The 144179-nt window shown below is 45.2% G+C and overlaps 2 protein-coding genes across 2 annotated transcripts; both read right to left on the reverse strand.

Moving 5' to 3' along the window:
• Window positions 1-8812: 8812 nt before the first annotated feature.
• Window positions 8813-89006, reverse strand: Tgfb2 (transforming growth factor beta 2). The gene is made up of 7 exons (XM_052200849.1): window positions 87394-89006; window positions 34360-34523; window positions 17832-17964; window positions 17623-17733; window positions 15776-15953; window positions 14105-14258; window positions 8813-11292 (listed from the first exon to the last, which is right to left on the reverse strand). The coding sequence occupies exons 1-7, from the start codon at window positions 87737-87739 to the stop codon at window positions 11134-11136; spliced, it is 1245 nt and encodes a 414-aa protein (XP_052056809.1). The 5' UTR covers window positions 87740-89006; the 3' UTR covers window positions 8813-11133.
• Window positions 89007-103188: 14182 nt separating this feature from the next.
• Rrp15 (ribosomal RNA processing 15 homolog) lies at window positions 103189-125451 on the reverse strand. Its single transcript, XM_052200836.1, has 5 exons — window positions 125274-125451; window positions 116311-116570; window positions 114898-114995; window positions 113471-113669; window positions 103189-103640 (listed from the first exon to the last, which is right to left on the reverse strand). The coding sequence occupies exons 1-5, from the start codon at window positions 125416-125418 to the stop codon at window positions 103500-103502; spliced, it is 843 nt and encodes a 280-aa protein (XP_052056796.1). The 5' UTR covers window positions 125419-125451; the 3' UTR covers window positions 103189-103499.
• Window positions 125452-144179: the final 18728 nt, after the last annotated feature.

The raw sequence follows: 144179 nt of genomic DNA on the forward strand, positions 1-144179 counted from the left end.
GTCCCATAAGCCCTCTTCCCTCCCCCTGTTCCTTTATCTACCCCTTCCCGTTTCCCTGTTCTGGAATTCCCCTATACTCTTGCACTGAGTCTTTCCAGAACCAGGGGCCACTCCTCCATTCTTTTTGGACATCATTTAATATGTGGATTATTTCTTGGGTATTCAAAGTTTCTAGGCTAATATCCACTTATCAGTGAGTGAATACCATGATTGATTTTTTTGAGACTGGGTTACCTCACTTAGTATGATGTTCTCCAGCTCCATCCATTTGTCTAAGAATTTCATGAATTCATTGTTTCTAATGGCTGAATAGTACCCCATTGTGTAAATATACCACATTTTTTGTATCCATTCCTCTGTTGAAGGACACCTGGGGTCTTTCCAGCTTCTGGCTACTACAAATAGGGCTGCTATGAACATAGTGGAGCATGTGTCCTTATTGCATGCTGAAGAATCCTCTGGGTTTATGCCCAGTAGTGGTATAACCGGGTCCTCAGGAAGTGTCATGCCCAGTTTTCTGAGGAACTGCCAGACTGATTTCCAAAGTGGTTGCACCATCTTGCAATCCCACCAGAGGTGTAGGAGTGTTCCTCTTTCTCCACATCCTCGCCAACACCTGCTGTCTCCTGAGTTTTTGGCCTTAGCCATTCTGACTGGTGTGAGGTGAAATCTCAGGGTTGTTTTGATTTTCATTTCCCTAATGATTAATGATGTTGAACATTTCTTAAGGTGTTTCTCAGCTCTCTGAAGTTCTTCATGTGAAAATTCTTTGTTTAGCTCAGTACCCCATTTTTTAATGGGGTTATTTGGTTCTCTGGGTTCTACCTTCTTGAGTTCTTTGTATATATTAGATATTAGCCCTCTGTCAGATTTAGGGTTGGTAAAGATCCTTTCCCAATCTGTTGGTTGACGTTTTGTCCTTTTGACAGTGTCCTTTGCCTTACAGAAACTTTGTAGTTTTATGAGGTCCCATTTGTCAATTCTTGATCTTAGAGCATAAGCTATTGGTGTTGTATTCAGGAACTTTTCCCCTGTGCCCATGTCCTCAAGGGTCTTCCCCAGTTTCTTTTCTATTAGTTTCAGTGTGTCAGGTTTTATGTGGAGGTCCTTGATCCACTTGGAGTTGAGCTTAGTACAAGGAGATAAGAATGGATCGATTCGCATTCTTCTGCATGCTGACCTCCAGTTGAACCAGCACCATTTGTTGAAAAGACTATCTTTTTTCCACTGGATGCTTTCAGCTCCTTTGTCAAAGATCAAGTGACCACAGGTGTGTGGGTTCATTTCTGGGTCTTCAATCCTATTCCATTGATCTGCTTGCCTGACATTGTACCAATACCATGCAGTTTTATCACTATTGCTCTGTAGTAAAGTTTAAAAAGTCTGGGATACTGAATCCCCCTGAAGTTCTTTTACTGTTGAGAATAGTTTTAGCTATCCTGGGTTTTTTGTTATTCCAGATGAATTTGAGAATTGCTCTTTCTAGCTCTATGAAGAACTAGGTTGGGATTTTTATGGGGATAGCATTGAATCTGTAGATTGCCTTTGGCAAGATGGCCATTTTAACTATATTAATCCTGCCAATCCATGACCATGGAAGATTTTTCCTCCATGGGCTCCTTTGGAGATAACTGTTCCTGCTCCTCAGCAGCTCTGAGTTCTATTGACAGAGGTGAATCATATACTCTTGTCCTTCTAAGCCATAGAGCTACAGAATATTGACGTGTTTGGAAATGGACTCACTGCTTGTAGGGCTGGAGGGATGACTCCACAGGTAAAGGTGCTTGCCACCAAACCTGACAACCTGAGTTCAGTCCCAAGGAGCCACCTGCTACAAGTTGTCCTTTACCAACATACACAGGAAAAAAATCATAAAAACAGAACAAAACTGTCTACAATAATAATTGTTTTTTGTCATTATTGCTCTTTGCAGTTCTTGGTATTGACTGGGCTTTGCTCGGGGTTTCTGCCAGAAGCCCTGTGAGTAGTCACAGGAAGTCAGTGGGCATGGTGGAAGCAAGCGAAGCCTTCCTCATTTCTTGGCTCAGGGTTGACATGACTGTCAGCTTGGACCTTAGCTGGGCATGCTGGCTTGACTTATAAAACATGGTTTCTTCCCATGGTTTAGACTTCTCACAGCACACAGGCCAGTTTCCTTGAATGAGCTTCTCAAGAGAAGCAGGTGAAAACTATGATTATCTTTCATGACCAACCCTAGTACTGAGAGGTGCTGCTTCTACCATTGCCTCAAGGTGAGTACGCAGAGAGACACTGACACGGCAGCCAAGAAATGGTGAGTCTGGGGGCTTTCCTAAAGCTACAGTAATCCTTCCTTTATGACTGGCCCCCCCTCTATACTATAGACATCAGGACCAGCTGGTGTCACCTAAATTGGCACAGGCACATATGAGGTACATATGAGGTACATATGAGGCACATATGAGGTACAGGGGAACTCCCTACATGTATATTTCCCCTGAGCAGTGTTTCTGACGTGGAGACCAGGGGAGTGTTCCCTGTCAGGACAGAAAACCATGGTTTCTTTCTGAAACTGAAATGAAGTATCTCGAGTGAGTAGGGAAAGGGGGTTGGAGGGAACTGGATGCTCTTATCTAGAGGAGGAACAAAACAGTTAGCTTCTGCACTGCTGTGGCCAAACATCTGAGAGAAATAATTTAAAGGAAGGGATGATCCTGGCTCGCAGGGTGAGAGGTTTCTGTCACTGCGGGGAGGGCAAGCTGACCAGAACAACTCACCACCTTATTCAATGTTTCTCTTTACTGAAGACGCCTCCGAGGCATCGGTTGCAAAGTGGCATTATAGCCCAGCAGTGCCTCTCATCGATGGAACTAATGTATTTTTAATATATCTTATGTTTATCTATGTATTTATTTATTTATCTACCTATCTATCTAGTTACTTGATTATTTTTATGTGTATAGAAATTCTGTCTGCATGGATTGCTATGCACCACATGTTTGCATTACCCATGGGGGCCAGAAGAAGCTGTCAGAACGCTGAACTGGAGTTACATGGAGTTGTGAGCCACCTCTAAGCTACTGGAATCTACCCTGGGTGCTGTGGAAGAGCAGCCAGCACTCTTAACCACTGAACCATCTCTCTAGGCCCCTACACAGGAGTGGGAACCTATGTTAAATAAAGGCATCTAGAATCAGAAGCACAGAGTAGGTTCACTCATTATTCTCTGAGGAAGAAGGATGTGGCATCCCCTAGACCCAGGACATCAGGGCAGGGATAGGATTGGAATCATTTCTGCAAATGTCTCTCTTCTGGAGTCCTCCTGGAAACAGTGGTGCAGCTGGGTTTTTCCTGTTTGACAGGAAGCCTCATTGGCCCATTTGTTCTGTTTGTCTTTCTACAGTTGTCTTCCTGCTTTGTTCCTGGTTTTGCTTGCTTGCTATTTGAGACAGTGGCTCACTCAGCAGTTGGAACTGGTTTGGAACTCATTATGTGTACCTGGGTGGTCGTGAACCTATGTGGTAATATAGTCTGCATCACCCTACTGAGTGCTAGGGTTACAGGCATGTATCGCCATACTCCGAATAGACATCATAGACTTCATTAAAGATGCTTGTCACATAGTAAGTTCTCAGAATCTTTTCTTCTTTTGTTGTCCCCCGTCCCTTTGTCTCTTCTGCCCTTCTGCTTTGATCCTGCTTGGAGGACTTCCTTTGTCTCATTAGTCCAGGATCTAGAAAGGGAGGTGAGTAAGTTGATATCAATTTTAGAATCCTGGTAATTATTTCTTATGCTGTACCCCTAATGACATTAAACATATCTACATATACACATATATGGACATACACACACATATATATTTGTAATTATGCATGTACATGCATATATATAAATGTATGTATTTCTCTATACTTCATGTAGTAATGAAGATGTCTTCACTACTTAATATCTTCATAATAGACTGTCAGATATATAACAAGAATATCAATTCCAGAGGTTGCTGGGCCTCCTGAAAGCTCCCCAAGGCTTCTCCACCAGATTCTTTCTATGTTCCCTTTGTAAGAATCTGAATGTGCCCTAAGGTTCCTCCAAACACCAGACCATGGGCAAGGAGAAGACACAGACATGCACAGCAATGGGAAACTTGATCCAGAACTGCCATTTGGTTGAAAGTTCTGCTCAGCTTTCTGTACTGTTTAATTTTGTTTCAAATGAAGAAACTCTTGTTCCGCCCATCCTTGAGATCCGGCCAAGCTGCATGACTTCACACTGCCTTTAGAACAGGATTGGATTGCATAACTTCTTAGCTTGTTTGCCCCCAACATCCTGAGGCTGGGGACCTGTTCTATGATTGAGAATGGAGCCATGGGCCTATGGAAAGGGTTTCTGTCACCAAGGCTGGCAGGAGCTTGGTGCTGTGGACTAAGTGACACATGTGTGTTCTTTCAGTTGAGGTGGTATCTGCAGCAGAGAAAAATCCTTCTTGGGGGAGACATCCTGAGAGATAATATTGGGCTTTTTCTTTCCCACTAGGGTTTTGTTTTTGTTTGGTTTTTTTCTGTTTAATTATGCCTATTCTCTTTGGGTGGATCATTTCTCTAGTTTTAATCATACAACACAGTGTCCCTTGATACATTCTGTTCCTTTTATGAGGTTCCTACCCAATTACAGGAACACAGTCAACTCTCCTACAAACAGCCATTACTTGCTGAAATAAGAAAAAAAAAGCAACTACAGAGAATTTCAGGGAAATTAAAGACTCATGCAGGCAGAAGCCTAAAGCAATCTTGTAAAGATAAGGTCACTGGAAAACCTTTTCTATGCATTCTTCCACAAAGTTAGATAGATAAGTAGATAGATAGATAGATAGATAGATAGATAGATGACAGATACATAGATTGATAGATGATAGATAGATAGATAGATAGATAGATAGATAGATAGATAGATAGATAGATAGAATAAATAGATAGAATAGATAGATAGAATATATATGCCTGATAGATGATAGAGATGGTAGTGGGTATCATAGATAGACATGATACAAGAATGGTAGATGATACCCAGAGCTAGAAGGTAGGTATTTGATAGAGATAGAAGACACATATTTACATAAATGGTTGATAGTAAATTTACATAGCTAACAGAATGTAGATACATAAAAGATACATGACACATGGACCCCATGGTCTAATGTTTGTATTAATCGGCACTCCAGTTCCACAGCATCTAATGGGCTGTGGAGCCTCGGGAGGCAGGAGCGAGCAAAGCCTGAAGCAGCTTCTGAGATGAAGGAAGGAAGGATGAGGCTGGGTTTGTCACCTTCTTTGATAGGGACAACGGAAACTGTTACTAAAGATTATTTGCCAGGACGATTTTGCAGCCCACATGTCCTTCCTTTTCATGACCTTGTATACCTTCTAAGTCTCTAGCTTTAATTTTATGAATGAAATATGTAACTTGGGGTGAACTGCCCCAGGAATAGAAAACCAGACTCTGCCCCTAGGAGGTCCCATGGCTAGAGCCATGCTGCATAACTTCTTTCCTGGAAAATCAATGTTGTTTCAAGACCAGTGATTCAAACAAACATGGTAAGTATTTGGGTTTTTGTTTTTCCCTTAAGCAAGGTGGGAAAGATTGCCACTGGAACATTAATGTAGCCTTTATGGGTTGAAAGCACTTGGTTCAATAGCTTAATGTGTCCAGGCAAGGTTGAACTGTCCTCACTCCATTGCTAATAGGCAACCACTAATTACACAGGAACTTGAACAGTGAGGCTTATAAAATGGCCATGTTTTCCTTCTGACCTTTGTCACTGAGGACTTGCTGGTAGGTTCTCCCCTATAGATCTGCCACATTTCACAAAAGTTGACTGACCAAGACTGCACTTTCACCAAGTAGGTACTAATGTTGTTCAATAATATATTAGCTACAAAAACAAAGGCTGATAATACTGCTTGTGGGAATAGCTTAGCTTTTGTTTCCAAACAGAGCTGCTTTCAAATCCTACAGCAGAGTTAGGGAGGTTCCACACACCTGAAGTCCCAGCACTCGAGGCTGAGGCAGCCTGGGATATACAGTGAGGCCCCAGCTCACAAAACAGAATAAATGGAGAAAAGGCAACAAAACTCCACACCAGAACTGTCTCATGGAATAGAAAGCAACTCAAAATACAAGAAAAAAATCAGTAACCGTGTAAAATAATTTTATGTGGTTAAAATAAAGCATTTTAACCACATGGTTTATTTAAACTCACAAATGTCCAAGAATATGTATGCAATAACTATAAAAACTATTATACTGAGACAGTTTAAATTTTGCACATGTTTGTACCTAAGTCTTGAAAATTTTTGTGGGCATTTTACACCTGTAGCCCGTCTCAGGTCACATTGGCTATAATTTCATAATTTCTCAGGTACCGCATGTGACTCATACATTGGATCATAGTGTCCTAGACCCTCCTTAGCAACCAGTAGAGTTTAGAGGGACGTGATCAACCCGCTGTGAGTCCCATGCACTCTCCCATAACATGGTGTTATATAAAATATATTTCTAGACTGAAGAGACTGCTGAGAAAGCACACTGCCTTGTGGAGGTTCCATGTTCCCTCAGAACACCAGGCTCAGGAGGTCGACATCCTCTACCAGCTTGGGCAAGCACATCATTCTCAGGTGCACATGACACACACATACGAGTAATTAAAAATCAAGTAAATCTTTAAAAAATACTTCTACTTCAAAGACTGTGAAAGCAAATCTCCTGAGAGATCATTCAACCAGCCGATTTTCAATGCGTCATGGAAAGGTTAGCCTATAAAATTAGGAAATCTTCTCAGGAATGGCTGATGAGAAATATGAGTCTGGAGAGTTTCACAGATTTAATACCAAGATGGAGATGTATGGCCCCAGGGCCCCAAGTTGCAGTCTGGACATGAGTTCATCACTTCAAAGGACTGCCGTGACCCAACACAGAAGAGGAGGCACAAGACGACCACGATGTCTGCTCAATGGTGAGTTACAATAGAGCTCAGGATTTCCCCTCATGGCTATTGACAAATAGGCAGACATGTGGATCTGACATTCTGGGAAGGTAAAGGAGCAGCTGGGGGTGTGCCTCAGCCTCACTGTGTTTGATTAGTGTACAGTCCCCAGCACCAGAGAGAGAGAGAGAGAGAGAGAGAGAGAGAGAGAGAGAGAGAGAGAGAGAGAGAGAGGGAGAGAGAGGGAGAGAGGGAGGAAGAAGAGGAGAAAAAGGAAGAGGAGGAGAGGAGGAGGGAGAGAGGAGGAGGGAGAGGAGGAAGAAGAGGAGGAGGAGAGGAAGAGGAGGAAAGGAGAGGAAGAGGAAGGAGAGGAGGAGGAAGAAGAGGAGGAAGAGGAAGAACAGGAGAAGAGGAGAGGAGGAGGAGAGGAGGAGGAAGAGGAAGGAGAGGAGGAGGAAGAGAGAAGAAAGAGGAGGAGAGGAGTAGGAAGAAGAGGAGGAGGAGAGGAGGGGAGGAAAGAAGGAAGAGAAGGAGGAGGAGGAGAGAAGGAAGAGAGGAGGGGGAGGAAAAAAGGAGGAGGAGGAGGAGGAGGAGGAGGAGGAGGAGAAGAAGAAGAAGAAGAAGAAGAAGAAGAAGAAGAAGAAGAAGAAGAAGAAGAAGAAGAAGAAGAAGAAGAAGAAGAAGTAGTAGTAAAGTGGGTGAATGGGAAACTTTCTCGTGTCTGGGGCTGCTGGGGCTTTTTCCATTGCCAGGCCTGTACAACCACTTTGATTCCCATTGACCAATAATCATGACCTGGGATGGGTGCAGAGCCCTGGACTCAGGTTCGAGTGGAACTTGTCCTTCCTTAATATCAGATAGGGTGTGAAGGCAGCAGCAGGTAATAAGATGGTGTGGAGGATGCCCATTCTGTCTAGTCTCCCCCCGATGCTCGTACTGAGGGCCCCTTTCTGTGATGTGTGGACAGCACAGAGGATGCAAACGAAGCTCTTTAGGAGAGAAATGAGTAGCATGGGTTGCATCTGCTCTCTCATAAGTTCTCCTTACAAAGCTGGCAACTCACTTGAGAAGTGGGGTCCTCTGAGTATGAAGCAAGCAGATTCAAGATTATGGCCTATGTGTGTGTGTACATGCCTGTGCACAGTGCTGTGTGTAAAGCAGACAGGAGTAACTGCTCAAGCAGCGACCCCAAAGTGCACGTGGCTTTTGTTATATCTGGCCGGCTCACTAACTATCTGAATTATAGGGCGACAGGGGATCCTGTCTAGACCAGTACTTTTGGCCTTGGGATTGGCAGAACATAGAACCAGAAAGCCAAATCATGGCCCAAATATCTCTGCTTTTTTTTTTTTCTGGTAGACAGTCAAGCTGGGTGGAAACTAAGCCCCAAACAATTACCAAATAGCAATAAATGAGAAAATAGAAAGGCAGCACAGCCTTGGCTCCGTTCTTGATTGATGAGTCCTGGCTCGGGAGCCGAAGCGTGGTATTGGTAAAGTGAACAGCTGTGTGACAAAAGCCCAGGGGACAGCTTTAAGCACACCGGTCCCAGTGTAAACGTCATCTTACTACGTCACGCGTGTCTTCTAGTCTCACACATCTCTTCAACAGGAAGAACACAGCAACATATAACTGAAATAATTTATTGACCACTAGAGCACCACAGAACCAGACATGCATCGTGTTAAAAAATACAGCATAATTGGTCATCAAAACACGTAACATCTGTTCTTATATCCCATTCTTTAAAATCCATGCCAAGCGTAAAATTGTGCTGTTGCTTAACACATACAATCTGCTGCCCCGCCCATATGCTAACACCCCCTCCCCTCCCTACTATCACCCCTCCCGTGGCAATATTTACTAACTGAAAAGAAAGACCTTTAGAACCCACAGACTTAAAAAAAAAAGATTCAAGAACCCTTAAAATAGCAGTCAGTGCATTCAAAAAAGATGTCATTTTATCCGAGAGGAAAATATCTGCAGAAATAGGGATGGTGTTATACAGAAATAACAGTGGACTGGAAAGGGAAAGAATCGGAGTACGGGGCAGATCTGGGGTTGCGGTGCACAGGACACAGGGGCCATTCACCAGCCTTGCTCTGTGTGTCTTCTGTCTTGCAAACTCCGTTCTTTATCTTAGTGGATTCGAGGAGAGCTCCTCAGATAAGCTTGCGAGATCAAAGAAATTCTCCTTGTATTCACACCTCAGTGTGCTGCCCTTCAGGCGAGACCACAAATAGTCCATCGTTTCGTGGACTGGATCATATGTCGAAGCTCCGTGACAAGGATACCCACCCTGCAAAGCCCACCATCAGGCCCCACCTCTGAGAAAAAGCTGCTGAGTGATAGGGCGCTCAGGTGAACGGAAGATTATTTCGACGAGGGCAATTTTGGTTTGTGCTTTTTTTTTTCCAGCCTGGAAAGAATGTCTTTTAAAACCTGAACTTCAGTGAAATCGAGGACATAACCAAACTGTATCTTTCAATATGCCCAATCAATATGCCCATCAAAAACCCAATTAAAGAAAAAGGTGCTTCCTTTGAACTGTCTGCTTTTGAACAGCAAAGAGAGTCCGTAAATATCTGAGCTAAAGAAACTTCTCCTAGCCCGATCACCAAGACTCTGAGCTGAGATTCTTAAGTCTTGTCTAATCTACCTTTGTGGTCAGTCATCTGCGGTCATGAGGCTCCGTTTTCCCAGAAGCACTGTTTACCATCCCACCTGACTCATACTGATACAGAAACGATGGGGCAACACCGTGGAACTCAGACCTATCTTTTTGGGGGCTTTGTTTTTGTTTGGGTTTTGTTTTTGTATTTGGGGCTGGGGAGGAATGGATCTGGGTAGCTTATGTCATTAAATGGACAATACAGAAGACATTAAAAGGACAATACAGGCAAAGAAGATAGTATATAAAAAAATTGAATTTGTAGTGCAAGTCAAAATCTAGGGGTTTTATTCAAAGGTACTGGCCAGCTAAAGGAAACAAACATACAATCTGAATGATCATTAAAAAAAAAAAAGAAAAGAGTCCAAATTTAAGTTCAATCTAAATCATAATCATTATTACAGAATATTAAAAATGTGGTAAGATCTACACATTACATGTAAAGTAGTTACTGTTTCAATTTAATAGTTTGTAAAACAGATCTGCAGTGTGTTTTCAATCATGCTGGCTTCTAGACCCGTCTTTTTTTAATAATATCCATGTAATTACATATACCAAGACAAAGAAAAAACCTGTATTGTAGATCAACAGCCACTTCACGGTCAAAAGTCTGACAATATACATCAAAACAGGTCAACATTTCACCGGCTTGCTTAAACTGGCAAAGAACCATTTACAATTAAAAGGAAAAAAAAACCCAATCTTCCAGATTTGCACTGATTCCAAGTTTTCTTTGTTAACAGGCCTTCTGGGCGTAGGGCGGTCTGCAGAGCTTCAGCAGATGAGCAGTGTACACAGCACATGTTTGCTGGCGGTTTGATTTTTCTGCAGACCTGCTCAGTCCTATAACGACTCATAAGGGGTCATCCAGTATGACCTCCTTCCCCCATGGCTTATTTGAGTTCAAATTCCTTAAGTCATCCATGAGTTTGTGGCAAAGTATTTGGTCTCCATTTATACACCTGTTTTGCTTTCCAAGGGTAATGAAAGGTTCATTATATAGTAACACACAATAAATAACCCACTGTTAGCTTGGAGGAAGGGACAGGGAAGGCACCCACTGCAGACCAATACAGAGGAACCAGGAGAGGCGTGGGGTGAAGTGCGGGGTGGGAACAATACGTACAACTCCACTGAACGGAATTTCCTGTTTTGCTCTTCTTTCACATAATTAACGCTAACAAATTCTTCCAGTGTTTATTTTATTTTCCTTTAAAAAAAAAAGATGTGTTTTCTTTTTGTGTCTCTCAGGAAGTAGGTGAGATGCAGACTAACACCTTCCATTTTTTGTGGTTGTTGTTGCTATAATCCTCAGATGCCAGTTTTAACAAACAGAACACAAGCTTGCAAAATGTTTGGACTAGTACCGATTTTTTTCTCCAATTTTTTTTTTTTTAAAAACACTGATGAATCAAAACTCCCTCCTGTCATGAACATCGTCATCATTGTTGTAGTCATATGTCATTGTCACCGTGATTTTCGTGTCCTGGCTTTCCCGAGGACTTTAGCTGCATTTACAAGACTTGACAATCATGTTAGAAAGCTGCTCAATCTTGGGCGTATTACCGATGTAGTAGAGGATGGTCAGGGGTTCCAGATCCTGGGACACACAACAAGGAGAAGCAGAAGCTTCGGGATTTATGGTGTTATACAGGCTGAGGACCTGCGGGACAGACACAGCACAGAGAAACACACGCAAGAAAGTGGTTAGTTTTGGTTTTATTTCTTGTGCACATGGTATACGTGTGTGCACCTGCGAGCAGGGGCCAGAGGTTGAGGTTCCTCAGTCTCTCTCCACTGCATTGTTCGTTTATTTTAGGCTAGGTCTCTCAGTGAACCTGTAGCTCCTTGACTTGGCTAGACTGGCTAGGTCAGTAAGCTCCAGGGATCCTCCTGTCTCCACCCTCACACCTCTGACATTATCTCTGCCCGGCTGCTGTTATTAGAATATAATGGCCCATCCAGCGTTTATGTAGTTGATGGAACTGAAAGCAGGTTCTCAAGCTTTTAGCGACTGACCATTTCAGGCCTCTGAGTGCACAATCTTAATCATTATTATCTTTTTCTTACCTCTAAATTATAGCCAGATTGGTTTGTGTCCTTAGCAACGGCAAGTTTAGAATTTTGCCACAAGTTGGCTTTTGTTCTTTGTGTACATATTAAACAAATGACTCCATAAAAAGACAGACTGGACCAAACTGTTCAGGTAGATTTTTTCCTAATTTTTCCAATAAGGCTACTGGCCTTTACTATTCAAAGGTCTCGGGCCTCCTGCTATTTTTTTTCCGATATAAATTCAGAATCAAGGTTGCACGAATACCCAGTTTACATTGCCACATCAGTTAAGAACTTCTCAGATCCAGGGACTTGCTCACTTTGCCTTGTAAGTCCAGGAAGTCTTATCTGGACAGTCTATGCTAGAGGATAAATGATTAATAGAGAGATAAAATATCCCATTGAAATCTTCATAAAACCTGTAATCTGCCCTCAGGTACAGAAAGCATATCTGTCTGCAGCAGGATATCTGTCAGTCACATGTCTTCAGCCACATGTCTTCACGGGCCAATGAAACGCCCCTTACACTTTCATTTAAAACAACCCATTTACTTACCAGGACTTCATAATTAGAGATGCTAAGAGTGGAGGAAAAAGCACCCTGAAAGCCATGCGCGTTCTTCATTTGATTCAGAGCTCTCTTTGTTGCCTACACTATATCTTAGCTCAGGCTGACCTTGAACTCATGATATAGCCCAGGTTGGCCATATGCTCACAATCCTCCTGTCTCAGCCTCTTGAGTTTTATCTGGACCCAGAGCTCACTTTCCTATAGTCACTTAAAGCAATCATAGTACCCGACCCTCGGTTACCATTCCTCATGCTAAATGGGGACAACTAAGTTCAAGAGCTAAATAGCAAGTCCTATGACAGAAGAGAAGTGTTGCTCATAGTTCTGCAGCGTTATCCCATTCTCCACCACAGAGCTGTATGGCTCCTACTGATGCAAGTGTGTAGGTCACCCAGTGATGACAGAGACATTTCCAAGGATGCCACTAATGTGTTAGTCAAACAAGTGACCTTTTCCTCGAGATTCCCTGGGATGTTTTCAACCAAGGACAAGAGCCCTGTTGAGCACAGCAACACTGCCTACTTTATGAGGCTACCCCTGGCTTCTTGGGGAACTGTCCAAACCACATATTTGTGACCATGACAGTTATTCTTCCTTCTCCTTGAAAAACAAGCCAGGTCTCAGCCTTCACACACTCCCTCTGTGTATCAGGGAGGAGAATTACGTTTCGACTTGGCAACCAGGCCCTGCCTGCATTACAGCTACTGCTGCTGCAGTCCAGATGAATCAGGCTGGCCAGAGAGCTTAGACAAAGGGACAGGCAAGAGCCAGCTTCCCTCACGTGGCCAGGCACGTGGTCACCCCTGAGTGCCAAGCCTACAGGGGCACTTTAAAATGACTGGAGGACGGGAAGCCATGTTTGCCCATTTCAATTCCAGTCTGGGCAGGCATGTATAAATAAACAGACCTCATATTTACTAATATACATATATTCATAGGCAGAAAGTAGTCATTTTTGTACCACAGATTGTCTAAAATAATTGATAACCCCTAACTCTTGAATTCAACCCAATGTGATCTCTCTGGCAGCAGATCCATTTTCCTACCCTGCAGCAAAAGCAATGTTTCTAATGCCTCTTTAATAAGGAGATTTACAGAAGCATAAAGAGCAGAACAGAAACCTCTACTCGCAGCCACATTTTAGGAATTAAGCTCAGAGAGATGGAGTGCCGGGAACTGGATTATAAAGCAAACAGGGCTGCGGTCCAAGGTCTGCATCGCCACAGATTTGGTTTTATCTTGGGTTAGGCAGCCGCAGCATCTACATCCTGATTTCATTGTCTGTAGAGAAATTCTGTTTGAACAAGACCCTTTCTGAAGTCCTTCCCATCTTTAAATTCCACAGCAGGAGCCACAAAGAGGAAGCTCATGGAAAAATATATTAAATATATTAGTATACAGAAAAAGTCTATGTTCTCTGGGCTGGGGAAACACAGCATCTGAGGTGGAATTTCTTGCTGAGTTAGCCCTCTGTCCTCGTTAAAGTAACTTGATAAAATACTTAGCTATATGTTCACTTTGAGTTCTAGTCAGAAAGATTTAGAGAGACAGATGTGGTAGCACATGCCTGCAATCCCAACACTTGAGAAACACAAGCAGCAGGACTGCCATAAATTCAAGGCCAGCTGGTCTACACAGGAGTTCCAGGACAGCCATGGCTACACAATTAGATCCTGTATCAAAAAAGTAAAAAGTAGCTAGCAACAACAAAAGAAGATATTCATCTTAAATACACAGTTGTATTTTACAGCAACTATTGAGTTTGGCATCATCGATGTCATCATCATCATCATCATCATTCACTACTGACTTAGGCAAGAGTAGGAGAAATCAATAATCCAAATACTTACTTTAGTGTGTTGCGTGTCTGAACTCCATAGATATGGGCATGCCCCAGCACAGAAGTTAGCATTGTATCCTTTGGGTTCATGGATCCATTTCCATCCAAGATCCCTCTTAAAATCAATGTAGAGAGGGCGAAGGCAGCAATTATCCTGCACATTTCTGTTCAAAGAAAAAGCAAAGGGAACTTTGAAGTTGATTTTACATGCACCTCACCCTAAATCAGAAAAGTGACCCATTCACTTATTCCATTGACCTCAAGCGCCATGGAAGAGTCTTGATGACTTATACCCTCACGTGATGTCAACAGTGAGATGCGGTGAGTCCCTAGACTGCTTTCCCTCATGTATTCTATACTCTGACCATCTTGTCTGTGCTCTGGAAAATCAATACATGCCTCCAGTGCCCATAAGCATAAGCAGGAAGGCAGTTAAAAGGGGCAGAGTCTTTTCTGTAGAACATCTGCTGCACATCCAACCTCTATGGCTGGTTTGTCCATACAATGGATAAAATAAAACATATTTCCAGAGAACCTGGAGGCATTTTCCTTTGAGAATATATCCTATGCTTTACCATGTGTTACTAGATCAAGGTATGAATCAGAGTTCGAGAACTATGGAGTCCTGTTGGTATAAGCACTGTCTCTGGCAACTGAAATGTCCTTCTCTACTTGTGACCTATGACATGGTGAATCCCTCACAAAGAGGACCCTGCCTCTGATCCACAAGTTCCCAAAAAGAGAGTCCTCCCCTACAGGAAACACAGAGGACTGTGCATCTTCCCCTGACAAATTCATGTAAAACAATCTCTTGCATGGGTCTGCAGCTCTAGGTATGGCCATCTGCCTTCTGATGCTATTTCTGTAACTCAGAAAGAGACAAGACTCCAGGGTGAGCTTCAAGGCATGGCATGGCTTATTGACCTAGCCAAAATCTCAAGGAAACGTATGTTGCTTTGTGGGCAGAGAGCTATGAGAACTCACCAGAACCCAAGACTTGGAGCAAACACCCCAGGTGCTAAATTTCTCCCTTCATACCCAGTTCACATTAGAGAGCTAATGGCCACAGCACAAAAACAACTGTTGAAAGTCCCCAGGAAACCTTAACAATATGGCTGTTTAAACAAGACCTGAACAAGTTAACCAACACCAACTGACATGCTGACAGGGATGGGGTGAATGTCACCAGGCCCTGCTCTCTGACAAAGTTCTACAGGCAATTAATGGTGGCCAAGAGATGGAGAGTAAGTCTTCCCCAGTACTGCACCCCCTAAGTGGTTATCCAACACAGCCTTCAAACATGTAAATAAGGAACAGTAAATAGAGTCAGCAGGTTGCATTTATATATTTATTTGCATATATGTTGCACATATATTTATTTGCATATATGTTACACATATAATGATTGGATAAAAAGAGGCCACGAATTTGGAAGGAAACATAGGACAAAAAGGAGGAGGGAAATCATGTACTATAATTATGTTTTATTTTTAAAAATTAAATAAAATATTTTTATAAAGTTTTTGGGAAGAAAGTTTTGTTCAAAGATTCAAAAACTCTGCCATCCTCTATACCTGGCCTTGAGCAGTGACTTCAGTTCAAGTCAATATATATAAGAGAAAGCAAAGGCAAGATAAGAGCCAGCAGACTCAAACACGTGTTTTTATTTTTATTTCTTTACCTAAAGCAATAGGCAGCATCCAAAGCACGCTTCTTCCGCCGGCTGGACTGTTGTGACTCCAGTCTGTAGGAGGGCAACAACATTAGCAGGAGATGTGGGGTCTTCCCACTGTTTTTTTTCCTAGTGGACTTTATAGTTTTCTGATCACCACTGGCATATGAAGAGGTGCCATCAATACCTTGAAAAAATGCATTTGGGTAACAAACATTTAGCTTTGCCTTTATCAAATATAAGCAGCAATATTTACATAATATAGTCCCTCCCCCTGTATATGGCCACAAACAGCAGCAATGACTACTGCAGCCACATTGGCTGGCCACCATCATTTCCCACAGCAACAGATATGGCACAACGGGGCCTCCCACAAATGACAAGGAACACATCTAAATGGGCCTCTTGTCTGAAGGTGGTGCTGTGTTGAAGACAGGGCTGCTACTGGGGAAAGTCACTACACAAGAAGTCTTTGACCTATGGTCCAAGGGCAACCTAGGCAGTTTATTTTAGTCCATCCTCAGTGTGGGCTGTGTGCAAGCTCTCAGCAACAGAACACACAGCCATAGAGCATGCCTTGTCGCCTGCTGGTTCCCTCTCTTCCTGAGACTGCTCCACTCAGAAGGCTTCCCTAATGAGCATAAACCGAGGCTTAGCTGAATGGCCGTGGACTAGGTTTAGGTGAAGCAGGAGTCACCCTCACCTAACGCTATTTTGGGAAGCTGTGCAGAAAGAGCTTTTTCATTTCTTTTATGGCATCCTCAACACTCTTCTGATTCCATCTGAGATTTAGAAACCTGAGCTCCCCAAAGCATGCTCGAGAGGCTGCCAGTTGAATCATTTGATCTCCACTCAGGAGAGTCGTGGCTAGGCTAGAGACCGAAATAAATCTCTACAGCTCTGGGAGTGTTTTTCCATGACCAAGGGCCACTGAGGATTTCTAAAAGTGGCTGGAGGTCCCAGGTGGGATCCTAGGGGAATGAAGGCAGACGGCACAGCAGCATGTGGGCACGGACTTCTCTTTCACCTTGTCAACCAACAATTCACCGCCTAAGAAGCCAAGTGACTTGGACCCTCAGCATCTTTATTTACTCTGGATTTTGAGGAGTTCAACTTAAAGATGAGCAGGGGAAATAGAGGCCTCATTTCTGCTACAGCTACCTATCTGGTAGGGAAGCCACTTGACATAACCGGTGCAAGCTAGCAAAAGGGGAAGTGTCCCAAAACCTGGAGGGTGAGCTATAGAAGCTGAGATGTGAGGCAGATCTTTCCTTGGGTGAAATGTACTTGCTGATGCTTAGAATTTTGCTTAGGGGACTAGAAATGGATTTCCTTGAATCCTTGCTGTCTGCTAATTTCAGCAGACAGGAAGTTGATTCACTTAAGTGAAGAGAAACCTGGGCGTAACTGGCTGATGGGTCACGGGGTTAGCTAGCTAGCTTCTTCACTAGGTAGGAAGCAGTGAAAACCTGGTCTGTTCTTTTCTCCCAATGCTTCCTACTTAAAAGAAAATATCATTATTTCATTTTTTTAACTATGTATGTGCATTAGTGTGTGCACTTGCGTACAGGTGCCATTGGAAGTCAGAAGTCATCAGATTCCCCTGCAGCAGGAGCTATAAGTTTCGAGCTCTCTAGTGTGGGTTCTAGAAACTAAACTCGGATCTCAACCATCAAGCCATCACTCTAGGCCCACTTTCTACTTTCTTCTATCCACTGCTAAGCAAACCATTGCCTGAATAAATAAGAGTTCCCACAGCTCACCAAACAATGTCATTTTCACATGCAAACTGGCTTTCCCACACCTTCTCTCCCACCCCGAAGAGATTCTCACAGTAAAAATCAAGCTTCAATTACCTGCGAATCTCGCCTCAAGCTCTTCGCTTTTATTTGGGATGATGTAATTATTAGACGGTACGAAGGTACAGCAGGGGCAGTGTAAACTTATTTTAAATCCTAGGTTCCTGTCTGGAAAACATTAAGTTAAGGGTGTCATTTGTACACGTGTCTATGTCTGCAAACAATTCCCAAGCCGTGGGGGAGAAAGAAAGAAGGTTCTTTGTAACCTTTGTGGTGAAGCCATTCCTGCACGGCATCTGTCACATCAAAGGAGAGCCATTCGCCCTCTGCTCTGGTCTTCACAACCTTGCTATCGATGTAGCGCTGGGTTGGAGATGTTAAGTCCTTAGATTTAAGGATCTAGAGAGAAAAAGGAGCCGGAGAAAGCACTCAGCTGGCTGCTGATGGCATGACCAAACCCAAACCACTCACATCGTTTCCCAGTCATTATTGTCTGGACTCCTGCACTGCCATCCTGACAACTGTGGTCACGTGCATGAGAACACAACACCGGGCCTTGGCTTTGAAAAGCACAACTACTCAATCCACTGTGCATTCCAGTAAAGATGACATCCATGAAGACAACCATTAAGTGTGACATCAAAAGAAAAGTGACAAGCATTATTTTACTCTGCTAACAGAAGCTCCCTGAGAACCCACCATGAATTTTGTCCTGTGAAGACTGTGACTTTGTTGTTGTTTCCTTACTTCTTTAGTTTGGGGATCCAAGAAATGGGGGTACAGTTCAGAAGACTCACACCCTCCTTCCCAAGTCCCTGGATTATAAATCTTCTAAGATAGATAAAAAGGTCTTATCCCTGTTTCCCAAGTGTCCTGATATTAAAATATTTGTCTTGTTTTTGAAGTAAATCTCTAGCTGCAATTTTGACTCTCATTGTGACTTGTGATTAATGATGGACTCCGAATCCTGCCATCTCAGAAGGATTCCAGCAGAAGCAGTCTGGCACACTGTGCCAATGAGAGTCTTAAAAAGTGGGTTGGCCCGAACACCAAGACTTGAGGAAGATAGGGAAGGCACTATGACAGGATGCTCTCAGGTGTCAATGGGAAGTGTACATCAGAGGTGGTTTCTGCCTATCTATTTTAAAACAGTCATGTTTTGTGAACTAAACCATGACCCTGAATCACCCAGAGCAAATCCAATGTCCACTGCAGTGGATTGCCTTTCAGCAGTACTTAGGGGCTCAAAGCATAGTGTTTTATATATGTCTTCCTGGTACTCAATCTAATTTTGAGGGTGTTTCATACTTGGGCCCCCCAGCAAATTCATAGGCTTCTCCAGGTCATGGGGCCATGATGACACCAACCTGACATCATTTAAGTGTAGCACTCCACTGCATCGACAACTACTAATGACTCTCTGGACACCTGGTAGATATATACATTCCCTGGTGAACTATAAAACTAAAACATGTTACCTTCCAACTAGGTGCTTATGCACATCCTCCCAACATCCACTGTTTGTTTCAGGTAATATGGCAACAAAGGCTTGCACGAGTGTGTGGGGTTGGCATAGACTGAACCCTAGGATTGACAAAGTACAGAGAAGAAAGTAGCAAGAACTGGAGCAGTACTTTGCAGGAAGAGGGCTTGCCTGGCATCCACAAGACCCTAAGTTAGAACCCCAACATAAAGAGAGGAGAAAGGGAGGGAGGATGGAGAAAGGAGGAGAGGATGGAGAGAGGGGGAAGGAGGAGGGGAAGGATGGAGAGAGGATTAAGGAGGGAAGGAGGGACAAAGAAAGAAGGAAAGACGGAAGAGAAGGGAAAGGAAGGGAAGAAGGAAGGAAATGGGAAGGAGAAAGGATGCTATAAAAGGAACTAAAGCAATAAAGGAGAGGGAAGGGAAGAAAGGAGAAGAGGAGGGGAGGAGGAAGGATGGAAAAGAGAAGAAAAAGTAGAATGAAAGGAAGGGAAGAAGAGAGAGAGAGACAGAGAGAGAGAGAGAGAAAGGGAAGGAAACGGATGCAAGGGAAGAAAGAAACCACATAATACATTTACATGCTCAGGTGCCCTCGTGAACTTTAGACAGACGTCCTCCACAGGCCTGCCCCCATGGACAAACCCCACTAAGGGAAAGAATGTGGGGTAATCAATGCGGGTGACTTGAGGGCTGAGTACAATGGGCTCTGGGCTTAACACACAGTACTTAGTTTAATTTAATCCTCCAAAGATTCCTGTAAAGTAGATTAAGCAAATGGAAAATCAGAAAGGATTCAAAGCCCTCCCCACCCTAGAGCCATTTCCCCACTTTGTTATGACAGTCAGAATGGGACTGTGGGGTCGAGGCCCTTTTACATAAAGTAGAAAGAATTCAATAAGCAAGCAAAAAAAAATCTTTGAACAGATAATAATAAATCTTGATGCTGCCAAATGCATGTGTAGCAGAGGCTGACATAAATATTGAAGATACAGTGCAGCATCCGTTGAGTCTCTAGGGATAAGAGCCTGTCTTGGGTGATTAAGATACAATTTATCCAACTGAAAATAAAGGGCAAAATGTGCGCAACATGGAATGAGAAAGACAAAAACATAGAGGAAAGAAAACTTCACCACTCCCCCTGTTGGCCAACAGCTCAGCAGATGCATCCTTCAGCTTTGAAATTTTCTCCTAGTAGGTTTCCTGTAGTAGTGTATTGTCATATGGTAATTCGCATATTTTCTGTGCTATTGATTAACAGCATATAGCTTATTCATTTTTCATATAATTAATACTTAGGGATACTATCCAGAACAAAACCTCATTTTCATTGTTGAATTAATAATGGTGCCAGGCGGTGGTAGCGCATGCCTTTAATCCCAGCACTTGAGAGGCAGAGGCAGGCGGATTTCTGAGTTTGAGGCCAGCCTGGTCTACAGTGTGAGTTCCAGGACAGCCAGGGCTACACAGAGAAACCCTGTCTCGAAAAAACCAACCAAACAAAAGAATTAATAATTGTTTTGCTACTATGATAGAAGTACTTATATAATTATAAATCCCTCATATAAAATTAAACATTTATTAAATATGTATTATATATATATGACACATGTACATGATTTTATCTACATACACACACATATTACACAAAAACAGACTAGACCTGGCAGCCTTTGCTGCCTGAGCCTTTCTCTTGTCTCTAAACCAGGGCAATGAACGTGAGCAGCTGCTGCTTCTTTCTGGCTCCAAAGCCACTTGTTTCTGTATTGCCTTCTACACATCATCATGGCAGGGGTAATTTGGTCGACAAGCAGCTGTCTTCCTTGGCCCCGTTAACCCATGTTAACCCATCCATTCCAGACTCTATCCTCTGAAGTATGCTAGGGCTCTTTGAGTACATTACGTCCTAAGCACTTCTGGTATTTCCAGTTGAACTGTGTGCTTAGCAAATGCCCATTGAGCAAGTTTCTCAACTGGCTTATGACACCTGGACTTGGTATTGAGGTTATCCAAGCTAATTAAATGGCTAAGCTGTTGCTATACAAGACCAAAGGAAAAGGGAGCTAGCCATTGCTTCTGTGAAATAAAAAAAGGTTAAGGTCTTCATGATGATGACTTGTTATGGGGGCGGGTATTTTTGAAAGCAGTGTGGCAGTTCCTCCAAAGAGTAAAGAAAATTACTATGTGATCTAAAAGAAAGTCCTACCTATAACCCAAGAGAATTGAGAGCCCAGACACAAGCACGGAATATACCAATTATCTTAGTTACCTCTCTATTGCTATGATGAGACAGCGTGATCAGGGCAGCTTATAAAAGAAAGTATTTAATTGGGAACTTGATTATAGTTTCAGAGGGTTGGCCCATGATCATCATGGTGGGTAGCATGTGACCAGGCAAGAGGCCATGGTGATGGGACAGTAGCTGAGAGCTTATACCCTGATACATAGGATATCAATCCTCACCCCCAGAGACATACTTCCTCTGGCCAGTCCACACCTCCTAATTGTTCCTAAACATTCCACCAACTGGAAGACACACACACATATATATGAGCCTATGGGGGCCATCCTCATTCAAACCACCATAGCAGTGTCCACAGCAGCATCATACAGACAGCCAAAGGGTGGAGAAGGACCAAATGCTCATCAATAGACGTATGGAAAGCAAAATGTAATACATGCATATTGTAGACTCTTGATCAGCCAAGGAGAGAAAGGGAATTCTGAAAGCTGCTACACAATGCATGAACCTTGAGGATATCAAAGTCAGCGAAGGAAGCCAACACAAATCCCAAAGAAGCTCCCTCATAGGAGAAGACAGACCAGAAGTGTCCATACAGAAAGAAAGTCCAATCGTTGTTGTGGTTGCTGGGGAGGCTGGGTAATAAGTCACATATGGGATAATGGATGCAGAGTTTCTGTTTTGGATGATTAATGTGAACAACAATAACCCTGGGCAGCTGAGATGGCTCAGTGGGAAAAGGGATTTTCTGCCATGACTGATGTCCCATATTGACCCTCAGCATCTACATAGTTGGAGCGCTGACCCCTCCAAACTGTCCTCTGATCCCAACTGAAGCATCACTGCATACTCACACACCCACACATGCACACACTCACAGTTACTTTGGTTCTTTTAAAGAGGGGGGATGTGGCTTTAAATACCAGTAGTGGGCAGCGGTGTTAAGCACAGAGTGCCGAGAACACGATGCCCTGGCAACAGAGACAGCTGAAAGGTGCATTTTATTCTTTGTATATATTTTATCATGGTGGGTTTTTTCTAATTTTAGGTGAGAGAGAGAAAGCTATAAAATAAATACCAAAACAAAACAATACTAAAAACCTAGAAAGATCCTGCTCTTTGGTCTTTAGTCATTTTCTTGAATCTCCTCTATTTCAAAGAAAGCAAAAAATCAGAATTAAAGATGATAGGATGATCATTGGAAAAATGCAACACAGATATATGTACACACACATACACACACACATATAATAGCTCTGTTTAAAAAATTCAATTCTTAGAATTCTTAGAAAACATAGTGACAAAATACTAATGTGTGTGAGCATATATACATGCACTCATATATATTCAAGTTAAGTTAATTTAAAGTTTGCCTCATTTTTATAAAACTGTGTGTGTGTGTGTGTGTGTGTGAATGTGTGTGAATGTGTGTGTGTATGTGTGTGTGTATGTGTGTGTGCATGTGTGCTTACCCTGAGTGACATAGTAGACATGCAGAGGTCAGAGAACAACCTGTCAGAGCCAGACGCTCACCTTCTACCATCATACATCTTAGAGATTAAACTTGGGTCTTCCTGTTTGGTAGCATCTTTACTCATGGAGCTATTCCACGGTCTCTATCTCTAAAGAGAGCTGACCCACAGTACTTCCTCAATGAATCAGAAGCCAGGAAGGGGTGGTTGGGGGTGGGGGTTCTAATTGCTTAAAATGAGATTTATCTGTCGCTGGCTTAGCCACCACCCACAGTGCCACCTTCATTATGTTACCGATATGGGCAAGTCATCCGCAACATGTGCAAAATACTCTCATCTCACCTTTGGTAAGGTTTTAAGTCCTTCACCGAGTTACAAAACTACTACACAAAAGGATTCATTCATCCCTCCACCCCTGGAGAGCTGCCAGCCGGGGAGTGGCTAGAGGCGAAAGTCACCATGTTACCGAATAGTTTAGAGGGGGGGGGGGGGACGTAAAAGTATAGTTGGAAATTATGGCCAGAGGAAAATCCTCACTGTAAAAGAATAATACTATAAATCAACTTGGGACTTGGCTCGGTGCCAAGGGTGACATCCCTCCATGAGATACCACAGCCTTACAAGAAAGCTTTGGGAATTGGACATCACTCTCCATATCCTGGCATTAATGACCCTGAAGAGAACTGAGGAGTCAGTTCAACCAGCCTTCTAATGGAAGGGAGATTTTACAACCGGGCTATACAGAAACCCCTGAGCTGAGCTGAGCGGTATCAGCTTATCATGGTCTTAGTGTTTCCAGTATTCCAACTGTCATTAATGTCTGGGTGTGCTTAAATAGGATATGGTTTCCTATGTATTAATGAATGCTGATTTCAGTGTATGATCTGTTGGCTGTGACCATGAACCTCTTGTATGTGCTTGACCCCAAGTTGTGAACTTCTGAATTATAAATCTGGAGACTGGAGAGGCACTGGAGAGGCACTGGAGAGGCACTGGAGAGGCCAGCTGCTCCATCCAGCCCGACCCAGTTCACTCTCATCTCTCTTCTTGTGCAAAGACCCCCCCCCCTCCTCTTGACTTTACATGAAAGGTCTCCGTCTGTCACCTCCAGTCATTTCCGATTCATTACATTCTATCTTATCTGAACATTTCCCCCAAGCAGGCTCAGTTCACTGTGATTCCGCTGCCTTGTGTCTGCATGGCCAATTGGGCTCTTCAAATATTTCCATGCTTGTTTTCAGTCCAACAAGCCCCCCCCTCCCAGTGGGGTAGACAACATGGTTCTCCACACTCTATAGCTAAAGAGGTAAAACCTGAAGTGCTGCTCACACGCACGGGCAAAGCCTGGAAGGAAGAGACTGGACACTTACGGAAGAGGGTTTTCTAATACTGTCTTTTGCTCTTTCTAGCAAAATGTGAAATTCTCTCTCTTCTCCATGACAGCTTCAGTCATAAGAGCTGGTTTTCTTTAGGTTCAGTACAAGGTGCTTCAGTGTTCTGGTAATGCCTTTACTCCCACTCCCAGCACTGGGCACTGATACAAGACCTGTGCTCCGTAGGTAAGTGCTTAATCACTGAGCTATATCATCGGCCCTCTTATTTTGAATTTTAACATGGGGTCTCACTAAGTTGTTCATGCTGGCACTGAGTTCATTCTGAACCAGGCTGATTCTGAACTTACAGCCCTCCTGCCTCTGCACCCCGCCCCACACACCCTGGATGGCTACAACTTAGGTCTGGGCTACCAAGTAAAGCTGTCTTTTCCTGGTCTCTCTAAAGATCAGTTGTCCAGTAAAGTCTGTATGTGGTCTAGACTATGGAAAGGATACAGAATGTGTTGAATGTGGACTGGGGGACATTTATTTTCCTCTTTTGGGCACACTTTTAATATAAATGTCTTATATGGGCAGTAGCCACATCCACCATCCATGGAGTCAATAGCTTCTGTCTCTGTCTCTGTCTCTGTCTCTCTCTGTGTGTATCTCTCTCTTTCTTGTGTGTGTGTGTGTTGCTAGACTCTTAATGAAACATAGGCAAAAAGTCTACAGCCTTAGCCATTTTCTTTTTCTTAAAGATGAGGTCTGAGTTCCCCAGGTTGGCCTTGAATGTACTATGTAAGTTAATCAACATAGAAATTATGATCCTCCTGCCTCAATAATCCATTTAGCTGAGATTACAGCCATATATCATGATGCCCAGCAAATCTATCTATCTGTCTATCTATCTATCTACCTATCTATCTATGTATCAATAGATCTCAGTTGCTATACATAGCTTGCTGTGAAGTCTGATTTTCTACCCCAAATCCTTTCTAAAATAAAGTGAAAGAAATACAAAAAGAAGAGGGAAAGATTGATGTCCACATTCAACCCATACAGGAAACATCTCAGGGCTCATGTCCACAGATCACTAGCCCAGTTCTAGTTTCATAGGATAAGAGCCTCAGTGCCTGTATTTGTGCCACATTCCCATGTGATCCAGAAGCTTCGGGCCAGCACTCTGGACCTCACTGCTGTAATTTATACTTACGTGATTTATATTTTGATTGAAAATACAGATGTTTCCCTTTCAGGAAACACACACACACACACACACACACACACACACACACACACACACACACACATATATATATATATATATATATATATATATATATATATATATATATATATATATATGTCAGTCTATCTGTCTGCCTAATCTATCTAATCTTTGTCTTGACATCACATAAGTTACTGCTTTTCAATATCTTCATCATGTTGGTGTCAAAGCTAAAATCACAGCACCCAAACCAGGACCTGTTGCTGATGCAGTCACTTCCATCCTGGCTGGTTATCCCGAAGTCACACTTTATGATTCACTATCTACAACAGAGAAAGTGGAGTCTCAATGAAAGTGCTACAGGACCTGTTAGGTGAGAAGTCTCACTCACCTGGGCGAAAGGACCACCTATCGCACCCACTCTGTGGCCCTTGAGGTTCACTGGAGACTCCTCTGACCTGTGCAAAGCTCCCCTGAAGATCATCAATGGCAGGAAAAGTGGCAAGAGCTTTGGAGTCAGGCACACCCAGCCTCTCACGCTCTAAACCTGGGAGTTCTCTAAACCAAGTTACATATTAGTTAAAACATCACAAGCTGTCACTCTTCTGGGACATCCCTGATTTCATGTTGTGGACATCAGTCAGCCAGCCAGCTATTCTGAAACTGTTCCCCTCCAGTATGGTCCCATCTTAGCTAATTACCTCTGCAGTGAACTTAATTGCAAAGGAGATCATATTTTAGGAATTAGTACTTCAATATATCTGTAGAGAGGGGAAACAAACCCAGCTTCAACAGTGCTCACACGCCATGCCAGGAAGGAAGTTTGTGATGTGTGACCTAGCAGCAATATCCTTCAGGGCAGGGACTGTTCTTTCCAATGTTTCCTTATTGCTATACACAGTCTTCCCCTGGCACCCTATACAGACCTGTCCTGGTAAATTCTTATCACTAACAAACCTAGAAGCATTCCTCAAGTGATAAGTAAATCCCTAAACTATCAGTCTTTGATAGTGACAGATGAAAACTCCCTGGGGCTTTATACATGCCCACAAAGCAACCACAGACAGAGGTTACACATAGACTGAGAATGGAATCATTAGGGTCTGTGACAGGATACTGGAGAATACCAACAGGAGAGGGGGTTAGGGAGCAGAAAAGAAAACAGCCAAGTGAAGGAAAGTGGAACTGTCTGGAGAACCAGCGCTAGGTGAAATGAGTTTCTTCTTTTCCAGAGGCAGAACTGTAACTTTATTCCTTGTCATAGTTGGCCACATTAGGGGTGCCTCACAAACCAAGGCTGGCATTATTACCTTCGGAGGTGACGTAGCCAGCCTAGTACTTACTACTGCTAAGGCCATGTCCTGTAATTGTCACGGCTCCTTTGTAATTGTACCCTTCCAAGAAGTCCCAAGTAATTTATGCCCAGCAAGGACAGCTTGAAGAGTCAGCCTGAAGCACTCATGAGTGTTTTCTCTTTACAGTTGTAGAGCAATACTTGATAGACTCCTATGATATGCATAACTATGTGCACCCATGATCAAAAAGAACAACACACAGAATCTTTAATGACCTTTATGCTAACACTACCAGATATGTGTTCAGACATGGGCATGGGGGAGAGAAAGAAAGTCATAGACACACACACATACCTCACACAGACACATAACACAGATACACATACACACACACACACACACACACACACACACACACACCACTCCACATCACTCTGTGATGGAAACACCTTACAATTCTCTATTGTTCCCCTTTCTTTCCTTCATTCTCTACAGATGGGCCTTTGTGCCAACTGTGACTGCATATGGCATAAATAAGTAAATTCACTTCTCTAGGTCTAAGGGATGAAAGAGACCTTTGTCATTTGAAATCTACATGCTGCTGCTCAGAGGAACACGTGAGGCCATCACAGACCTCTCTCACAGCTTAAGAAGGGATTCTACCAGACCAAATCACACCGGTGCAGGAGAGAGACTCTGCAGCACAGCACTCAGTGGTTCGAGGACAAGGTATCCTTTGCTGGCTAAACGCCTCACTCCTTGGTGGCTACATGGCCCAGGCTAGGACTGTGCCCTGTGACAATGATGCAGTTGTCTCTTGCCACAGATGGGGCTGACTCTGAGATAGGCCCTCGGACTAACTGCCTGGGGCTTTCTACTAATGTTCTTCTCTGAGTTCCTCTTCCAGTTCTCTGATATTAACATACATGGGCTTGAAGAACACATCTCTAATACCTTCTTTTCCACTTCCCGGTACGTACAATTCACGTGAATTATAATTTATGTACATCTTTACATTCAGCTGAGTGTTTTCATTAGTGGGAGGGGCTATACAGTAATAAGCTTAAATAAGTCAATAACAGGCCTATTTTTGTTTGCTTTTTAAAAAGATAGAGAGCTTAGGGGTTATCTTCTTAGTTTGCTTCCCGCCGTAATGATAAAATACCTGAGGTTGTGTACTTTGTAGAAAAAAGAGGTTTGTCTGGCTCATACTTTAGGGGGCTGAAAGTGAGGGCATGTGCGTTCTATCATAGCATGGTGCGAGTGTGTGGCAAAGCGGCATGAGTAAACAGGGAAAAGCCAACAGGTAGCCTTGCTTCACGGCGATGCAAGGGCAGAGCAGAAAACCACTGAAATGGCTGTTCCAGGAGTTCAGAGTCTAGGAAACGAGGAACAGACTGGACATGGCCAGGGCTTGAGATGCGGGAAGAATGGCAGAGAAGGTCGAGAGAGAATATCAAGAAAGAGAAAAATAGAGAAAGCTGGAATAGTAGGGAGCGGATGGCGTGGGAAGATCTTGACCCTATAATGAAATGGGGTCTGGACCAGCCTGGAGGCTGTCATAGCAGAGTGGGAGTGGGGAGGAGAAGGGCCTGGAGACTAATGTGGGTGCTCTGGTAAGTATATAAGTAAGTAAGTATAGGGACTGAGGGGTCTGGAGGCCAGTGTAGGCTTGGATGTCTACTATGGATATATACTAGATATCACAGTATTTGTCAGAGATGAGTCATATGTCCCTTCTGCAGAGGCAAGGGAAATGACTCCCTTTATTAGATGGGAATCTTTTTCTCACATTCCTGAGGAATTCCAGCTTTTATCTAAACACTAGAAATCCTTCTCTAGATGGTCCAGCTTGAATTGAGCCTAGACTCAATTTTGGACTAAGTCAGAGGACCTGCCTTTTTAGGGGAAATTGAGGTACCGTTTGGACCCAATATATAAGAAGCCACTTTGGGAGAAAGAACAACTCAGTCTCACTTGACCTAATTCCCACCACAACATAGAAATCAACCACTGTCATGGTGCTCCCTTGAAGACACTAATTTCCCATCATGCCTCACTTCTTCAATGTTCTACCACTTGACTACACCCTTCCATTGGAGGTCATGCATTAAATACATATATCATTAAGAGACAAGCCATGCCTAAGAGCTGTGTTCTAAGCCTACTTCTAGAACAAAAGTTCTATCAAAAGCTGTTTTGAACTTTATCAAAATGCCAGAGTCATAAAATGAGCCTGTTTTCTCCCTTGGAAGAGATTTTGGCCTCAAGGAGGTCATAGAAGAGCTGAGATACTAAACATTTGCAGCAGGATAAAAAGAACTCTATTGACAGTAAGTTCAGATGGAGATGGAGAGATATCTCTGTGGTTAGGGTCTCTTCCAGGGAACCCATTTCCAATGTCTACCTTGGGAGGTTCACGACCATTTGTAATTCCAGTTCTGAGGAATCTGTTGCTCCCGTCCGGCTTCTGAGGGCACTGGGCACATGCGGCACCATATACACACAAATTAAAAAATTAAAAATCAATTCATAATATCAAATTTCTTTGATGATGGGCCAGGAAATAGTAGTAAGGGACATGGAGCAAAATAAAGGGTTGTCCCCACTGATTTAACTGCTTCACAGTAATTCTTAAAAAGATAAACAAGACATGTCACAGCCGCTTGCCCACTCACTGTCCTTAGAGATTGGATCAAGTAAACACAAAAGCCCTAAAATGACACTGAGTGCTCAGCTCTGCTCTATTTGTGGCAGGAAACAGGTCAGACCAAGTCCAACCAGAGAGACCAGATGGCACTGTAAGTCATTTCCTAACCACAAGCCAGTTGCAGGACGAGTACCCTCTCTAGGTGACCAGTGGATGCAGCTCACAGTCCACCTCTGCTTTTGATATGCTACTCTTGGAAGGCATATTGCTTCAGAGACTCATTCAAGAAAACCTCTCCCTCCAGTTCATGATGTAGAGGCTGAGGGAAAAGAGACATTTTCTCGGCCAAAAACCCAATATGGAAAAAGGTAGGGATCAAAAGCAAATCCAGGGATGACTGCTTACCAAGGCCTTTTCCCTCTCTACTCCAATGGCTCGTGCACAGAGGGTGTGCGAGATGTTCCTCAAGGAATCCCTGAGGTAACTCTTGGGGGAGCAGGCAGGAACTAGACCCTGTACAACAGGGACTGTGGAGCTCAAGCTTTCTTTATAACATTTGGGAGCCAGACTGTAAATTAGAGATATTGTTCTACAAAAGTACAAAAGAATGCTTGGGAAATTACAGTGGTAATTACTGGGGAGGCAGAGCCTGCCCAGGAAGTTTCCATGCATGAACTCTGCACCTGACACATCTCTGACAAGCAATGTGCTTGTATCTGGATCACACCAACTTGCAAAGAGTTCTAGCAGCAGGAGGACTTCCTTGGGGTCCCAAAGGGCCAAAGCTATCCCTTCAACACACATGGTCCCAACCCCACAGCCTTGTGCTTTCTGAAAATATGGTAAAGAGGTTGAGAATATGTCTCCCAGAGCCAGACAGCCTGGGTTGGAATCCAGACACAGCCCTCCTGTAGTCCAGTGGCCAACAAAGTCACTGAAGTTAACCAGGCTCTCGTATCCTTGTTTATAACATACAGCAGATGGTAGTACCTACCTTGTAGGGTTTTTATAGAGATAAAGAGTGAATGACTCTTCACACACACACACACACACACACACACACACACACATATATATATATACACAGAGAGAGAGAAAGAGAGAGAGAACACTGACAACATCACACAGTGCACAGTGCATACTGTGTGAGTTAGTAAAAGCTATCAACATTGTTCTATTGTTCCTGGATTAAATTATGAAAAAAGGAATATTAGCACTTTTAGTTACTGTTGAATGATTGGGATTTTTTTTTTAATGCAAACAAGAAGGACTTCTGTCTATGTTTTTCTGGGTCCTATCTGCTCACAAGGCCAGCAGACTCCGGTAGCATCATGACTTAATGGAAATGCTAACAATTGAACTTCCTTATGAGGCAGGCAGGTCATTTGATCACTCTAAAGACCCTAAGATATCAATGGCCTCGTGTAAAGAGTGTATTTTAATACATCATGGCTGCTTTGTTTGTTTATTTGTTTTGGAGGGTGGTTGAAATGGTTACTATGCTGTGTATGTCTCCAATGTGGCGCCAGAGGTGAGATCAGTCTTGAGGGGATTGTGTGTTGTAAAGTCCCATACAACAGGAGCACAGTGTAACTCCCCCCCCCCACCAGTGGCATACTTTGCAAGTCTAATTTAACAGACAGTCAGGTTTTCTGGCTGACCTCTTTTTATTTTATATCCTCTTGGGCAATATGAGAAATGAAAGCTGAGAGTTCTGTCTCTCTGTTTCTCCCTCTGTCTGCCTCTGTCTGTTTCTCTCTCTGTCTCTGTCTCTGTCTCTCTCTCTCTCTCTCTCTCTCTCTCTCTCTCTCTCTTTCTCCCTCTCCCCCCCCCCACACACACAACGAGGTGTGGATGGAGGAGAGAGAGGCAGTTTTCATTAATTCCATTAGCACTGTTTTCCCCACAGTAGCTAGGCACCCCTCCTCTCACACCCTAGGAACCCAGTTCTCTCCAAGTGAAGGTCCAGTCCATCTACCATCATCCTAACTTACACCCTAAAGCCTCAGATGCACATTTCAGATTCCTGCCCAGATGAACTATGTAGGCCAACTGCTTATGTGGGTGATGATTTGTTCTCCCTCCTAAAATAGTTTAATTATTTTGCTCCACAAACATCAATTCTCCTCTTCATCTTTAAGTCTAAATGTTTAATACTTATGCAGCTCAAACTAAAATATTAAATGGACAGAAAGGATTTACGGCTGTGCTGCTGTTTCATGAGCTGTTGTACCATGACACTGTGTCTGCTTTCCTTCAGCTGGATGCTTTAGAAGCCAGGTTTAATGTGGAAGGAAGGACCTTGGAGAGAGTGAGAGGTAAGAGGACAGTTTTGATTTCCTACTGTTAAGGTTCTAATGGATGACATTAGAGCGGAGCACTCTCGTGCTAAGCTCACAGTGATGCATATGGGTGTGCATGCACACACACACACACACACACACACACATACACACACATACAAACCACAAACCACTCTCTCTACAGAGTGCCCTGAGAATTATCAATGTATCTTTCATACATCAATCTCGCCTGAATCAGAATCATCCTCAAGGGAGTATATAATATGAGAAGAGGTGCCAACAGAGAGCATCCAGAAACTTCAGGGACTTGCTCTTCTGAACAACTGAATTTTCCAAAGAGTTTAAGATATTCCCATTTAAGAACAAACCCATTTATTTTGGTTTTTTTTCCAATGTAATATTTTCAGTGAGTTTGAATATAAAACTCGTAAATCTATGACAGGTATTCAATTCTGTTCTTGTAGCTTAGCCCCTGCCTCTCAAGACTGCTGTCCTAAGCATCTATTTCTGTGCTAGGCTAAAAATAATATGATCAAAGCCTGCAAAAACAGTACCACCCTCCCCACCCAGTGACAACTAAAGTAGTAAGCTGACAAACAAAGGACAAGGAAAAATGGAGTTTCCCATAAAGGGATCAGAAGCAGACATCAGAGGACAGCTCGGGAGTGAAAGAAATAAAACATGGGTGGATTTTATAGAGGGTGGTAGTAAGTAAACGGTCCTCTGCAGACCTTCCTTCCATGGCTGAGTTTTCTGGCCAGTATCACTCCATCACACTGGTAAAAATCTCAAATCCAAAGGAACATCATTGCTGCTGGGGCATCTTCCATGTCCCTCCTTGTCTAATTCCATGCTTCTCACTTATGCTCTTAACTAACAATCCATAATCCAAACTAGTTATGCATGTATTCTCATGAACTCACATATAGCAGGAACATTGTAATTTCCCATTTTCATAATGAATGAGGAAACTCCTTATCTTGATTATCCAATTATTCAAATAATTAAAACCCAGAACAATGAAGTTTCTGCATATAAATGTCAATTGCTTTTTTTTTTCTTCAAATAAGCCTACCTGTGAACCACACTGGCCAGATCAGGAGTCTGTTCTTAGTCTCCTTCCGTCTCTCTCTGTTATACTCTGCCTGGAGGCCACCTTCTCCTGGTTTTGTTCTTACTTCCAGGCACAGAACACTTTATCCTGGATACATACAATAAGCCTACAAAGACTCTGATGTTGGGAGTTTATGGTTTAGCTCAGTGGTAGAGTGCTTGCCCAGCATGCACAAGGCACTGAGCCTGATTCCCAACACTGCAAAAATAAATAAATGTATACAATGTATTGGAATGCTTGTCACCACACTGCTGTCTCTTCTTGGAATGACCCCTCACTTTGTTTAATTTACTTTAAGATGTTTTTGGAAGCCTCATTTGAACACTGATGCCTTGATGAGAGCTCCCAATCTCTGTCTCCCACACATTCACATGCTGTTCAGATGACATGGTAACATTTAAGCTTGGTGTTTGCACATCTGCCTTCCTCACCAGATATGGGGCTTTGAAGTACAACTTCATGGTACATACAGATTGCCTGAAGACTGTGGTGAAATGTTGGTTTCTTAGAAAACTCAGTTATGTGAATATGTTTTTGTTTTAATCCCAGGTGTGGGGATACTAGGCTACTTCACAGCAGGTGATTGTGATTTGCCTCATGCACTAGCAGGGGTGTGATTTTTGCCAGCTGCATATAGTTTAATTCTGAGGATTCTGGAGAGGAGAGGGTATAAAGGGGGGAGGCCCAGGAAGGAGTGACAGTTGCAGTTTCCCACTGCTTCTCCCACCCCCAACCCCCTACCCCCATCCATCCCTATCTCTGCTCCCCTACCATGCTGCTAGTCCCTGTTGCTGCATTTACTGTTGCTATTGCTGGTTCGTTTGATAATCTGACAAGGAAAACTGGCCTTGCCCCAAGGAACTCTATGTCCTTAATCATCTGAAAGTAGCCCACAGAGATCTACACCCTCCTTCCATTCTAACCATCTTTCTCTCTTACATAGTGTTGGGGCATTGGGAGGGATTAGGGAGGAACAAGAGTTGGAAAGGAGGCAGAGAGATAAGAACACAATAAAGTAGTGTAAAAAGTATGCCAACAGAGGACCTCTTTAAAATGGAACAGGTAGAAAAGGAGGGTCTGCATTTTGCATAGATCCTATGACTCAAACCTCAGACCCACAAACTTCCCCTGAGTCCCTTGATTCAGAGTCTGTATCTGAAACCTCAGGGACCCCACTCTTCATCTGTATTTTAAACAGCACCTAGCAGCTCTACTGACAAGATGAGATGTCAGGGCAGCTGTTACAATGTAGAACAGATTCTTCACATGTGGGCTAGAGGCCCACATTGAGGGATTGGCTGTGGGAGAGGAAAGAGAAACGAGAAGCAGAGACAAGACAGGTTATAGGAAACAGGAAATGAGGAGGAATGGCAGAGGCAGAGAGAAAAGAGATGAGAAAAAGGAGAGGAAAGTAAAGGAGAAAAGAGAACCCCCCCCCCCCCATTCAGCTCCCCTAGTTGGGTTGGTCTGAGTGATCTGTCTTTCTAGGCCACAGGCCTGACATGTGCACTAGAGTCTCCTAAGGTGAGTACTCCAGGGTGTGCAGTGTTGGTACTCCATTCTATGTCTCTGTTTTGCTGAGTGAAGAGGAACCAGCTATTTTGGTGAGAGTATCAACAAAGCATCACATCACAAAAGTGAAAATCCTAAGAGTGAAAGTGCCTCACCCACTAACACAACCAGAGCACAGGTTACCTGATACAGTTCAATCCTCTGTTCGGCCACTCTGGCTTTGGGGTTCTGCAAGCGAAAGACCCTGAACTCGGCCTTCACCAGATTTGAAGCATTTTTCTCCATTGTTGAGACATCAAAGCGGACGATTCTGAAGTAGGGTCTGTAGAAAGTGGGCGGGATGGCATCTGTAAAAAGTTAGCACAGCCATTGAGAAAGATTCAATCCATCATGCTCTCACGAAAGACCACAGTGTGAGATAGTCCCACAGAACTATAAGGGAAATGGCTACAGAATTTTGTTTCCAATGGTCAATTTAATACCATTAGCAATTTAACCAGGAACAAACTAAAATCAACATGTGTGTTTGGTTCCAGGAGAAGCAGATTAAGAACGATTAACAAACCATTTCCAACCACCATGTCTGAATGCAAGCAGTTAACTCAGTCTTTTGAAGGCTGACAGACTCGTGGAAAACCTCAGATGGTTACGAATTGGAACAGGTTCATGACAGTTGATGGCTGGAGAGAGCTGCCGGGCTTGCATACACTTTAATCAGATATGCCAAGAAAATAGCTCCTAAATGGCAAGGCTTCATTCTCCCCATGTGTTTCTTTCCTTGAAAGTTTGGCATTCAGCTACTCTGCTCCTATTCAGGCTCAGGGACTGGGTCATTTCTTTTTACTTTTAAAGTCTGGGTTTCCACACACATGACCAAGTTACGATAAGAAAATCTGAATAAAACGAGAGCAGATCCACAAACTACCCACACCTGGGCCAACCTTCAAATTCTTGGGGGAGGGTAGTTTCATCTGTAGATAAAAGGTAATCCTACAAAGAGGAAAAATAAAGCACCAATTCCTTTATTTTGGAGCTTTGTGGAAGACAGCATTTGTGATGTTACACGACAAGTTCAAGACCGTGCATTGGTTCAAATCTTCGTTATTTTCTAGCAACTGTCCTTACCTTTGAATATGGGTGTGGCATTACCCTAAGATGCAAGAAGGCTGTCCTGTCTCTTTGATTTCACTTCCAACATTCATTGAGTACCAACACTGGGCCAAGAGACCATTGGCTTTTAAGTATGTTTCTATAATCATCCAGTTCTCCCCTGTACGTATACCTTCCCCATTCTAGAATGTTCTAGCTGATCTAGAAGCTCTGCTTCTTGTGCTTACATTCATATGACGTGATCATCCATGGTTATGCTTCTCTTTAAATATTTTGTTTGTTTCTGCATTGTGCTTTTTTTTTTTAATTTTGCTTTCCCCTGTAAAAAAATTTAAACCTGAAAAATAGAGAAATTCCTTGCAAGGAATTTCTTCTTCCTCCCCATAGGGCAGGGTTCTGAATATAGGGATTTCTCCAAAGATCTCTTCTTTGCATAGTTGATCATCAACAAGTATGTTGGGAGAGTCTGGTTATTGGTAATACTAACTTATTAAATAAGCCATCTTGCTGATCTTAAAACAGATAATAAATACCCCTCCTGCTTTCCTGGGAAATCATGCCTTGACAATTTCACTGGAGTGTGAGAAACAAGCAGATATCCTCATCTTCAGGAGCTCTGCAGGTTGTGTAGCATGGGTGCCCTTTCTTATCTCTCTCCATATCCTCAAGACTCTGCAAATACAAGCTCATGGACTTCCAAGTCAATTGGATTCAGACTTTGAATCCTACGAACTCAGGGTTTGTAGACTCACAAACCAGAACTCTCAGAAACAAACTAACAAACAGCCCCACACATCTAAAATAAGCAGATTTTGGAGAAAGGGATTCACTGAAAGGATGTGCTGGCTCTCGGTGGGACAGACATCTGGGAAGCCTTTAGGCCACCTGAGGAGTCCTTGGAGCCTCCAAGTGAGGGGTGCAATTCCACAAGACAGCTGCTGAGGCAACAGCAACTCTTCTCAGCTTGCAATATACCCATCCCAGGAGTCATGATTCCTGGTCCTACACTAAGCAGCACAGCTGAAAACAGGTCACTTGCCCTGGCACGGCATGCTGGGCAGAGCGCAGGCCAGGCACTCTGGCTTCCCACACCCTCTTGGCCAGAACCATCCACAGGAGTCATGGCCACATTCATCTTCACTTATCCTCTACATTAGGCAGCAGAGGCTTCAAACATCCTTTGAAAGCATGTCCTGGAAGAGCAGGACGGGTTTTGTGTGTTTCCTGTCATTAGCCAGAGTAAACATCTACTCCCTTTACTCCTTTTCCTTCTATTGGAGCCCCTCCGGAGCCATTCTGACTTCCACAAACAGCTGTCTTTCACACCCCTCCGCCATAATCTTCTCCTTTATCAAGTTTGTAAATAAGTGCTTTCCAGATTTATTTTTATTCTCTTTTGTGTTTATTAAACTTTGAACAAATTTCTTTTCCCCTTTCTGGTCTTCTGCCCATACACACGCATTTCCTTTTTTACGGCTGCCTCAGACCATGAGGTCAATTTTGTTTCTACTTCTTCTAAGCAAATCCCCAAATGATCCTGTCCCAGGCCTTTGAGCGCTGAAGGGGCATCGGCAAATATTTACAAGAGCAGCTTGCCGGCTAAGTGTGGTCCCTCCACCCCTGCCACACAGGTCTCTGCTAGATCACAGAACCATTTAGACAGCTTATATTCCAGCCGACTGATAATATCAATCTGCATTTAGGTTTCAGTTAATGCACGAGGTGGCGGGATGGCTGAGGAGGCCCGACCAATGTCTCTGGTCAGGTTTTGTAGCCAGGTGAACCAACCAGGCCTGGGGGAGGTTGTGACAAGCCAAAAAAAGCTGCTGACCCAAGAAGAACTGTCCCCTACTGTCACCTGCTTACTGATCACAAGACCCCTAGCCTGGATGAGGGAGGGCCTTGAGCAACTTGCCAAATGGCCTCTCTTTTTGGTGATATAATTGCTGAAAACTTCTCTAAATGAAATGGGCCGGGTCATCACAAGCCAGAACCAGAACACGCAGGCAAGCTCGCTCTCTCAGCTAAGGCCGCCAGAGCAGCGGGGCAGCGGTTTAATGGCCTGTGCAGCCCAGATCCACCCACTTAGGAATGGGTTTGAAGGAATGAGCTGTTTCCTCTGCTTCCTCCAGGAACTCACTTTCCCCTCTGGGATGGGTTCTTGCTATAATCCTCTGCAGTTGCAATCCCAGCTTCAGTCCCCCTTCTGGCCAGGTGACCAGGTACTCCTGCTTGACCGGGGCCAGTTTACCCACATGCAGCGCCTGCCCCCTCCTCCCCCTCCATTACTGACCCACTTTTTCAACTCAAGCAAACTGATTTTCCTTCAACCATTGGCTTTCCTACCAGCTGCTGTCGCTGTTACTTCCCCTAAGTATCCCCAGTGCATGTGCAATGCAGTCGGAGAAAATCGTGTGTCACGGATCGAGTGGTCATCTGCCCCTCCCCTTGCTCCAGCTACACATTTTTGCTAAATCAAATTTGGGGAACTGGAGAGCTGGGGGCACAGGGATTTAACTCTTCAATAATTTGCAAAGTATCAGTATACAGAAAGCTAAATGTAGCATTTAATCACATATGACTTCATAAACATAACATACTGACTTGAGTCTGTTCCAAATAAGTAATTTATTATATATACTGTATTTTCTCTATAAAACCACCTCAGGCTCAGGTGTCTTTTATTTACAGTTCTTTGCTTCTGCATACCCCAGAGCTGACTTTGTGGCCTTGTGACCAGAACAGATGCCAGGAGTCCCATACTCAAGCCCTTACCCTGAGTAGAATGCACTATGGTATCATTTTGAAATCCTTAATAATGTTTTAATCCATTTTTTTTTTATGTGAAGTCCTCTAGGACAATGGGTACGAGGCTTGGAACCTCAGCCCTTGTACTGGCCTATCCTTCCAGGATCTGCTGCTTCTGCCCTTTGCTCGACGCTGGTCCCAGCCTCACACAAGGTTCTTGGACTACACAATGACCACTGTTGTCATCTACACAACCCAAGTGATTTTTGTGGTGGCAACTGCTCCATCCCTTGCTGGCAGTGTCATGGTGCATTCAGAAAGACATTCCGTGGGGCCATGCCCCCAGCCCTCTTTACTTACCAAGCATAGGCCAGTTTGGAACTCACACTATCTTGGGATAGAGCAACAGACTTCTGGGGAACAATACGCCTGCTTGATAATGTCACAGGCGGCCAGGGTCAGAGAAACCTACTAACAGGTGGGCTGAACACTCTGAGTCAACGGGCAAGATCTCGGGTGCCTGTGAGGATCTCTCAGTGAAATAACACCTAGCACCATTACAAGGGAGCATAGCCAATATAGGCTGAGGCCCAAGGCAGACAGAGAGACAGAAAGAGACAGAGACAGAGAGACAGAGACTGAGGAGGGGGGAGAGGCAGAGAGAGAGACAGAGATAGAGAAAGAAACTATGAAACAAGCCAAAAGTTGTGTACACTATGACCTTCTTTCCTTCCTTTCTTCCTTCCTTCCTTCCTTCCTTTCTTCCTTCCTTCCTTCCTTCCTTTCTTCCTTCCTTCCTTCCTTCCTTCCTTCCTTCCTTCCTTCCTGTCTGTGTTCTTCCTTCCTTCTTCAGTGGTGCTTCCTTCCTGGTGGTACTAGGATGTAATCCAGGGTCTTGTTGCTCCATGCAATTGCTCTACAACTGAGCTATAGCCCTAGTTGTTCTAGAATTTTCTACAGGTTCTCTTTTTCTGACTGAGCAAGAGACCCCTATGGTTTGCCTTTGAAGAAGGGCCCTGCACAGAACAAGAAGATCTCAGGACAGGAAAGATCTCAGTGGGTAATTTCGGTTCTAATACCAAATCAAGAAGACCTGGGCGGAATGCAGCAGGAACATGACCCAGCTTTTCAGAGCCTGTCTCTTCATCTACATACCCAGGCAAGTCAATATCAGATGGTGCTGTCAGGACCACATGAGAAAGCAGAAGGGAAGTTGGAGCCCTGGATCCTGTACAAATCTCTACTCAGGTCCCTTGCAAAGCTGCCAAGTGGCCATTGGGCCTTTGTGAATGTGCCCGGGAGGGAAGCTCTCTTGTTGCCTGACAGAATTCATTAGAAGCAAAGAGAAGGAATAAAAACAGCTGCATGTCCCAGGGCACCATATAAAGGGCTCTGTGTGCTCTAATTCCTGTGCCCTGTATGCCAGGGGGTAGGGTGAGTAGCAACAAGAGTTTTCACAGTTCCCACCATCTTCCACTTGTTTAACTGAAAGTTCTAGCCACTCTAAAGAGTGACAAGACAATTCCATTTTCCCACCAAAGGTCTCTATATGGCTCAATGCCACCCCTACACCCATAATGCTGAAATGAGGTCTCAGAAAAAGGTGTCAGGTTTAAGAGTACATACTCATAATCTCAACATTTTGGAGACTGGGGTGGAAAGACTGTCATGAGTGGGAAGCTAACCTAGACTAGCCATCAACTGTTCTAAGCTGACTAAGGATATTTAGGAAGACAAAAGAAACAACAACAACAATGACAACAACAAAGAAACAAAGCCCAGTGATGGTGGCGCATGCCTTTAGTCCCAGCACTCAGGAGGCAGAGGCAGGTGGATCTCTAAGTTTGAAATCAGCCTGGTCTACAGAGTAAGTTCAAAGACAGACAAGACTACTTTGTCTGGGGGAAAAAACAGGCCAACAAATAAACAAAACAAAAAAACAAAAAAACAAAACAAAGTTGAAGAAAGGTCTTACCTATGTGTTCTAACAAAGAATAAAGAAACAGAACCTGTAAGAAATCCGCTAGGATGTGAAGAGCTCTGTACTAAGCCAGGCCAGGGTTAGCACTCTAGGGTTACACCACAAAATTGACAAGAAAAAGACAGGTGACATGCTGAATTTGCTACAGGCGTTTGCTAAAATATTGGATGTCAAAGTGTGGTCCTGGGTCCACAAACCTGTGAACTAGGAAACCTAAGATAAAGACCCGCTATTGGATGGGTATCTTATACACAAGCTCTGAGATACCCTTCCTTCTCCCATGAGTCAACCTTCTGGCAGACTGATTCCTGGTTGGTCAAGCCAGTGCTGCTACACAGGATCATTGGAGACCAGGAGAAACTCTTGGTGTCCAACAACAATAGTCATCTAAGGAGATTCCTTCAACTTTCTTTGTCCTTGGGGAATTTCTAAGATGAGCAAGAAAGGTCAAAGTGAAATATAGATTGTGTGGGTTTCCAAGGGGTTGGTGATAGTCTGGGGAGGTTTTGTGTATTCTGCTCCCTGAGGGCATCATAACATACCTGCACTTTAAATCCAGCTAGACCCCTTCCAGAAACAGTAAGGGGCTTCCAAGCCAACGCAGGGCCCTTCTGACAAGAGTGGAGCTAAGACTCCCAAGGTTGGGATAATTAGGAATAATACACGAGAAAAGAAAGACATCCCTCACCTGGGATCCAGTTTGTGTTTCCTCTTGGTTGGGAATTGAGAAACTTCTGCACAACTGAGAAAATTGAACTTGCCTGCAAAGGCATCTCTTAAAAAGATGTTAAAAACAATCTCTTCTGTCCGCTAGAATGTTTGCAGCCCCTGGCTTAACTGTCAAACATTCCCCTCCCATTAAACCGAACCATACACCTCATAAAACTAGTTTACAGTTCCATCTGCCAAAGGAAATTCTTTGAGATAAGATAAATACGTGAACCAGCTCATATATTTTTGGCTAATTTTTAAACCACGTAATCTTTACATTTTGTTGGAAATTATGACATGACTTAAAACATGGAATTCTAGATTCAGTCATTGTGGAACCAACTGAAAGTGAGGCTCTTGAGGGGCCAGCATGCAATACCTGATGGCCCTTTCCTTAAATCTCCCTCTCTGGAAGCACTTGCCCTTAAACCTGAGGCATGAGCCACCCCTTATCTTGTCTTAATAAACTTGCTTACTTCAATAAATGTTGACTGATCTTCAGATTCTTTCCTGCAGTTTAGGCAAGGACCTGCTCTATCTGAATGAAGATCCCTAAGTGGGGAGCACAGCCCTAGGAGCACGGTGCTGTGCTTTTGTTTTCCCACTACCACTGGTGCTCAAAGAATGAGGAGAGTACAGGTCTTGGGTGATTCCTGAATACCTTAGATTTTGAGAACCACTGAAATAAAGAACTGGGGGAAAAGTCACAAATAAATGAAAAAGCACAAAGGAACATTTAGGCTTTTGATCAGACATTGCACATACCACATAAGTACAAGTATCCACCTGTCTCCCAAGAAAATAAGCTCCAGTGCAAGCAGAGGAATTCATGCGCTTGCAGACATCTGGTGTAGCAAATCTGGTAGTTCTTCACACTAGTCTTATTTTAATGGCCTCCAGTGCGTTTGTCCTCTGAATCCCATTGTTAAAGAATGGGCACTCAACCTGAGGGTTTTATCAGTATCCTAGACTTACTGGTTGAACCGCAGGTAATTCTTTGCACCGCCATCTTTGAGAACTTGGACGATAGACTCTGCAGGTTGGATCACATGAGTTTGGCCAACCTTCCATTTCCAGCTTCTCAATTCATGAACTAGCTAGAGGTGAATGAAATGTGCCTATCCCACCCTTCCCTCCCATATGCGCTGCTTCCACACCACACCACTTCTAAGATGAGGAAATGCAGTGTGGGGAAACTGAAATAACTTTTAGCTAGAGTCAAGAGGAGGTGGTACTTTCAGTCAAAAGTACATTGATTCTACACTCTCTGCGTCCTATGGGCTGCATGAACGCCACCTGACCAGAAGGGTCAACAATGGCATTTGATGGGCTATTACCACAAGAGCACAAAGAAGGAAGCTTGGTCTCCTTCAATAAAGGTCACCTTGAGGAAGTTTGATGCCAGGATCCACATCTTCACTCCCTGGTAGACTGCTCCCTGGTTGGGCAAGGTGGGCTGCACACTGTGACCCTCCCCAGTAAGAGGGATGTTACTAACTCCAGTATTGCTGCCATCTCTCCAACTTCTACCACATGTGCCAATTCCTCTAACCCTATTAGCATCTACATGTGGCACTTCTAGAACCATCCAACGAGCAGAAGGGACTCCTTGTTTCCTCTTCCATGACAGACTCCACCACCCTGAAGCTTAGCACTGATTGGCATGGACATGTGACGTGCTTAGTGAGTGTAACAGTCCCTCATCCCTGACATCCTCGGTGTTCAGGGAAGTAGTTTCGGGGTTTATTAGACAGCCCCCAGAACGCAACAAGACAATCAGCACACCCAACAGTTGGAGGGCAATAAATCAGCTCCTATTTGTGTGCATAGGCGCAGCCAGCAAGAAACCAAGACAATTGTGTTTTGGGGTTTTCTGAAATTTGTCTTGGCACACTGGCTGTAGATTCAGTTTCACCACCACATCCCGACACCGCTGACATTCAAGTCACAGCAATTTAACACAAAGTGACTGAGAAATAAACAGCCCATCGGCCGTGGTTTCTGATTTTCTCTCCGGCCATCCCACCTATTAAATTGTAACAGGGCACCACAGCATCTGCAGCTTACAGCGGAGGCTCCGAGGGGGGGCTGTGTCAGACTGGACATGCCGCTGGCAGCAGGGGGCCTAATGTGCCAGTGTCAGCTTGTGTGACTTGGCCTTCATCAAGCTGCTATTTGAGACCCTGCATACTGTCAGCGGGACTGTTTGGGCCCCTTCTTACACGGCAAAGCAGTGGTGCTGGCCCGTGATGTTTGGTTTTCTTGAACTGTGACAGACACAGAGTTTCTACTTTCTATCCCAAAGTTTCCATTGCCCCCCCATAAAAACCCTCCTCTTTGGAGACACCCATTTTCCTTACTGTTCCAGGTTTCTCAGCCACCTCTAGGCTGGCTGGGGAAGTTTGGGGCTTCACAATAAAAGCTCTGGATACGGAAAAGCAGGCCAACTGTGTCTGTAAAAGGCTACTGGCTAGCTTGGAAGCAATCCAGGGAAGGTAATCGTGGAAAGAGTATGGCTGGACCCACATTTGATGAGCTAGCCAATGACCTCATGGTCTTCCGGGGAAGGCCACCGTAGCTCTGGGTTAAGCTACTCTTTTTTGGCTTGTTTGTTTTGAAGATAGGGTCTAACTATGTAGCACAGGCTGGCTTTGTACCCGTGGTCTTCTGTCTCAGCCTCCCAGTGCCACAAGTCCATACACAGGCTACCAATGCTCAGTTCAGCACTGGGGTCAGATGTTTAGAATCAGTTTTACAGAGCGCAGTATCTTTTTTTTTTTTTTAATAACATGTACATCTCTCTTTTTCTTCTTCCCCCATTTCTTCCTTTGTCCACCTCTCCCTTCCTTTCTTCTTCCCTCTTTTCCTTCCTCTCTTTCCCTTCCTCCCTCCCTTTTACTCTCCTTCCCTCTCCCATTCTCCTGACTCTTCTACTCCATTCTCTTTCTTTCCTTTCTTTCTTCCCTTTAAACTATCCTTTTAGGAGCACTCAAGGGTGACAAGGGCCGGCTGTTTCTGCATAGGACCTGGGTTCAATCCCCAGCACCAACTGGAAGCTCCCAATTATCAGGGATCTGATCCCCTTTTCTGGTCTCCCTGGCTTTGCATACATACAGTGCACACACATGCATTCAGACAAAACACTCACAGACAGACAGACAGGCAGACAGACAGACAGACAGACAGACCAAAGCAGTTGTGCACTTTGTCCTCTGACATCCAGTCACCTTTGTGAACCACCAATGCAGCTAAAAAGGCTATGACCCCACAACATCATAATTCATACATCTACTGCAGAGAACACAAACGCTCCAAACAAGTCCAATAGAAAGACACCAACTAATACATGTTGATTGCTTTAGTAAATTTCATTGGAGCAATTTAAAAGTTATCCTGAACCCCTTAATAAGAACCATGTTTTATTTACTTTTTCTTTCGCGTTACAGATGAAGACCCTGAGGGATTAAGATTTTTCTACAGTTCCCCCAGTATTGGCAAAGCATGGGTTAAAAGACACAACCCTTGCCGTCCTTGCTTTCCTGTGCTACAAACAGCATAGTGACACAAACCCTGGCATTCTCTCTGCTAGGGTGACGCCCCCTCCTGCGGCTCTGTCCTGATCTCTGTATATATCACAGGCAGGACAGCTTTTTACCAGCCTGATGACATTGCCCAAATCTTAAGAACAAGCAATCAAGCAAACAAATAAAATCATCCAACAGCTAGGGTGCTAGTTCACTCTCTATCACTGTGATAAAACACCACAACCAAAAGCAGCCTAAAGAGGAAAGGGTTTGTTTCAGCATTCAGCTCCTTCCCAGGTCCCAGCCCATCATGAACAGAAGTTAGCGGGAACTCAAGGCAGGAACTGAGGCAGATGCTCGGAAGAGCGCTGCTTCCTGGCTTGTTCCTCATAGTCAGCTATTTCTCGATACCTCCCGGGATCAGCTGCCCAGGGACGTCACTGCCCCCATGAGATATTCCCTTCCACTTAAATCATTAATCAAGAAAAATGCACCCTCAGACTTGCCCACAGACTAATCAGATGGCATTTTCTCTATTGAGATTCCTGCTTTCCCAATGATTCTAGTTTGTATCAACTGGACAAAAAGACCTAACCAATACAGCATTATAGATTCTTTGAGTTTTCTGCATGCTTCTTACTTAGGGCCTTTTTTTTTCCTTTTTGAAAGGCAGTCTCTTAATTACTTTGAGGCATCGTGCTGATACACTTCTCTGCCTTAAAGCTGATGTTAATAAGTGGCAGGGCACACCCGGCTAGAATTGCAAGCTGATTGCCAACCGAACCCAGTGGCACAGGCTGTTAGTAGGAGCATCTTAAACCCATGGCTTGGCAGAGGAGCATGGAAAGGAATCGATGGTCCCGATGAGCCAGTCTGAACTAAGTGACGCAAAAGCTATGACACTCACTCTCTGCAGCCCTGCCGGGCAGTGTGAGCATGTGCTGAGGGGCTGCCTGCACCCCTCAGGTGTGTGCAGGCTCAGTGGCATCTGACCCCTCTGACTCTCAGAGCTCAGGCTCAGCACAGCAGCCTCTGAAAGCTTTTGGTGTACAAAGGTTCCCTGTCAAGGGCCAAGCATGGAGCTTCAGGAGAGGCCCGGGGATGCTCCCTTAAGAGAAGGGCTCCAAGTCCCCTCAGTCCTGATTAAAAATTCTGAGGCCGGTTCTCATGTCATCTCCTCCTCATCTCATTTCTATGCAGATAATTTCTATTCTTTTCGCTGTTTTTCATGTTCATGTTTCCTTGTTCATTTTCCCCCAATATTAAAATCAGTCCTTTAAGCCTAAATGTAATCATAGAGGCTAACACCTACACTACACACACACACACACACACACACACACACACACATATTTGTTTTTGTTTTTGTTTTTTTTGTTTTTTTTGTTTTTTTTTGTTTTTTTTTTTTTTGTTTGTTTTTTTGAGGCAGGGCTGCTCTGTTAGCCCTTGCTGTCCTGTCCTGGAACTCACTCTGTAGACCAAGTTGGCCTTGAACTTAGAAATCTGCCTGCCTCTGCCTCCCAAGTGCTGGGATTAAAGGCATGCACCACCACTGCCCGACTCTATTTTATTTTTACTTTTGTACCCACACTACAATTCTATGCATTTCCCTGGAAACAAATTTAGGGAGAAACAAAGCCCCTCCCCACTTTGGGAGGGAGGACCTCGCTAAGTAGCCCAAGCCAGTCTGGAACTTGCTATGCAGATCGGGCTTGGAAAGCACAGAGTTCTGCCAGCTTCTTGAGGGCTGGAATTAAAGGTGGGGCACCACACCTGGCCAAGGCACCCTCATCCTGCACCGACGCCCCGAGGCGTCTGTGTGCAGGGCTCCTCATTTATCATCATCCTGTGTGTTTAATTTGCTGAAGCTGATTTTGGAGTAGAACTCACTGAGAGGAATTTGAAGGCTGGCACAGCCGACCTGTGTATCAGTTTGTTAAATGATGTTTTGGGAGACAGGTAACCTAAATTGATAGCCTAGATTCACAGATAAGAAACAATCGAATGTGTGTTGAAGTGGACACAGACCCCAGTACATGCTAATCTCACACCTTCTTTAGGCTCCATGCACTGAACTGCTCAATTCCACACGGAGCAGCTGAGTTTGAAACTAGGCTGTCACCTGTCATCATGAAGGAGCTTCTGATTTACCCAGTGACACAATTCAAAGTAGGTCATCAAGCCAGCTGTGCCCCTATTGAAAACAGACAGGAGGAAAGTTCTGGAACGCACTTTACTCCAGCATTCCCAACCTGTATTGGCCAGTCTCAGAGACTGCCTTCCAAATGCACATCCTTCAAAGGCTGGATGCTAGTTTAGAGTTTTAAATGGTAGCTTTCCATCTGGACTGTAAAGATAGTGAGGTGTCTGACCTGCTCGGAAGGATTGCTAAGTTCCCCGCTATCTCCATTGGCATTTCAGTAGATAACCACTTGGAACCCTACAGAAAACACTAGAGGTTTCCAGGATGGAGCTTTCTTAGGGCTGGTGGGTACTTGCACAGGGTGTGCACTCGTCCCTCATCCTGTTTGTACTGGCGACACAGCTATGGGCAATTAAGATATGGGAGCATATAGGAATTACAGGAATCTGGAGGAACCGTACCACGCAGGGACTCTGGAGTGCGGCCAGGGTGTGATGCTTAGTTTAAGAATCCTGTTCATTTGGGCACAGAGCAGCTTTCTGTGCTTCAAGGTCGGGCCACCATTTATGGGGGGAGGGGGGGACTGGGTCTTTAGTTGAGTCTTCACTGCAGAAGCAGCCCATAGCCAAGCCCTTTCAACTGTTTAACTCACTACTTTACCAACTGAACTAGGTGAGACCGATCCTACGTCTGAGTTGCGATGTCAATATTTTTGTGTATAAAGGCCATAGAACGTCCACATTTTAATCCACTCTGAGGGATGCTGGGAAAGGAGGCTGAATAAAAACAATACCCAGAGAGTCGATAGAGTTAATCCAACTAGTTTCAGTTTATTTGAGAAGTCAGCCAACTTAGATAGCACTGTGATTTTTAAGAAGGGAAAGAGGATTCTTAAGAGACAATGAGTTTCCTTTTTTGGGTAAGCGTGAGAGTTATCTCTGCTTGTTTTAGGAAGTTTGGAGAAAACTTTGTGACTGAGATCAAAACTCAGTGGGCTTCAGACACCCCTGGCAGGTCTCGCAAAGGCTGCTGGGTAAATGGAATAGCATAAATGACCATTTAATCTTGTTGCTGACTGCTTTCCTATGTATCTGTTTTAGCTGGATTTATAATGCTGCCATGAAACACCGTGACCAGAAACTGAGTTGGGGAGAAAAGGGTTTATTTGGCTTACACTTCCATATTGTTGTTCATTATTGATGGAAGTCAGGAAGGGACTCAAACAGGCTAGGCCCCTGGGGGCAGGAGCTGGTGCAGAGGCCACAGAGGGGTGTCTCTTACTGGTCTACTTAACGTGGCTTGCTCAGTTAGCTTTCGTATAGAACCCAGGACCACCAGCCTAGGGATGGCACCACCCAGCATGGGCTGGGTCTTCCCCATTGATCACTAATTGAGAAAATGTCATACACAGCTGGATCTTGTGGACACATTTCCTCAATGGAGGCGTCTTCCTCTCTGATGGTTCTTGGATCAAGTTGACACACAAAACAAGCCTTATCTAACATGATTTACTAAATCATCTTTTAAAAAGAGTTTTTCAGAAGACAGACCGTTATTTTTACCAGCAATGTTAGGGTGAAAGCAGAGTCCCAGAGCGCCACAGTGGGGTGTCTATCCAGCCAAGCAGAACTTGAGTAAAGTTAACAGTAAACAAGGGTCCAGAGGTGGGAAGTTTACACCAGGGGGAGTTCTGCTTCTTCCCCTGTACCCTGAAGTGGGATCTCTCACTGTGTTAGGGAATAGGAGTTATATCACAGAAAACATCTACTTCTTCTCATATTACAATGGTCTTATTAGACCCTTGTAAGACTACCACAGAAAATGTGGTACAGTTACACAATGGGGTACTATTCAGTTATTAAAAATGATGAATTTACAAAATTCTTAGGCAAATGGATGGAACTAGAAAATATCATCCTGAGTGAAATAACCCAATCACAAAAGAACACACATGATATGTACTTGCTGATAAGTGGACATTAGCACAAAAGCCCCAAATACCCAAGATACAATTCACAGACCACATGAATCTCAAGAAGAAGGAAGACCCAAGTGTGGGTGCTTTGCTCTTTCTTAGAAAGGAGAACAAAATATGGAGCAAATATGGAGACAAAGTGTAGAGCAGAGACTGAAGGAAAGGCCATCCAGAGATTGCCCCAGCTGGGGATTCATCCCATATACAGTCACCAAACCCCAACACTATTGTGGATGCCAAGAAATGCTTGCTGATAGGAGCCTGATATGGCTATCTCCTGAGAGGCCCTGCCAGAGCTTTAGAAATACAGAGGTGAATGCTTGCATCCTACCATTGGACTGAGTATGGGGTCCCCAATGGAGAAGTTAGAGAAAGGACTAAAGGAGCTGAAGGGGTTTGCAACCCCATAGGAAAAACAATATCAACCAACCAGACCCCCCAGAGCTCCCAGAGACTAAGCCATCAACCAAGGAGTGCACATGGCTCTGGCTGCAGCTGTACATGTAGCAGAGGATGGCCTTGTCAGGCATCAATGGGAAGAGAGGTCTGTACTGGCTGGTTTTGTGTGTCAACTTGACACAGGCTGGAGTTATCACAGAGAAGGGAGCTTCAGTTGGGGAAGTGCCTCCATGAGATCCAGCTGTGGGGCATTTTCTCAATTAGTGATCAAGTGGGGAGGGCCCCTTGTGGGTGATACCACCTTTGGGCTGGTGTTCTTGGGTTCTATAAGAGAGCAGGCAGAGCAAGTCAGGGGAAGTAAGCCAGTAAGAAACATCCCTCCATGGCCTCTGCATCAGCTCCTGCTTCCTGACCTGCTTGAGTTCCAGTCCTGACTTCCTTTAGTGATGAACTGCAACGTGGAAGTGTGAGCTCAATAAACCCTTTCCTCCCCAACTTGCTTCTTGGTCATGATGTTTGTGCAGGAATAGAAACCCTGACTAAGACAAGGTCCTTGGTCCTATGAAGGCTTGATAGATGCCCCAGTGTAGGGGAATCCAGGGCTGAGAGACAGGAGTGGGTGGGTGGAAGAATACCCTCATAGAAGCAGGGGTAGGGAGGTTGGAATAGGGGGTCTCTGGAAGGGGAAAAACCAGGAAATGGGATAACATTTGAAATGTAAATAAAGAAAATATCCAATAAAAATGTATCAAAAGGAAAGAAAGAAAGGAAGAAAGAAAAGGAAAGGAAGAAAGAAAAGGAAAGGAAGAAAGAAAAGGAAAGGAAGAAAGAAAAGGAAAGAAAGAAGGAAGGAAAGAGAAAGAGAGAAAGAGAGAGAGAGAAAGAAAGAAAGAAAGAAAGAAAGAAAGAAAGAAAGAAAGAAAGAAAGAAAGAAAGAAAGAAAGAAAGAAGGAAAGAAAGATTGATTCCCTTTTGATCTCTGCGGCACTCTAACAGGAACAGCCCTCATAGATTCACATGCTTGAATGCTTGGCCTCCACTCCTGGAACTCTTTGATAGGATTAGGGGGTGTGGCCTTATTGGAGGAAGAAGTATGTTACTGGGAGTGGGAAAAGCCCGTGCCAGGCCCAGTCTCTCTATCTGTCTGTCTGTCTGTCTCACCCCCACCCCCACCCCCACCACTAGCTTGCAGATTAGAACAGAGCTCTCAGCTACTGCTCCTCTGCCACCTGCCACCAGGCTCCCCACACGATGATAATGTACCAAGCAGCTGAAACTGTAAGACAGCCCCTGATTAAATGCTTCCTTTCACAGGAGTTCCCACAGTCATGGTGTCTCTCTTCTCAGCAACAGAACAATGACTAAGACAATCCCAGAGCTGAAGTCTAGCTTCCCTTGTGAAATACAAAGCAGCCAGTGCAGCCACGCCATTCCCTATGGCAATCACATTAACTGTAGCAGGCTAAGGAGGTCAATTCGGAGACCTACATCCTAGTGCAGCTCGAAGGGACACAGAGCTGCCTCTCCACCAGCCTTGGAAGGACTTCTCTTGGTTGTTACTGTGAATGGCTCTTTTCAGTGCCAAGTGCAAAAGAAGCTTCCAGGAAGTGCACAGCAGCCCAAGGGTGACAGTACCTGAGGGGATCGTGATGGAGGATGACTTAAGTTCAGGGATCAGCTGCCAGCAGCTGCCAGCAAACAATGACTTCCCCTGTACAGAGCTTTGGGGATGGCCTGGAGGTGGGGATGAGGCAGAAAGGAGGAAGAAGGAAGAGAAGAAAGTGGGGGGAGGGGTGGAAGGCAGGAAACTAAGGAAGAACATAGGCTAGGTCTGTGATCTTCATCGGGGATGAAGATGTCTTTGTGATGAAGATGTCTTTTTTTATTAAAATATTATTTTATTTACATCAAAGCTGCACCCTTCCTGGTTCCCCTTCAAAGACCCTCCCTTTATCTGCCCTCTCCTTCTCCTCTAAGAGGGTGCTCCCACCCCAGTATGAAGATGTCTTTGGATGGGCTTGCGTTTTTGTTCGTGATGGTCCCCAGGCAGCTAAAGCAATAGGCAAAACAATACGGGTGCCAGAATGGTCATCACACTCGGGGACAAAAACATCAATTTTGGGTGCTCAAAATAATCCGTAATTGTCCTGACATTTACCATGCTCACTAAATGTCCCTCAGGAAACAGGGCAACTGTGACTTCCTTTCCATCAAGAACTCAGTTGACATACGGCAGGCTATTGACACAGGTCAACACAGACTCCAGTTGGGGCTCCAGAGATGGTTCAGTAGATAAAGTATTCACTACACAAATACGAAGACTGGAGTTTGGATCCTGAGAACTCACACAAAAGGCACTGAGTCAACTTGTGACCCAGAGGCAAGGTAAGCCTGGGGCAAACTGGACAGCTAGACTAGCCCAAGCTGCGCACGCACTCCAGGTTCCGTCAGAGACCCTGCCTCGGTCAGTAGCATAAAGAACAATAAAGAAGGCACCAAACGTGTACTTCTGACTTCCATACATATTTGCACTCCTGTGCACATGCACATACACACACACACACACACACACACGTGCACTCACACACATATGCACGAATACCACACACATATATACACACTCAAAAAAACAAATATATGAAACCTGCACTCTATCTCTGACTCTTCTATTGAAAACAACAACAACAACAACAACAACTGTATATGACTATTTTAGGAAGGCAGTTGGGAGCTCTTACAACTAAATGTGCCTTTTCTACAGAGCTGCTATAATTATACACAGAGTCTGTTTCCACATCCATTTCTCTGGGGTGTATTGGGCCTCTGGTTCCAGCAGCCATTCCTTTAAAGGACATCAAAACATTGTTTCAGTATCTACGTATCTTCAGTATCTATGTATTCCTGTCCATGCAGTCAAAGGGTAGGAGGGGTTGGTCACAGAGAGGGAGAGGCAGGCGAGACAGACCCTTGAACTTCAATGGCATGTTCAGCATTCTAAGTATCTATCTTGTCCAGATGGAATCCTAAAAGCATTTTATGAATCTAGTGTAATAAAGAGAGTCAACCCAGAGGTGACTATATGTCTCCAGGCTTAAATCAGAGTATTTTGTGAGGGTAAAGGGACATTAAAAAATCATGCATGAACAGATCTTGTACAGTGGCCCCTGGGCTGTGTAGGAATCTGATTGTGCCACGTGGGAGAGGCTCTCAGAAATGAGTTTTAGGAGGATGCTGGTTGGGTACCACTTACAGATCTGTGGTGGGCACCATGATGCCATCACACATAAATCAATTCCCTCATATCTAATAAGATTTGGGCCAAGAGTCTACCAACTGTGGCTGGCAGAGACCTGGCTATCTTTGATGTTCGAACTTGGCACTCCTCTGCAGTAGCCATGCTTGTTTGGAAGGAGGCTTCTTCAGTGGTGCCCACTGGCCAAGGGCATTACCATTCTGAACCCCTGACTCAAGGCTTTGGGCTGTAGCTAATGTGGCAGTGATAAGCCCTTCAGCAAAAAAAAAAAAATCTTCCAAGTCTCACAGCCAATAGGATGAAAGGTTTCTACACAGGATTGCTGTCTTGGTGGGGAATTCCTATTTGCTAAAATCATGTAACCTGAGGAAAAACCCATAGCTTCACTGAACCTATGAACTTGAGATCACCTTAGAAGGTGATTATGACCATGCATGCTGAAAGTGTTGAGTTTTTCTGAGTGCGAAATGATAAATAGAGGCAAGGCATATGACTGCACTAAAACTTACTTTCATTGAACAAGGCTAAGCTGTACACACATCTTCAGAGGTCGTTCCAGTGAGAATACAGTAAAACAAAGCAAGCCTGCATCCATTTTTAATAACCTTTCCCCACACACTTAACCTCCAACAAACAGTGAAGTCTCAACACACCTAAAATACTCAGACAGACAGTTCCATGATGCTTCTCTCTGCACCTACCTCTCCAGATGCATGAGCATTCTATCACCTCCTCTCCACTCCCTTGGCAACCCAGTCTGGGCTCTCCCTACTCTAAGCAGACCACATCACTTCCAACCTCCAGACATGCCAAGGACTGCTGGCATGCAACGCGCCGGTTATTCTTCACCTAGAAACCCTTTACATAGAGAAATGCTGTCCACCCCTGACTGCCCAGCTCCCGCTCATTTCACAGAGGGAGGACTTCTAGCCCTTTGAAAGCACACTCTGCTACTCCCTTCTGTTTTGACAGCATTTGTCATGTGGAGTACAGAGTCCTGTTTAAGCCTTTACAGTGGTGGGAGAGGGTAACACCTCCTTCTTATTAATCATTCTGAATTTAGCAAGTCTACTTACTTTCAAGAGCATAGCCATTAGCTATTTGGATCTAACTAATGCTTTGTAAAATATTCCCTCAATTCATAAGACTTCTGTACAGAAGTCCCGTGTCCTCTTGGCCATGAATCTTTTTAACATGACCACATGTCAGACTAAAAGCAAAGGCTCTTCCCTGGGCTTCAGCCTTGAGTCAGGGGAAACAAATGATGATGCATCTTTAAACCAAAACCTAACTACATTCACTGGTGAGAACAGCCCTAAGAATGACAAGGGTCAATAAATATGAGCATAGCAAACGCTCAACAAATGTAAGGTCATATTAGCAACACTATTCTGGGAGCCAAAAAGGAGAGTGATGTATGCCCTCAGCCGGAATCAGAAGTCTTTCCTATAAAGGACTGTAAGAGAGGTCACAAGAGTCACGGCAGTGGCAGTATGGGACACCTTGGGGACAGGAGCCATTGTTTCTCTGCCCTAAGGCCTCATCAAAACTCTTGGGACCAGTCACTCCTGCTTCACCACTTGTAACTATTGGTATCAGGGCCCTGTGGCAGAGCTGAGCATGACACAGTAGGATAACCCTTAGGATAGATACTACCTGTTCTTAGGATTGCCAAAGTCCTTGATGTGTGCGGGTGACAGGGCTCAGCCTGTGCTAGGCCTGATGACCTGTCTGAGCCTCAGGGCCCCCACGGGACATGAAAGAAGCAGCTCTTTCAGGTTGTCCTTCCATGTGTACACTGTGCCATGTGAACACACACACACACTCACATACACACACACTCACACGAAAGAGAGAGAGAGAGAGAGAACGCAAATGTAATAAAGTTTTTCTTTTATCTTTATAAAAGACTAATGACCAATTAGATCCCCCAAAAGCCAGGTGTATAGGGAAACTTCCAGCAGATGAAATTATTATCAGGACTTCTCACAGTTGAACACATGAACAAGGTACTTTCTTGGGCATAATTACCTCGTTTGTAACCTTCATGTCATCTGGTATCTCATATAAATGCCTGTGGGTATATATGTGTGTGTGTATGTGTATGTGTGTGTGTGTGTGTGTAGTACAGACTGTGGATCCAACAGTTTCTCACCTCCACCCTTCTGTTGATTGAAGAACTGGAGTTTATCATGAGGCGAGCCACTGTTCAATCTCATAAAACCAAAACCAGATAATTGGCTGAAAAAAATGCCTTGAGTCCGATTGTTTCCAAGCCCAGTTTCTACTCTTCCCTGCCCCCACCTCATAAAGATGTGCTCTGTAGTGCTTCAAGGGATAAGAGTTGTAAAAGGAAAAAAAAAATCCAAAAACAACTCAAGCTTAGCATAAGGAAGAGCCTTCTAACAGATCACAGAAAGGACCAAAGCCACCCTGAGACCAGACAGTGTCTCCTGGAGTGAGATTCAAGGAGAGAACTGGATAGCAGGTCATGCTATCCTGTGACCCAGTAGTCTGGGCTAGTCTTAATTGCTCCATCAGTCAAAGACGAAACGGAGCCAGGTAGCACCACAATGTGAGGCAGAACTTCTGAAAAGCCAATTTAGGTTTGGAAGGAGATGACATGAGAGACACATCGCTGTTTCCTCAGCAGGCCCTCTCCGGCCAAGACTACTGTCATTTCTCATTCATAACTATCTGCTGAAGCACGGCAAAGAGACGTCAGCCTCAGCTCTGACATGTGGATGCTAAACCCTTCGTGGAAAATCTTCCAAGTCTCATGGCCAAGGGATCAAGGGTTTTGACCAAGGACTGCTGCCTCTTAGGAGGAATTCCCACTGGCCTCTGAAGTCATGCAACATCGAAGACTCAACCTTGTGCTTGTCAACTGTGGGTCACTTCGTAGGGCTCTAGCAGAACCAAATAAGGCCATTCTCATAAAAGGAAGTAGTCTTGCTCACTCATATTGGATAAGCCATCCTCAGATGAGCATCTGATTATATGTTCCTATCTAATCCTCTGGTCCCTAAATAACTTTTGAGCTTCATCTTCTAATTTGCAGATAAGGCAACTGAGGTCCAGAGACAGCCACCACAAAGTACCCATGAGGAGACAGAAGGAGTGATACCCAGGTCCTGAGCTCTCTTTCCTTCCTCAACATGAGCCTCAAACTGAGAAGGAATCACTTAAGCTTCAGCGTGTAAACCCCGGCCCCTCTTGGGAATGTTTAAGAGCACTCTGTCATGGTTTCTATGGATGACGTGTGTGTGTGTGTGTGTGTGTGTGTGTGTGTGCAGGGGAGTACCCCCTGGAAACTACTCAAGCACCTGCATTTCATTCTCAAATCCTAGTCTGGAGATCCTCCCCACAGGTTATCCTCAAGTTCAAGAGCACCATAATTCTTAACAGACATGAGTTTCACTCTCCAACATCCTATGGTCAGAACCCACAGTACATAGGAACTGTTCATGAACTTTAAAGTTAGGTGGAACAAATCAGTGTTAAGTTGGTCTCCGGAAGGCCAGGCTCAGTAGGTCAAGAGCTAATCACGGGCTGGAGAGAAGACTCAGCAGGTAAGAAGAACAGTGACTGCTCTTCCAGAGGTCTTGAGTTCAATTCCCAGCAACCATATAATGGCTCACAACCATCTGTAATGGGATCCGATGCCCTCTACTGGTGTGTCTAAAGACAGCAACAGTGTACTCATACATAAAATAAATAAATACATCTTTAAGACAAAAAGAACCGATCACAGTAGCTGTGTCTGAAGGACTCTCCCAGGACAATCTTTTCTTCATTACCATTTTGCAGGAGAGGGAACTAGGCTCAGGACTAAGGCTTAGGAGAGTGAGGCAGTTCTGTTAGCTTGCACTGAGGGAGCCACACTGAGAACCTCACAACTCCATTTTAATAACTGCCAAAGGCCTGGAGCTCAGTCTGTTCTCTATCCTGCCACCACATCCTCAGCGTCTGAAGCCTTTGATGGGATCCCTTTACCTTAAACCTCTCTCCTTTCCTTCATGAGCTTTTCTGGCTCCAACGCCCTCGCTTACAGTGCAGCACCACCCTGCCTGAACTAAACACATCAGAGACCACACAGACAGTAAGTGGTAGAGCCAGAAAAGAATTGGTTTATAGTACACTGTCAGGCCTTCATTTTAAGATTCAGGTAGAATTTATTACCTGAAATTGTTAAGGGTGCTTGCTGTTCTAAAAGGTCTGAGTTCTCGGCACCCACATCTGGCAGCTCACAACCACCTGTAACTGTAGCTCAAAGAATCTGACTCCTTCTTCCAATCTCCATGGCACTGGCATGCACGCGCGCGCACACACACTTAAATGTTTTTAAGAGAGAGACTAGAGTGCATTTGGTGTGCTTGCCTATCTATTACTTTCACATATCCCATGAACTGCTAATGCTTTTCCACTGTGTGGCTCTCATTGTCCTAAATCTACTTCAATACCTGGATTAGTTCCTTATGAAGGAAAATAACCTCCAGTCCTATAAAACAATAAATTATGAAAACAAAATTCATTAAAATCCAATGTTTACGGCTTTCAAAACACTTAGGGTGTTTAATGGCAGTCTCTCCCTCCCATCTCACCACCTTCCCCTGGGGCTACGAACAGATCTCGGGGGTTTGCCTATGCTGGACAAGAACTCTACCACTGAGCCACACCCCCAACCCTTCCTTTTCTTCTTTTTAATGCATCCATATGCTCTGGAAGGATAGTGACTGAATTGCCATATGTGGTTTAAATAACCTTTCCATAAACTTTCTGTATGTCTCATTGCTAGAGAGCTGTTAAACATAACCACAGAGTTTGCACAAATGCGTGCGCCTGTGCAGATGCACAGTGACTCCAAGGGTCAGAAGACAGGGCTTTCCCCCAATACATGTCCAAGCTCCACCTTTCCTGATGGGGAAATGTGAAGGCAGTGCCTCCTACTTGCAACCCCCTCCATAGAAAAGTCCTTCAGAAGTCGATGGCTGATTGTATTGCAACTTCAAACTTTGTAATCCCGGACTCATGGCCTGTGTCCCACGTCTTGTGAGTCCCCTACACAACAGCTGGGGTGAAACCGTTTAATTAAAAAGGAAAAAGAAAGAAACAAGAACACCCTGCACATCCATGATTGCTGAGTGGATACACAGCTCAGACAAGGAGTGCTTGGGGATTCTTATCAAGATGCCCACTGCCAAAAGAGGCCGCATGTCATTCATTGCCTGTGAGACACACGTACACGCACACGCATGCGCAGAACTTTTGGAAGGCAAGGCAGCAACCACTCTCAGACAGTTTTGTCCTTGTCTTTGTTAACGTAGACTGCTATTGCAATAGGAGAGGCATTTCGAGACCCATGCTTTGCAGGTTTGCCTTTCAGGCCATTAGCGGAGTCACTGGAAAAAACCTGTCCCAGCCCACGTGATCAGCAGAGAGCTCAGACTCCGCCAGAATTGAGCCCATTCACACCGTCAGGTTGGACTGGGTAATGGACCCCTCAGTGTGTCACAGATGCCTGCTTTCGAAAGTTGAGATGAGAAGGTAAGAGAAAAAGCACAGCCTGTGTCTTGTGCCACAGCGTTTGCAACTTGCAAGGGGACATCTCAGAAGAGCAGAGGATACTGTGGGACCTGAGGATGACCTGAGCCTTGGGCTAGGAACAGGGACTGATGGCTTCAAGAATTCATCTTCTAAAAGCAGACTTCTCTACCCAAAGGGCAGGGCTTCGTTTCCAGCTAATCGATTTACCTCTCTTTTACCTGAACATTTCCAATTATGGAAAATCGTCGTTTGGCTTTGATCCCACACATCCCAGTATTCACAGGACACAGTGGCACTTTGAGGCCAGCAGAGAAAAAACCTGATTGTCCACAAAGAAAAGCCCTGACTCCCTGCTTTACTAAAGAAGTTGGAGCGGTTGCTTAGAAACGGCCGTCCAGTCCGCGGCGGCCATCAAGGACCTTCGCGCACACAGCCCCGCCGGGCCTAAATGTGTGTCTTGGAGCACACCGCGTCCATGCTAAGGATGATTGTTCCTCCATGGACACCACTCACCAAAAAGCTTCATTTCACACCTTTGCTTCTAGAATTTTCCACCTCTAGCTAAAAATATTGCTTTTGGGGTGAGATTCAACCAAAGCAGAACCTTCTGAGGCAAAAGGACTGGGAGCTGAATAAAGAACTCCTGCAAGGGGCCTGGGGGAGTGAGGCCCTTCTGTTTGTATTTCCAGCCTCTTTGGAAGGCAGCCCTGGCACTGCAGGGGGTGGAGGGGCTCATGAGGACCTTGCCTGCTGCATTTTCACAAAAGCACATCAAAGTGAAGTGGGGTTATTTTGTGGGCAAGTTAAGGGTAACAATGGTAACCCAACCTGCTGGGTGTTGTCAGGTGAAGGGATGAGAGTTAGCTGGGGCAAGACCTGTGCACTACTCTGGCACCTAGAGATCTCTTCAATCTGAAACTAATTTTCCCCCGCCCTAGTCTCAAATGCCCCTCTGCGTGTGTATGTTCCCATGTACAGGCACCGAAGCTTTCAAGCACACATGCATGTTCACGAGACACGCCTACCAGACGTGCCTACCAGAAAGATCTCGTTTGCTCGTACAGACACCATGGTCAATGTAAACTTCTAAAATGCTGCCTCAAATTCCACAATTGTTTTAAGTAAGAAAAATGTTTTGTGTGTGCACATTGTGTATAAGTGTGCATATCTGTGCGTGAGAATGTACGCATGTCCTTGTGTGCCACAGGGCGTGCATATAGGCCAGAGGGCAACACGTAGGCGCTGTTGTCTCTTTCCCTCCCCCACGTGGATCTGAGCTCAGGTGGGCAAGCGTGGCAGCTCGGGCCTTGTTTCTCACTGAGCCATCCTGCTTGCCCTCAGACCTACTCTCCTTCAGGGATGTCATAGACAGCTGGCCCAGACTTCCGGGGTTGGTCTGTGATCTTGTCATTGGTACCAGAGGAAGATGTAAGGAGACTTAAGGTTTGGAATTCAACACACATGGATTCTACCCCGGCTCCACCACACACTAGCGTGGCCTTTAACAAGTGACTTAACCTTTTCCTCAGTTTCCAGGATCAGAAGACCATAATGTCTGAGTCCTAGGGTATATGGGACAGTTAAAGAAAGCAAAAGAGTGGAAGACATGACGGGTTCCTGGGCCTGCTTGGCTCAGCCGGATGTGCTATTAGCATCACTGACCCTACACCAGCTGTGCTGACATATTAAGCAGGGACCTCAGAACAGCACAGGGTTAACAGTGGGCCGTACAAGTGACTCAGATGCACCCCCGAGTATATAACCTCTGTTATTTCCTCCTAGATCCTGAGTTGCTGGCAAGGGATTGTTTGTAGCAAACCTTCATTTACTTTTCCAGGTAATCCCCCATCCGAATATGCCTCCGATTAAGAAGCCCACATCTGCACCTATGCTATTCAGTCTCCGCTCTTCATCTTAGGGGAGAGAAAATCTGTTAAATATTACACTTACAAGGTCACAGACCTGGAACGTCCGGCATCTCAGGCAGAGCTCAGTAGTGTCTTGACACCAAGACAGACAGACAGACAGACAAACACACTCTCTCTCTCTCTCTCTCTCTCTCTCTCTCTCTCTCTCTCTCTCTCTCTCTCTGCAGCCCAGGGCTGAACTGCATTTGGCCACTTTGTGCAATTCAAATAAAGATACTGAAAATCTTCCAGCTTATAAACATTGTACTGTTCGCTAATCAGAGAACTTTGTGTGTGTGTGTGTGTGTGTGTGTGTGTGTGTATTATGAAGTCTCCCAATGAGAATTTTGCATATGGCTATCTCCTTTCAGTTTGAGACCCCAGGGTATTTGATGCACTTTGATTCAAAAGTTTAGGTCAAAATGAATCTATTTCTAGACGGAAATCTTTCTTCGAATATTCAGACCTAGGCCATTTTCTCCCAAGGGTTTTATGATCTGATACACTTATGACATTGGAGCCTTGGGTGACATAATTAGACTTGAGCTTCCCCTTAATGGGAGTGAGAGACGGTGGTCTCTTCGGTGGGTGGGTGTCATGGCTTTGCTGCCTTATCATCTGAAGTTTAGCCTCTCTCCGCCTTAGTGTCCTCAAATGACAAATGAACAAAATACAAATCTCATGATTGCTGCTGGAATCAAATGAATCAAAGTCTCCAAAGATGCTGCCACCACCCCCCCCCCCCAGGCCAAGGGTAACTGGTATCTTAAGGAAAAGCTTTAGATACAGTGGGGCTTTTCTTCATCATTTATCAAATAAACTAAAGGTACGTAGAGAAAGGTGTAAATGACATTGTAGACCAGCCTGTAAGCATTCATCCTGGTCTTCTCCAGTGCAAATGTCATAATAGCTGGACTCTTAACACACACACACACACACACACACACACACACACACACACACACACACAGAAACTGATGAAGGTCTTTCCCAGGTTCCCCTTTCTGCACCTTCCATTTTGCCTCCCCCGTCCCTCCCCCAGGTAGTCAGAATTTATTCCCTAACAGGTAAGGAAACCATAGCAAGACCACGTGTGTTTCTAATGAGCTACACAGAGGCAGTGACCGGGGGAGGCCTAAGGTCAACATTTATTTTAGTGACGATATGGGAAGAGGCCAGAGAAGCTTTTAATTCAGCGACACCTTCAGGGGATCACAGGCCCTTGTAGCTTTTCCACCCTGTTATCCCAAGATCTTGAGATCCGCTAGAGCTTTCCTGGACCTAGTCACCCACACAGGTACCTAGTAGGTTTCGGCTCCCCAGGGGTCCTCGGCAGAGAAGCAGGGGGTGGGCCAGAAAAGAGTACAACTTCTGTTCTTTACTTGGAGGGTACATACCTCCCAGGGTGATATAATATTAGAAGCGCAGGGTTGAATGAATCACAGTGCTGACGCGGGGGTGGGGGTGGGGGTGGGGGTGGGGGTGGGGGTGGGGAGGGATGTCCTTGTGGTTAACCACATTTTACTGGGGATTTTTATTGATTGCTGTTGTATTGAAAGAGACATGACTCAAAGGTACCGTACCCACAGTCTTGCAAAGCACTGCGTTCTGGTGGGATTCCTTGGCTATGGGTGTCAAGAACCACAGAGTGGGGTAGGAAAGGGTCTGCTGACGTCAGGGGCATCTGCTTCTCTCCTCTGCTGCTGAAGGGCTTGCTTTCCCTTGCTTTCTTTGTGGCTGTGGCTGATTTGGGCTCTCTGAACCTGAGGGATGTTTTCCCTTGCAGGGTGGCCTTATCTGCCAGGCGCCCTCTCCTGTATGTTCACACTGTGCTGGGCCTATGAATCCATTTCGTATTTAAAAAAAAAAAAAAAACATATCTGCATCGTGTGTCGTAGTTCCTTTATAAGTCTGTCTCAACAAGTAGAATATGAACTGCTTGAAGGCAGGGTTAATAAAATTATAACATCAGAACAAACAGAAATTCTGCAGTCAATTAGCCCAGTCAGGGTCCTCTCCTCATAGGGGCCTCATCCTGTTGCCTATGTGGACTGTCCTCTGGGAACTAGGAGACGGTAGTCTGGCGGAAGTTCACCTATCTGATCTCAGTGGCAGGTATGTAAGGTATGCAGGGTGCCTTCGGGAAGCCCCAGGGCACTGTGGCCAGGATTCACACTGGCCAGCTCAGCCTGTCTGTCTGCAACAAGAAACAAGCAGCTGAGGCCCTGTGTAAAGCCAAGTTCAAGTTCCCTGGCTGCCTGAGGAGCCACATCTCAAAGTGAGGCTTCACCCAAAGTAACGCAGACGGATCTGAAGACACACAGTAGCTAAGAAGAGACTCATCCACAACAGTTGTGGGGTTTAACACATCCGCCGTCAAACCACGATTCCCTTGGATGAGAGGCGCGTCTTGCGCCCCTTAGTGCTTCACCGTGCTCTCATACACCCCGCCAAATCATATTCAATAATAAACCCCACATGCGACAACGGACGATAGCAGCAAAAGCAGCAGCAGGGACAGTCCGCGGATCTAAAAGAGACCATCAGGGAGGGGTATTGCCCACTCTCTTGTCTATAGGCCTTGAGACCGCTTTACAGCTCCTGGGCACCTTTCTGCTTGAGACCTGTTTTCTAATCCCAAGCACGTGGTCTTCCCACAATGCAGTGTGGTCTTCCCACAATGCAGTGCGAGCATAGTGAAAATGAAACTGAACAAATGAGATAAAATGTTCCAGGTGTGACTTTCAGGGACAATCCATGAAGAACTTAAAATGAGAGGTTGAAAGGGTGAGATAGTTAATTTGCTATCCACTCAGGGGCACACTCAGTGCTGGGGGGTGGGGGAATAGGCGGCATGGGGGGTGGCAGGGAGGAGGTGGCTCTGGGAAGTGAGAGCCATTGTTTGTTTGCTGGCTTCAGGACCTCAGTTCAGTCCCTATCACCTGTGTAAAAATGCTGAGTGTGGTATGGCTGCACAGACATGTAGCCCCTGTGACCCCTACAGGGAAGTGGAGCTAGGAGGGCAGCCAGCCAATAGTTTCAGCCTTACTGAAAGATCCTATCTCAAGGGAAGAAGGAAGCAGGTGATAGAACAAAATGCCCAGTGTCCTCCTCTGGCCTCTATACAGATGTAAAGAGCATATACACACAAATTATACACCATACACACACATGCACACATACACACACATACACACATACATGCACATACACATACACACATGCACACATACACATACATGCACATACACATATACATACACACAAATTATACACCACATACACACATGCATGCACACACACACACACACACACACACACACACTAGTTCTTTCAGGCAAGCTCTCAGTTTCCTGCCCTTCCAAGGAAAGTCACTCTACCCTATTCAGGACTTTGACCAGTTTTTCTGAGGGAGCAGGGGTGGAGCTGGTGGAAGCTCACCTCATACCTACTCTCCTGGTACCTTTAAGTGGACGTAGTCCTATCACTGAGTAGCTACACCACCACTATGCACACCACTACTGTGCGGGAGAGCTCAAGAGCTCACTCTTCCTGCCTAACTGAAAGTCTAAACCCCGTGCCTGCCCAGATGCTCTCCATCCCTCCCTGGTGGCTGCAACGCCTTTTGGGATTTCTGAATTTGACTGTCTTTAGATACCTTGTATTTCTAAACCGCATCTGTAAAGTTCTTCCACTCTCATGGGAACTTGGCCTTCTCTCAGCTTTTCTGTGCTCTGGGGTGGCACTGCTCACACCTCTCCGTGAGTGTGTCAACAGTGTCATCCTAAAACCATGAGCTGCCACTCCTACTTTTTCAATCGAATCCTTACAACAGAAAAGCAAGAAAGTTAAGGGCTTCCACAGCGGCCAGGAAATGAATAAAAGAAGGGAAATTTGGCCAGCCCCTGCGAGGGACAACGCATTGTGAGTTAGATCACTCTCTTCTTTAAAATTCATTAAAAAGTGAAGTTTTAAAAAAAATCCTCCTTTTAAAGAAAAGAAAGTGAGGTTCTGAAAGGGGAACAGGCTTGCTGGATTCTAGCCTGATCTCTCCATGCAGAGCCTGTCTTTTCTTGCCACTAGTTCATAACTTAATTGCCACACGAGACAATCATCGGTCAGAGGTTGAGACCCTTTCTTAGCTTATTGACTTATTGACGGCAGCTTGGGGGGTCAACCAACAAAACAAAACATTAGCATCTTCCCAGCTGAACTGGAAGGACCACCTTCTGTCCCACAAAGCAAAAGTAAGAGAGTGCCATTACAGACACTCATCTGTCTAGACAGATGACTAAACAGGGGTCCCTCCAGGGTTACAATTGAATTCCCTCCATTCAGTCTGCTGGATATTTAGCAATAAAAAAAATAAAATTAAAAGGAAGGAAAAAAAAAACCCCTCTATTTAAAAGCTGTCCTAACCCCTCCTCCACTGCTGAGAGAGTAGTTTTAAAAGTCATTTCAACACAGGCTACATGTGGTAAAAGTCTTAAGCAGAAATCAGATTGAGACAAAGGGGCCCTAAAAACACTCATGAACTCTGGCTACAGATGTAAGAACACAGGCCCACGTGTCCCTTTCTAGCCCTCGTGACAGCGGCCTGAACTCTCTGAGGGAGCAGTCTCTCCCAGGTACTCCTGCCCCTGGGGATGAGAAGCCTCCAAAGAGCAGCTTCCCACTTCTCATGAGGTCTGGACAGTCTCTCCTCTCTGCCTCTTCTGTGCCCCAGGGATGCTGAACTTCCCCTCACTTATAAAAAGAAAAATACTATATAGTTTTTTTTCTTTGAAAAATAGCATGGGGATTTTGACTGCGATGACATACAATCTATGAACAGCTTTTGGTGCGATGGTCATTCCACATTATCAAACAATTCACAAGTACAGGAGGCCTTTCTATTGTCTAGCATCTTCTTTAATTTCTTTTTTGGAGTTTTAAAGTTCTCACTGTAGAGATCCTTCACCTCCTCGGTTAGGGTTCCCCCAAGGTAATTTTCTCAAAGCCTTCACAAATAGGAGTTTTTCCCTAATTTCTTTCTTGGTGTGTTTACCCTTAGTATGTAGAAAGACTAGATTTCTTATATGTTAAGTCTGTATCCTGCCTCTTTGATTAAAGTATTAACTCATTGCTTTCTAAATATTTATGTGTATGCCTATAGACAAATATTACTCTCAACCGTAAACAGAGAGGCCTTTCTCTCCATTGAACAGGAGTGAATACAGAGACCCTTTGCTGTTCAAGGGATGAGGACACCTGATAGCTGAGAGCTCGGCCCCACATAACAGATTTGTAGTGTCTTCCTCTCTGTGGCTCGGGGACACTTCAGGAGATGGGACAGAAAGAACGTAAGACCGGAAAGATCGAGAGAAGAGCTGAAAAGTCTACCTCTGGACAAGACTGCCATGCCAATCACACACTCACCACAGATGTGGGCCTATCATTAACAGCTAGGTATGGAAAGGGGAGGAGGGAAGGGGACCTACCTCTCCCCCCCCCTCCCCCGACTGCTGAGTTATTTGCTGATAGAGTCAGAGAGAAGGGGGGGACTGCCTTCAGCTGTGTACCCACTGGTGGCACTATTGGGCCTTGGTTAAACTAAGTGGGATATAAGACACAAGGACAGATCAGAAACCTGGGGTGGAAGGGAGAAGGAAGGGCAGAGAATAGTTGGACTACGTTATATACGTGTACAAAACTGTGAATAAAGACATTAAAGAAAGAAAATACAACATGGAGGGAACAGTCAGCAAGTCAGCATGCCTTCGTTAACGCAGAGATAGAAACACGGGCTGGTGGTGGACAGATTTTTTTTTTTTAATTTTAAACCTATTAATTAATACTGCTACACTTAGGGGACACAGTGTCCCTCCGGGTAGGCAATTAGGGGCGGCCAGTCTGCCACTCTCAAGAGATGCATGCATCCTGTGATTAAAGCCTGCCCTCCCTCTCTTTCTCAGAAGCCCTCAGCATGATGCACAGTGCCTTTTCTATTACGGTGCATATTTGCAAAACTCAGTCCCTGTCTCATTTAACAAGTATTTATTGGGCTCCTGAATCTGCCGAATTCCTTCCCATGTGTGGGGATTGACAGGGTTGGCAGAAAAGGCTATGGAAATTTTTTGAGTCCTACTGGTTGTTCTGTGCTGGTGTTAGGGAATCAATGCATTCTTTAAGCAAATAGGGAGGTGCTGAGATTCTCCAGGCTGCAAAAAGATAGGGAGAAAACAAAGTAAAACAAACAAACAAACAAAGCCCAGTACCATTGTCCGCACAAATACAAGGACTAGATATTGCGTATCATATTTATTGGCCAGCATAGGGAAAACAATAACACACCTGGCATGCATCTCATGTGCAGGAAAAAAAATAGATTTTGGTCTTCAAAGAAAATGCATGAGCCCCTGCTACATCCTGATGTCAGTGTTTGAACTCATGGGTGTCACAAGCTTCTAAGAGAGGTATACTGAGTCTAAGAAAGTAAAAAGAAAAGAAAGAACACATCTTTCTCTTTGCCGGAAAAGAACAACTTCCTTGTACGTGAGACACACATGGCTCCCAGCCCTTGGAATCTGTCTCTCGGCCATCTCATTCCTACACATAAAATCTCACTTCAATGTGAAGTTTAGCCCTTAAGGGAGAGCTGCCTCTTGAATCAGACAGCCTGGGTTCATGCTCTGGCTCTGCCAACCATCATCCGTGTGGCTATGGGAAAACGGCACGTGATATCTGTAAGCCTCTACTTCCTGCCTATAAAACTGAATAATCACATATAGGGTTGAGCAGACATTAGCCCAGGGCCCAACGAATTAGCTACTATTAGCAACATCATTCATAGTTTTGTTTGTTGTGCATATAGGTGTGTACCTGCATGTGTATCTTCATGTATCTGTAGGTATACATGTATGCATGTGCAGGTAGAAAGGAGAAATGACAACCTGGCGTCATTCCTTGCTTGCTGTCTATGTTTTTATTTGACACAATAAGTTCTCTCACTGGCCAGGAGCTTACCTAGTAGGTTAAGCCTACTAGGTAAGTATAGAGATCTGCTTCCCTTCCCCCAACCCCTGCAAGCTCAAGCACTAAGTTGCCCCTACCCCCACCCCTGTGCTTCAGAGCACACAGCACAGACCTGGGTTTTTTTGTTTGTTTGTTTGTTTTGTTTTGTTTTGTTTAATGTGGATTCTGGAGAACAAGCTGGAACCCTCATGCAAGCCCTTTACGGCCTGTGCTATCTCTCCTGCCCTTATAATGTTAGTAAAGACAGAACCCACTCTCTCCATCAACACTCCCACCCTAGATCCCTCCAAATATAACGTAAATAGCTAGGCAGAACCACAAGGGTTTATTATAAGCAATAGGTATTCCCCGCAAACAGGTTCCGAGACCACCTGGACAGCCTTTTGAGGGCTAACGATTCTAGGTCCATCTACAGATGAGTAGGTCAGAATTTCTCCAGCTGGTCTGCCTGTAGCACAGGTGACATAGGCTGCCCAGTTGATTTGGAGGCACAGTGGGGGCTCAAACCCTGAATTAGCGTTCCCATGCCAGGACATGACTGCTTCTATTCAGGCAGAGTCAGCACACCTGTAGGTAGCCATGCTGGTGACTCACTTTGCTCAGTGTCCAAATGACAAACTCCTCTGCTTCCTAACACTGCTACTAGAGTTGATGACCCCGGAAGTCACCATGGTCTCCTACGTGGTTCCCCAGAGAAGGACAATGGATGGAGTCAGTAGCAGTCAGTCTTGGGAAAACAGGCAATAAGGACCAGGAAGACCCCTGCTGCTGCTGCTGCTGCTGCTGCTGCTGCTGCTGCTGCTGCTGCTGCTGCTGCTGCTGCTGCTGCTGCTGCTGGGAGCCCAGATGGAGTCAGCTCCACTCTGGAGCAAAGACACAATCCAACTGAATATTAGAAAAATATGCTCTGACCATTTAGATTTCAGAAGGATCCAAAACCAATTTAGACTCCAGTCGGTGGACAAAGTTCACATTCAGCAAAACGGCTCCAGCCGTTGCATCACACAAACAACAGGGCGATTCAGAAATCCAGATGGCCGGTCATGTGCGGAACAATGCTCTCATTTTTTCTTCTCCTTCCCACCACTGACCCCGAGAGCAGGCTGGAAAAAGCTTAGCATCTGTCGCTACTAAGAATAGGCTGGGCCGATGATTATTTATGAACTCGTAAGACTTGCGCTACCTTGCTCACTCAGGGGTCCTCACAGCAGAGAGCTGTCATGGCAATGGGGGTCACACAGCAGTGGCCCTTTCAAGCCAGAGCTACTGATGGGTCATTGGGTCCAGCAGGTGAGAGCCTGACTCTAAAATCTGTACCTGATTTTATCAGGATACCAAAGTTCTAAAGAATAACATGATATAAGAGACTGTCTTACAGCATTCTGAAGTTCGAATAGGATATACAAGGAACATAAGAAAGACAAGGATCCTTCTCACAAACTGCTAAGGACTCAGAGTCTCAAAGATGATTAGCCAGAATCCTCACTGTAGACAACCTCTCCTACAGACACCTCTGGGTATGTCAAAACTAGGACGGCAATTTAGGGCCCTAAGGCTAGGGGGTCACCGCTTTGAAGGTAAGCCTATTTCAGCATTTTTCTGACAAACATAAATTACATACACTATATCAAGACCTGCTTCAGAAACCTGGTACTTCCAATCATGCCTCTGATACCAGAAACACTTATCTAAATTGAGGAAACAAGCCATTATGCAAATAAAGGCAAATGACATATATGTCTATCTTTGTAACATCAAGTCACCCACTTTTCAAAGCTGTACAGACACAGTGTGGACTGAGTTCATATCTACAATATAGAAAAATTTCAACCTTGGTGAGGTTTCCCAACTCCACCTCTCTTTCCCAACTCCTCTACTTAACCTGTGATAGATGGTGTAATTTATTTAAAATGTTGGCTACCCTCTTCTGTAAACCAATCTACATGCCCCTCATCCTCTCCCTGTGCCCTTTTCTGATGCTACTGAAATCAGCCTTGGCCAGGTGACTTGTGGAATATGGATAGGACTGTTGCCATGCCTAAGACAGGGTGCCTGAATGGAGATTTCCCAGAGCATCATATAGTCGACTCAGAAAGAGTACTATAGCAATACGAATAATAGATACATCTTTGCTGTTGGCCATTGGGATTGACATCAGAGCTTCTGAGGTTGACCTTGAGCTTATAGAGTGATAATGTATTTCACGGAGTCTGAGCTACCAAAGCACAGCATTGGGTGCCTGTCTACAATCAATAGACTAAATGAATATTCTCAATGAACCAACTTTAAAAAACAAGCCCTTCATATAACTCTATAATTCTATTCTCCAGCCTCAGTCTTTCAAGACTTAAAAGAGGAGAGCCCTTGTAGACACACTTCAATTTTTTCAAAGACCCTGGGAAGTCTTCCTGGCTGGCTGGTTCCTGACTGGTCACCACAAGCTCATGGGACAGGACAAATCTGCTTCCAGAAAACATAAAACACTTCCTGTTGCTGCCAGGTGGCCAAACTACAAAGTTCAATCCCAAAGGTCATCTTCCAGGTTTCAAATACCACCCCCTCCCCCACTAGAAGCTGTCCTTTATCTCCCTAAGTCACTCTTAAACAACACTTTTGACTTCTGGGATGCTTTGCTTGAAAGCAATCACACAGTGCTGGTTTTTGTTTGGCTGTTTGTTTTGATCTCCCTAAGTTCCTTACTAACTTGTAGATTCCCTGAAAATGGGGTCTGTACTAGTTAACCCTGTCAAGTTGATATAGTCTAGAGTCACTTGAGAGGAGAAGCTCAGGTGAAGAACTGCCTGGACCAGACAGGAAAGTCTATAAGCTATCGCCTTGACCGCTGATTGATGTAGGAGGGCCCAGCCCACTGTGGATGGCACTACCTGTCGGTCATCCTGGACTGTGTAAAAAGACTAGCTGAACAGGAGCCAATGAAGCCACCTTCCTTCATCATTTCTGCTTCAACTTCATGCCTTGGGTTCTTGCCCTGTCTACCCTCAATGATGGACTATTACCTGAAAGCCAAATAAACTCTTTCCTCCCCCAAGTTGCTTTTGGCCATGGTGTTGTTATAGCAATAGAGAAGAAACTAGAGTAGAGTCTATGCTACACTCCTGCGCTGGCCATCTGTAGACTCGATTCATATTTCTTGTTCAGATAACGGAATGAAATCAACCTCCGAATGTGAAGTCATTGTGCTCAGAGCTTGAATTAAGCAGCAAAATCTGGCCCAGCAGAGATCTTCTTGAGTGATTTACACCCTCCCTGCTTTGAGAACTGACTTTAATAGTTAAGCAAAGGCATTCTCGTTTCAGTTTCTGCTCCTGGTCTGAGCTGGGCAGACCCAAAGATTTGACAGACTGGCTTTCTGCTTTGCACAGTGAAAAGTAGACTGTCATTCTTGGCAGCTAAGGCATGGTCACCTATGAAGTCAGTGCTCTGTGTCCCTGACCACCGGGTCAATGGGGACTACTGCTAAACATCACAACAAGCATATGCTCCTCCAACAGCTACCATTTTAAGTTTGTCAGTCCAGGATGGGAGACCTAGGGAGACAGTTTCATGTATAGAAGGATGCCAGGATGGTTTCTGGTCAGAAGAGAAGAAAGTGAGTTACTGATTACTCAAAATTACTAACAATCAGGGGCAATCAGGGACAGCGAGATGGCTCAAGCCGACCGACCTGAGTTCAACACCTGTTTCCACACAGCAGAAAAGAGACAATTGACTTCTACCCTGCCACATGCACACTTGTGGCACCTGCCCACCCTTCCCACACCAAAATGACGAAGGCTTCCCCGAGCACATGCACAGATGCCCACGGCACATGAGCCTGTGTGCACAATGTCATTATGGTACAGATTTACCTGGAAGTGTCCTTGGAAGGTCTCATTCCCATGCCTTACAAAGATCTTGCTGGACTTCCTGCTTCTGCCTGGGCTACTCTGTTCTCTATTCTCAACTCAGCAGGCACAGTAAACCACAGTAAACCCACCATGGCTTCTGAGGGAAAGCCACAGCTCTTCAATGGCCAACAGGACCCGGTGTGAACACTCCTTCATTTGCCTTCTACTCCCTCCTCCTAGGATACTTCTGATAACCTCAGGCTGTGCCAGCTCAGTCTCGCTGCTTCCTTTGCAGCTATGGTCCTCTCTCAGACACTCTGGTCTCCCTCCAGGCCCTGCTCAAACATCACCTTCTTAAACAGCTCTCCCACGCCCTGCCTGTGTAAAACTCTTACTCCTCCCTCCATCCCCTGGCTCTCCTCCTGCCCACAGAGCACTTGTTGTTTACCAGATTGCGCCTTTCTCCTTTAATCTTTCCTACCAACTGCCTTCCATCAGCGGGGTTACGATCTCTAAAGGCAAGGGTTGCTTTCTGGGGTATCCACTTAGTGGCAGTATCATGGAGACACTGGTGCCCAATAAAAGCAGGCCCTTAGAAAACGCTGTGAAATAAGCTACTGTCTCATAAGGAAGTCCCCTCTTTTTGTTTTTCCATGATTGCTGCAAGCGTTAGATGTTTTAGGATTCTCTCAATGACTGTCATTAAGGCAGATATCTTTCTATTAAAAGCATGTTGTAGAGTAAAATTAACCCTCTTTCGGCGATTCTCATTCCGCAGCAGTGAGGTAAGTCATGAGGGGGGAACTGGGCAGTTCTCTAGATAACGTGATGACTGCAAATGAAGAAAAAGGTGTGCTGAAATATTCCTACTGTAGGACAAGGCTCAGAATCCTGGGTGGTTCAAGAATCACATCAGAATTCTGGGAGGCCTGGTGTTGCACAAGTCAGTGATTAATTCCCATCTCTAACACCTTTGAGAAAAATATCATTTGGCAAGCGAAAACCACAGTTACCGGAAGAAGCTTAGCTTGGTTCAGACTGTGGAGTTTGCATTCTGTCGTTGGCTAGATCCTAACCCATATGGGATGTGTCAGAATGAGAGTTCAGGCCACAATGAGGATCTCAGTGTTTTGACCAAATGCCACCCTAGGGATTTATATATTAGCTTATGTGTATTAATGTCTTATAGGCATTAAACACCCTTTGGGGGCTGACGAGATGGCCCAGTGGTGCTGCTCTTTCAGAGGATCCCGGTTTGGTTCCCAGCATCTTCAGAGCAGCTCACAACTCCAATTGCAAGATTCAAGGCTGTCTTCTGCGCTCCTCAGGCACTGCATGAGGAAATATGGTGTACATACATGCACACAGGCAAAAACAAAAAAAGAAAAATCTTTATACATATAAAGTAAAAAATAATCTCTTTCAGTTCCCACAGTTGCCTGGTTGAAGAGATCACTTCCCTATCTGATTCCAAGATGGCCTCTGTTACCCTCCATGTGCCGAAATAATTTCCCTATACACGCAAGGCCTTTCCCTATGGTGAATCTGGCCTTTCCCTATGGGTCTTTGCACGATACTTTAGTAACAGCTCTACCTCAGTGTTTGTAAGTATGTTAAAAAATGGGAGGCACACAGGGAAGACTCTGACTGGGCTGTGGGTTCAGGGGCCCTCCCTTGCAGCACCAGCTGACCAAACAGAGATCCTGCTGCATCTGAAGCCTTCCACATGGGCCTCTGTGAGTAAACAGACCAGCATCATCAGAGGGTCCACTGGCTCCCACAGCTGCCAACTTCAGTGATGTCAGGAGCACCTGCAGACTGTTTAGAGCTTGCAGCCTCTCAGCTGCCCCCGCCCAGTGCTTCTGACTCCACTGGTCTGGGACAGGCCCAGGGAAGCTGCCTTGGGGTAAACAAACACAGGCTGTGCTTTGAACCTTTAAATCCTTGCTTTTTAAGATCTATTTATTTTGCTTTATGCGTATGAGTGCTTTGCCTACATGTTCTATGTCTGTGCCCTATGCCTGTGTTTGGTATCGTGGAGGCCAGAAGAGGCTATCAGATCGCTTGGAACTTGAATTACTGATGGCTGTGAGCCACTACGGGTTTACTGAGAACCAAACCCGGAACCTCTGCGAGAGCAGCCAGGGCTCTTACCTCAGTCATCTCACCAGCTCTCATCATTAAATCTTAATGGAAGCTCTTACATGTTGGGTGGCTGTTAATCTGGGTTTCCATAGAGGGCTTCTGTTTCCCTAGTGTCCTGGACTGAGTGACATGGACCCCACGCTCAGCCACCTCAGAGATTAGGTGCATCCAACCTTTTGACATTTGCAAAAGCATACCACCATCTATAAAGTTCACCCTTGGGAACCAGATAATTGAATTTTTAAAAATTTCAAAAACAAAACAAAACAAAATTCATAAAATTTTGAGTAAGTCTGTATTGTGCTGCATACATTCCATCAGTGCTAATGGAACTCAGTGATGGTCCAACCAGAAAGGAGTAGAGGTCTGTGCTTCCAGTGACCTGAATTCTAACATGTGGTGGTGAGGGGCTCGTACCTGGTTTGCAGGCTCAGTCAGCTGAGGGCATAACATATGACAATCCATTCTTCTCATGCAACTCAGACATCAACAGCAAAGGCCAGAGAAGATTACATTAACACAACTACTCCTGGAGCCTCCCTCTATCACTCTGAAGGGAGTGGCGGGGCGTGGGCCTCCTCTCCCTTTGGTTCAGTACAAGAAGCATCAATTCAACAGCTACAGTGTGTCAAAAATAGTAATGCAGATACAAACTCTGTAAAAGGGACCCCCTCCCCATTAACATTCAGGCCTTACTCCAGGGTTCTCCAGAAAACGGCCTCTGTGGGGATCAAAGGATCAATATTTAAAATCCCCCTGTGATCCCTGGCACACATAGCTCACCCCCAGTAGTCATTCTTGCACATGGGGCAGCGTGTCCCTTCGAAGCCAGTCATCAGTTCTTCTCATGAAACTGACTAGAAAACGCCAGGCACTTCTTCTGTGACTGCACACCTTCAAGCTGTTTCTCCAAATCCTGTCTCCCCTCTGACCAGTTAATTCCCCACTGGAGACACACATAAAAGACTTGGGATCACCATGTCAAAGGAGGAATAAAGTGCACAAGTATACTCACCAAGGTACCCACAGAGCACCTGGGACTGTCTGGAGCAAAAGCTGCCCACTGAGCCAGAGGGTGTTGTAACAACTGGGCAGACAGCTAGGAGTTTTAAAAAGCAGGCATTAGCTATTTTACTGAAGACATGCGCAGCCCAGAACTACACTAGCATTCCAAGTAGAAAAGGGGCTTGCTGGCTAGTTTTACCATCCCCCCCACACCATCCCTCCAAACAGCAGGCATCTGGTACCCAGGGCAGGACATGAAACAGTCCAACTCTCAGCTCCCACCCTCAATTTCTAACCCCTGATCTCATGTCATGCCTTCCCCAGCAGCCCACTTTGCTCAATGCAATTGTCCCCTTAAGGTGCTCAAGTTGTAAAAGTAACAGTTTGCAATTTGTATACCGAACTGGGAAAAGGTAACACCTTGCGTTAGACTAAAGAGAAATGGAAAAGGCCTTCACCAGTTTGGACAAAAGACAGCCTATCATTAAGAGCAACGCTCGAGCTTCTGTTTGGCTGGCCTAGATTTCACAGTTCTTAAAAAAACACCTGTCCTTATATTTCCCCCCACATATGAAAACCCTTTCACCTATGGGTCAGAAATCCAAGGGCCCGTTGGTCTGGAGCTGTGGACCTATGGTTTCAAATGCTGGCACATGTTGAAAGAGATGCAGCTGTCCTGACACCTGAGCTCACTCTTCCAACAGAGCAGCAATCAGACTTAACTGCTGCCACCTGATTCTCAGAGACAAAACACACCGGAACAACAACAACAGCAAAAAACCAAAACAAATTAAAAAAAAAACCCACACATGTATGCATGTATATCAAAGGGGAGAGAAAACACTGCTGAGCGTTCAAAGCAACAGCGTTTCTCTTGCCAACAGGGTTTTTTTTTTTTTTTTTTTTTTTTTTGCATAAGAAGATACAGATTAAAATCTGTTGATTTCCCATGAATTTACCCAGGCTTCTGTATGCAAGAGATGGCAAACATGTCCTCTTTCCCCCCAGCCGTATTTTAAAGACCAATCTAAAAGACAAGCTCGGGCTGCAATCCTATTAGTTATCTGGTTTGTGAAGTGAACACTACATTCGGACCCGGCGCAGACACAGTTCTACTCTGGCACTGCGCATGGGTTTGGAGTCCTCGTGCCTTCAGTTTGTATGTCTGTACGGGTGTATCTTCCAGGAGTACCTGGCACCCTTCAGACCCGACTTGAACTTTCTCTGGACAAGACAAAGGCCAGCATGGGCTTCCCCCCACTGCACTTTAGACATAACAGCTCTTCCCATACTCCAACATTCATCCACTAACCAGACCCCAGTGACAGATGTTCACACGTGTAGATTTGGCTTTCAAGACAGAAGAACACTCTGGTTTGGAAACAGGGCTCCGCTCAGCTGGTGTGGCAGGGACGATGATGGCTACGGATGGCACTCTCGCTGTCACATTGCTACCATATGCTGCTACAAGCTCGCATCTGCAGCCATGTGTTCCTCCCAGTAAGCGACTGTACTGTTTACTTTTATGGTTTCTACACAGTATGATAGGGAGAGTATCCCTCACCCCGCGCATAAACTGTTTGTCCCAAGATTAGCAAAAGGGGCCTTTCTCTTTCATATCTGACCTTTACAAAGCCTTGCTGAAAGTTATCCTAAATAATACTCTTAAGGAATATAATCAGAGATGGGCAGACATGCAAAGCAAGCCACTTGCACAGCAGAGCTTGCGCCTCTGTCTGTGTGAGGGCCCTATGCGGTACTTGGGGGGAGCCTAAGTCCTTTCCCTGGGAAACAGCACCTTCTTCAGGCCAGTGCATGCCCTGATACAGAAGAGACACCATTCTGCCCACTGAAGTTAGAAGGCTGACACTGCCCAAAGTCATGTAGCTCACAGGAACATTAGTGAGAACAACGGGAGGGGAGCACTATTCTTGAATCCTTTAAGTATGCACCTCTGGTTTGCTTTCACCCCACTATGAAGTTTCAATATTAATAATTCCTCCCTTTCCTCTCTCCCTTTGTCCTATTCTGTTGCTGGCTATCTGCTTTTTAATCAGGAACCCAGGAAAGGGATGTCTGGTGTAAGCCAATACGACAGACAGTAAGATCACAAACTGCATGCCTCTATAAATTAGTCAATAGTGACTTCTCAGGCCACAGAAAGAAGTCCTTGATGTTAAAATAGTCATTATTCAGATTGTATAAGCGATGATACAAATACACGTTTGGTTTTTTGTTTTTTTTTTTCCCAGATGAATGAAGCGCTGGTTACCCATGATGCCTCACAACGTAAGAAATGCTTCGAGAAACCAGAGACATTCAGGATCTTAGAGACGGAACTGTTCAAAAGTACCTGGGTACTCCCAGGTTGAGAAAGAGGAATATGAGTTACAGAAACTGAGGTGAGGATGGCATGTTTAGCATGGATAAATAACTAAAGACTGTGATGTAAATCACAAGAGTTCCCAGCTTGTTTTAGCCCAGGACTTACTTAAGACAGCCAGCCGGCCATGATACAAACCCGTGACTTACAAAGGGTCACTTTTCCTTTGCTGTAGCTGGTTGGATGACCCTGAGGAGCACTGCAGGGTAGCAAAACGCCTTTGTAGAGTGTAAGAGGCAAAGAGTGGGACTAGGGGTTTTTCAGATGCCCAAGCGCCCCTGAGTCCCCTCTGGTGTTTGTTATGGATACGTATTACCAAGCCTTTGTCTCTGGCCCCTCCTGGTTGTCAGAAGGGTTCCAGAAACCTGCATCCTGCCAAGAAGGTCAAGAGCTCCTCATTTAGAAACCATCTGGGAATACTGTGTGGAGTTCATCGCATGTAATTAAATGTCATTTAAAACTCTCAGGCAAGGACTGGAGAGATGGTTCAGTGGTTAAGAGCACTGACAGCTCTTCCAGGGGTCCTGAGTTCAGTTCCCAGCAACCACATGGTGGCTCACAACCATCTGTAATGAGATCTGATGCCCTCTTCTGGTGTGTCTGAAGAGAGCAATGGTGTACTCATATACATAAAATAAATAAATAAATCTTAAAAAAACAAACAACTTTTGGTCGGGTGAAGAGACAGCTTGGAAGGCGGCTTGATAACGGGTTACTCTTGCAGAGAACCTGGGTCCAGTTTCCAGTCCTTACCCAGTGGCTCAAAACTGTATCTTGCGTTGCGGGGGATTATATCCTCTCTTCTAGCCTCCAAGTACACTGCATGCACGTGCTGCACATATGTACATGCCGGCACGGCCATCCACATAAAATAAATATTGAGACTTTTTAAAAGTCTCAATAAACTTCATGTCAAATGAGCTCCTGAGAAACCCTCCCAAGCTCTTCACTCAGGCATCCGTGGTATCTCTCCATAACAACAGCACTTAGGCCAGCTTTCACCTGTTCTTAGAATGTTCCTACCATTGTTGCTGGGCAAGGCAATCCTGGCGCTAGACTCCAGGCCCTCTTCCCGCAATGCGAGCACTCATGAAATGAGATCCGGATCTGCACACATCATTTCCTTACTGACCGCGGTCCTTTCTGACAGTGGAACTCTCCTGGAATATCTCCCCCTCCAAGAGAGAGCACAGGCTTCCCAGGAAGCAGAGGCTGGTCAGGGTGCAGGTTCCTTAGGCCCATCTGGTGACTTAGTTAACACACTTAGCAACCTAATACTGTGACTAAGAGGTACAAGAGTGGGCGCTGCTCAAACCAGCAAGGTTTGTTGGTTGTTCTTCATGCGTCCAGATGTCTCGGATATAAACAAGATGCTGAAAGATATGGGCAACGCATGGGCTTCACAGACACCTCGAAAGGCGGGACTTGCTGGGGCAACACCAGGAGTGAAGGCTGGAACTGAGCTTTGTGATGCCCTACCACTTCCAGACCAGGAAAGGGTTTGGTACCCTGCCTCCCTCTGTCCCTGTCCTCAACTTCCAGAGCTTCAAATGCCAAGGGATGAACTTGGATGTGCAAAGATACCCAAGAGACATCCCAGGGGGCAGTTCCTTCCATAAACGTTCTTCCTCTGCAAAGAATTGGCTTTTATCTGGGATTGCTCTTTCCTTCTTCTGACCCAGGGTCAGAGTACACTGTATGCACTTTTTAGGACTTTCTGAGCTAGCCTTTTAATTACAGAAATTTGCTGTAAATCAAGTAGGAATAATTCCGGGGTGATCGTGATGATATCAAAGCAGAAGTGACAATGAGATTGAACTGGTGGATGAACTGTGGATGGCTCTCTAAAAGAAAGAATTTCCCCAAATGGAAAACTTACAAAGCTCTATAAAGTCTGGCGCAGATGGAATAATCGGTGACACACGTGGTCTGAGAAGCAAAGAAATTACCAACAAGGAAACCAGTCCAAAGCTTGAAAATGAAATTGCATTTCCCAGAATACTCCTACTTATATTTTGGCAACAATAAATATCCCTGTGCTGTTAAAATCCACCAAGAAAAACTACCCAATTATTTTTGCTGTTGCTGTTTTCAGGTGGAGTGATTTGAGAGCGCCCTAGGCCTGTGACCACTTCAGCCTGTTTCTCAGAGCCAAATGTTGCATTCTTGTTCACAAGAAGGAATGAATGAGGGTTCTTATGGCAGCCTGAAGTTATGAATGGATGGCGATCCGTGAACTGGCTTGTTGGGACAGATGTGGTGTTTGTCATGTGCTGTGGGCAAGATAGGGAAAGCTACGTGAACAGAGCCAAGAACTAAGCCAGGGCAGTTTTCTTTTTCCTTCATGAGACTGGAAAGGTCCTGGAGAATTTCCTGAAACAAACCCCACCAGAGAGCACTTCTCACATAGCTACTCCATGACTGTGCATTCAGATATGCGCGGTCTCCTCTGCAGGAACAACCTGGCTCCTAATGACCAGTTCTGGAAAGAGCCAGGAAGCCCCGAGGCAGCAGACACTCTCCCTGGGAATGGAGATGCTCTGAGCAGGGCTGGTGTGAAGGAAAACAGCTGCCGCCCAGGGTTGGAAATGCTTTCAAACTATTTTCAGACGGTTTGGGCTTCACAACATCCACGGAGTATTTCCCATCTGCCTTTGGTTTCTCAAGTCATTGTGGCTAAAGAAAAAGTGAAGCCAAACATTTCTAACTTCTCGGGCCTAACGAGAGTCCAAATGTTAGGACTTGAGAGAATGAGGGGAAGGGAGCGGCCCACGGGGCAGATCTTGCTCAGCTCCACGACGCCTCCCCTCTTTCCAAAGGACCTAAATCCAGTCAATTTCCTCTTGAACAGAAGAGTTTTCTGGCATGGGTGAAGTGGTGCTCCTGAGCTGCCCTGAGAAAGCCAGGGCACAAACTCACAGAGGAAACGTCTACAGTACACGGTTAAGCATGCCCGGAGGGCTCAGCGTGGCTGTCCCTTTGTCACTGGTTTGGATTGCCTCCTCAAATCACTTCAGGTGACTTCTGGAAGCCCCTTGGACCCTCTCATCCAGCTTCCTTCTTCAGACCCCCACCCGCTCAGGTCCTTCACTTGCTTTCAGCCTTTGTACATAATTCAGGGCTGGGCCAGAGCTGGTCTCCAGTGAAAGTAAGTCTGCCCTGCTCACCCATGGCTGGCTGACCCAGCTTGGCGGTACTCTCTCCAAATGTCTTGTTTCCTTATTCTCAATAGAGACTCACTGGAACAGGGGGTGGGGAAGACAGGGAACCACTATGAAGTGATGAGACCAAGTCCTAAGGTCCAGGAGCAGTTGTAGTAGGTGTCCTCCTCCCCCTCGCTATACCATGGTTCAGAACACTAGGAACAGCTCTTATTTTCTTCATTCTTAAGAAATTGAGAAACTGAAGCCCAGGCAGGTGATAAGCATGAACCTATGCTACAAGGCCAGTAAGGACACAGTTCTGAAAGCCCGTACCGACAGGATCATGTTACAGCCCCCACCCGCTCTCCTCTGGTCCAGTCCCCTTCCATGAGTTGCTTCTCTTGCTTCTACTTCTTTTCGAGCTCTAAAGCCCAGGCTCGTTTTGCTATCCAGATGGGTTGACTTTCTAAAAGCATCATGCAGTCTTTGGGAGGGGTTGCAGCATAGGTCAAAGCCAAGGACTTGATAATTCATAATGTTTGTATCAACCAAGTGAACAGATAAAAGCTGAATGTGTTGAAGAGAAAAAAAAAATCCCTCCAGTTTTGTGCAGTCTTCAGAGATACATTTGCTTTCCTAGGAAACTATTCTGAACTTGCAAATGCAGTGCTCTTCTGGAGAACAGAGTCATTTTCACAAGGATTGACCAGTGATGTCAGGTCAAGAAAGGCCATGCTGAGTTACCCATAGTGGCACACACCTGTAGCTCCAACACTCAGAAGGCAGAAACAGTAAAATAAAGAGTTCAAGGCTAGCCTGGAGTACGTATCCCAAGGTCAGAGCTGCACATGAAGACCCCATAGCTAACAAACAAAAAGAAAAGCAATAGTGTCCATTTCCCAGACTCTGTATTAAGGCCTCTATCATCAGCAGGGAGTGCAATCTTTATTTATATAATATATCACTGATATACTGATGGCTATAACCTCAGATGTCAAAATGAAAATGCTAGGGCCAGCTTCAGAGTTGGTGTAGGAAGACGAAATGAGACACATGTAAATATTTAAAGCCACAGAAGTGTTCAGTAAAGGTTCACTTCCTTCTTGTCCATATCAGTATAATCCTCTAAAAATGCAGAAACAGGGACTATGCTGCCTCAGTCTGGTGATACTATAAGTCCTTTCTCCTCCTTTAAGGGAACAGCCTTCACTCCCAGGTCTCCTGGTGCTGGTCGCTTTGCAGGTTTAGTCTTTCTCAGGAGGCAACACTCACTTGTTGAACATTTACTGAACAAAGGCAGTGTGCTAGGTTCTGTAGGAACAGAGAGGACCCGGGACATCTACAGAACCAACAGCACAAGACAGTGTGCGGAGGCAGACATGAGTAAACCACAGGTCAGAATCTCCGGGTGCACGAGAGCCAATCGAATTCAATCAAAAGGAAGATGCTCTCTTAAGGAGGAGTCATCTTCTTATGTCTGCAACAGTCCTCAAAATATTAAAAGGCAGTTCATCCAGTAGAAGAAACAACATCCACAGGACCCAGAGACATGAAAATCCATGTCCTGTTCGTGGATAAAAGTCAAAAGAAAAGGTTGACAGAAAGCAGTGCTAACAGGCGGAGATTTGGTCACAGGCAGAGGCGGCCGGGCTGAACAGGATGAAGGTAGAGCTGACCTTAAAGGGCTCACAGCGCTAACTACTTAAGAGAGCTGAACCGAAGAAGACACCAAAAGAGCTCCAGGCCTCCTCAGGTAAGAGGCCATCCACCTCGACATCCTCCTTCCCCTAAAAGCCATTTGAAGAATAATCGGAGCGAACCAGGGATCTTGACCCACTGTATGGAGCATCCATGGAAAGATGTGGGGATGCCTAGCCATCCCGAGAACGCAGGCGTGGTCCCCGGGACATCTCATCTCACATAAATACTGCTGAACCCATGCCTCCTCATAATCAGTCATGCACTAGAATCCGCTGGAGTAATCTTCCTTTCTGGTGGTGTAGAAGCCATGGTTCATCTTAATGTCAATAACAGTTGCAATGCAATGGATAATGACTTCCCTGCAGAGGCCTACTAAGTGCTAGAAGCTGCCCAGGGCTTCTTCCCACATCAGACCTCTGCAATCTGCAGAAGCAGATGGCCGGGTAGAAATCTGAAGGGCTGCCACACCCCGCAAACAAAGCAGGGTACTAGATACAGTTAGGCACAATGGTTTGACCACACTACAGAGGGATAAACATCATCTCCAAGGGTGAAGGGCAATTTGGATGAAAAAAGTCAGGGTCTAAAGAGGGTTTGATGTGGAGTCGAAGCCATCGGGCCAACACAGGAAGCTGGTGGTCAGAGTGCAGTCTAACACCCACTTCTGACTATCAGAGGTTAGAAAAGAAACCACCACCCACCCAAGGCAACTTGAGGTTAGAGCAAGACACGAATTTCTTTTAAACAAAAGGTGGAAGTAAATCTTTTGGTCTAAACAAGCCTGACCCAGAATCCCTGACGTGTTTTTAAATTTAAAATAAAGCACCTAGAGAGCAATGAATTGCTGGCTTAAATACTATCTGTGTTTAAAATATATTAAAGAGCAGAGCACAAGCACACCAGATGCTTTCAAAAATGACAACAGAAACATCTGTTTATCTCAGCCAAAGCCACATTTCGTCAGGCTGCAGGGAATCTGCAAAGTGGATTCCTCAAGGAGACTGAAGGACAGACCGGAAATGCAGGGAGACTGCGGAAAGGGCGGCCCCAGGCAGGCACCTGCTTGCTGTCCACCGCTCTAGGGAATTTATGGAGAAGATGCCAGGGGCAGTGGGGAAGGACCTAGGCCAGGAACCCATCCTTGCACACTTCTCCCCGAGCTCCTCCACCCTGCCTTCCCGAACCTTCCAAAATTACAGCTTCAAGTGTGTTGTAATCTCTGGGCAAAGGCCCCATAGTCACTGACCTCCTCGATTCTAACCCAGATTTGATGTGAGTTCAACAGTGAATCATGAGCCCGTTTTCACATCTCCATTTCCTCTAGGAAAAACGATTTGTCATTCTTTCATATCTACACAGAAGGTGCCTGAGGAGGTTACATCAGCATCTCTCCACCACAGGGAAGACAACATTCAAGACCTGCATTTTCTTGAGTTGACCACGGGAGACGCTGTGGAGACGCAGTGGAGACACGGAGGTGTCCTTAAGGGAACCACATGTTCTTTAATCTTGGGGACCCCCCCCCCAACCTTTAAAACACAGAGGTGTACTCAAGAGAGGCAGCAGCAAAACTACCTCCCTGTTCCAGCTGTAAACTGTGTTTTCATTTGCCTACTTTGCAAAGTAAAAATGAAGGAGATCTGAAAGGAGCAGAGCTCAGAGGTGCTCAGGTGTAATCACAGCAAGGCATTAAAAGTAGTGCTGGCCACGCGGCTTCAATAAAAAGAGGGGATGAGGGGCCCGAGAGGTGGCTCAGCCGTTAAGAGCACTGACTGCGCTTCCAGAGGTCTTGAGTTCAATTCCCAGCAACCACATGGTGGCTCACAACCATCTGTAATGGGATCCAATGTCTTCTGGTGTGTCTGAAGACAGTAATGGTATACTCATATACATAAAATAAATAAATAATTTTTTTTTTTAAAAAGAGGGACTGAGAGTCAGATCTGTTGTGCATTAATAATAGCCCTCACGGAAGTAAAGAGGTATAGCTAGTCATACTCAACACTCCCCCTCCTCTCTGACTCTCATCTACAAACACACAGAGAATCTTTTAGGAGATAAGGCAAAAATACATCTTTAAAGTAAGGCTACTACTGTGTTCTGCTAATATCCCCCTTCATTGGGCCAATAGACCAGCAATCTGGATATACAGAAAGACAGATTCATGATTTGAATACTAAGTCACATTCCTCAAAACCATCCTGACGGTGGCATTCACCCTACATCCCGCAATTTCACTTGGAAATTACAGGGGGGCTGAGAGGGAGAATTGCTAAGCATTGACTGCTTAGCCTCTGTGCGAAAGGACTGCAAAGGCAAGCTCTTTGTGATTTTTCCAGGCTGTATACTTCAGTCCACCTAATTCAGAGATAGAACAAGCCAACGTGACCATGTACTGTCTTTGCTACCCTGGGTTGACAATTTCACTCTTCGAGAACACAAATTGCTTATTCCGTTTGAAAGGAAAATCCAAGATAATTCCTCTGTTCTTTTTGTTTTCTGTGTGCTGACTTGGCGTTCCTGGTGAGTGAGGGACCAAGGCCATCGCTGAAAGCAAATGAATGGGAAAACTGGCTGTCTCTACTTCAGGAGCTTCATCATCATCATAATAAATACACGTCGTACAAAATAGCCTAATCCATATTCTATTCTGATTATTCTCTTTTTGATGATTTTATTTTAATACCCTTTGATTATAACGATATTTTGTCATTGCTATTACTTTTTAAAATGTTACTGGGTGCAGAATTCAGCAGCCCAAGCTGCACACCAGGGAACTGTGGCTTCTCACCATGGGCAACATTAAAATGAGAGGCAGAATAATTCTCGGCTATATGGAGGAAGGGGTAGGATGTCCTCTTCCTTATAATAGGATAGGAATATCCCTGGCTTCTGTCTAAAAGACCAGCAGCATCTCACCTCAGGACAGTGACAACTATTTTCAGACATTATCAGCTGTCGCAGCAGAAGCCATGGGGAGCAAGGAGAGGAGAGGGACTCAGTGTTGCCAGAGTCAGACCCAATGAGTGGCAGCTTTGTTGTGAAGAGAAGCGGAGAGGAGAGCCAAGCATGGCGGTGCACATAGGTGGTCCCAGCACTAGGGGAGACAAGGATGGAGGGCCATGAGCTTGAGGAAGACCTAAGCTATACCACAAGTTTAAGGCCAGCTTCGGCTACAGTCTGGGGACCCATCGTAACAAACAGGTCTGGAATACAGATCAGTGGTAGGAAGTGCGTCCTTACATGAGAGAACCTCAGACTTGAAACAAAACAAATAAATAAGTAAATAATAAATAAATAAAATTAATTCCCCTTTCCCCACCGTGTCTCTATCTGTTTTAATATCAATTTAGTTTCTTCTTAAATAAGAAAAGAGTCACTTTTTCGGAATCTCTAAAGCCTTATATAGTGTCTTTTGAATAACTGCATCTTGAACTTCAAAGGAACAGTCAAAGTGTTTGGCATCCACTAATTCCTGCTCAGCAGGCTGTCCACAAACTCCAGCACAACTCCACTCTGAGTCTTAAACCAACAGTACTGGAAAAGATCAATATGTAGAAATTCAAAACTAATCAGATTCCTTCTTTAAATGTTGACACAGTATTATTTATACCCCCATAAATACATTCTTGGCTAAAATTCATACTGGGAGCTTGGCACCTGGCCAGTTCTATTAATATCTACTTATTTATATAGCACACTTGGCCAAGGATAATATTTAAGACAAAGTATGCCTGAGGGCATATACAATATCTCTTGTATTTTCGGTTTTAAATCTCCACATTGCTAAAAATATTGAGTTTGAACTTTATAAAACATCCCACCAAGGGCTATCAGCCATCTGTAGTGATATATAGTCACCAAGCATAATTAGGGCATATTTGTAATACTTGAGTTGAAGTCACTCCCTAAACGCTAATAAGCTGGTAGAAAAAAAAAAGAGGCGGTGATCTTTCCCATGACTCCTCTATGGGCTTATGACCCTCTTCAGATTCACTACAAGATGTAACAGGCACATGCCCTCCCTGCATGCACCACAGTGAACCAGAAAGTGCTGGTTCATAAGCCAGCCAGCCCTGCCCTTCCAATTCTCCTTGCTTTAAATACAATGGAATGATTTTCTTTTTTCTTTTCTTTTTTTCTTTTCTTTTCTTTTCTTTTCTTTCTTTTTCTTTCTTTCTTTCTTTCTTTCTTTCTTTCTTTCTTTCTTTCTTTCTTTCTTTCTTTCTTTCTTTCTTTCTTTCTTTCTTTCTTTCCTTTTGGACGCACTCACTATATTCCAGGACTAGAAAGTCCTGGAAAATCAATTAACCTACTTTCTATAAAATTATCCACAGTCCCTGCACAGTTGTGCTGAATCTGCTACTATTAATATAACTTTCTACTCCTAAGCTTCTACATTGAACACAGTTTTCTCAAATCTCTATTTTTTCACCAAAAAAATGATAGCACATGTGTGCATATAGTGTGTGTGTGTGTGTGTGTGTATGCATATAGTGTTTATGTGTGTGCATGGGTGCAAGAATACTTAGGTTCTCACTTATTTGGAGGTTCAGGAGTGAGTGGGATAGAGAAGAGTGCACGTAATAATGCTGTTGACACTCTCAAATCCTCCCTAGAACCTGGGAGTTTTTCTAACTTGCTCCCGGGTTGTCCTGTCTGCCACCTTTACCCATCGGACAGAAGCACGTCCCGGGTGGCCTGCTCCTTGTGCTCCTATGCAATGTGAGATTGGATCTTTGTCTTCTTGGCAAACTTCCTGACAGCTAATCTGAGCTTTTGCATGTAAACACCAAAGAAGGAGTTATTCAGCCCCGCATAACATGCCTGTCTGTCAGCCCAAATATGTGGTCTGCAGAGCCAACACACAAATGTGGGAGAAAGCTAGCCGATTCAAGCCTTCCTCAGCCTCAGTGGCTCTGGACTAACTACAATGAACTCCCTTCCCTAACATCACTGTGGCTCCGCCCCAAATAGAAAGCCTTACTTCCCAGGGGGAATAAACAGGGCGGAGTGTATGCACCACCACCGGTGGCTAGGACCATAATTACAATAATAAAATCACCCTGCTGCCAGGGCCCCCTGCATCTGTTAAGGCACCAAACAACAAGAGACACTACAGGGTAAGAAAAGTGACCAGAAAGAGTGTGGTTAGACACATGGGTAGACCGACACTCTGAGGACACCAAGACAAGACGCAGCAAGTCAAATAGCTATGGCTTGTCAAACTAAAAATAAATATTAGAAGAGGAAAGCACCACCCTGCAGTTCTAACTTCTGGGATAAAATTACCAAGATGGCTGCATTATCTATTTAGGCAAGACACAGAGACTTCACAAAGGCAGCCAGCAAGGATATAGGGCATGAAAGGGGAGGAGAGACCAGATCAGCCAATGAGAAGTTTACGACGGGGACTTGGAACACAGGGATGCTGAAGTGTTTTTTTTTTTTTTTTTTCTTTTAGTGTTTCTTCCTGGTGTTTAACCCTCTCAGGTATAACTCAATGCTGTTGCTGCTGTAAAATCAATCTCTCTCTCTCTCTCTCTCTCTCTCTCTCTCTCTCTCTCTCTCTCTCTCCCACCTCCCTCTCCCTTTCTAAAGAACTCTGAAACAAATCTACATTAACTGTACTTCATCCCTTCCCCCCAAAAGGCTCCACAATAAATCACTGCTACTGTATGCCAGCTGTTTTTGAAGCTATTGCTCCCAGCGAAACAGGGGGATTTTTTTTTTTTTTAATAGCTGTCTTTCCTGTCTTCTTCGATTTCAGAATGCACAGAAGACCCTGCTGCTTGTGAAAGCACCGGACCACAGAGTTCAAGGTTGAAAAGGATCACGGAGAATCCCCCCCTAAGAAAAACGACCTGCACCCAGGCTAGCGAGGACTACCTAGAAAAACGGGAAGTGAAACCTAGTTGAGCCCAGTTAGAACGGTATTTATCCTTTCTCAGTGTCCACGTGAGGTCAAAAGGGGACTTGGCTCCGCGGTTTTGCAAGAGGTCTGGGCGGGAAAAAACACCTAGAGAGAGCAATAAACGACCTGGAGGATTTAAGGGGTTTTGAGTGACCCCCACCCCCCACCCCGCGCGTACCGCAATCCAGTTTGGTATTGGTGATGCTGAGTTTCTTAGGGGAGTGAGAGACAATAGCTAAGGCTTGGGGAGTCCCCAGATAGGTCAGAAGGGAAGGGGGCGCCTTTGGAAAGGCTAGTTTGGAAGCACTTTTCTTTAACTCTTTGCGTACCAGTTGGAGGACACCCCCACCCCCACTGCACGCCAACCCGGCAAAGAAAACAAAGTCTACCGTGGCCTCTTAGTCTAAAGTCATCCCGGGAAGCGCTTTCCTTATGACAGAAGGGAGCTGATTCTCTAGTTGGTAGACCAGGGAAGAGGAGAACTCCAAACGTCTTTTAAAAGGTCTGGGGCGTTTGTGGGAAGGCAGTTATGGAGAAATAAATAAATAAAACATAAGTTGAAGGTTTGCAAGCTTGTGGATCGCTCTCCATCACACGACTTGGAAAGGCAGTGTAAGGGACGAAGGACAGAACCGAAACGAAGCGATCGGGACCTGGGGACTCAGAGGAATGGGCGAACGCCTAAGGCTGCTGTGGATCTGATGAGCTCCGGGCTGACCTTAGACTCTGGGATGGAAAAAGCGAAAACCACGGAAACTGTACTTACTTTCGGAGAGGAAGTGGGACGGCATGTCGATTTTATAAACCTCCTTGGCGTAGTACTCCTCATCGCTCCGCTCTCGCTCGCAGGCAGCTGCCCTCCGGCTTGCCTTCTCCTGCAGTAAGTCCCTGGTACTGTTGTAGATGGAAATCACCTCCGGGGGGACCTCATCTGGCTCCGGATAGTCTTCCGGGGGGCTGGTGAGCTTCAGCTTGCTGAGGATCTGCCCGCGGATGGCCTCGATCCTCTTGCGCATAAACTGGTCCATGTCGAGGGTGCTGCAGGTAGACAGACTGAGCGCCACCGGGACCAGATGCAGGAGCAAAAAGGTTCTCAGCACACAGTAGTGCATGTTTTTAAAAGGAAGAAACGTTTTTGCTGTTGTTGTTTAAAGTAAGAAAAAATATGAAAAGGAACTAGTAATTCTCAGAGCGGTCAGGTAGAGCTGTTTTTAATACGAAACTTTTGCAAAGCAGTCAAAAGCCAATGCCCAATAGAAAAACGTCCCTGGTTGGGATTCCTTTAAAAAAGAAAATGCAACGCGTTCCCAACGTGGAGATATTAATATGCGATGCTGGGGTTGGGGGTTGGGGAGGAATCTCTCACTTTAAGGAGTAAGAAAGGTTTGTTTTTTTCTCCTGAAGGGAGAGGGTGAGTGGCTCTGAAGTAGAAATAAACTTAAGAGGAAGAAATGGAGTTCAGTGTGTCAGGCTTGGGTGCGGAGTGTCTGATCAGAACTCCGATCCTCCAGCCAAAAGGGAAGAGACGAGAAGGTCCGGGGGGCAGGCAGGAGGCACGCAGGGCCGTGGGGAGCGCTGAGTGGCGGCCGGGGCTGCGCCGGGCTCTAACTGAGATGTTCAAAGATCGAGCGGCTCGGCCCTGCCTTCCACACGTGTGTGGATGAGTGTGCGTGTGGATGTGTGCGCGCGTGCGTGTGCGCGCGCCCAGAGCGAGCCTGGCGAGCCGCGGGGAGGCAGATGCGCCCGGAGCAGCTCACTCGGAGACTCGGTGAGATACTGTCCGCCCCGGAGATCCTCCGAGGCCTGAGCAGGCGGCGCCGATCTCGCTCCTGCCGGCTGCGCTGTGGCCTACACCCGGCTGGGTCGCTCCACGTTGCAGCCGCCGCTGCTGCCTGCAAAGAGGGCCAGCCTCCAGCTCAGTCCTTCGGATCCTCCTTTTCTTGCTCCAGGCGGCCAAGGGCGACAGAGATCCGCCACCTCCTTAACCCCCTGTGGAACAACACTGCCTCCTGGGCGCGTTGGCTGCGGGCTGCCCCGGGACTCGCACCCTTCCCTAACCTCTCCTGGCTCCCACCAAGCTTGCACTTTCTTGTTTAGGGTAAGTAGGTACTCGCGACCCTAAAATAGACCTCTGCCAATCCGATCCTTCTCTCTGCAGCTGGCTTGCTCCAGAATGGCTCCTTAAACCCTACCACTTCTCCCCATCACTGGCGCCTGCCTTAGAGCTCAGCTCGCTGTGACTTCACTCTCTTTCTCTCACTCGCTCTCCTGCCGGCAGCCTCAGCAGCTCCGCTCCAAGCAAACCTTCTGTTGCCAGCAGATAACATCACGATCCTGCCTGGAGCAGAGATTTATAAGTGCTCTCCAAACCACGTGTTTGCCTTCAACAAAGTGACGCGCTAGAATTACAGTCAGAAGTCCTCCGTTACTAAGACCACGAGCTGTCGACCGTTGAGGGGGTGTGGAAAAGGGGAAGGCCCGCAAGGGAGGGCGACTGGCATGAGGAATTTGCAGTAGTCACTGTCTGTGATCACCAAGGGACTGTCTGTGGAGGAGCGGGCAGCTAAGCATCCCGTTTGTTTCTACACTGTGGGGGATCATTCATTCGCAGCTTCCCTGAGTCCCTCCTGCCCCCAGAATACTCAAGGCCATCCATCCCAGCCCTGAAGACATGCCTTCCAATCTGAGATTCCTGACCTAACTTTTGAGTTCTCAGGGATTCCACAACAGGTTGTTTTTTATTAGTCTGCTTACAATCCAGCCCTGTTTGCCTGTGAACTAGCAGAGAACAGAAGCACTCCTTTCACCTAAAGCATGTTCTCCGTTACTGCTTTGAATAAAGGAACTGTTGCCTTCTTTGAGTCCCTGCTCATGTGGCTTCCTAGACAGGGATGATCCGCCATCTTCCACCTGTCGCAGCATCTGTCTAAGACACCTGGGTTTGAAATGTCTGCCGTCTCCTGTCCCACAATACTCATAGCTTGACATTTTCTACCTCAACCTGCCCAAACTGGATGGATACCAGAATTGTCCTTGCCACTGGGTTTTTTTTCCCCTTTCACCTTTAGTTAGTCAAAGTCAATATTTCAATCTTAGCGATGACTCTGTGGGCACGCTGACTAGACAGGTAATTAAAGCTGGAAACTGGTGAGAATCTCCCCCCACCCCCCATCAAGATCTCTATATCATTTCCTAGTTCAAAAGGATCAAGCTTTTAGGGATACATACAGTACGTCTCTCTCTCTCTCTCTCTCTCTCTCTCTCTCTCTCTCCGTGTGTGTGTGTGTGTGTGTGTGTGTGTATATGTGTGTTAAATTATTAAGAGAGGGAGCTGTAATAATATGTAATGATATAGCTGGTAGACATTATATACAGCAATGAAGATTATTATTTGTATTTCGCAGACAGGGAGACAGAGACCATAGGAAGTGACATCTCAGTTGAAGAAAACAGGAAGTAGTGGGACTTGGTTCCGCAGAGAAGGCCCACCCCCACTGCCTGGGTTCTCTCCCACCGTGCACTTCTATCAGTCCCAGAACATCTGACAAACAGGGATCCTGAGATTCAGTAAGTGTGGGAGATGCAGAATGGTCTACTACCCTCTTACAGTGTCAAGATCCACACAGTTATGTTCTATGTTCTAAGAATCCTGCAAAAAACTCTTTAATCATCTCCCCACCCACCTTGAACACAAAATTCCTCTACTCCACTGACCCTACAAAACCCTGGAATGAATGAACTGTTCCAACACCACCTAAATGACTCTGAAAACCATATTTAAAAAACACCTCCATTACTGGCAGACTTCTTCCTTCAAGGTCAGCTCCAGACGGAAACAGGTCTCCGGGTTAGACCACCACTTACGATTGTCTAAGCCGAAACGGAACTGATCAAGAGCTCCTGTGCGGCTGACGGTCTCATCAGCTGGAGTCGGCCTGTGAGTCCCACTCTGATCCAGCTGTGCAGAGGAGATTCAGAGTGGAAGCTAGAGCTACCAGGGAAGTCTGTTAAGCCCACAGGTAGGGTGTCCTCGACAGCCGGTGGGTGAGCCTTTCACTGGGTGCTGAGACGAGCCTGGGGAACAGCCACAGGTACATCTTAGCATGAGCCGATGTGTGTTTCGTCTGGGAAGACAGGCAAGCGCCCCTCTCAAGATCGGTACCCACACTCCTGTGCATGATAGTGGCTGAGCCTGGCCCCTTAAACCTGAGGTCGGACCTCTTCCTAAATGGCTCCTTTAGGTGTTCGCAAAGCCCAGGAGGTGACAGACACATCTTTTCTGTCTCTCGGTATGATGGAACACAGCAACTGAATTCAGGAGAGGAAACTCTCCTGTCTCTCAGGAGAGCAGTTCCCCAGAGCACATCTTGGTTATCATAAACCAATCCTGTCTTCTGCAACGCTAAGGCCTTTGCATGCCCATATTCAGGAAACAAAACCGCACTTAAGGACCCTGTGTGCTCAGAGGAGAGCATATTACATACACTAGCTTGACTATCCCAGGGGTTCAAAGTCCTGCTCTGTGGCTTTATGAACCTGTGAGAACGGGCACATATGCAGGACTATGGGAGGGGTCATCATCCAGGCACGGGAAGTGCTTATAACCAGGTCAGAGCCTAGTCTGCTCAGTAACGTAGCGACTATGCTCCTCCCTCCATGGCAGTCTGGGGCCACTGGCGGGTCTGGCTGTGCCTGGTCTGCACTCATCAGGAAAGAAGCCACCGGAATCTGCTTGTGGCATTCTGCACCTCCGTAACTGTAGAATAAACAGCTAAGAAACACACTTTTGATGAAATACGATACAAACCTGCTATCAAAGTTCAGTTAGGCACTAGACATTAAGGTCTCTAAACACCCTAAAGTGAAAGGTTTGCTTTCTAGGCCAGAGAGGCTGAGGAGGAGGAAGCGGGTCTGTGATTCACGGCAGTGGCGTGGAGCGCCCACAAGACAAGGCTGCTCACTGCTCACCCGGATTTGCCCCGTGTCCCAGGAACGTCTGGCCTGGGGTCTCCTTCCTCTCACCAAGAACAACTTACCTGTGACTAATTGGAAAGTGTTCTCAATGCTTTCTAGCATTTAAAACAAAACCAGACAAAAACCAGGAAGTAAGGAGCCATGGAGCCACAAGTGATTTTCAAATCACTGTGACAATGCGTGCAAGGATAATGCTTTTCCACTCTTGCTTGTGACTTCTATCTGTGCAGTTACTTGTGTGTGTGTGTTCTACGGCACACCTGTGGAGGCCAGAGGCCAACACTCCTTCTACCACACGGCTCCTGGCCCTGGAACTCAGGTCACCATGCCTCTACCCTCAGAGCCACTTTACCGCTCTGGCTCTGTGATTTCATCTTTGAGTCCATAACTCAAAACAACGCTTGGTCCACATCAGCTGGTTGTTTTTGTTTTTGTTTTTTTCTCATGATCTGTATGTATTTCAAAAACCAAGTTTAACCGTAGGTTAACAAGTTCTCATTAGAATATTACAATAATAAAGAGAACCACGGACATGGCTTGGTCAGTAAAGTCCCTGACATGCACATAGGCACACTCACAGCTCCACCCTGAATAACAATAATCGATTCCTATTTTGCTTGACATACATATACTGAGCTCAGGATGAAGCAATTGCGTGGTGGCAGGGAACATGAAGAGAGGGCCTTTAAGAGACCCCGTGCAGGTCGGGGGAGAATGGTTAAGAGTAAGACGAGGGAAGGCCAGCACCCAGTCAGCACAGGAGCGAACCGCTGTGATGACCATGCTCCTGGCCCAGACCACTGACATGTCCAGTCTGCCTGGAGACAGCTCCATCGAGTGCAGCTGCCCAGTGGCCTGGGCTGCCGTCCCTCTCCAGGTTTTTCTAACATTTAGTAATGCCTCTAATTTCTTGACCCTGGTGCAATCCATCGACTAAGACAGCGTTTAACAAGTGCCCTGTGCACACAATGCCAATGCTGAGACACGCGGGGCCAGCCGCAGAAGCTCCGCTCCGGCTTCCCTCACGTACCACCTGTGTGGTCCACAGGGACACTGGAAACAGTGACCACCAGGGCCAAGGCCCTCGGGAAGAAGAGCAAAGCATCTGGGCCAAAGAGAATTTAAAATGAAAGACATCTTTCATTTCATAGAACAGAAAGATTAGGGCTAGGGTTCTCATTATTGAGTCTGACAGAACATGAACGGAAGTGTACGTGCGTGCATGTGTGTGTACATGCATGCATGCGTGCGTACATGCGTGCGTGCATGCATGTTCACTTGCACGTTGAGTGCTTGTGTGTGGAGGTCAGGGGACATCGTCTGGTGTCATCTCTCAGGCTCCTTCTACCCTTCTGTGAGACGGGGTCTGTGACAGGACTCGCTGTATAAGCTACTGGCCAAGGATCCTCCAGTCTCCAAATCCTCAGCACTGCGATTATAAACAGATCTATCATGACGGATTCTTTCTGGTTTTTTATGTGGGTTTCGGGGATCAAACATAGATCCTCCTGCCTGCGAGACAAGGGCCTTCCTGACTGGATCATCTCCAGAAAGAACACTTTTAAGATACATCCGCTGTAGATGACTGTCATTTTTCACCTCAGGGGGCTCTAGACTGTGAAATTCCAAACATATACAATTCTACTGGCAAAATCACCAACTTATTGGTGATATTTCAAGCAATTCTGCCTTTCCTACTACCTCACTCAGCAATTTAAAAACATGAAAATAAAACAGAAGACACAGGGCGACAGTAACTGCATAAAAAAAGAATGAAGAAAAACCCTCTCTGTGGTTTGTATGACTGATGGAAAAACTGGTAAATAAGTATTTTAAGAAGCAAAAAGTATATGTTAATAACTATTTCTGAAAGTGCAGCCAGATAGATGGCTTTGGTCCGTAAAACTTGAGAGCCCTGACCACAACTCTCTGGCGACAACTTCAACTCTCAGAAAAGAACATCAGAGGACATACAGATTTAATCAAAGTTCTTATTAATGAAATTAGCCACATCATTCATCACACAAAGCCAGGCACCGTGGGAAGGGAAGAGGAAGGAATTGATAAGTGCACCACGAACGAGGCTGTCCTGCTAGGACGAAGCTGCCCTCAAGTCTGAGCCTGCAGGAATGGCTCTGGCTTCCTCTTGTGGGTACAGAGGCCACGAGACACTGCACACCCACCGGGCTTGTTCATCTCCACACCATTTCATAGCTTCCTTTAAAAACATTTACTCCACACTTTCAGTAGTTCATATACAATTATGCCATCACAACAGTGAAGTCTGCAAGAAGCTGTGGGTCACAGGCAAGCCAATCTCCCACATTTTCAGAAGAAAACCGATAATGGCCAAAAGAAAGACGAGGAGGCCAGCAAAAAAATGGGCCCGTGGATAAAGCTGCCTGCTCTAGAAGCTAGGGCACCTGAGCTCTGTCCCTGGAACTCCCACAAAGGTGGAAACTCTATAAAGTTGTCCAAGTTGTCCCCTGACCTTTGCACACACAGTAGACGAACATGCCCACCAGCACTAGTAGTATAAGAAAAATTGGGAGTTAACAGGCATTTCATGCATTTTTAGAAAAACAAACGAACAATAGATAGCCTTAGACATGAGAAACAAGTGTTCCCCTGCCGTACTGTGCTGGGTGGGGCTGATGGGCTGGCTTTAACAGGTAATATCCGAGTGCCACCAAATCTATTGACCCAGAGTTCAATTCCCCAGGATCCTATGATTAATATTCCTATAATGTGTGGTTATTTGAATCTGGTCTGTATGTGTTTTCAGAAAACAACAGCATCATTAGATTCCCTAACATATGGCAAGCTGTCCATCAGCTGGAGAAAGAAATCAGCAACAGTGTGTCATGGTGACCCAAGCCTCAGTGACTCGGAAACCATCTTCCATATGACTGGTTTTATTTGCTGCTTGCGGAAGTCTGTCTTAGGATTTTACGTTGAGTGGGATCATTAGTGAACAATCTGTTCTAGGGTCAGTCTGGCTAACTGACCGGCTGTAACAATTTAATCAAAGCCAGTTACACTCATGTAGAAAGCAACCACCCAATTCAATGGAGAGGAATTCCTTAAGAGGATCCAATGACAGCAGAAACTCTGCCACCTGGGGGACATTAATGGAATTTCACAATTTCCAGAAACTTAGCCTCTCAAGCTACAATATTCCCTCACGGCTATGGCATCGCCTGATATGAAATCATATTAGGTGTCTATTACTAAGCCCTTTAAAAAAACTAGTATATTTAACGTTTTTTCCTCAAGAATATTTCCTATTACTGTACATACAATAAAAATTACAGTTTTTAAAGGATGACATTTTGGAAAACATCCTTGGGTCAGGAGCTGGTGATGTGGCTCAGTTGGTAGGGCTTGCTTAGCATCTGGGAAGCCCTGGGTCTAATGCCTACAGAGGATCAAAAGGCTGTGTCAGTGCGCAGGCCCTCCTAACACTGAGGAGACAGGCAGCAGGATCCTAAGTTCAAGGCCATCCTCACATCGAGGCCTGAGCTAAATGATATATATCCCTGCCTCAGAACAAACACAATGTCCTTAACAACAACGACGAGACATCCCTGATTATGTCTGCCACCTGTCAGGTCCTAGATGCTAACATTCTAGCTAAAATTTTCTTTATAAAGCATCACAAATTGATGCCAGCCATCATGTTAAGCAGAAAGCAGCAGCAGTCCAAGGCATTCCCCTGAATCTCAGTACTAAAGGGACCCACACCAAGTCTGTGGGTGACAGACAGCACCCGCATAACCAAAATATAACCTTTTATTATCAGACAAGCTCAATAAAGACCTTGTAATGGCTTCTCCAATAACACACTATGCAATAAACTGGCCTGTACTATCAAACCCCCTGGGGTGATGAACTCGAAGCTGCCACTGGTGGGAAGATAGGCATCTCTCGTAGCCTGGTGCCTGAGTCTGTCTCACACTAAGTCATGTCACACCTAGGACCGCTAACTTAAACATGCTCCATTATCTTTCCCCTAAGAGTTTAATTTCTAGAATCTAATCTGCTCTAAGTCATCAGTACCAGTTAACATGGTAGGCATTCCTGATCCACAGGGGACATTTAAAGATGCCTGAAGGGCTGTCTTAGCCTGCTTATACTCTTTATTCCTATAAGGACATACTCATGGTTACTATGTGTAATTAACTTTGGCATATAATTAGAATAATTACTAAAATATACTGTAATAAATGTATCCTCTCTAAAAGTAGTCCACCATACTAACATCTTTCTGCACCCTCAGTAATTTTCCTAAGACACTAACTTCACCTATTCATTTAAAGGAAACCTTTTTACAGCTTCCCCTTAGCACAAACCACTGCCACCCACCATTGTGCTTTGAGGTCACTGTTAGGGCTATTTGAATATTAGCATTGCAATATAATGACCAACATGGGCACTCCTGGGTGGGTAGCACCATGTGGAGCCAGTGGACCAAGGGAGGGTCCATTCCCAGGCAGGAGAGTCAGGCGTTCTCCTGTACTGCTCAGAACAGCATTTGGCTTAGAGTGGGTGAACTCCTGAGATTTTCCACTTCGTGTTATTAAAACATGGTTTGCATGCGTAATTGAAATTACAGAAGGTGTCCTCACATCGAAGAGGCCTACAATAAACCAAGAAAACAGGTGCCCATTTAAAAATCAGCTTTTGCTCCTTAAGAGGAACAGGGAAGCAGATGAAAGGTGGGAAAGAGTTGGGCTTTTGTGCTCCATGCTCCCCTGGGGGGTAACTGGTCAACCTGAGACAAAATCTCTTCTCTTCATTTTCTAAAAAGACTGTGGCATTTCATCAAATATTATGATTTTTCACCATGGGGCCTATCTTCTCAGACTCTAAAAAGTCAGTCTTACAAAGGATATCTTACTCTATTAATCTCATTTAATACATTTAAATTCTCACCTACACTACCCATGACCACTCTGGCTTCATGGGTATGCTTTTCTTTGTCTTCAGTGATCATTAGAAATAGGAAAATATGGAATTTTTTAGGTAATGTTAACACTCTCAAAAAAATATATATCAATGAATTTGTATGTGGTTTTTGATCTATTAAAAACAATTCCAAAACACAGCATTCCTGTAAGTGGTTTCTTGAACTGCGAGGGATATCCCAGAAAAATCAGTAGACTGCTGAGTAGCTGCTGCTGCTTACTGTCAAGCACCTTGGGGTCATGGTGTCCTGCGCAGCCTGGCTGCTCCTCGCCCCACTGCCCTTGCAGAGGATAACAACACAGTGACCCTCTTGGATCTGAGCCTTTATGTCGGTTACATGCTCAAGAGAACCCAGTGCTATTGTACAAAGACAAATATTATTGTGCAGATGTTATGCCTCTGCGACCCAGTATTTGGGGATGACCGCTGTGTCTGGCTGCCCACCCGCTGTTTTCAGAGCTGATGTCAGCTTACTGTTTATGTCCTTTGCATGGTGGGGTATGCATTTTTGCCTAAGACTGGTATGGTCTACAAAGGCAGAGAAGCAACTGTCTAGTAGCCCAATCAACAGCTGCAAGGCCACCCACGCATACAGGGGACACAGCTCTCAGCTGTCTCTCTACCATGAGCCCCAGTTAGTCCTGACCCCATACAGACTTGGTGTGCCCACTTTGATGTTTATGAACTGATTGCATTAAAAATGCAGCATAATGGTTCCAGGGTTAGAGAAACTGTTATTTATACAAAGTGTGGTTAACACCTCATCATCGAAACTAGCTGGGCTAATAACACCCACGGCGGGCGTTGTTTTCTGTCTCTCTCAAGTCTGTAAGGTTTGCTCTGGCAGCAGGCCCAGTGTGCACTGGGACAGGATGGAACCCTCAGATGGTTAAAATCACTTCCTGAGGAGCTCCTAAGAAGTGACCCTGACCCAGAAAGAACTCTGCAAGAGGGAAGCCCATTAGTTAAATGGTGCCCAACTATCAGTGCTCAGAAGATCCTCTGTGGTACACCATAAACCTAGTCCTGCAGTATATGGTGATGAGACTTAAGTACAATGTAGTCATCCTAAAAACTTCAGACTTATGAATAATAGCTATTATTTATCCTTTAAGTGTGTCACACACATGATTTCAAAATATGTTGCCCAAACTGGACAGCTCAATCACTATTAAATAGTCCTTGTATATACAGGATACACTACAAGGAAGAAAATATGGGAGACAATCAAGACACTTGCAAGTTACTGTGTGTTCTGTTGCTGTGATAAACCACCAAGGCCAAGGAAACGGTCGGAAGGATGAGTTTATTTGGGCTTATTGTTCTAGAGGGAAAGGATTCCATGGTGGCAGGGCAGAGCCTCGGCAGCAAACAGAAGGCATGGCACGGGTGGGAGGGTGTGGCACAGACAACAGGAAGCTGGGAGCCCTTTCTGGAGCTGCAAGCACTAAGCAGAACAAAGCCCAAGCACCACACTCCCCCAGCAAGGCCGCACCTCCTAAGCCTTGAAGCTCACTCAGTTTGCCTGTCTGCTGACCTCAGTGGAAGCCAAAGAGTTTTCAATGCGAGCTCCTGCTGTGGAGATTAGGTGAGGGAAGGTACCTTGCTTAACAACACACATAGCATGGCCGGCTAGGAACCAAGTGTTCAGACACCCAGTGGCAAGTGGGGACATTTTTCACTCAAGCTAGCACCGAATAGAATTCCCAAATCCACCATTGTTTCAATCACGCTAAGCATATGTACTGGGTAGCTTTATTATCTTCAGAGTTAAGACATGCCGAGGGGTTCATGTAGCTTTGAAATTTTTTTTAATCAAAGGTAAAATGAAAAATGTGTTTCTTCTCTTTATTTCTACCCACATTAAAATGGCCAACAGCCATCTATCTCTCTCTGGGCCAGTGTCCACCAGAGTGCAGGGTGCGGATAGGAGGGCACTGGCTTAGGAGAGACAGAAGATGCCAAGCTCACTCAGTTTGCCTGTCTGCTGACCTCAGTGGAAGCCAAAGAGTTTTCAATGCGAGCTCCTGCTGTGGAGATTAGGTGAGAGAAGGTACCTAGCTTAACAACACACAAGAAGTTCACCCTGCGCTTACATAAAAAGCCATCAGTGCTGACTACCCAAATGACAAATGACGCTCAGTAGACTACAAGAGAATCCTGAGGCCCCTCTAAGCTAGGATACACTACTGGCTTACAGGGGCAGGGACTAGTTAAGAGTACCTAGAGCCCATTCTCTGTGTATGGATTGTGACTGGGCCCATCAGAACCTGCCCTGTTCAGATGCCAGTGTCCATTCAAAATGCTGCACTGTTCACTGATGGCACCCTCCCCTTCCTTACTCCGCTCACAGGTCCCTGGATGGACAGGTCTAACAGAGCACCTAGAAGACCCACCCCAAAGGTCACTCTGTCCAGCTCTGCTCCAGGCCTCCAACTGCAGACTCCTGTTTGCTTTGGGAAGCTGTTTGTAGGCCTCTGCATCCACCACACCCACGCGATGGACGAACCTGGGAATCCTCTCTCCAACGAGGAAAACAAAGCTAACGCACTGCACCGAGCGATCACACCCACAGTTTTACACGGGCTTCTTACTCTAGAGCTCTGTGATATAAAACCGAAATTCCACTACGGTAGCTTTACTTACAAGTTGGTGGGGTGGTGCAGACGAACGTGCCAACTTCAAGGGTTCTTCCTCGGGAACAATGTCCTTAGACAGGGTGTCTGGTTAGGTCTTAATGATCACTGGCTAAGCTATGTTACCTTTCTCCTGTTTCTACCTCCCAAGGCAGGGATTATAGAGGTCTGCCACAACACCTGGCCTTTTACCTGAGTTCTGGCAAATCAAACTCAGATCCTCCATGCGAGCATTTACTGTGGCCATTCTACCTCAGGGAGGAAAAGGAGATCCAACGGCACCATCACAGTTTTAAACAACCCTTTATTATGCTGTCAACAAATATAATGGTGACACAACACCTAAAATGAGCATCCTGTCAATGCTGGTAAAGTGTGTGAAGTAACTTTCAAGTTCTACTAGATGTGTGTGGCAATCCATTTCAGGAGCTAAAGCTTCTGTGAAAGTTAAAGCCTGGGGCCGGAGTGGTGGCTCAGCACCTGCCCTGCCGGTGCTGCTGCTCTTGCAGAGGACCTGGTTTGGTTGCTAGGGACCACACGGTTGTTCACAACTAACAGGGACCCAACATCTTCTAGGCTCTGAGGTCACCAGGTACACACATGGTCTACAAACATACATGCAGGCAAAATACCCACAGGCATAAAATAAGTCTAAATTATTATTATTATCTTAAAGATCTATTACCAGTTACTCAGCAGCATGTTTCCTAAGAAACAGCGATGTGGCCTGGCAGGGCGGGGCAGGGCGGGGCAGGTCAGGTGAGGTGGACCTGGAGTTCCAGTGACTGAAGAAGGCAAGAGGACTTTTGACCCCAGGAGTTTATGGCCAACCTAGGCAATGCAGCAACAGTCTTATTTCTTAAAATTTATTTAAAAATTGTAAGAATTAGAAATCAATCTCTCCCTTCCTCTCTCATCCTCAGTTAAAAGTGAAATCCGCGTGGCACAAGCCCACTGACCCACCGAGCACATTTCTAGTCATGAAGAGATCCTTCACAGCTCAGTCAATCCTCCTCCTTCAACCCTTCACATGACGCAGATAACCAAACACTAAAGGGACAAAGCTGCCCAAAGCCCCAAGCGCCGACTGTTTACCCTTCCCCTTCTTTCTATGGAAATGCCCTTTGAGAGTCCACCCGCAGCATCTTCTCAGACCTCTCTCAGCTCTCCGCATCTCTGCCGTTCCCGTCCACACCACAGCCTCAAGCTGCACGGCCTCTACACTTTACTTTGCCAAGCATCTGAACATTGTTTTATATTCAGTGGCCTGAAGACCCCTGCAGGCTGTTCAACCGAACAGTGGCCACTGGGTATTCTTCTGTACATAATACATTTTTCAAAAAGCCCTTAGAGTGTCCTGAAAACTTAACACCCCTTTCTTCACTCAGTTTTATTTGTATTTTTTTTTAATTTTAAACAAATCGATTTTTTAAAGGGGTAAAACTTTTAATGATTTATTTTTATTTTACATGCACTGGTATTTTGCCTGCATGTGTGTTTGTAAGGGTGTCAGATCCCCTGGAACTGGAGTTAGACAGTTGTGAGCTGCCACGTGGGTGCTGGGGATTGAACCAAGTCCTCTGGAAGGGCAGCCAGTGTGCTCTGAACCACTGAGCTGACGCTCCAGCCCCACTCGTCTGCCGGCTTTTCAGTAACTGAATGACTAAGCCTTGGCTCCCTGTCTCCAAGGGGTTTTGGAATACATTTTAAATCTGTTAGCTCTCAGGCAAGGAAGAATCAATACTAGGATCCTGAAGATGAGTCAGGACTGCGGTCCATGCTATAAAGGCATGCAGGACCTAGTCTTCTGCTCTGAAATGATATTGCTTAAAGCTGTCAAACACTAACCAACAAGAAACAGTACTTCAGTCATCCAGAAAAGAGAATAAGACACACCATCACACTGTTGGCTATTAGTCTCCATAATTCTTTCCAGATATATAAAATTAACTTGTTTTCCCTGGAAGGTAGTTCAGTGTTTACCATGCAAGGAAGAGCACTTGAATTCAATGGCCACACCCATGTACAAGTATGGCATACTGATGTTCAACTGCAATCAGGTCAGGCAGGCTAGTCAAATCTGCAACCTCTAGGTTTAGTATGAAGCCCTGGATGGATGGATGGATGGATGGATGGATGGATGGGCGGGCGGACGGATGGAGGGATGGATGGATTGACTGAATGAAAAACAACTGAGGAAGATATCTATATTCACCTCTGGTATACACACACACACACACACACTCACACACACACACACACACACACACACTCACTCATGCACACACATGCTGCCTCACAACTACCTGTACTCTGAGATCTGACTCCTTTGGCCTTCAAGAACAATACATTCACACCCACATATTTAATAGAGATATATCCATATAAACAAAAATAAATATTTAAGCAAAAGTCATGGGGCTGAAAAGATGGCTCAGCAGTTAAGAGCAGTGGCTCTTTTCAGAACTCAGCTTCTATTTCTAGCACCCAGATGGAGGCTCACAGATATCTGTAACTCGGGCTACAGGGCATCTGACGCCCTCTTCTGGCCTCCACAGGTACTGAATGGCCATGGTGCTTACACAGAGGTAGTCAAAACACCAGGATACGTTTTTTTAAAACAACAGTAACAATGTGACATAATGCTGATGTCTTTAGATGGTGAAAGGAGACTGAGACTGAAGCTCCTCTGTTTTTTATATAATTTGATACAGAAACAGAGAGTTAGAATCCTGGATGATAGAAGAGTTTTAACGGATTTAGAAATTCGTAGGGTAGAAGTGACAGAAGCAGGTATTTACTATACCCATCTCCAGCACACTTAGCAGCTGGGTGTGGTGATGCACACCTGTGTGGGAAGCTAAGAAAGATGGTGGAGGTTTCCAAGACTACCCTGGTACCTCACAAGTCCGACTCTAGAATCAGACGTGCTCCTTGGTGTTCCTCACACATACAACCAAGGCATAGAGACTCTAAAACCTACAAGACATGCCCGCATGACAAAATTATGCCATGCCCTCTCTTATAAGTGGCACTTTGGTCCAGGGGCAACTCGATTTTATTATGGAGTAAAATCCCTTCTGAAAGAAGAAATCTGTGAACATTCTCTTCCTTGTGAGCGCTTTGAAAGCTGGGCTCAACTTCCTGAGGTTAACTGAGGGCTGGAAAAGCCTGCTCTCCGCTCCAGGACAACCTGCTCATCACAGCCCTGTGCACACACGTTTGCTATCCACACGGGAGCTTGAGGAAACTGCAGAGGCAGAGTCTGACCCAGTCAGTCAGCAGAAGACGAGGAAGAGCCATGTCTGTTCTGAAGAGGCAAAATCTGTAGGCAGTACAAGTTTCCCCTAAACTAGCTGTGTGCCGCATTAACCTCTGTCAAGTGATGTCAGGATTACTTAGCTTTCCTGCATCACTCCTGAGGAAAGCTTGTTCCTGGTTATTTAGATTAAAATGACAAAAGCACCAGCCACATACCATAATGCAACACTTAAGTTCCCCAGTGAGACGGAGACACACTCACCTTAGAGCTTTTCTATGATAAACATTCAGTGCTACAGGGAGTCCTTCATCCTGACAACACACTCCAGCCAGGGCCCCTGCAGTCACACAACACTTGGAGCCCTTGATCTGGCCTGAAAACATGAACATCTCTGCTCCAGCCCAGTGGGCAGAGTCGAGCACGTGCCATGGGGGATACAAGGGCTCACGTCACAGAAAGGTGGAGGGAGGCGATCCTTCTCAAGAGAGCACGTCACATTGAGCACCTCCTTCCTCACAGACTCGAGCCAAGCTTCATAGAAATAGTGGATGCATTTCAGACAGCTGTATCGGTGCTTCTAAAATTTAAATAAAAAAGATTACAATTTGAAATTTTACATACCTTTTTCTTAAAGGCTTAACCACACAAAGCAGTGCCACCAATTACCCACCCTCCATGACAGACAGACAGACATACGGATCTGAGTAGGAAAGCAAAGAAATCTTATACAAATTCACTTTAATCATAAATGGAGCGCACTTTAGAGACACGGGTGTATACCAGCACGTGGCCATAGACAGGGTCCGAGAAAATGCACATCTTACTGCTCAAGAAAAAATAAATTCTTTGTACAAATATTTTGGAAAAACAGCTTCAATTTATGTAAGAATTAAAACTACAACTCGAATACAGTCTGTACAAGAGCAACCCTGGAGCCCAGGGCTGCAGGAAGTCCTGGCATTAGCAGATGGCCTCGAGGCTCCCAGCCGCCAGGTCGGTTAGCGGCAGAGCTGGATGGTCGTGTCTGTCTGCTCAGTGGCTGGCCGACCCTGCCCTGCCGCCAGCGGGCTCCTCGCCCTCGCTCTCCTTGTCCCAGTCCTTCATGCTGGCTCCCATCATGAAATCATCGCGCAGAATCTTCCACCCTGGGTCCTCTTCTGATTTCACTTCAGTCTACGAAAAATGACAGAACCAAACCATTCACAAATCATTTTAACCATAAAGAAAATTTAAAAATTATACACTTCAAAACAAACTTTTCAATATGTACTTTTAAATGAGATAAAACCAAAATAATATAAAATTGATTTTATATACTGTGGTCATGTATATACAGAGTAAAGAAAAAATTTTCAATTCTACCAATGAAACATGAAAGCAAAATAACTTAAGAGTTTGGGAAAATACAGATTTGGAATCAGTTTAAAAATATATGGACAACATTAATTAACACTGATACCTATTAGGAAATCCTTGGCAATGTCTTTAATGGAGCCTAAAGTTTAAACCCAACTGCACCAAAGCGAGAGGTGGAAGCTAACCGGTGCAGGGCAGCTGCTGAGATGGGACCTCATCCAGATTCTGTAAAAATGCGAACAAACAAGGTCTCACTGCCTGACACAATTACGGAATCAGGAACTAATAAAACCCCAAAGTTAAAAATAACTGAAGCAAGCAACAAACTTAGTAGGCAATTCATTCCACTCAGTCAAGGGACTCATGTAATAGCTGGAGTATACACGCCTTCCTTTGTGGTACAACAGCACCCCCATGTGGCATTAGTGAGTACTACAACACATTTGTCTGATTTATTAACCGTTGTCCAGCAGGGGCCCTGTGTCAGGAACATTGAGGTGAACAAAACGGAGTCCTGTTCTCACAACTCCAGGTAGCCTGCAAGTCTATCCCATCTGAGGGCTGTATCTATGTAGCAAGCATTTATTTTTTAAAAGACATCAAAATGTTTGCAAAGTTTCAAAAGCTAGTTATATAACTCTGCTAACACTTGTCTATTTTTAAGAAACTATTTACATATTAAGAGGAAAAATGGATCACTTCTAGCTTTGTGGGATGAAAAACTAAAACACAGCTTGCACAGCCAGGAGACAGGGAAGCAGATAAATGAATGGCCTGGGTACTGACTTAGCCTTTCAAGTATCAGACATCGGCTGCAATGGAACCAGCTCTGGGAACTGGAAACACTTGTGCAGTTTGAGAACACAACAGTGCAATGCTTGTCTACAGCAAAGCAGGGGGCAGACTCCGCCAGGTGAGCAGCCAGGCCCTGCCCCCACTGACTGGAGCCCAGGGTTTCTGACTCAAATCCCTTTTCTCCTGCTGGTACTCGGAACCAACAATAACAGCAGGCCGGCCAACTTAATGACTCAAATCTTTCGATTAACATGATAATTTGAAATAGGGCCTCATACTGCAAACCATGTTAGACTACAGTTCATTACTGTATGTTGCTCAAGCCGGACTTCACACAGCAATTCTGCCTTAGCCTCCTGAGTGCTGAGATTATAAAAATGATCCGGTATGACTTGCTTTCAATTCAGATTTTTGGTTTGGGTTTTAAATCAACAATACAACTTAGAATTATAAAATACAGTGAAAAAAGACTGCTCGGTCTTTAAGAGTCAGGAACAATAGACTGATACTCCCAACAGTCTCAGGGTTTTCAAAATTATGATAATTTAAGCATTCTTCATAGTCTATAGTTTGAATAGCTAAAATTCTTGCTTAAATAAAATACAGCAAGTTTGGCCTATACAAATAGGCAAGGAACACTTAAACTGAAAGTCAGGTTCACTTTGGTTTTAAAGCAGTCATCAGACATCAAGGATGGTCACGTTGGCATGAAGCTAAAACACATGCTGATGAGAAGAGAGACAGGTGAGAAGAGAAAACTATTTTTTCACACAGAAAGAGACAAACAACTGAAGAGGTCAGACAGAAACCTCACAGTCCAGGAGGCTGCGCAACAGCAGTTCCAAAGAGAAAGCGCACAACAGGAAATAACTGGTGGCTCAGAAGCTGGTGCTCACACACACCATTACTGAAGGGTAGGAGAACAGAGGCAAAAATGCACTTGTGCCACATCAGCCTTCCTTAGAAGGAAGGCTACAGGGACAGAAACCAAAGCAGGGCAGCAGCAAGACAGCCAAGGGAGAAGAAAGTCTCCAGGCTCAGAGTGAAGGAAAATTCCAGAACAACTTCATGCCGGGTCTACGAGTCTACGGCATGCTGTACAGAGGTGACTTCACAGGGCACAAGCAGGCAGAAGATCCCATCACCAAGCCACCAACCTTTCTGCCAGCATTTGACAAAACCTGGAGGAGTCTTCCCCAGTAAGAGAGAATGGAGACATAATACAAGAACCAGGACACAGGGTGCTAGCTAATATGGGAGCAACTTCGGATGGCACAGCAATGTATTTAAATAGCAGAATGGTCATGGGGACAACCTGAGGGCGGGCGATGGATCCCATACAGAGAATGGGGCTTCTATAACGAATACCTCAGTAGGAATACAGGAGTGTGGAGACCCTGGCTTATAAGCTGCAGAGTAGGCACCAAACCTCAGCTCTGTACTAAAATAAATGAGTTTGGGGTGAAATGTGACTTCCAAGACTACATGAATGCAAAGAGACGTTAAAAGGCAGGACAGCAAAACAAGGAGCAAACAAATGAAACAGCATACCTGCGTTACCATTTATACTTTCCAGGTTTCCTCTAAGTTTATCTCGAGAGCATCTCTGTCATGGAACCCTGCTGGTTCTATTTATTTACTTTTTACATAATGATTCTGCCTCGTTTTAATTTTATTTACTATATTATCGAGTCAGCATGTGCTGGCTAGATGCTTTACAGCACCACCACATTTCTAACTCACTGAAGTGCCTGCCAGGTAGGAATTACCCCATCTGACGAGAGGAACCTGGGGCTCAAGACATGAAGCCGTTTGCTCCAGTGTTCATGGACAAGTCAGCCCTGAAACACAGGCCAAGATGCTTCTGAAGTCCACATCCTTGTATGACACATAGTAACAGGCTACCACACAATCATCTCTTACACACGTTGCTCTACCACCAGTTATCTCCCATCAGCAACACAGCAGAATTAACACTAAAATACACAGAAAATGCCTGAATATGTTTAAGATTATTGGGAGGGGTGGTACATGTCTCCTGTATTCCGTGCTGTCCTCAAACTTAACTGTGAGACAAGGAGGCACCTGAAGTTCCGATCTTCCTGCTTCTACCACTGACTGTGGGACTGCAGGCACGCACACCAACCACACGTGGTGTACACTATGCTGGGGCTAAGCTGAGGCCTTTGTGCATGCTGGTCAGGTACTCTGCGGGCTAAGCTACATCCCTTAGACCTAACTTCTACGGAAGTTCTAAACTGAGCAAATTAGACTGTTCTTATGCAAGTCAATCGACTGTACTGCCTCATAAGCAATCTTACCACCAAGCACTGCTTAGAGCATCACAATGAAGATACAGCAGACAATCACAAGTTAACACAAAAACAAAACCAGGCACGGGGATATTCAAGGTCTAACACATAGCCCACCTCTGTCCAGACCATGTCACGCCATGAGGTGAGGCTGGACTGATTAGATGGACTAGAGCGACTTGTCTATAACCCCTCATGCTTATACTAACTGAAAAGGAAACTGGAGTCGGGTGGGTCAAGTGGCTCAGCACTAACCATGCAAGCAAGAGGACCTGAGCTCCCGTGCCTATGGAAAAGAACGGGGTATAGCAGACCTTACCTATGGCCTAGTGCTGCGAGGGAAAGACAAGAGGACCCACTGATGAAGCCCCAGGTCAGTGACAGACTGTCTGCTGTAGAGAAAAGCATTCATCACTCACCTCCAGCCTACACACGCATGCACGCAAGAACGCACGCACGCGCACACACACACACACACACACACACACACACACACGCACTCGTCTGTGGGCAGGAGAACCAAATAAAACCACATGATGCAGTGTTCTCAGTGGCCTGCTCCTCCTAATACAGATATTCAATCAAGACCATGCAGATGCAATAGGTGTAAATTTTGAAGATGAAGACAGCTCTTAAAGTGCTAACCATTTATGTTCAGACACACTGATGTCTACGGAATGATAAGGAAGAAGACCTGAAGTTATTAATTCAACAGCAAATAATTAAACAGTTTAACCTCACTCCATTTTGAAGGAAGAAAAGTCAAACCCTAAAAGAATGGCCACATCTTAGGTTTAGCAGTGATCAATGTGTTTATATCAACTGACTCATCTAATAACACTGAATTTTACTTTAATTGTAGCTAAACAAAGCAGTTTTAGTGCTGGTTGATTTCATGTAAATATCAATAGCAAACTATTTTCAACTACAATTATGGAAAGGAAGGAACAACATGGCTGTTAATCACGCAGGACATCTTGCCACCACCTCGCTGGTCCTAAGAGCTGAAGCAGCCCTCAGGAGTGCGCAAGAGTTCCTGTAGACACCATACTAAAGATGGAGACATTAGGACACACCAGGCAACACAGTGCCCGTTCTCTCTTGTCCTCAAAGGGTCCCTACGAAATGACACCCAGTGTCCTCACAGTGACTCCCCTTCACATGGTGATTGCCACAGTCCGGCTGTAATTTGTCTATTTCTGCATAGTAATAGTTCAGGTATTAAGTTCACTGGGCTTCAGTTTTGTTAACTCCTTGTACAGTTTCCAGATTTTTGTGACAAGCATGGAGACACTCCCAATGCCAAAACAGTAAGGCCAGCCTGAGCTGTAAGGGGGAGAGTCCACCTCAAACAAGCAAACAAACATTTGTCGGTTCCAGTTGTAGGGTAATTTTATAAGACCAAGAACTAGCCTGGCATGACAAAAAATACCCCAGAGAGAACGGGACAGACAGACAGACAGACATACAGACAGATCGAGTTATTGAAAGTAAGACTCCTTTATATCCAAGTACATGCTAAATGTAGCATTCTCTAAGAAAACCTAATTCTCCCTTTCCACGGCGATTACTCCCAAAGCCTGGTTCTCCTGATCCCTGCTGAATTCACTGAATTCTGTGTGACCTCTGAAGACTGTTGTGTGGTGGCCTCTAACCCAAGTCACCGTTCATGTACGTAGCTCCAGGGAATGTTCACACAATACTCCTCACCAGTCACAGCCTCGTAAAACTGATGGGAAGTTAAAATTCACTATCTAACCAAAAGCTGAGGGAAGCATCTGGTGAGCGTGTTCCACATGCGTGCTCTACATGTGTGCACACCAAAGCAGGAGTCTGAGGTACGTGAGATAGACCCTGCCATTATTACACAACCAAAGGAAAAACCCAGATTTATAACTGAATCAGCAGACTGTGAATTCGTCTGGGAAGTAAGAAGCTGACCCACTGTGTAAGGAGACAAGCTTGCTGAGAAGCCTGAAGGAGTGAACCCGTTTGAAGGGCACTTTTGCAAAGCTGACTCCAGATAAAGAGTATAACTATAACCACCTATACATTAAATTCAACCAAAGACTTAAACACATACAGAACGTTCCTACCAGAGCTCCTTCAAGAATGTGATTTTAAGGGCAAGAGAATGAAAGCAAAGGCTCCGGCTGAGGCTCTGGGCCCAGAATGTGAAGTCCTACAATAAACTCTGGGCCCAGAATATGAAGTCGTCCTACAATAAACTCTAGGCCCAGAATGTGAAGTCCTACAATAAACTCTGGGCCCAGAATGTGAAGTCCTACAAAAAACTCTAGGGCCATGCCAAAAGGGCAGAGGCCGGGGCACAGGCACTCCTGCCACCACCTTTGCAAAGTTAAGCTTCAGTATGAAGATAATTGACTGCAAACATTAAATGACTAAAGAGTGCTGCATCTGCGGCATTTGTTCACAGGGATGGAAGTGACTGGACAATCTCTGCAGTCCAGAGGGTGGTGCCTCAAAGGGAGAGACTCCAATTCCCATCTTAGGAACTTCAGCACATCCCAAACACTAGTCAACTGACTGAGAGGAGGCAGTTCACCTCCGGCCACGGCCGTCTCACGCAGGTATCAGTAACCTGTGTTGAAGCACAAAGGCGGCGAACAGAACTTGCTCCTTCCCTAGTGTGCATCACAACCCACGCCCTGCCTGCTGGGAAGGAAAAAGGCCTATTAGGACCCCTCTGACCAGGGAGACCTGCATCACTCCGGAACCTTCTGAATGCGTACTTGACATGTTAGCGTAGAGCATCCAGGTTCCAACCTGAGTCAACGTGCCAGAAAAGTCTGACGCACATCTCATCAGCATCCTGCCTTAGCTCCTGGCTTACAATGACTAAAAGACACCATAATTTTAAAAAATGGGTAAATGAAAACCATGCATTCATTATTACTTCTTCAACCATCTTGTTTCTTTCAGAAGTCACTGATGGATTTTTGTTTTGTTCAAATGTACCTAAAAAGGCCTGGCCTGGGCAGTAAGACACCGAGTAAGCCTGTTTCTTCACACTGCACCGAAGGCCTGGCTGTGCCACAGGGCTGCCACTTAAGAGACACAGTACACAGTCCCCAGCCACCATCTCTGCTCAATGTTTAAAGACTTCACATCACAAAAGCATTAAAAAAAGACTTTTTCTGTATAAATGTACATTGACATTTGTTGTAATGATTCTAGAAATTTCTGTCCTGTGCTATAACTCACCCTCCCTCTGCAAAATTATCACTGTGGCTTAATTATAGCAAATCTGGAACTGAGATAGTGCCAATTTCTAATATATGGAAATCTTGCAGAAAGTCTGTAATTAAGGGCAGAAGTCACATATAGCAACAATTTCCTAATAGCAATTGACAGTCTCCTTTGAAACTCAGATTTAAAACACAGCACATGCAGTCATGCCTTTGGGGGAAAAACTAAATTTCACAAAAGTAACTGGGAGTTTTACTGACTTTTGAAGAAAAGAAGAAATAATTAAATTTTTTTTTTTTTTTGAGAGAGACAGGGTTTCTCTGTGTAGCCCTGGGTGTCCTGGAACTCACTCTATAGACCAGGCTGGCCTCAAACTCAGAAATCTACCTGCCTCTGCCTCCCAAGTGCTGGGATTAAAGGCATGCACCACCATCGCCCAGCTATTACAATTTTTAAGAATAAACTTTTTTTTTTTTTTTACAATTTTTAAGTAAAATAAACTAACCCATTTCCATAGTCTTAAATCTGGAATGAAAAAACTCCAGCATCCCATCTTTACAAGTGAAACCATGTCAGCGAGAGCACACGCTGCTCCCCACTCAGTACTCTACACGTGTGCCCACGTGAGGTACCACTTACCTGGTCCAGAGCAAGGCCTAGGCCTACAGAGAAGCAAGCAGATGTCTAAATCAAGAAACTTTTCAATTTACTCATAAGAAACACATCCTAAGACACCTCACCCTGCTTGACTTGATATGCAACTGTCTTGCTCCAAAAGACTTACCAAAGACTCAGAGGCCTCACTGAGACACCAGAATCCATCAGCTCCTGCCACAAGCAGCCTTACACACGTGGAGTCTGAATAGGTATGGCCCCCAGACACATGTATTTGAATGCTTGCCCCATGGGAAGTGGCACTATTAGGAGGTGTCACTTTGTTGAGTAAGTGTGGCCTTGTTGGGGGAAGTGCATCACTGTGGGGATAGGTTATGCTCAAGCTCCAGCCAAGGTGGAAGGCATACTCCTGCTGCCTTCCGACCAACATATACAACTCTCAGCTCCTATTCTAGCACAGAGCCTAAGACTTGAAATAAGTATAAATCCTTCCCCAATACGATGTCCCTGTCACTAGACCTACTTCTGATATGACACCGCAACATATGAGCCTGAGAAAGGACCACCTTCCACTTCCTTATGTGCACCACGTGGGTGGGTCCTTTGCTCCTAGAGACAAACTTCCTCACTATGGTTATGCTGATTACAATGACAAGCTGTTCCACAGCATGCTTGTTTCAGAACCAGCAGCCTCTGTGCACAGCCGTCCTGAAGGGAGGGAGCTGGCTCAGACAGCCACAACACTCTCCACCAATCTCAGTCTTAAACAGACACTTAAAGAAAGTGAGGGCAGGGCTGGGATTGCAGGTTGGTGGTGGTGAGACGCATGGATGCATAAGCCTAGGTCAAAGCCCTAGTGTGTGTGTGTGTGTGTGTGTGTGTGTGTGTGTATCCACATGCATTGTAATATACAGTAAATCTACACACACACATGCATCAACGGGCAATGAAAATGTGATCTGTCAATATAATGACTTCTATTACAATGGCGAATTATTCAAGCACAGCACAGGATGAACCCCAGCATTTCTGACAGGATGGGTGCAACTAGAGGACACTGTTCCATGACACCAATCAGTGCGGAAGACACAGTGCACTCAATGTCTTGTGGAATTTTAAAGAATTCTCACAGAAGGTGAGAGTAAGGAGTAATTATGGAAGACTGAGGAGAGTATGGGGACAGCTGGCTAACTGCTGCAGAGACAGGAGGATATAGTTCTGCTGTTAGCTGCAGAGAACCAAGCTGTGTTCCTCAACAGATGCCTGGGAGCAATTCAGGTGTATTCATCTTATAAAAGATGCTTAAGGCAGTGGATATGGCCTATCAGTGGCAATGTATACACAAGCCAAAACCCACACCACACTGCAGCTCCCAAGACCCACATCACACCACACTGCAGCTCCCAATGACCCACATCACACCACACAGAGGCTCCCAATGACCCATATCACACCACACAGAGGCTCCCAATGACCCACATCACACCACACTGCAGCTCCCAATGACCCACATCACACCACACAGAGGCTCCCAATGACCCACATCACACCACACAGAGGCTCCCAATGATCCACATCACACCACACTGCAGCTCCCAATGACCCACATCACACTACACAGAGGCTCCCAATGACCCACATCACACCACAATGCAGTTCCCAATGACCCACATCACACCACACTGCAGCTCCCAATGACCCCCACATCACACCACAATGCAGTTCCCAATGACCCACATCACACCACACTGCAGCTCCCAATGACCCACATCACTACAAATAGAAACTAGGTAAAATGGCAACTTAATCAAGGCCATAGAAACATACTTCAACCTTGAGCTGGAGTGAAAGTCCTAATGTTCCCAAAGTTCCCATCACTTTCCCAAATATACACACAGGGGCATGCACACTGGGATGCACACAGGCTCTCGCACATACACACCACACAGGCTCTCACACAAGCATGCACACACGCACAGGCTCTCATACAGGCAGGCAGGCACGCACGCACGCACGCACGCACAGGCTCACACACAGGCTGGTACACATGCTCACTCACTCTCCCCGTCTCTCACCTGGCCCTTATGAGATGAAAGCAGATGGGAGCAGAGAAGCCATCACTGCAAAGCTCACAGACATGCTGAGAATCTCTCTATTCCCTGAGACAGGGCCTCAATACGCAGCCCTAGCTGGCCTAGAACTCCTGAAGTACACCAGGCTGGCCTGAATGCTGGGAAGCTGGTGCTTACTATCTTAATCACCTAGCAAACAAGTACCACCAAGGCTGCGTCAGTGTAGATACTGTCTACCATTCCTCCTCCTGTTCTTGATGCCACGTGTTACAAGTTACATCCCAGCACGGCCATGTCTGCAGACCAAATTTCAACACAGACTGCCATCTTCACCTGGACTTCCACTTTCCACAATGTGGAATGACAGGACTCCAGGCAGGACCACCCAACCTCACCTGCACACACTTCGATGACCCCATTTAGTCCCTGAGGTCTGTCACCAGGGTTATGATATCAACAGCTGCTAACTCATCATGCATCATCCTGCAGCTATGACACTGAGACGTTAAGTTAGGCTCTGGGAAGTGGGAAACTAAGCAGCCCTATGAACTCTGCTTACACAGGCTGCTGCTCTCCATCTCAGAGTTTTAACAACAGAAGGAGTCTGACGTGGCAATTCCCCACCACGCCAGGGACTCCCTACCTGTTTGGCTTTGGGGTTCTTCCCAGCAGGACTGTTCTCACTTGTACCATCCATCCTTCGAAGAACACTGATGAAATCCTTCTTGGAAACAGTTGACATCAGCTTAGCCCGCTTCCGAATGGAGCCTCCTGCTTCCTTAACCTTTTCGCCAACATTTCTTTGGTGTTTCTGGACAGCATTGAATAGCTGCACCACACCCCTAGAGTGTAAAGCACAAGGGCAACATGAGACACACGAGTACAACAGGACACGGCCTCTCCACCACTGCCCAGGAAAGAGGCAAGCACTCTCGGAGGCCACTATGCTAATCTACTCTTGAAGGCAAACACTGAGCTGAACTAAGACTTACAGGGTCCCCTCAGTCAGCAATGCAGGGACTTAACAGGCACTGTCTTTTTAGTCATATCAGATAATAAGCTCATTTTACCTTTAACTTACAGCATGGTGAATCGATGAGTGAATGGTCTTAACATGACAATAGGTAAATTTTCATGTTGTTATTTCAAAATAATAATGGTTACAGAGTACTGAAAACTGTTATTTCATTTTTTTCAAACCAAAATGACCATGGTGTCTCAAGTTTCCAGGGATCCTCCAGGCTGGAAATACCAATGCCCTCTTTTAACAGATGAGGTGAAACAGAGACAATTCAACGACATGCGCAGATTCACCCATCTCACTGCGCAGCTCCCGCAGGTCAGAGAATGACTCGGGTAATCTATTAACCACAAGCTACAAACCACGCTACTAAATGTAAGCATTTGCTGTTTTGTTTTCTTTTTCCAGACATGGTTTTCCCATGTAGCCTTGACTGTCCTGGAACCCATTCTGTAAACCAGGCTGGCCTTGAACTCACAGATCTCCCTGCCTCTGCCTCCCGAGACTTGGGATCAAAGGCGTGGGCCACCACTGCCCAGCTACTGCTATGTTTTGTAAGTAGCCCTTCCCCCATCCCCATGTTTGTCACTACACATACAATTCATCCATTCTAAGACTCATCTACACAGATGAGGAGCGATCACACAACAGACACCACATCCTATTCAGCTCTCAATATGGAAGATGACAACTGTTTGGTGCCCATGTTAGGGGAGTGGGGATCAGGGACAGGCTATGGTAAAGATGGCATAATGTGTGGAACAGCATCCTGTAAGTACAATGCCAGAGAACAAATCCAGCACCATGCATTTAGAAAGCACTGGCTCTGACTGCACCATCCAACAGACATAAAAATGATCACCAGAGCAGATTCTGACCAAATACACACTCGGACACTGCAGTTCTGCTTCAGGACGCTTCCAGCGTCTTTGGTCAAACTCAGTGTCTTAGCAGGGTGCAGGTGACTCCCCTGGCTCTGAGAGGGCGGAGCTGAGGAATGCCATAGGAGCACAGTGACCACTAGCAAGGCCTCCGAAGCGCTGTCTTACCTTGTGGCAATCCTCTGAAGGTTCCTCTCTGCCTCCTTGTCTTTGACGACGTCTGGCTTCACTCTGCACAGCATTTCCCACTCCCGCTTCTTATCAAGCTGTGTGGTGAATATGGTTATTATGAACAGTTATATGAGTGTGGTATTAGGTGATTTTGGAAGTGCAACAAACTCTGATACAATCTGTGAAAGGCCACAGGTAACAAAGCACCCTACCTCTGTGCATCAGAGGCTGTTTCTAAAAACCAGTTTCAGGGGCTCAGCTCAGAGAGCCTGCTGTTAAGCACTCTGTGTGCGTGTGAGAGGCAGTCTCTAAGAGGTTGTCCTCTGGCATCAGCTCTGGAGAGCTGCCAGGATATGCAGCCAGGCAGTGCACAGCAGGATGAGCCGGCCACCCACCTGACTGCCAACTTTTCTCTCCCCTCCTCTGTTGTATGTTAGGAACATGGTTAACACTCCTGACTGGACAACACAACCTCAGCTGGCCCCTTTAGAGACAGCATTCTTCCTCAGATCAGTACATTTGACAGTCAGCAGATGGTTCTGAGCGCTCTGTGCTCTCGGCAAGCTGCTCCCATGAGCTCTGTGCACAGCGGCCCCAGCACTCAGAGCTGACCTGCAGGCTTGGCCCTGGCCTTCAAATTCTGTTCTGCTCCTCTCCCTAGAATCTGAAGACTAGGTATAATCTAGTATCTAGATTTAAAAAGTTGGTCTAGCCTTTGCCAGTTAACAAACAAATATTCACATATTAGCTGAAAAGCTTTCTGTACAGTTTAGAGACAAAATCTATCCTAAAGAACAAAAAGAATTCTGAGTGTGAGCACAGCTGTGTTACAAGGGCAAGGCCCTCAGGCCCAGCTTTAGCTGTGTGTGAAGAGAGCAAGGCCCTCAGGCCCAGCTTTCAAGCAGAGCAAGCAAAGTAGCGATGCGGGCACTGCCAGACATAAAGAGCAACATAACCTAATCCATTTGCACCTGGAAATGACTCCTTGCAAGTTACTACTTCTATACTGTCAGTACAAATATGGAAGGTTACTTTTCTTTCATTAGAAAATATTTGTATAAGGAAATATTTTTGACATAGTGATACTTATAGTAGTAGTACAAGGGCCCTGAAAACCTTACCACAGTTTATATTGTAAAACAGCCAACTTAGATGCAACTTTAGGTCTTTAACCACGGTTAAAGTGGACTAACTTCTACCAGGAACAACTAACTGGAGCAAGCTCAGTTCCCAGCAGAGATAACCACTCCTGAACTGCACCCACCTCAGTATCACGGGCTTATGTAATAGGGCTGTGTTTGCTCAGTGGACCCATAAGACTGCTCCTGACTTAACCCGATTACCCGCCCTCACAGGCCTTTAAGGCTGAGTGCGCTAGGTGCAGAGACAGCGCAGGCGGGTGGACCACACCTGCTTCCTCTTCTCCAGCCTCTCCTGCTTTAGCTTCTCCTTCTCCTTCTCCAGCTCTTTGTTTCTGGTGAGGATGGTGGCTTTGCTTTTAGGAGTCTTTTTGGTAAGGATTTTTGCCATGGCATCTGCCCAGCCCGCATTAACGGCGGCACTGGACTCTGCAGTGTCTTCATTTCCTTCCTCACAGGATTCAACATTGTCCTCACTGTCTGCTTCTGCAGCACCATCATCTGAGTAGTCCATCTCTGATTCACAGCTTCCTGCAGACCATAAGAGCAAAAATAAATTAACCTTTAATGCCCCAGGGCAGGACACTGCCAGAGTTCCCAAGGGCCCATCTGCAGCAATGGTGAGGAGCACCAGGATCTCTGTGTCGTTAGCAGCAAGGGACACCAGCCCACAGGGCCGACAGGGAGTCAACTCAACAGCAGCTCCACTTCACTTCTGTGAGGCTGGTGAGACCACTGAGAGCCAATACTGAGAGCTCTCAGTACCCAGAGTTCTAAACTCATTGACAAGACTAACCGAGATTATTTTAAGTATTCAAGTATTAATGCATTAAGAAAAACATCTTAGTGTCAGCATACCAATGCTCTAAGAGATTTACCCCAAATATTAAAATTCTAAACCTGTGTCCAGAAAAATACTAAAAACAGCCTAACTTTTAAAAGGGTGATTCATTCTCTCTCTCTCTCTCTCTCTCTCTCTCTCTCTCTCTCTCTCTCTCTCTCCTCTTCCCTCCCTCCTTCCATCTCTCCCTCCCTCTTTCCTTCTTTCCTTCCTTCCTTCCTTTCTTCCTTCCTTCCTTCCTTCCTTCCTTCCTTCCTTCCTTCTTTCCTTCCTTCCTTTCTGGAAAACCAAAACCAAATGATAGACTCAAGGTGCTGAACTGTAGTGCTGAGTCACAACGGCCGCATCAGGCTCTGAGTTGACTGACCAAGTCCCTGGGTGTGCAGCAGATTCCCACCCTGCAGAAGCAGCAAAGTTACCAGCCCCCACCGGCTACAGGATGCAGGGTACTCGGTGGAGCTCCTGGGAATTCCCTGTGGAATTCACTGGAAAATACTTCAAAGGGAAAGTCACCCTACAGCTGGGTGGTTTGGAATGTTTTCCAGTCAGAAGAGCTAACAAAGGCAGCTCAGAGGTTTCCAGAGGAAAACTGCCTCAGCAGTTACCTTTAAGAAACAAAGGTCCTTCCTTAGTTGTGTAGCTGTATCCCAAAGGCTAGTTAAAAACCAAACAAAAACAAAAATCCTATCATCTCAAATTTTTCTTATCAAACTACCAAAACACCAACATTAGTGATCAATTACTGGGAATCATTCAGTGACTCCTTTGCACCAAGACAAAAATATTACAGGAAGAGGAGGAGGAGGAGGAGGAGGAGAAGGAGAAGGAAGAGGAGAAAGAGGAGGACAATCAGGGCATGACTTCCTTCCCACCGTTCCCTACTTACTACAATGCTGACACCTCCTCACCTATGGCCAACTGTGGAATTCTCTGACTTTAAGCCATTCTTCAGACAAATTCTTGGTACATCTTTTACCCAGAGACTCATTATTATACACACATCCTTCAGTTATTACTTTTAAATAACGCAATCCAGGCATCCCTAAGTTCATAACTGAAATCCCAGACACTACAATATGATTTTTTGTTTGTTTGTTTGGTTTTGGTTTTTTGGATTTGTTTTGTTTTGTTTTTTTCGAGACAGGGTTTCTCTGTATAGCCCCGGCTGTCCTGGAACTCACTCTGTAGACCAGGCTGGCCTCCAACTCAGAAATCCGCCTGCCTCTGCCTCCCAGAGTGTTGGGATTACAGGCGTGCACCACCACCACCAGGCTAATATAAATCTTTTTAAGGGCCATATCGATCAGTTGTGGGTAACTGAATTTAATTTTGGAACACGTCCTTAATTTTCCAGATTAGGGATGAGGATAATCAACCTGCAAAGTCTACACAGGGTAATGTAATCAATGCAGTGGTAATTGTATCCAGTAAAGGGCCACACAACTTCTCCCCAGAAGCATCTCTGAGGACCCTGCATATCAACACTTAAATAATGTAGTTAATTGAAAACATATTAATGTATCTATTAGCCCTCTGTCAGCAGCACTATGGATGCTAATAACCAAAAATTCTAAAACAAAACCTACTCCTTTACTGAACGCTAACAAGATGAAAGAGGGACAACCACTGAAACTTTAAGCACCAACACTACCTGGAGCATCAAAGGAGAGCGGGCTTTACCAGCGCCTAGAAAAATGTCAAAACAGCAACACTGACACCTGTGTCCGTCCTGATGCACCTGCACCAAGGCTGCAGAGACCCCGCTGTGTGGCCCGGAGGATGTCCTGAACACAAGGCCACTGCAGCTCACCACTGGGACCTGTCTATCCCACTGTGATGGGTTTCTTACCAGGAGTAATGCAACACACACATTGCACAATCAATCTGTAAAAACATTATAGCATTATTTTATATAACCTCAACTCACCATACCAACGAAAAGAATTCCAAAAGAATTTGGAAAAGTGACTACCCAGTTGAAGAAAGGCATTTATTGGGGGGTCAAGGAAACTCACGCATGAAGCAGATATAAAAGAAAAAGACGGGAAGCAGAGGAAGCCCCCACCCACCCAATCTCTATTTTATCTCATTCCACTTCATTTCATTTCATTTCATTTCATTTCATTTCAAGAAGCTCATGCTCAGAGTTGAGTGTAGCATTTGCTGCCAACAGAAATGGCATTCGGTATAAGTTAAGTGTTTAAAATGCCAATGCACTAAGATCTGCCAGCACATACACACAAACAAAGTTTTCTTGTAGGGTACTGAAGATCATCACCGTGAGGACAAAGACTGGGCTCCTCAGCTTTAACTGTATCCTGACACAAGACTTTGGTAATTTTTCATTAACCAATCTTTAGCAGCAAAAAGTAAACACAGGTGTCTGACACAACTAGAAATCACTAGACATGTATAAAAATTCTCTTGGCATTCTATATTACTTTATATGAGATTTCTGCATTTTATTTATAAAATCTGAAGACCAGAGAAGACCTTCCGAAGATGTTAGCTGCGAGCAGTGGCGATGCTCGTGTCAGTTACCCACAAGCCACCAGCCACTATTGCGTGCTTCTGCTATGTCCAGCATGACCGAGGGACTCAATTCTTCAACCTTCACCACCTTAACTAACTGGCCTGAGGAAGACAGGGACACTTACTTCTCCCTGCTACATCTCCCAGGCTCTCCACAGCCTCCCACCCTGGCCTACCTACCCATTCGTTCCTTGGCCCAGGTGTGAGCAGTGGTTGACAGAAAGGTAAACGCTTTCACCAGGACTGAGACACTCTTAGAAACATGCACTCCCCAACATTTCTGAGCACCCAGGAGTGGAGAAAAAGGAAACAAATGAAGCATTCTCTCCCTGAAGAACCTGAGTGAGCAGATAAAAGAGATGTTCAATAAAGGTTGCAAAGGCTCCTAGAGAGAAGACTGGGGAGCATGGAGGAGGGAGGAGGGAGGACGCAAGATCTAGGGAAGGTTCCCCACACACCGCTGAGCACTCCCACAGGGCTGCGCATGCACTATGCTACTTTACGAAGTTAACTGATGAAGGCTGGAGTGGTGGAAGCACACTTATCTGCCAGGTCTTGGTCTCACGTGCAGGGCTGTAGTCCATCACAGAAGGAAAGGCTATCCCTAGGGCTGTAGTCCATCACAGAAGGAAAGGCTATCCCTAGGACTTGCAAGCTGCATGTGATGAAGGTCTGGGTGAGGAGTGGACAGCAGTCTTCACACACTGACCAAGGTCATGCACTGTCTAGAAGTGACACCACCACCCACATTCCTATGTCACAGTTGCTGGACACTTTCTCTGAGGATTATGGACTACAGAAACTTTGCCCCAAGTGTACAAGCTTATGAATCCAGTAAGCGTCATACTCCTTTTGATTCAACTATCTGAGTACTAAGCTCAATTAGTCCCACCTTCCTTCTTCATAGTATCTGACTTCAAAGGCCATTGTTTTCATGTTTTGACCAAAGTTCAAGAGAAGTTATTTATTTAGTGGGGAGGATCAGGGAAGGAGGATGTTAATTGCTTTTGTTACTAAACTACAAATTGAAGGACCACGAACACATTTTATCTGAACCAAGTTATCCACTTAACTTGCACAGTTCAAGGACAACTCTTTAGGGATATCATCCTCTCTCCCTCTTACATATTTGCTTATCTCCCAACTGACATATTTTGCTTAAGATGCAGACTATAGCTGGGTCAGATGGCACAAAGCTGAGACAGGAGGACTACCAGGTCAAGGGCCTGCCTGGCCTACCCAGTGAGTTCAAGGCTAGCCTACACAACCTAGTGAAAACATGTCTCAACAAAAGTATGGGCTGGGGATAGCTCAGTGGTTAAGGACACTTGCACAGGATCAGGTATGGCCCCTAACCCCATCAAGAGGCTCACAACTGCCAGTAACTCCAGCTCCAGGGGATGTAACACCATCTTCTGGCCTTCCTGGACAATACATATGTAAAGTGCATACACATACAATCAAGTACACACACATATTCACAGAGAATAAAATAAATATGTTTACAATGAATAAAGAGGTGGCTTGGTAAGTAATGTGCTTGCTGCTCTAACTGAGACCATGAGATGAATCCCCAGAGCCCATGTGAAGTGGAGCCCGGGAGTGCACATCTACAGTTCCAGGGTTCCCATGGAGGGAGGAGAGGCTGACTGGACTCTCTGAAAACTTGCAGGCCAGCTAGCATGGTAGATGCAGTGGTATATGACAAGAGAAACACACACACACACACACACACACACACACACACACACAAACTCAGACAAGCTAGAAAGCAAAAACCTATAACCCAAGTTTGTTTTGTGCATGATATAGCACAGGCCATGTCCCACATACATAAACACACACAAAATATAGACAGAGAGAGCTGAGGGATTGTGGAGAAAAGCAAGCCCAAGGCCCTGGATTTGATCTTTTCTCACATTCTCCCAAAAGACACAGGCTGCACCATTTTTACAGCCTATATGTCTCTCTGGTTCATAAGCACGTTCCATTTTGTTACAACCATAGTTTAAATAGCATGTCTATTTTCCAAAGTTCAACCCAAGTCTCTTTACCATCTTTCTTTCAAGTTTACACAGCAAACAACTGGAGATATTTTTAACCTGAGTGTCTAGTTTTCTAATAAAAAAATAATGTAAAACATTACATTGAGAGGTTTCACAGGCAGGACTTTCCGAATGAAATCCACTGGCCCAGGATGTAACAGTAGGACTGACAACTGGGACAACACAATCAGAAAGCTTCTGGTGGGCAAGGGAGAGAACTAACACAGGAAGAGGATGTGCACAGTAGGAGAAAACTTTTACCAGCTACACATCTGGTATAGGACCAACAGCTAAAACCTCCTTTCACAAAGCTCTAAACACCACACTCTGAAGGAGCAAACAATCCCACCAATAAATGAGTAAATAGACTATGCAGACACTTTTCAAATGAAGAAGTACAGATAGCCAAAACTACTTGTTTAAAAAATGCTTACTATCTTTAGCTTTCTGTGAGGCAACTGTCACCCAACTTAAGGACATTGCTTCAAGTCTCAGTGAGGCCTGCCTGCCCGTCATCACTGTGACACCCAGTTGACCATCCACCATGTCTCTGATGCAGTTTCCTGAGCAATGGGCCAGTACAACAAGCTTGAAACTGGCACACCACTCCTCGTGTGAAAACTTAGCAACAGTTCTATAATCCATGGGTCATCTTTCCAGAAAGACTAAGAATTCACAAGAGGAAAACAATTATTTCTTAGGTGAAATATCAAATTCTGAGTAAAACCATAGAATGTACATTAACCAAAACCCTTTACTACCAAATTTACAAAATGTAAGAGCCTTCATTACTTGTTGTCACTGCCACAGATGGCATGGATGCTGGAAAGCAGGACAGAGAGCATTGAACTCAGTGTGGGGCTCTTACCTGGCATCTACGTGCTTTGATACCAAGCACCACACACAGAAAAGACACAGAAAAGTTGTATTTGTTTTTATTTTTGTTTTTTTTTTTGGGGGGGGGGTGGCTGTACCCCCATTTGGTACGCTTCAGAGGACCTGAGTTCAGTTTCCAGCACATGTGTCAAGAAGCTCATAACCATCTGTACGTCCACTCCAGGGATATAATGCCTCTGGCACAAACCCATATGCAGGGACACATGCATATAAATAGAAATATTTGAACAAATAGAGCCAGTTAGATGGCTCAACATGTCTGTGTCCTTGCTACAAGCCTAGTGAGGACCTGAGTTTAATCCTCCTCAGCGCATATGTGGAGATCCTACTCCTCCTAGATTGTCTTCTGACCGCCACGTGTGCATACGTTGATGCAGCATGTCTGTCCCCCCCCCCAAAAAAATAAATAAACAATGCAATTTAAAACTTTTAAAGAGACTAATATTAGAGACACAACGACTCTATTGAATGTAGTTCTAGAGTAAAAAAAGTTTTTAAAAAACAGCAACAAAAGAGTTGGCTTAGGAAATGCAACTGGAAGAGCCCATGTCTGTGGCAAAAGAACAGCTCCAAACTGAGCCTAGTCACTTAGTGACTAACAGACCTGATCTTGTTAAGTAGGCGGTGAACTTCACAGACCCGCACACAGGCTGTTACTGGTTCACAAGAGAATACAGATGACTTTCATAACTATAGATCCTCTATCTGCAAGCGCGCATATGCGGTATCATTACTTATGAACAATATAAATACTCCTGCAGGTGCCCTCACAGAGTCACACTCCGTCCTGCCCACTTGTGTTCACATCCTCTTGTAACTGTAACTTAAGTCAGTGCCTAAGTTACTGCAACATAACAGGAGAACATTCATTGCATAATCAAGTTTCCATATTATTCAGAAGCCTCCTTGACACATGATCTATAACCGAAGAAAACTTTATAGAGACCTAATCAGTTTTTGTGCTAAAAAGAACATTTCCCCTTGCAATTATCTAATACTGAATAAAGGAATCCAATTTCCACCCAAATCTGAAAGCAGTATTGATGTCTTACTTAAAATGTAATAGTGTTTTCTTTTCTTAGATAGCAATGCTTACAATTATTCATTTCAAAACTGTACCATAAGGAGATAAAATGGCTGAGCAGGTAATGGCACCTGCTGCCAAACGCCTGGAAGTCCTCAGACCTCTGCATGTGAGCCCCAAATAAACAAATGCAGTGAAAATAGCGTCAGGATCAGAGGCTCCAATTCCTGTCCAACAGGTTGTTTTTCTTAACACCTCTGGTGAGGGCTGAGGCCTACAATCACCATTTAAAAGCTTGGTCAGCTGCTTCTTGGTCTTGACATTTGAGTTCACTTATTTACTTATGGACCCAAGGGACAGCTGTTGATCTAGGAGCTGAGGTTCAAGTGTCTGCACACTTGGGAAACTTTCAAACAGCAAAAACACTTCACAAGCTTTGAAAAGTGGTGCTTTTAAGTGAGCAGGGCAGAGCTGGAGCATAAATTCATGCACTGCTCTTCCATGGGAACAGTTTCTTTCTCAGCAGCCACTTGGGGCTGCTAACCACCATCTGTAAGTTCAGCTTCAGGGAGTCTGAGACCACCACATCGACTGGCTCCTGCATGCACATTCACCCCCTCTCATACGCAGCACACGTACATTCAACTTAAAAAAAAAATAATAATAATGAGTCTAAAGAAAGCAAAGCATCAAGCCACAAAGTGAAAGAGACAGGAAAGTATGCATTAGACAAATGAGGAAAAGTCTCTTTGACAAGGACTGGGCCAGAGACTTAAGTCAATGAAAAAGCAGGTGACATGCAAGTGTTTCAAGAATACTGTAGGCAAAAGGCAGAGAACGCCAGACTGTGTTCCATGTGTCAAGCAACCAACATGAGAGAAATCAGTAATTATCAAACATGACAAGACCTATCATGCAAGTTAAAAATCCTAAATGTTATTCATGAGCTAGTGGCTTCCCATAGTAACTAGTTCATGGCTAACTGACAGGTTCAGACACATCCGGAAAGTGTCAGCTACACATGAGCAGTAACTGGAGTGTAGGAAACTAGTGCCTGAGCTTCCTTGTAAAGTAAGATGCTAGTGACAAGAAGTATGCTTAAAAGCAGCTGCCAACAGGAGACACACAATGGTGTGACCTTCTGAGATGCACCTATCTTTCATTCAGAAACTGTTAGCAAGTGTTACTTCTGCATTTCTCCTTTACCATTTACTCCTCTTTAAGTATCTTGTCTCTAACTCCCAAAGGCTCACAATCTCCCACTGCACAGTAATAGCGTTTCTTCTCTCTTGTGGCTTTTTGCTGTTCGCTCCCTGAACCTATTCCACCCATTATTTCTATTGCGACCCTTCCTTTCACTCCTCGCTAGGTATTCCAAATAGAAGCTCGTGGACGTTGCTCTTACAGCTTTTTATATTATCTCCTAAATGCTTACAAGTTGACTGGCTGTAAGTAAAATGAGTCGAATCCTCCCATCGTAAAGATGTGAACATTTTACAAGGTTCTCAAAACCAGCTTTGACTCTTCTCCGCCACAACACTTAACTTATGCTTTGATCTGAGAAAATCAACCATGTTTTTACTCCATTTCTAAGTAGGTACCGGACCTGCAAAAGGCCTACCCATCTTTTGCTCTGCTCTTAATTTGTGTACTGCCTGTCATTACTTCTTCCTTTATTGTTAAGTTTCTAATTGGCACTGGCAGTTTCACCCATCTTAGTAACAGCTACCTAAGTGGAAACACAAAATTAAACATGACAGCGAGGCGCCTCTGAACAGCAGGGCTCTTTGCCCAACCTCGCTCTCACCACAGACTCAACGCAAGGAAACCAGCCCTTGCCTTAGGGAGCTCAGCCCGATCTTCTCAGCCGCCGAAGCTCCGCCCGGCCACATTACCTTCTCCATTGGAAGAGTCTTTGACTTCATCTTCTAGCTTCGACACTGCAGCCTTGGCTACCATCTTCATCTTTTTCTTCTTCTTCGGGGAACGCTTCAGCTTTCCCCCCGGGCTCACATGTGAGCTCTGAACGGCCGCAGCCATTTTGGTCCGCCGGAAGTGCCACCTGATAATTCAGTCGGGTTGCAACACAAGGAACTGCCTCCTCTAGTTCCGGAGTTACAAAGTTCCGGAACACAGTTGTTTCCCCCCCACTGAAGTTCCGCTGGCGGAGCCTCGGGTGTGGACGGAGAGATGGCTCCACCCACCGGCTTTCTCCGACAGACTCGGTTCCTGTCCTCACCCCTGTCCCTGCGGCGCCTTCCGGGCGGCTGCTGCGGACTGCTCTTATTTCCCTCCCCTGGAAGGTTGGTTCCAGAGTTAGAAACTGCATTCCCACCCACTGACTTGAGACTCTCTCCATGAACGAATGGATTAACAACCGAACAGCTACGGAATCAGAAAGCAAGCTCAACTTTCACATCTGTTTTTCTTGTTTTGTTTAGCTTTTTGTTTTGTTGTTGTTTTTCCCCGAAGGACCAAGCACGGTGTTTTCTGAATAGACGTTTCTGGGTTTTGATAGATCAGAAAGGCTGCCTAGGTAAGGGAAGGGTGGAATGAGCCACGCCCTAGATCCTACCTAGCACTTGCCCTAAACTACAAAACAGTCTCTTAGTAGTCCCAAGGTGTGTATGGGGGCAGGGAGCAGCAATAGGATTATCCTCCTAAATGAAACCTTTAAATCCTGTCTAGTTTCTTCACTAATCTGCTAAACTCAGACTCCACCCTTCCTTCGAAAGTCTATAAATGTAAGGAATTCCCTTTGTGACTTGCTCTTGGATCCCCACCATATTCCAGCCCCCACCCCCAAGCCCCACCAGTGTTATTAAAGGATCTGACTCCTGAAATACCTTCCAGCACCTGTCTATAGCGAAACAGTAGGTTTTCATTCTTTATTTATTGGTTGTTAGTATCCCAAATGTCTTTTAAGAATGAAAGAAAGAAAGAAAGAAAGAAAGAAAGAAAGAAAGAAAGAAAGAAAGAAAGAAAGAAAGAAAGAAAAAAAGAAAGAAAGGAAGGAAGGAAGGAAGGAAGGAAGGAAGAAAGAAAGAAAGAAAGAAAGAAAGAAAGAAAGAAAGAAAGAAAGAAAGAAAGAAAAAGAAAAACAACAGAAAATATGAATCCTCGTATTGATTTATTTGAATTGGTGTCTGTGCAGGAGATACAGATATACATCCTTAAAAAGAGAAAACCTTAAACGGCACAGGGAATACAGCTGTGTAAGTACAGTTTAGGACAAGATCCGTTGCCAGCATAAGTCTCTGAAAAGAACAATTCCAGTGCCACATAAAGGAGTTTCCCAGGTATTGCTGCTTCCTGGGTTTTCTCACCTCTATGGCCGTACAAAGCTTTAACTAGAATGCTGTGCTGGCTGACCCTGAGGCTACATCCCCAGGGCCACATACTTAGCACTGTAACAGGGCCCCAGACCTTAGCATAACTGACTCCATGATGGGAGTACCATTCAAACTGTAAAAAATGTAGACAGTACCACCTGTCAAAACTAAAACAAAGATTTAATCCATCAAAGTCCATATAGTTCAGAGAAAGTCTCAAAATGTGCTAACCTTCCGTTTTTAGCTCCTGTAGTTCTGCTTCAAGGCTCAGCCTCAGAAAGGCTCAGTGGTACACTGGGATCCCAAACACCCAGTGTAGTTACTGGCCAGCTAATAAAGACTTTTTGTTGGCTTAAGCTATGCCCTCATCTTCTCTGGTGGATACTCCACAACAGCACAGTTTATTTTTAATATTTTCTATCAATTTTTTCATACAATATATTTCAATCATATTGTCTCTCTTCTCTCAACTCTTCCAAGATCCTACCCAACTCCCTACTAAGCCAACTTCATATTCTTTCTCTCTTTCCCAAGGCCCCAGGGAAAACAACAAAAATCTGAAAACAGACAAACTTTTTTTAAGATTTATTTTCTATTTTTGTAAACCTAGATGTGTTTATGTGCAGCACATGTGGTAATGCCTGTGGGGGCCAGAAGAAAGGGTAGGAGCCCCTGAGTTGGAATCCACTTGTGGGCTCTCTATCATGGATTAGGGGAACTCAACCAGGAGTCTCTGCAAGAGTAGTAAATATTCTTAATCACTGGACTATCTTTCCAGCTCCCAGTCTCTCTTATTTTTTTCTATTTATCCTTTCTCAAATTCATATGTGTATTCAGTGTATCTTGATAATAGCTACTGTCAAATCTCACACACCCTGTACCCTACCTACATCATGTGCCCCTCCCATGGACCCACTTTGTTTGTAACCTGTTGAGTCCAGTTGGTGCTACCTCTTTGTTTGTGGACAACCATTAGCCATACCCTTGAAGAAAATTATACGCCGCCCCCCCCCCCCCATCAATTCCTCAGCTACCAAAAGCTCCTCCTCTAGGGGTGAGGAGGCATCAGCTCTAAGCATTCCTCCCCCGCCACTGCAGGCTCTCCGTCTGGAACCCTAAGTCAAAATGCACTCTTTGCTCTCAGTCATGTGTTTTACAACAGCAACAGAAAAGTAAATAATAAGGCGGATCCCTTAAGGTTTTGGAGACCCAGTAAACGGTGACTAGAACTCTGCTCTCATATTTCAGCTGATTTTATTTTTTAAAGAAAACTATTTCTAAAGCCCATGAACTTCAAAATCCTGTTTGCAAGTCTTCTTCTGAGTTTTATACGTTCATTTTGTTCTCTCTCTGAAACTGGCCACAAACTTTCTTCATAACCAATGACGGGACTTGAACTTGTAGCCTCAAGCCTCATTTTCCTGCCTCTACCCAACAAGAGGTGAGGTCACAAGCCTGTGCCACTATGCCTGGGTTAGTAAACAGGAAGGGGAGTCCAATCCCAGTTTCCACACACGTGAGGCAGACACTGCCGACAAAGCCACATCCCTGCCTGAGCTGGGATGTGTAAATCCGTTGAAACTCTTCAAAGTGATAGTTTCTAACTTAATTCGTCTCTTTCTGGTGTCTTTTTGTTTTTAAGATTTACTTTATTTTTGATTGTGTGCACGTGTTTGTACACATGAGTGCAGCGCCCACAGAAGCCAGGAGATGGTGGCGGACCCTGTAGCGGCAGTTATAGGCAGTTATAGGCAGCTCTGAGATGCCCGGTGTGGGTGCTGGGAACTGAGGTCAGGTCCTTTGCAAGAGCAGTGCTCACTTTTAACCTTCGAAGCATCTCCCAGCCCCTTCATCGCTCCCTTCTAGTGTGACACTCCTGCTCATGGTACAATTAAGACCTAGCCAAGGCCCCCTTTTGACTCCTAACCAGCCTGGGCCCTCGCTGCAGTCAGCCTGTTTAAAACGTTCCAAGCGCAGACAGGAAAGGGACAGACTATCTCTGGCTGATATTAAACAGAGCAAGTGAAAACTGGCAAGGGGAGCAGGCTTTATTTCTTGCGAACAAATCGTTCTTGGGTTCCTGGTCTCAAAGCCTGCATTAGTGATCTGGGCACTACCATGCATCAAGGAGACACATTGCACCTTGCATACCTTGCCCATAAATACCCATCCTGCTAGGGGAGGTAACAGTCTCTTAGGCAACATTCATCAGCAATGACAAGATTTTCCCAGCTCTTCTGAAGTCAAGCTAACAAGAGCAAAGTGGGTTAGTGAATCCTGCTAGACTCTAACTTCCACTACAGCTAGTGGGAAGGACAGCCCCAGCCCTGTATGAAGAACCATACTTCCTTTTCTTAGTCACAAGTGAACCCAACCTGTGTGTCCCCAGTAGACCAGAGGTACAGTCCCCCAGAGCTCAGCTGTTTTCTCAAGTCTTATGACATTGAGAGGACACATCTTCTAAAACGGGCTGATTTGTCCAGTGATGAGAGCTCAGAAAACCTTTCCTAGGCCTGCCATTCATCTACATATTCAACCAGGAAGGACTTGCTTGAGCTCGGAGTAGGCACAGGCACTGCTTTAGACACCCTGGATTCCTGGTGAGAGAAGATACTTTGTATTTGTGAAACTCACAACTACACAAATGAGGCAATGACAACCAAGCACAAAAACACACAAGAGGAAGAGATCTCCCAAGGGTCCCTGGAGCACCAGGCCAGCACAGTCCCCCATTGCTGACCCTGCTTACTCAACGCTGGCCCGTCTGATTGCCCATTGGGACCTCAGTCCCACCCTTTCCTGCACTTATTATCAAGTTCTGCTCTTTCCCCTTGCATCTCAACGCCATCCTGCCACTTTATCTTGGCTCTTGGTGTCAGAGAATTCATCAGTAGTCACCCAGCGCCAGGTTTCTGAGCATGGTGGTGGCAGAGCAACCCGTGGCTGTAAGAATGCATGAAGGGTGTGGCTATCCATCTCCTGGTGAACAGGAAACACATGGAGAGACAGAAACAAGCTATAATCCCGCCAAGGACTCATCCCAGTGACCCACAATTCTAGCTGGTGCCACCCGCTAGTTTCCACCCAGAGTTTCCACAACCTACCAAAAGACCATCAAGGGTTGTTCAACTCATGAGCCTATAGAGTCTCACACTCAAGCCCTAAGACTACAAATGCAGCCAGTTACCACATCATATCAAAGGAGAAAGTACTCAAGTGGTGGTCTAGCTTAGCAGCAGAGTGCTTGCCTAGTATGTACATAGCCCAGGTTCCATCTGTAGCAACGAATGGGTGGGTGGGGGAACAGGGGTGAGGGCAGAGGGTGAGATGGATGGGGGGGATGATCGTAACCATGAAAACAGGAAACAGCGTGGTCCATGAAGCGAGTGGCTCCCAGAGACTTAGGGCCAGAAGTGGAGATCTTTATGTGGTTCATACCTCCAGGGTTATACTGAGCTAGGAATGTCTGATTTTGGTACTATATATTTATCCTCACAGATCTTTCCGAGCATGAGAAATAACAGAAAAAAAATGGTTTATTCACCAATATGCCTTGAATCAAGTCTGGTTGAGATTCATATAAAGAGAAAACCCTGGGCCTCTGCTGACTTAGTTCTTAGCAATGCCCCTTCAAACCTGCTAATCTAGCTACTATTGACCATCGACTAGCAACCAGTCAAGCAGGAACCTGTGGAGATCATTCCCATTCAAGCCGCCACTTAGGCTTTAAGGTCACCTGTAACCCCTCACAGGGTCTTCATAAGAAAAGCCTAAGTGGCAGCGGGAAAGAGAAGACTTCTGTGAGAACCAGTGTAACCGCCTGATCAACCAGCCAATGAGGAGAGAGAGGAGGGGCTCTGACATCAACCCCTCTGATCAGTCAGCCAATGAGGAGAGAGAGGAGGGTCTGACATCAGGGTGTAAATTGTTGCACTCAGCTTTAAAAAACTGTAAAATAAATTGCCTCACTTTTGCAACTCTGAACCTCTAGTGCTTTTATTTCTCCCTGTGTGCACATGTGCATGCATGTGTGCGCACCTGTGCTTGTGCGTGTGTGTTTGTGTGCACGTGTGTGTTGGGGTGGGACGGGATACCTTTACATTGCTAGAGTACTCTTATTCCAAAGAAACCTTCGTGTCCTTGATAACTTTTCAATTTGATGCCACTCTTTCCTGAGCTTGCCACGGCATGGGGTTCACTGTTAGCTAATTTTCTTTAGATAGTGCTGTAGGCTGGCGTATAGTGGAAAGAAGTCTATTTGGTTTAGAGCTCCGTCTTTATTAAGGTAAGGGTCTTTATCCTATGCTGGACCCCTTCCTGGTAGGGTCCCAAGGTGGTACAGGGAGGGATTCCTTCTGAGGCGGGCAGCATACAGGGAGTACACATACATTTTGGTCTCTCCTTTCCATTCTGAATTCTATTTGTGTTGCACATTGATCCCAAAATTTCAGGTATGCTAATGTATTCAAACTATGCATTCCTATAAGAAGGCTCACCTCCTTCTTTTATACTAGGATCAATCACAGGGCCTGCACTCTGATCTTAGTCTTCTCCCAAAGACACAGCCTCTACTTCAAATCTCTTACATTTCTATTTTCCAAGGACTCACAATGGAGATTCAGTTTCAGTCTGAATTTTAGAAGGAACAAAACTATATTCAGACAATGGAGACCATCCCAAGGGTCTTAGTAGCTACTAAGGTTGACTTCTGATTCAGATGTGGTCCTAACTAGCTATTTGACTAAGAAGGTTCTTTTTAATATGAGGAATATTACGTAAATCTCCTGGGATGAAAGCTCATATTCAGAAACCCATTGGCAATACTCCTGTTGTCCTTGGACGTCTATTGACGATCTGTGCATCACTCACAGAAAAAACAACAAGAGTGGACTGATACATTTTTCTTTTTGTAGAAGGATTCAGTAATGGCCCAATTACATTCTCTACTAGAGGGTCTCTAATTAGTGGTTGCAGCTTGCAGGGAATGTCTGACCTTGTGTTCCTGCTTCTACTAATGGAATAAAAGGCCTTGTGCCGTACGAGGGTGGGCATAACGAGGTAGGGCTGAAAGCCACTAAATAATGTCATAAATATATCCTGACAATTGTTGATTTTTCCATGCAGCAACCGTAAGATGATTCCGTTGACTTCAGCAGATGCTCGGGGTGGGGAGGACTCCACAGAACGCTGTCCTGTAAACACGTGATTTAGCCCCGCGGATATCTCTTTGATGAGAGACGAGTGGCGCGATGGGTGGCTGTTTGGCCTTCATTCTAACAAACTGCCCACAGTGAGAAAGTCTGCTGTGGAAGGAAATGTAAATGGTGCCCTTCAGATCACAGGAAGTCCAAGGTCAATCTTAATAGAAAACAATTCAGAGACAGAAATCTCCCTTTGTCAGTAACAAGCGAGGGAGGTTGCAGAATCTGGGGTCCGAATATTACCTGAGGAACTCAGTAGTTGTCGACAACCAGGAGCCGAGTTCGAGGCCCAGGGAAGAACCAGCAGACGAGGCCCAGTGATCGTATCTGAAATTAGCGACCTCTCTCCTCAAACTTGCATAACCCCTCCGGCGGGCTTCATAGTCCGCAGCAGGCCTGATAACCTCAGTCATCTCCCCGAGCGCACACAGGGATATAGTGAGCTTTAGAAATGTGTGCAAAGCACAGTAATCCCTTATACATCACTTTCTAAATCCTTACATGACTTCCGAGACCCTGCAGGTTTTGCCTGGAAGTGCAGGAGCAAGAGATATTTCAGACTGTCGCACTACCAGGACCCAAAACACATGCTGTGGAATGTGCAACAAGGCACCGGACAGACCACACAGTGAAGAACTGTCTCATCTTCCACACAAATACTACTGAGACTGAGACACGCTGGGGCTACAGCCCGCCCCTTGCCTCCCTTTGGCTTTCTCCCAGTTTGCTGCTCTCCCTTGACATTGGGCATGCCTGCATTTAATTACAGGCTGCTACTTTCTCTTCACTGATTGTGCTCTGTGCAGGGCACCTTCTCAGAGAGATACATTCTTGCCCCAACTCTCCTTGGTGATTTTCATCACCAAAATGTTACCATCCTTGGGGAAATCTTTCCTAATGTCCACCCAACTTTCTATGTATAAACCTATAGGCGCTTCTAAGATTGTTCGAAATCCTGGGTAGGAGTGAGACTGAACTTTTGAATCTTCACTGTTGGCAACTGGCCCGTGTGAGGATCCCACCTCTAGCATATAGTGCAACTGCAAATATCTAAATGCTGTTGTCTTTCTGAGTGCAATCTTCACTTCACTGCTCGGTTTTCAGCTCCAGGAGTTTTCTTTGTCATTATTATTAATTTCATTTTTACATTTACATTTTCATTTTTACATTTTACATTTCTCAACATGGTCATTTTTTTTCTTACCTCACAGTTTTGTCCCCTTGTATTTTTTTTTTAACATGCATAGGTTCCTTTAAGCGTCTGTTTTGAATTCTTAGTTCACACTTCTCCATTTTCCAGAAGTAACTTTTTGTTCATTTGGCCATTTAATGTTTCCTGATTCTCCTTGGTCCTATGAGCAGGTATTTGAGGATGTAGATGTAGTCAAGTTTTTCACAGCTTAACTGTGCTGCTTTGTTGAGGATTGGTTCTAATGCTTTGAATTAATACAGCCCTCAAAATAGAGACTCTGCATGTCCAAACGCTGAAGGTCCTTGTCCACAGTTGGTTTTTGAACTATCAATAAAGAGCCAATGGCCCACCGTTGGTCAGGTAGACCAAGGGGGGACCTTTGGATTTGCACAGACGCGCTAGGTACTGGAAGGAAGGAGAGGAGCATCGCCATGATTCGAAGGGAGACATTTAGAGACACAGAATGAAAATCATTTGAAAAGGTGGTTTTCAGTAGTGAAAGTAGGTGAGAAGGAATGTGGCCCCCATAAGGGCTGCCCAGAAGCATCTAGGGAGCTGCGCAGAAGGAGTCAGAGCAACAAATATAGAATTAGAGGGCGTTACGCCAGGATTACAGGATGGAAATATGCGCTAGCGGTGGGGAGGATTAGAACTGCCCAGCCTTTGAACTAGTCAAGGCATTTCAAATTAGCTGGTGCATGCCTGCGCGCATGTGCGCGTTCCTGCGTGCGGTCCAGTCTTACATTCGAGAATCCACGGGGCTCGGGCGGGGAGCCAAAGTAGTGCAGCTGAACTCACGGCTTAGTCTTTATTCTCCGTACAAATTAGAGAGATCTGGGAAGAGGAAACTTTCGCTGAGGAATGAATCGTTTCTCAGATTCTCCCATAGGCATGTTTTTTGGCGTGTTTTCTTCATTAATGGTTGTTGTAGAAGAGCATAAAACCACATGATGCTCACCGACTGCGGCCAGGGCCACCCCTGAGCAGGCAGTCCCGGGTCCTATAAGAAAGCAAGCTAAGCAAGCCATGCGGAGTGAGCCAGACAGCACCGCTCCTCCATGGCCTTTACCTCACTTCCTGTCATGAGTTCCTGCCTAGATTTCCTGTCTTGGCTTTTCTGGATGGACTGTTAGGCGGTGTGAGATGAACCCAACCCTTTCCTTACCAAACTGATTTAATTAGTGTTTCATCACAGCAACAAAAAGCAAACTAGAACAGAAGTTAGCAGCACAGAGGGAGCGGACCATGCGGCTTATGCCCGGGACTGTTGCAGAAGGAGGGTGGAAGATTTTGTAACTTTGGGCTGGAAAAGCCATTAATACTCAGAGTTTAATGGGCTGCCCTGGGGACCTGGAGGATGGAGATGCAGGGAGAGATGCAGGCCTGGAGTGATGGTTAGTTTTAATGTGAGCTCGCTACAAAGAAACACATGAGTAGGGAGCCTCAACTGAAAAAGTGTTCTGATTGCCTAAATTTATTTGGACCCCCCCCCCCCTTACCCGTGTGTATCGCCTTTTGGTAGTAGCGCATAGGGCCTGGCAGAAGGGAGATTGTCTTTTGCTTGTTTGAGCTTCCCATTGGCCTGATCAGGGTTCCCTTTTGCTGCTGAGTTGATCTCTCCTGTTATAGATGTAGATGTTGCTGTTACTGCTTATATTGTTGCTGCTGATACTGATGATGATGGTGGTGATGGTGGTGGTGATGGTGATGATGGTGATGATGGTAGTAGTTACCATGGTGATGATGTTCCTGGTGATGACGCTGCTATCACTGGTGGTAGGGATGATGATGAATCCCTCACTGATATGGGAACCAGTATTTTCAGGATTTCACTGCCTGACTGCGACTGCTGAAGCACACAACCTTATTGACTGGTCAGCTATTCTGTTTGGGTGTCTCTGGTATGACACAGACATTGTGAGACTGTTCTGCCCACTTAGACAGTCAGCACCAAGGACAAAGTAACCTCAGATTTTTAGTTTCTCAGCTATGAGACAACTTTTATTACTATTTTAAAGTAAGTTGATTATTTTAATAGATTCTTTTAATGTGTTCATGTTTATCCAGTTGGCTCTGATCCTATAGATGTGTATTTCTCAGCCTTCCTAATGCTGCAACCCTTTAATACAACTCCTCATGTCGTGCTGACCCACAACCATAAAAATGTTTTTACTACTTTATAACTAATTTTGCTGCCATTAAAAATCATAATGTATCTCATACTCGGGAAATCTGATATGTGACCCCTGTGAAAGGGTCGTTTGCTCCCCAAAGGGGTCGTGACCCACAGGTTGAGAACTGTTGCTCTAGAGAACCTTGACCAATAGATTGGTTTGGTCTGAGAAAGGTTTGGGATAAATGTTATACCTTGGTACCTCAAAAATCTAGCTAGCATCTGCTACCAAGCACTATCTTCATGGTGGAGAGAAGGAAACACAGGTAAACCAGACATGTTTCCTCATTGGAGGGTGTCTCAGTGAGGGTTTCTATTCCTGCACAAACATCATGGCCAAGAAGCAAGTTGGGGAGGAAAGGGTTTATTCAGCTAACACTTCCACACTGCTGTTCATCACCAAAGGAAGTCAGGACTGGAACTCAAGCAGGTCAGGAAGCAGGAGCTGATGCAGAGGCCATGGAGGGATGTTACTTACTGGCTTGCTTCCCCTGCCTTGCTCAGCCTGCTCTCTTATAGAACCCAAGACCACCAGCCCAGGTATGGCACCACCCACAAGAGGCCCTCCCTCCTTGATCACTAATTGAGAAAATGCCTTACAGCTGGATCTCATGGAGGCACTTCCCCAACTGAAGCTCCTTTCTCTGTGATAACTCCAGCCTGTGTCAAGTTGACACACAAAACCAGCCAGTCCAGAGGGCATATCGTTAAAAGTTATTCACCATCGGCATGAACACAAGCAGGATGAGGAAGGAACTCATTTGATCTTTGCTTATGGTGCACAGTCACATGCATGCAGATGTGACAGGTAACTGAAAGCTCAGCATTTTGCAAGGCAGAGGTGATGCAAAGAGGGGTGGGAATGTGTCCGGGAGAGACTTAGAATCCTGTGGAACTAGCTAATGTTATTGGCTTTACATTCCCAGAAATTATCCACAAATGCCCCTCATACCTGTCACTCTTCCCCCAAGTTCCTGTGAGCCCATGGTGACAGACTCGACTTTGAAGAAGGCATCTGAGAGATCTGAACATTTTTGCTGCTGCAACTCATGTGTCTGTGTCCGTGGAGTAGCCAGTTCCAGTTGCTGAACTGAAGGAGAAGCCTTCCGTGGTAACAGGCAGTGCTTATTAATGATAAGCCAGAACCCTAGCCTTTAAAATCCATATGCATTTTAGCGATTCATGATTCACCTGCAGTGGTGAAACCACACCCTTACACTGCTTCGTTTCTTCTGGCCTCTTGGCGGTCTCTTGGGTCTGTTGTGTCCTAGGCTGCAAGTTTATGTGGTGTTGTTAAGGCAAACACTGAAGAGTGAGCAGGAAGGGAGGCATCCTGGAAGAGCAAGAGGAGTGTTCACAACTCTCCAACCCCTACACTATTGGCTTAGGATCTCTCCTAACACAGTATAACCTCATCTCAATTCGAATACATCTCCAACAATCCTTTTTCCAACTATTGTTGCATGTCCAAGGGCTAGAAGGTAAGACGTCAGCCCATCTTTTGGAGGACAAACTCAACCCTCACAAACTTTTCATTCTGGCATTAAATCCCTGCGACTGTGTCGTTTACCTTTGTTTCTCCCCCAGCTTGTCGTCAACCCATCGTCAACTAACGTCCATGCCCCAGCTGCTGTCTGCTGCGCTGCCTTTCCCAGCTGGTCTATAGCAGGCTGGGTTTGTGACTGGGAGCACTGGTTCTTCCTGTTGCTCAGGAGGTGGGATCAACTGCTGAGCAGCCAGTAGAGTGCCACACTAGTCTAAAGCTCCAGGGTCTTTCCTGGAAGTCGCTAATTACAGTGCTGCCCCTGTCATCTAGTAGCTTGAGGCCAGCGTGCCTCTGAGTGAAGGCTATGCCACTTACGAAAAATCCACAGACATCCTTCCATCCTTTCCTGCCTTGCTTTCCTTAATCTCTGTCGGGCAGAGGTAAGCACTTGTGAACAAGCAGATACCGTTACCCTTAAGCCCCTATTGCAACTCCGTGTGATGAATACCCTCCTCACTAGGGAATGCTTTTGAGGACTCTAAGATTAGGAATGATGTTGCTGTTCATCGTTATGTGATTCTGAGCTTAGAACAGCTCTTTAGAATACAGAGACCAGCTAGGCAGTGGCAGTGCATGCTTTTAATCCCAGCACTTAGGAGACAGGGCAGGCAGATGTCTAGTTCGAGGCCAGCCTGGTCTGCAAACTGAGTTCCAGGACAGCCAGGGCTACACAGAGAAACCCTGTGTCGCAAAACCAAACCAAACCAAAACCCCTAAACAACCAAAACACGAAAAGCTTCATTTAGAATACAGAGATCACAATCTCTAGCATCAGAGCCTGGTGACAAAGGAGGAAGGATCAGGGGACTCCAGGGCTTTTGTGTTTTGTTATCAGTATATTGTTAAGGGAGGGACCCTACCATATTAGAACACAACAGTAGGTCTTGTCAACACAAGAAACACAATTTTCTCCTCAAAGGAGATAGTTTACTCTAGAGCCAAATAGGAGATAACATGGTCCAGGAACACACAAATTCAGGTTACCCCCATGTCCATGTTCAAATGTGGCAGCAATTTTATGAACTAATAAAGTCACCAGTGAACAAAATTTCCAAATACATGGGTAGAAACCTCAGGTCCCAGGTCACAACAAATCAGGGGACTCTCTGCTGTATGCCCTAGGTACTATCTGATCACATTCTTAGCTTTGGGGTTGGTAAAACATAGTGTTCTGCTCATAGATTCCCCAAAGATTTACCTACTAAGCATAAGGATGCCAGGTCACATGCAGAGGTGGGCACGGCGGTTGGTTTAGACTGACAGCTTGGCACAGTCCAGGATCGCCTGGGAAGAGCATCTCATTGAGAGGTTGCCTTGATCTGCTACTTGATGTTGGAAGACCCAGTCCACTGTGAGCAGAACCCTTCCCTGTGCTTTGGACTTTAGGAGAAAGTGGGTTTAGTAGTAGACATGTCTAGAGTTATTCATTTTCTATGAATACCTTGGTTCCTCCATAGTGACAGTTCATCACCTGGAATTGTGGACCAAATAAATAGTCTACATTAAAGTCGCCTTTGTCAATGTATTTTATCACATTGATAGGAAATGAAACCATGGCAGTGGATGGTAACTAGTGATTAAATGTGGATAAAGTTGATCCACAGTATCACAGCTTATTTCTAGTAATGTCCATCCATGAGATCAAGTCTATACATTCTGTATGCTTTCGAATCATGCTATAATTTATATAATACACTAGTGATCTGTGTGAGAATGTTCCTATACAATGATTTTATTTGAATGTCTAGACTTTACGAAAACTTTTCTATACTGATATGAGAAGCATACAGCTAAAACAAATGAAAAATTATTCCACTTACTCTGTCTATAAACAGGGGAAGGCAGGTAAAAAAAAGCTTCTGGTTTATAACTAAGTGTTATCATATTGCAATGACATTTTTACTATGTTTGGCGATCTTGCCTTTCTGACACAGCATCTTGCTGTGCCATTTCGGTCTACCCTGGAAGTTACAATGATCCTCTTGTGTCTCCTTCCCCAAAGCTAGGACTGTAGGTGTGTGCGCACTTCCATGCCTAGCTTAATATATTTTTATTTTAATAAACAAGCAAGCAATAAATAAGTTTTTGAAACAGAGTCTTTCTTTTATAGCCCTGGCTAGCCTGCAAGTCCCCATATAAGCAAGGCTGGCCTGGAACTCACTATGTAGGCCAGGCTAGCCTTGAACTCACAGAGATTTGGTCACCTCTGCCTTCTGAGTGCTACGAACTATGAACCACTGTATCAAGCAAAATGATTTTTGAAGAGAATAACATTCAAGAATGCCTTTACTTGCAATGAATTTCTAGGCACAGGAATGCTCTGTGCCTTTGCTGAAAATCTGTGAGGGGATGGGTAGAGTGGGAAGCCACATTCGGTATGGTACAGGTCTCAACATTTTCACCTTCATGGTGACAACAGGACATAGAAGCTGATCAGGTCGGGCATGGACTCCAGGGCCTTCTAGAGTCCGGAAATGGCAGAAGGGAGATTTCCTTTTTATCTCTTTTAAATTAACACCTCTTCCTAGATGTCCTAAGGGAGAAGGTGACAGGAACAGAGAGGAGGCACCTCGGCACATTGTGATCTGGCTAGCTGGACTAGCCAGCTCATCTGTCCCCATGCCTCACCCCAGAGTCTGCCCAGAGTCCTTTAAAATGTCCCAAGAGTAGAAACTCAATGGCACCCTTCCTCCCGGGACCACAACTGCTGTACCCTGTCCTTTCTCTGTCTGCCCTTTATACTCTCACCTACGAATCTATAACAAATCTATCCAAAGCTTATCTCCTGTGGCCCATCAGTTTCATTTTTTGAATTCCTAAGACAAGAACCCAAAGCCATGAGCTCCAAGTAGCTCCAATACCCATGGAGTTTCTTGAGTCCCTAGCTCCACACGTGAAGCTCACTAAGAGCCAGCAAAGGCTCCATCACTTTCCCAAGCACCCGACATTGCCACATCACTCCCAGCCTCTTTATCTGCATTGTCTTTCCTGCAGACCTCTTGCCAGTCAATCTGTAACACACAAGAACACATGTGTTCTCACTAGGAAGTTTACATGCACTCACTGTTAAGTAGAAAGGAAAGGCCAGTTCTAAGGGTGGCCTTCCTGCTTACTGTTCCTTCAGACTGCACAGAGGAAAAAAACCAGCTCTGTCTGAAATTTCAAAAGGTGTGGTGGTTTGTGCCCCTTGCCGTGTAGGCTGTTGGGGTACTTCCCTGCAGAAGTCCCTTCCTTTTCAGTACGGGGCTGTTGTCTCACCTTCTACTCTCCATTCTTCCTGTGTGCCTGCCTTTTTGTTGCAAATATAGTTCTAAATCTTACTTTAGAAATAGATACTGCATGGTGTGAGTGCATGTGGAGAAGGGGCAATCAATACTGTTAGTTACGAAACCTGATCATGAGTGGTTTTACTCCCTTAGCCCTTTCGATTTATTTATGTCCCTTTCTGGAGGATCTGAAGCCAATATTCAAAAGATGAAGTTTAGATGAAGAGAGGTGCAAGGGGATATAAGACACTGTCACATTGTTTCACAAGAGGATGTAAGACACTGTCACATTGTTTCACAAGAGGATATAAGACACTGTCACAGTTTCACAAAAGGCTGTATCACAAAGTCACCATCATAGTTTCACATAATTTCAAGCTAGGGAACACTCTTCCTTATGTTGTTCCTCCAAACAGCTCCTGTTTAGAGATTGCTTGTTTAGTGCTTGTGTTGGTCAGGGTTCTCTAGAGTCACAGAACTTATGGAATGCCTCTATATATTAAGGGAATTTATTGTAACGGCTTATAGTCTGTAGTCCAACTAACCCAACAATGGGCAGCTGTAAAAGGGAGTCTAGTAGTTGCTCAGTCCTGTCTCTTCCCCCACAACTAAGCTGGCTGGCAACTCCCAACTCTTCCGATGGCTACCTCCAGTCTTTGTTCCTGGGAACAATAAGGCGCCTCACCTCAACTACCGACACCGCCCCAAGGCGGTTTTACCTGACTCCCAACACAGACTCGCCAGTCTGAAGGCAGGCGACCCGCTGAGACCTGGAGCCAAAGAAAATTCACAGGCCCGCCTTTGATGTGACTGACTTCTGGGAGGGGTGGTCGATCCCCCATGACTATATAACATGCCTTAAAAATATTAAAGTCAGTCTTGACCGGATTTCCCGCCTTGACTCAAATCTCTTTCGCCTTAACCTCAAAATTCTCTTTCAGGCAACCCAGTTCACATGTAGCCGCAGGCGGTCTACATATTGGCGCCAGAACGTGGGGCAACCTGGTACGGGAGAATTTCCTGAGGTAACCCTATCGAGCGAAGCTTCGCAGAAAAGGTGAAAAAGAAATGGTATCCGTACGGTAAGCAACATAGAGGTCAAATGCTAGCGCTAGCGTAAAAAATTTTTCTATTGTTGTGAGTGCAGAGGGATACGGGTTTTGCAAGCAAAACTGTGTTGACCCAGCACAGTGGCCGCTTGGATTGAAAGATAGGGAAATATGGGACAGGAAAGTTCGCGCGAAATTTGCACCCGCAACATTCAAGAGTTGCTTCAGGCAAAAGGGATAGGGTTTGAAGAAGAAAGATTGGAGGATTTCTTGGACCAGATATATTCTTGCTGTCCTTGGTTCCAAGAAAAACAAACGTTAAATGAAGAACTTGGGTAAGAATTGGTAATTCGCTAAAGGCAGCCAAGGTAGACAATATTACTCTCTGCCTCTGGACACTTATAAAGGATATTATAGATGAAGGAGGTTTGGAAGAATTAGATATCATTCAAGAAATTGAGGAATCTCAAGAAGAAAGCCTGACAGAGAGGATCCCTGTAAGAGAGGACCCTCCACACCCTAAGTCTCATAAACGCAGAGACAGTGCTGATGAGCCTATTGTAAAAAAGACAGCTCTTCCCAAGAAAAGAGCAACTGAATCTCATGGAGAAGAATGGCCCCCTGTAGCGCCATCTGCTCCGCCTATGACCTTGATGGCAGGGGACGAGACCCAGAAAGGCATGCAGTTACAAAAGTTGGAGTTTGAAATTAAATTGCAGAAATTGACTAATGAATTACAGGAGCTAAAAAGGGTGTCTAATACTAGAGAGAACAATAATTCTGAGACCCGCCAGTCGCCATTAGAAAGAGTTATAAGCCAGGCTCGCGGGGAGGGGCAGGATACGTCAGAAATCTTAGCTTTTCCAGTCCTTGAGATAGAAGACCAGGACAATGTGATTAGACAATGTCAGACTTTGGAATTTAAAGTGATAAAAGAATTAAAACTAGCCGTAGCCCAGTATGGCCCGACAGCTCCTTTTACACAGGCATTATTGGATACTGTGATAGAGTCGAATTTAACTCCACAGGATTGGAGAACGCTGTGTAAGGCCACGTTGTCGGGGGGAGATTTCTTGCTTTGGAGTTCTGAATGGCGTGAGGCTAGCAAAAGAACCGCCGCCACTAATACTCAGGCAGGCCATCCAGAATGGAATTTTGAGATGTTACTGGGAGAAGGTGTATATGAAGGAAATACTAACCAGATGGGGTTTCCCATTGCAGTGTATGCACAGATTGCGGTGGCTGCCTGCCGTGCTTGGAATCTTTTACCATCAAAGGGAGATCCTAGTGGAAATCTAACAGGTATGAAACAGGCTCCCGATGAACTTTTTCAGGATTTCGTGGATCGATTGCTAAAAACAGCTAATAGAATTTTCGGAAATTCTCAGGGAGAAAATCCGCTGGTTACCCAACTAGCCTATGAGAATGCTAATGCGGCCTGCCGGGAGGCGATTAGACCTCATAGGGGAAAGACAGACTTAGCCGGTTATATTCGTCTTTGTTCTGAAATCGGTCCCTCGTATAATCAGGGTTTAGCTATGGCTGCAGCGCTGCAGGGAACCACCATTCAGGGAATTCTTTCGCAGAGACGAAGAAATAGAAGGTGTTTTAAATGTGGCAGTCTGGGTCATTTTAAAAGTGATTGCCCTGATAACAGGACTACTATAAACGGGCAATCAGGTGGTTCACCAGGAACATGGCCTAAGTGTAGAAAAGGAAATCATTGGGTGAAGGGATGCAAGTCCAAAACTAATTTTCAAGGCAGACCCGTGTCGGGAAACGGGGGTAGGGGCCCGCCCCAGGCCACGATGCATTCAGGACAGACAGTCTGTGGGGTAACGCAGCTGCTGCCAAGCCAAGGAAATCTATCTTTGAACTCGCCAGAGCTACACCAGGAAGTGCAGGATTGGACCTCTGCTGTATATTCTATGCCGTATTAGCCCCAGAAATGGGCGTTCAGGTTCTGCCTACGGGAGTCTTTGGACCATTACCTGAAGGAACTTGGGGATTGCTGTTAGGACGAAGCAGTTCTACTGTAAAAGGACTGCAGATTTATCCAGGTGTCATAGACAGTGATTATGAGGGAGAAATAAAAATTATGGCTGCTTCCCCTCATGGTGTCATAACTATACCTGCTAATCAAAGAATTGCTCAGCTCGTTCTGGTTCCTTTATATCCACTGCCTTCCAAATTCATTAAAGATAAAAGAGGAAAGGAGGGCTTTGGCTCCTCCGGAGTGTATTGGGTTCAATCTATCACCAATAAAAGACCTAACCTTAAATTGACTATTGAAGGAAGAGTTTTGAAGGATTAATAGATACAGGAGCTGATGTTACTATTATTAAAGGACAGGATTGGCCATGTAGCTGGCCACTGACGGAGACTCTTACGCATCTCCAAGGCATCGGATATGCAAATAATCCTAAACAGAGCGCGAGACTTCTAACTTGGAAAGATACAGAGGGAAATTCAGGGCAAATTCGGCCTTTTGTTATGCAAAACTTGCCTACTACCCTTTAGGGTAGAGACCTCCTATCACAGATGAATTTAATTATGTGCAGTCCAAATGAAATCGCCTCTAAGCAAAAGACAGAGTCAGAATCCGTACCTGCTCAGGGGCTTGCGAAAGAAGGGCAAGGCACTAGAAAGTTTAAAAACCCCCAGCCAAACCCTAACTCTAGAAGTCTGGGGCATTTTCAGTAATGGCCACTATCTTGCCTGCATCCCACGCCGATAAAATTCAATGGCTTAGTGATAATCCTGTGTGGGTTGATCAGTGGTCTTTATCTAAGGAGAAATTGGAAGCCGCCTCTTTGCTAGTGCAGGAACAATTGAAGGCGGGACATTTAATAGAGTCATTATCTCCATGGAACACGCCAATATTTGTCATTAAAAAAAAATCCGGCAAATGGAGATTGTTACAGGATTTAAGAAAAGTTAATGAAACAATGTTGCCCATGGGAACCTTACAAGTTGGTCTTCCATCCCCCGTGGCTATCCCGAAAGGGTTTCATAAAATAGTCATAGATTTAAAAGATTGTT

Source organism: Apodemus sylvaticus, chromosome 12 (assembly GCF_947179515.1).
Source record: "Apodemus sylvaticus chromosome 12, mApoSyl1.1, whole genome shotgun sequence".
NCBI classification, from domain to species: domain Eukaryota; kingdom Metazoa; phylum Chordata; class Mammalia; order Rodentia; family Muridae; genus Apodemus; species Apodemus sylvaticus.

Coding starts and splice junctions, on each gene's coding strand:
- Rrp15 (XM_052200836.1), bottom strand. CDS start 125,418: ATGGCTGCGGCCGTTCAGAGCTCACATGTGAGCCCGGGGGGAAAGCTG. Junction 116,571..125,273: donor AGACTCTTCCAATGGAGAAG/GTAATGTGGCCG, acceptor TATGGTCTGCAG/GAAGCTGTGAATCAGAGATG. Junction 103,641..113,470: donor AGAACCCCAAAGCCAAACAG/GTAGGGAGTCCC, acceptor CATTTTTCGTAG/ACTGAAGTGAAATCAGAAGA.
- Tgfb2 (XM_052200849.1), bottom strand. CDS start 87,739: ATGCACTACTGTGTGCTGAGAACCTTTTTGCTCCTGCATCTGGTCCCG. Junction 17,734..17,831: donor GGAATGGCTTCACCACAAAG/GTTACAAAGAAC, acceptor AATGTTTTCCAG/ACAGGAACCTAGGATTTAAA. Junction 11,293..14,104: donor CAGACACGCAACACACTAAA/GTAAGTATTTGG, acceptor TCTGTCCCGCAG/GTCCTCAGCCTGTATAACAC.